Source organism: Prionailurus bengalensis, chromosome C1 (assembly GCF_016509475.1).
Source record: "Prionailurus bengalensis isolate Pbe53 chromosome C1, Fcat_Pben_1.1_paternal_pri, whole genome shotgun sequence".
NCBI classification, from domain to species: domain Eukaryota; kingdom Metazoa; phylum Chordata; class Mammalia; order Carnivora; family Felidae; genus Prionailurus; species Prionailurus bengalensis.
Window position 1 is genome coordinate 192,659,975 of NC_057345.1, and position 117,380 is coordinate 192,777,354.

Below are 117,380 nucleotides of genomic sequence, written 5' to 3' on the forward strand. Positions count from 1 at the left end.
CCTCAGAGAAGTCTGACAGGAAAGTTGTTTTACTTGTTTAACTCAGACTCACTTAAATTTCTTGGACCTCTAAATATGTTTTATTTGTTGTTCTTTGGGGTTTTCTTTTCATGTTTTTTATTTTCGAGAGAGAGACAGAGTGTGAGCAGGGGAGGGGCAGAGAGGGAGACACAGAACTCGAAGCAGGCTCCAGGATCTGTGCTGTTAGCACAGAGCCTGACGTGGGGCTGGAACCCACAAACCACGAGATCGTGACCTGAGCTGAGGTCAGATGCTTAACCGACTGAGCCACCCAGGTGCCCCTACTTGGGTTTTTTTAAAAGCAATTTTATCCATGAGGGTTTTTTGTGTTTATTTATTTTGAAAGAGAGAAAAAGAAAGAGTGTGGGGGAGGGGCAGAGAGAGAGAGAGAGGGAGAGAGAGGGAGAGAGAGGGAGAGAGAGAATCCCAAGCAGGCTCTACACTGTCAGCACAGAGCCTGATGTGGGGCTTGATCCTATGAACTGCCAGATCATGACCTGAGCCAAAATCAAGAGTCTGACACTCAATCAACTGAGCCACGCAAGGTGCCCCTGTTATTTGTTTTTTTAGTTAGATCTTTGTTTTCGGATCCTTTTTAAAAATTGTTGTTGTTTTTAATATGAGCCAGAGAATTTGAGAAACTCAGATCTAAATGTAATCTCAGCTCTGCCGTTAGCTGAGCAACATTTTGGAAAGTCCCCTAACCTCCATGTGCCTTATTTTCTTCAGATGGAAACCAAGAGCAGAGAAGGAAAAGAAAACCTTTTACGTCAGCCATCTCTAAGTTCTACCATTGTTTCCCCATCTGCAATCAACTCTCAACAATCCACACTGTGGATTATCTGAAGCCTTTCGTCTGTGAAATAGCCAACTGACAACACACACTTGCTCCCTTCCTCTCCCCATATCCAACTAGGCTGTGAAGGAATAATAAAGAAGAAATTATAAGGGGAAAAGAACAGGAGAGGGAAGAACCAAAGGTACACGATTTCAAAAAACGCTGGGTGAAAAATAGTAACTAGCTCAAGTCGTAACACGTAGCAGATTGTGTTTCTAAAGATGGCCACAACACTTCCTATCTCATGTGCTCTCCGGTGTGACCTTGCCACTTACCCATCAAGAGGGATAGTCTAATTTCCCTCACTCTTGAATCTGGGCTTGCCTTAATGATTTTCTTGTAACCAACAGAAGTCTTGCCTCTCTGCCTTGTCTCCGGGAAAGCTTTCTCTCAAAACATTCCCTCTTGGGCCCCAGTAGCCATGCTGTAAGGAAGCCCAAGCCACGTTAAGTAACACCGAGTAGGCACCCTGGTCCACAAGCCCAGCTGAGCCGAGGTTTTGAGACATCCCAACCCAAGTGGCAGACAGGAGAGGAAAGAAGCCCCAGACAGAAAAGCTTTCCCGGGCTACTCTATCTGCTTTATTTTTATTCACAGCCTTAATGTAATTCATTTGTTTATTATTCTCCCTTGCTAGAATATAATCTCCATAAGGTCAGGGGACTTTATCCTATTAACCACTATATCCCCAACACGGAGTACATAAAAGGCACTCAATAAATATTTGATGAGTAAGTAAATGAATAAAACAATCAGAAAAAAAAAACACAGGAAAATGCAATCCATGCAAAGAATAGAATGAAACTTCAACAGGTATTAATTAATATCCTCGGAGAGATGTATAGCATCCACATAACAAGAATTGGAAGCTGTCAGGGTAGCAGGGCAAAGAAGAATAAACAGAATAAGGAAGAGCTTATACAAAGTAAAAATGGAGTCGCTGAAATAAAAAATTCAATAGAAGGCTTATTAGATAAAGCTGACTAAATCTTGCAGAAAGCTGAATCAAAAGAAAATGAGGGGGAGGGAGAGAAAATTAGGGGATCAATCGAGGAGGGCTCACATCTAATATAAAATCCAGAAAATAGGAGCAGAGAAAATGGAACATAGCTGAGTAGTACAGGGAACTCACAGGAAGCCGTGCGTGCACCAAGCCAGAGAATACGCCACCAAGCGGAGCAGACCACAGAGGGCGGGGGAAGCCCAAGGGAAACACAGGACTGATGGATTGTGTGATTTGTCTGAGCATTTGGAGAAGCCATTATAAAGTATTTTGTTGGAAAGTTCTGTTAAGTATTGAGAAAAAAAAAAAACCAAACTGTGGGAGTGCGTGGTGACAGAGCCATAGCAAACTCCAAAACTAAAAACTTAAGGTGACTATTAACTCCAGGAAAAGCAAAACATTATACAATTTAACCTAGCACTAAAAAGACAAGATTATTACTCTAACCCTCAATTGGAGGTCAGCATGTTGGGGGGATGGGGGGAGGGAAAGGCACTGAAGGAGGGGAAGTGTAAGTGAGCTAAGTCCTCCACCACCAGAAGCCAGGAGATCATGTCCAAAATGCATAACTAATATATCTTAAGATAAGCATAGTATTTAGGTGTATGCAGTAAATACAGGAGAAGAACCATAGAGTCCTAAGTGGGGACCTATGGCGAATAGAGACAGATGAGCAGGAAATTAGTATTTTTCTTTATAAGCTCTTTGATACTCACTGGTTTTTCAGCTATGTGCCTGTGTGTCTTTGATATATGTACACACACACACACACACACACACACACACACACACATAAATATAAAAGACAAGGAAATCGACTTGAATATAGAAAAGGCCTGAGGAGGGTTTGTGGCAGTCCTGGATGGCAAGCTCCTGGGCATTGTTTCATCTTCCTTCTTCTTGTTCGCATTTTCCAGATTTTCAATAATGAGAGTGTAATATGTTTGCAATGGAAACATTCCAATGAACATTGTAAAGAACATACTGCAAATATTTATGCCAAAGTGATACTCCCCAAATCTTGATACACGCAGAAATTCCTTAAAATGTAGAAGCCCAGGCCTCACCCCCTGCAAGTCTGGACTTTCACAGATACCCTAAATATGCCAGAAGTGCCACAGTGCTCCAAACCAGAAAATTTTGCTTTAATGTCCTAAATTACGCAATATGTGAGGCACCTACAATGGACAGGAAGCTTAGTGTCTTTCCAGGTTGAACCATTCTCTCACGTGCCCACGTGTGTTTCCGCACACGCCTCTGAGTTGCTAGCGCCCCCAGCAGGTGCAGGCTGGGAGCAGAGATGGGCATTTGCGGCGCACTCCCCAGGAGATGTGCCCAGGAGATGCAGGAACCACCGGTTCGGGACCCCACTCCGCAAAGGGTGCTCCCCCACCCAGTCCCTGTAGCTCTCAGTTTCAGTGCCAGTTGCTCACTCCACAACATCTGGGGCCACTGTGTGACCACAGCCACAACACAGACACTTGGAATTTTCCTGGAAAGTATGATTTGGTTGAGAGCAGTAACGGCTAGTAAATTCAACTGAAGAAGGGTTAACACAGGGAAGCAACTCCCCTCAGACGGTGGGAGTCCCAGCTCTACTGGAAGAGGTCAAGCATCGGTCGCCCCCCACCCCCAGGGGATGACACCACAGGCTTCCCACGGCCAGGAGGCTGATTTCAAAGCCCCTCAGAACCCTAGCGCGGGGGGGGGGGGGGGGGGGGGGGGGGGGGGGGGGGGGGGGGGGGGGGGGGGGGGGGGTTGCCTAAAGCAATTTTGCCCACCCACCTCCCCTCATGAGACATTTAACAACATTTAGAGACATTTTTCTTTGCTACAGCTGGGCACTGGCAGTGGGATGCCCCTGGCATCTAGTAGCTAGAAGCCAGGAACGTGGCTAAACAGCCTACGACACACAGGACAGCTCCGCCCACCAGCTCCTGTAAAGCATCATCCGACCCAAAACGTTAATAGTGCCCAGACTGACGAGCCATGTGCTAGAAACTGTGACAGAATTATTCAAATGAACTAAAAAGATTAGCTGTTTTCTTCTTTTGCCTCTATTATCTATAAATACTCCGCTTGATAGAATGTGTTCCAGGCCATGTGCAGAAGTTGGGACCATTTATCGACAGGTGCAAGCCCACCGGTCGATCCTTCCCAAATAAGATCAAGACACACGCTGTTACCGCCTCTCCTTAGCAGGCACAGACATAATCTCATAAAAGATAACTTTCCATGGTATGCTGGTTTTTTTTTTTTAAGTCTTACTTCCCAGTGGAAGCTGGAGATGGTAAAAAATAAAATCTGTGTACAAAACTAGTGAGAAAAACAATTTGACAAGCGATGTCCAATGCTAAAAATAAAGTAAGAGGTGTTAGTTTCCTAGTGTTGAGGAGAATAGCAGATGCCGTGAGGCAAGTTCAAGACACCAGCATGACGTATGTTGGAATGGACGGATGTTAGATATAATCGTGACATCACCCCAGAAATAAAAGATCGGTCAATACGCTAGAGTAAGGTGTTTCGTTAGATACAGATATAATAAGGCCAACAGATCAGAAGATGACTATCGTTAAAAAGATGGTTTGTTGAGGCACCTGGGTGGTGTCCAACGTCGACTCAGGTTATGATCCCGCGGTCTGTGAGTTCGAACCCGGCATCAGGCTCTGTGCTGACAGCTCAGAGCCTGGAGCCTACTTTGGATTCCGGGTCTCCCTCTCTGCCTCTCCCCCACTCACACTCTGTCTCTCTCTCTCTCTCTCTCAAAAATAAACATTAAAAAAAATGTTTTAAGGTTGTCTATGACTCACAGTTCTCCAGAGGAGGTACATGCCATGCCACGCACGGCCATATGGGGAATCACTAGAAGCAGGTAGAGGGCAGAAGGGGAAGTATGAGCAAGAGTCTTTATTGTGGCTTCCATGGGGAAGACTGGGTGAAACAGAGTGCGCAGGCTCATCTAAACAGGTTTAGGATTGGCTAGTTTGGGTCATTTCAGCAGGCTCTGGGCACAGGGTCTGTCCCTGGTTGTCTGGTCCCCAGCCCCAGAGTGATTACAGTAGGTGGATAAGGGCCCAGAGCCTGAGAACCCGATAAAGGAGGTGATTGTGGTCATGGGCTCTAGAGTGATAAGGGTGTGTTTGCAAAGCACCCTAGAGGCCAAACTCTTTATTATTTCTAGAAATTGGCTAACCCTGGAAGGGGCAGTCCCTCCAGGGTCTCCAAAGCTCCAAATAACAAAGCATCAGAATACAGAAAATAAAATACACGATTAATACACGAAAGGAACGCCTGAATGAAAAACTACGCAACATAGTAAACTTATTCTTGCTGAGTGTGCATGGGTCCACGAAAAGGAGATATACACCCAAGAAACGTGAATGGTGCCTGACAGAGTGGGGTTTTTCCCCTCCACAGATTGGGCTTCACTCAAATGGCTGAGTCATCTAATGAGTGAACAAAACCAAACATACACACAAATACGCATCAACTGATGACTGAATAAATAAAATGTGGTTCATCCATACAATGGAATATTATTTTTCAATAAAAAGGAATGGAGTACCGGTACATGTTACACCATGGATGAACCCTGAAACCATCATACTACACGGAAGAAGCCAGATAAAAAAGGTCACATACTGGGAGCACCTGGGCGGCTCAGTCAGTTGAGCGTCCGACTTCGGGTCTGGTCCTGATCTCATGGTTCGTGTGTTCGAGCCCCATGTCAGGCTCTGCGCTGACAGCTCGGAGCCTGGAGCCTACTTCAGATTCTGCGTCTCCCTCTCTCTCTCCGCCCCTCCTCCACTCGCACTCTGTCCCTCAAAAATAAATAAACCTTGAAAAAAAATTAAAAAAAAAAAAAAGGTCACATACCATATGAGGCCATTTCTATGAAATGTCCTGAGTAGACAAATGTGTAGAGACAGAAAGTAGATTGGTGTTGCCAGGAGCCCAGGGGAAGGGGGAACGGGGAGCGATTGCTAATGGGCGTAAAGTTTTTGGGGGCGGTGATGAAAATGTTCTAAAATCAGAAAGTAGTAGTAATGGTCGTATCACTCTATGAACATACCAAAAAAAAAAAAAAAAAAGCTACATTGAACTGTACATTGTAAAACAGTAAACTTTGGGCTGACCTGGCTGCCTCAGCTGGAAAAGCGTGCGATTCTTAATCTACGGGTGGTGCACTCAAGCCCCACATTGGCTGCAGAGATTTGCTAAAACAAAACACATAACCTTAAAAAAAAAAAAAAAAAGAGTAAATTTTGTGGTTTACGAATTATGTCTCAATAAAGCTGATTGCAAAAAAAAAATTTATTTTATTTTATATATTTTTTTTTTTCACAAGAAAACAAATCTACACTTTTATTTACTTAATTTGCAGTTCGCTTAAATCCTTAAAGGGTACAGCATCAAACGGATTCTGTGGCCAATGGCTTTAGCAGGAAAGTTGCTTCGGAATTTGGCACGAACCATGCCACTGTTTCCATGAGCACGAGTTACTTTTCCCCAGATCTCCCCAATTGTATTCGGTTTGCCACCAGGAGTCACTGTGTTACTCTTTGCTTTGTACACATAAGCGCATCTCTTGCCTGGATAGAATTCAGTTTCATCTCAAGCATAAACACCTTCAATTTAAGAAGAGCTGTGTGCTCCCTCTGGTTCCAGAGACCCCGCTTATAGCCAGCAAAAATGGCTTCGGACCACAGCCTTCTAGACATATTTGTCGTTTCAGGAGTCCTGTTCGCAGCAGGTCTCCACAGGTTCCAAGATGGCGGAAGGGCTGTTACCAAAAAATGTTGAAAAATCAACAGGCTGTGCTAGGCTCCTCCTGAGACACAGAGTGATGAATTGGGAGTGAGCAGGCAGGAAGGCAGGGCTCAGGGCTGGCGGTCCTCCCAGAGGAGGGGCCTCGGGTAGGCAGGTAGCTTTGGTAGGCCTGCCCCCAAACTACCGTGCCCACTGGCTGGCCTAGTGAATTGTATTCTCCCCTAAACTATTCATTACTTTGACATGTGACGGCTTTTGGTAATTGAGAGCCTCCTATTAACATGCAAATCCTCCCAGGAGAGTCAGAGCGGCGGTGTCTCTGGAGGAGGGAGGCCACCTGCATGCAAATGCATCAGTGCGGGTATTGCCAACGTGGTGAGACTCAGCGGAGCCCTCAGTCGTGGGGGCAAGGGGAGGGGTTGTGACAGGGGCGTGAGTCTGACTCCCGGAGAGATTGAAGGGAGAGGGGAGCAGGTGAGGGATGGATATGGGACAGAGGAAGGAGGACATGGAGTATGGGAATGGCTCGCTTTTCGGGGAACCATAGGAGGTGAAGGCAGACCACGGCAGAGACGAGCCTACACACCCCACACTGTGGTCCCAAGCCTCCCTCCACCACACAGCACTCCCTGAGGTGACAGTGTGGCCATCCACGTCAGGACGGAACTAGGGTACAGACAGGGGAAAAGACCTCGAGTAGGTTAACAACAGACCAGGGAAGGACGTGACAGAAATCAGGAGGCACAGTGTCACAAGCCAAGGTGGCATGGCAAAGCCCAGGTGGCCTCACACCAGGACGGGGAGGTCGCTGAGGACCAGGGACAGTCCATGAGCCACAGTGGCAGGGCCAGCCCAGTAAGCCCGAGTCTCCTCCTGCCTCAGGCTGCCCAGTGTGGTTTGGTTCCACATGAACTGGACACAGATGATGTGTCACGCCAGCCCTCACTCCCCTCGATAGAAGGAGCTGCACTAAGAAATCTGTCAGTAACCCGTGCATTTTGCCACTCCCTCCTCCTATGGTAAACATTACTGAAGGTCCGCCTGGCACAGGACCTATAGCAGACAGTGAGCACATGGACAGAGATGTGGCCCCTGAATGCAGTGGGGACAGAGTCACATCCAGAGTCGAAAAGAAAGCTCCTCCCACGGTCCTTGCCAGAGAAAGCCATTCTCCTTTTAGACTCAGGGGGAGAGCATTCACTCAGAGAACGAGGTCAAGGCTAGGGGCATAGTGTCACCACTTCCTATTTTATGAGCAGGTGTTACCATGGCCTGGGGAAAGGGCATGCATGAGGGGGAGAAGGAAGACACATCTCGAGGGGCTTCTGTGGGGACAACAGGAAAGTCATCCAACATCAGGGGCTCTGAAGCTCAAACGTATCAGAATCACCTAGAACAGATTCCTGGGTCCCGCCCCTAATGTTTCCCCTTTGGTAAGTCTGGGGTGGAGCCTAAGCATCTGCATTTCTAATCAGTCCTCAGCCATACTGATGCAGGTACTGCCTAGATAAACTGTCTCACCCGTTTTCCCAGGTCACCCGCTCAGGGGGGTCATGTGAAGATACACAAACAGGGCTAAAAGGAAGGGCCCAGCATCAAACAGTCTGGCTGGAGAGAAACACGAGGAGAGATTCCATTGAAAAGACACAAGTAGGGGCGCCTGGCGGGCTCAGTCGGTTAAGCGTCTGGCTTTTGAGTTCAGCTCAGGTCATGAAATCACGGTTCATGAGGTTGAGCCTCGCGTCAGGCTCTGCTCAGACAGCACGGAGCCTGCTTGGAATTCTCTCTCTCCCTCTCTCTGTGCCCCTCCCCCATTCGCGGGCTCTCCCAAAATGAACATTAAAGAGTACACCCTATAAGATTTGTAACTGATCTCATTTAAACCACACAACACCCCCACAGAGGTGGTGTATTCCTGTCGTCTATTTCTCCATATCAGGAAATCAAAGCACAAGGAAGGTTAAGTATTAGAGTCAAGTCCCAGAATCAAGTCCAGCTCAAGTGCCCTCACCCTTAACCACTGTGCCCTGCTGCTGGGAAAGGAGGTAGAACCGACACCAGAAACAGAGAAGCTAGAACTTTCTTTCCCTCAGAATCCTCCCACCAGAACTTCAGGTAAGCACCTCAACTTTGCAAGCCGCTCTTTTTGCAAGCGAAGTGAAAAGGGAAGGGTGAGTTTGCCCGGGCTGCCAAAGCAAAGTACTACGCACCGCGTGGTTTAGATAACAGAAACATATCGTCTCACAGCCCTGGAGGCTGGAGGTCCAAGGTCAAGGTGTCAGCAGGGTTCATTCCTTCTGTTGCTCTGAGGGAGAATCTGTCCCACGTCTCTGGCCTAGCTTCGGGAGGTTTGCCTGCCATATTCGGTGTTCTTTGTGTTTACATGGTGTTCTCGCTGTGTGCGTGTGTCTCTCCAAACTTCCCCTTTTTTATAAGGACACGATCGGATCCTACTGGATTGGAGGCCTAGCTTGCTCCAACATGACCTCCTCTTAAGTAATTACATCTGCAACGACCCTAATTCCAAATACGGTCATGTTCTGAGGTAAAGGGGACCAGGACATCGCTATATGAATTGCAGGCGTAGGAGTGGGCGGTATAATTCAACTCATAACAGGAAGCAAACACCTTCGTGGAACTAACTCCAAATACCTACATCCTAACGATATCAAAAATTCTTCCCCGGACGGGGCCACCTTGCCATACTGTACACACTAAATAAAAAGTCCCACGTTCTTCCAGGACTTGAGAAGCCATCACCTATGATGTAGAATCAACTAGGAAAAAGGAGGAGTATGTTGAGGGAATTTTCACAATGAAAATTCTCTTTTTTCCCTAACACTTGACTTCAACTTTAATGTTACTCTTTCAGATGTATGTGCCATCCAATTATAAGGTAGAAATGCAGCGAGTCAGGGCAAGATGGTCTTCTGGTACCTGCCACTAACCAGTATGTGAACCTCTCCTCTTTGAATAGCATTTGAATAAAAGCTGTGCTCATTTTTGGAGAGCAAGGTTGAATTAGAGAAGATGGATGTGAAGATTTCTCTGAACACAGGTCTAAGAAGCAAAGCAAGGAGAGCTGGTGTTATGTATCAAACTACCTGGGAAAGACATAATTATCTCTCTCTTTCATTCTTAGAGATTTCCCACATGCTTACCCCACTCAGCGTGGGATGGGCCAAATGTAGAAACCCACAGTATCCGAATCCTACAAGAAGTTCCTATGGTGAGGGATGAGAACAACCTTTTTCTGGGTATTTCTTCTTTTTCTTAGGCAGCGCCCTAATTAAGTGGAGGGAGAACAACACGGACCTCCTTGAGAATGCCAACTGACGTCCAATGCAGAATTCAATTTGGTTTAATGTATATTACACTGGGAAGATAAAGAGACTTGGGTTCCAGTCTTTGCTACAAAGACCTCTCATTCTTTCCTTTAGTTGCTGTTTATTGGACTCCTGTGATGTGTCAGGCATTGTGAAAGCAATGAGCGAGAAAGATTTAACCAGAAACTTCTTTCATAGAGCTCTGCAGCCTTGAACAAACACTTGTCTTCGTGCGTAAGTTTCAAGTAATATAAAAATAGAAAATTGAATTTGCCTGAGGACTTCAGTTCAACAAACATCCACTGGCCCTTAGCTTGGGTCTAGACAGTGCATTCAGAGCTAGAAGGCTAGAGAGCAAGGCAGGGGGATGGGATCGACAGTGAGTTGCATGGGGCCCCTGCCTTGGAGACGCAGAAGCAGGGTGGGGAAGGCAGACATGTCAATAACCAAGATCGGTGCTCAACAGAGGCATGAGCACAAGCAAAGAAGGGGCTTAGTCCGAGTGCTGAGAGCAGGAAAACGCTTAAGGGTGCGAGGTGCACCCTATACGCTGGGCCCTGAAGAAAGAAATGCTTTCTTTGGTTAAGACAGATGAAGGACAGTCCAGGTTCAATGTAGAGTGCGAGCAAAGGTCCTGGGCAGGAAAATACCACACTGACAATAAAGGCATGTAGCAAATGTAGTCCCCCTCAATAATGTGGCTCCTGTCTCCAGCCCTTTCATCCTGTACTAGGGACCCAAACATGCAGTGCAGAAGGGGGTCAGGAAACAGCTGGGCTCCAAGAGCCATCAGAGCAATTCAGGGGAGTCAATTATCGCAGATTACAAAATTGGCATGGGGCAGGGGTGGTGACAAAGCATGTCATCTAAAGGGGAGAGCCACTGCTCAGCTTGGCATGCTATATGATTAGAGCAGCCCAATTCAGGGATTCTTCAGAGAAGCTAGCAAAACATAGACAGAGTGTATGTATATATACCTTCACACGTAGGTACATGTATATATACACATATGCACATACATACATTTTATTTATTTCTATATTTTTAATTGTTTTAATGTTTATTTTTGAGAGAGACAGAGAGAGAGACAGAATGTGAGCTGGGGAGGGGCAGAGAGAGAGGTAAACACAGAATCCGAAGCAGGCTCCAGGCTCTGAGCTGTCAGCACAGAGCACGACGCGGGGCTCGAACCCACGAAACAGGAGATCATGATCTGAGCCGAAGTCAGACACCCAACCGACTGAGCCACCCAGGTGCCCTATATATCTCTATATTTTTAAAATATGTTTTTTAATTTGAAATATCCATAATAGGTTGTGCAGGACAAATAAAGGGCATCAGTAGCTGTGGGCCAAATTCAGACCCACAGGCCACATCGCTACAAGTGGAAAGGACACGGAAGTTCCAAGACAATGGCCCGCATGAGGCCACGTGGTAGATGCAGAGGCAGGGGTTCAAATCCCGGGCTATTGGAGCCCAACGCAGGGCTTGTGGAAGGGCAGGGCTGGCAAGGGGAAATCACCCAGTGATAGCGCTGGAAGTGGTGGACAGAGAGGATGGAAGCCATGAGGGCACAAAGGAGAAAAAGAGCTGGTAACCCGGGGACAAGGTGTTGTAGCAGTCAGAGAAAGACAAAAATCATATGACTTCACTCCTATGAGGACTTTAAGAGACAAAACAGATGAACATAAGGGAAGGGAAACAAAAATAATATAAAAACAGGGAGGGGGACAAAACAGAAGAGACTCAGAAATATGGAGAACAAACTGAGGGTTGCTGGAGGGGGTGTGGGAGGGGGGATGGGCTAAATGGGTAAGGGGCACTAAAATCATTGTTGCATTGTATGAAATCATTGTTGCGCTGTATACTAACTAATTTGGATGTAAACTTTAAAAAATAAAAAATAAAATAAAAGAGATAAATAAAAATTAAAATTAAAAAGAAGAGAAAAGAAAAGAAGGAAGGAAGGAAGGAAGGAGAAAGAAAGAGGGAGGGGAGGGAAGGGGAGGGGAGGGGAAGGGAGGGGAGGGGAGGGGAGGGGAGGGGAGGGAAGAGAAGGCCAAGACCAGACCAGCATTCTCCAGGGATATTAAAGAACCTAGCATTGAGCTCTACCCTGCCAGGCACCACAGGTGAACATTTGCATATGTCAGAGTAAAGCTCACTTCTAGCCATCCCTGCTCTCCTGGGAGAACCCCAGGGCCCTGCAAGTCTGGCAGAATTTCGGCAGAAGGGAAGACGGCAAACAAGTGCACATTTCCACCACGTACGTGCATGTTACATAGGTGCACACAGCTGTCTGGGATCTGCTGGGTTTGTGATGCCAGCAGCGAAGCCATGGTGGGGAAAGGGGAGGAGGAGAGAAACAAAAACGTTGAGAAAAAGGAAGATGGAGAGATATTTAGACCTAAATGCAATATTGCACTTCTTCTTGCTGAAGCCATTCCCATCCAGCCACAGAGTGTCGCAACTCTTCCTGGGTTACACCTTAAGAGAATTTTTTTGTTGGAAAACGCGTGTTCTTTTAAAAAATCAGGGAAAACCACCTACTTAGATGCATGGTAAAGCCATTGAGGCTGATGGCATAGCAGGACATACCTTATTGGGTATGAGCGTGCCAAGGAGAGCTTTGTTCCTGTCAAGCCTTTACTGTAACGACACACACCCTTAGTGACTTCAGTGGAAATGAAGCTTGGAGGGGTTCTTGGGGAAGACTGACAACAGCCACAAAGCAAATCTCTCAGACTCACACCGGTCAACATCGGGTAGCAAGGGGCTTGATGCATGGGAAATAAAAGGGCAAATAAATTCATCTTTGATATTTGTGAAAAAAATCTACAGTCTCCACGGGCAACAGTCAAATTTCCCTCTACAGGTTTCTTTCTCTTTTACAAGCGATCCTGCCCCAAAGGCTGAGCTGTATGAAGCAGGAAAGCAACCCTCCCTTCGGAGCAGCTCTGGAAGGAAGAGGTCAGACGGGTGGAAGGAACGAAGCCCCTGACCCAGATGACAAAAAGCAAGGACGGTGGCAGCTCAGTGTGCCTGAGCTTCCTCCCTGAGGCCGGGCACATGGTGTCAAGCTGTCCCCTGTGGTTTCAAGGGGGGCGGGGGTGCTCCTTCCTCCCATTTCCCTGAAGATTTTTTTTCTACTAGACACCTATTTTTAAAGCTTCTCTCTTTACCCGCTACACACTCCCTGCTCTGACCAAAAAGTTCATTCAGCCAACTTGGGGCGTCTGGGTGGCTCAGTCGTTTAAGCGACCAACTCTGGATTTTGGCTCAGGTCATGATGTCGTCGTTCGTGAGTTCAAGCCCCACGTCAGGCGGTGTGCTGGCAGCACGGAGCCTGCTTGGGATTCTCTCTCTCCTTCTCTCTCTCTCTCTTCCCCTCCCCCGCTTTCTCTCTCTCCCTCTCCCTCTCTCTCTCTCTCTCAACATAAATAAATAAACTTAAGAAAAACACTTCATTCAGGCAACTTGGAAAATACCTTCGTGGTGTATCTGTTTGAGCGGCTGCCACCGGCACTGGGTGCCAGCTGAGAACCTGCCCAAACTTTGCAACGCTAAGGAGTAAGAAAGGAGTGAGCATTGGATGGGGCAAAGGGGGGCAAAGAACAGACTCCCCAGCAGAGAGGGACGGGAACATCCACAGCCAGGGACCTGGTTCCTCCCAGCACTTCTGGAATCAACAGACTTGATCCACCTAGTGTCATAGGAGGCTCGATCTCACTAACCTTGTATTTTTCTTTCCTTTCTGCCTGATGGCTTGTGTGTGTGTGTGACAGAGAGAGAGACATCTCATGAAAAGCCCTGTTAAGAAACAATGGAGTCCCATACATTTTGTAACCGAGAAGCAATATAGCTCAGAGCTCAAGCCCCGGGCTCAAATTTGAGTTCTCGCCATAGTTACATCACTTCCTACCCACATGAACTTGGATGAGTTAATGAACCTCTCCAAGCCTGTTTTCTCACCTATACAATGGGACTACCTAATAAAGTTTGTGTCTAGAAAGAGAAAATAGGGAGGCAGTGAGTTCTGCTATTTTTCATAACAAGCCTTCTTGAAATACCTGAAATTTTTAAACCATGTCTATTTATAATTTTGTTTAAAAGGTAAAAATTATTCTAAAATATTAAAATACTTCAGGAGGGGCGCCTGGGTGGCGCAGTCGGTTAAGCGTCCGACTTCAGCCAGGTCACGATCTCGCGGTCCGTGAGTTCGAGCCCCGTGTCGGGCTCTGGGCTGATGGCTCAGAGCCTGGAGCCTTTTTCCGGCTCTGTGTCTCCCTCTCTCTCTGCCCCTCCCCCATTCATGCTCTGTCTCTCTCTGTCCCCCAAAAATAAATAAACGTTGAAAAAAAAATTTAAAATACTTCAGGAAATAGGAGCATCTGGGTGGCTTAGTCAACTAAGCATCTGAGTCAATTTCAGCTCAGGTCATGATCTCACAGTTGTGGGACTGAGCCCCACATCAGGCTCCACACAGGGCGCAGAGGGTGCTTGGGATTCTCTCTCTCCCCCCCGTCTCTCTGCCCCACCCCCTGCTCACTCACTCACTCTCTCTCAAAAAAAAAAAAAAAAACAAAAACAAAAACAAAAAACACCTAAATTAATAAATAAAAGTAGCTTTAAGAAATAAAAAGAGAAAAAAAACCAAACCCTGAAGGCTAGGATAAGGCTTTTTTTTTCTAACCAAGAAAAGAATATACACAGGTTTATATTAATGAAATGCGTATTTGTATCCCTCAAACATGTATTTCTCAATTATGTTATGAAGAAAGTGAGGATAGAAGATAAAATAGAGTGTTAATATTCACATTTCATTTTCAGCCTGAGGAGTTCATTGGGCGTAAGCCAGCCTGGGTCTGCTACTTCCTTTGTGCTGGTTAGTCATTTCTCCATTACGTCTCTTTTTATTGCATGTATATTTATTTTCTTTATGAAAATCATAATTTCTACATACAGCAAAATATCCATTTTAGTTCTCCCTCAGGTCTCTTAATTCTTTTTTCTGAATATTAAAAAAAAAAAGCTTTTATCAGAAAAAGTTGATTAGATCTGTTTATTGGACGAAAAAATCCATTTTCCAAGTGCAGAGTGAATTATAGTATGAAAAGAGTTATTTGTAAAAAAAAAAAAATAGAAATATCAAATCTAGATTTGCGTGAAATAGCTTCTACTGCAATTTACTGTAAAGAGAGATTTAAAATATGGCATAACATCACCCTAACTGAAAATTTCTCTGGCAAAATATTCTCTTATTCTGAAAGAATTTTGACAAACAGCATTTCAGAGGTAAGGCTGAATCACGTTGTAGGTCAAAAACAGTTAAACATCCACAATTTTGTGCGATCGAATCTAAAAAAGGAGGCCTCGGGAGAGGGTCATTACTTTTCTTCATAGTTACAATAAAAACTCTACTCGGATTGTGCACTTACAATGGGTGAATTTTACGGCATGTAAATTATGTCTCCGTGTTATGGACTGAAGGTTTGTGTTCACCCAAAATTCACACGTTGAAACCCTACCCCTCACTGTGGGCTTTGGGTGGTAATCGGGGTTAGATGAGGTCATGGGGGCAGCGTGCTCTCGAATGGGACGAGTGCCCTAAGGAGAGAACTTGCTCCCCTCTGCTCTTGGCCAGAGGAGGGTTCAAGAAGGTGGGCGTCCGCAAGAGAGCCTTCGCCAGGACTCTGACCAAGCTAGCACCCTGGTCTCAGGTTCCCAGTCCCCAATAAATTAATTCTGTTGTGTTATGAGCCACCCAATCTGTGGCACTTTGTGAGAGAAGCCCAAACCAACGGAGACATTCAATGAAGCTGTTTAAAAAAATCTACTGGAGTCATTCATTCGTTACTATTTTCAAAACCCCAATCTATAATTTATCGGTGGGAGAGCTCACTGAGGTTCTATGAAGCTAAACAGCTTGTCTGACTCATCCAGAGGCGGGGAGAAACCCAGGCCACGATGAAAAGCACAGACCTTGCTCTTCGTGGCTCCACCCCCTCATTCGTGAGACTTGGATATAAAAGGACCCAGCCTATTGCCAGTGTTTGCAGTACTCCAACATGGGAGGATAATTAAACCAAGGCCACGGAAGTTTGTAGAAAAAGAACCAGAAACTAAAGTCCACGGTCTCAATTGCTTCCTTCTCCCTGGGAAGTTAACCATTACCCTGAGGCCAAACAAGGCTCGCTGATGGCTCCCTCACTCTGACACACCTGCTTCTCCCCAGCCCACCTCTCAGCCGGCCCCTCGTGGTGTCAGCAGAGGACAGCGTCCCAGTCCACGCTGGGGGACTGAAAACAAAATAAAAGAAAGAAAAAGAAAAAAAGGTTTGGGTAGCAACATTCAGAAAGCCTCTTTACGTGTTGGTTAGCAGCCGCAGTGGCCTGCTCGAACGCGCTCCTGGGAGCAGAGAGATGCATTAAACTTCCAGGAGGCCCTGGCAGAGGACTGCCTCAAACTTGAATGCACACCTGAACCCCTCCTGGATCTGATGAAAAGGCAAAGTCTTCTGCTTTAGATCTGGAGTGAGCTCTGAGATTCTGCATTTAAAGAATCAGACGCTCAACCGCTCAACCCACTGAGGCAGCCAGACACCCCCGAGACTCTGCATCTGGGACAAACTCTTGGGATGTGCTGATGCTGCTATAGGGACTGCATTTCAAGCAGCAAAGTTCGAGAGCACCTCTGCTCCACAGAAACGCAGGCTGATGCAAAAAGACAGGAGAACCACATACATACATTTAAATTTTCTGGTACCCACATTAAAAAAGGAGAGAGAGGGGCGCCTGGGTGGCTCAGTGGGTTAAGTGACTGACTTCGGCTCAGGTCATGATCTCACGGGTTTGTGAGTTCAAGCCCCTCATCAGGATCTTTGCTGCTAACTCAGAGCCTAGAGCCTGCTTCAGATTCTGTCTCCTTCTCTCTCTGACCCTCCCCCACTCATACTCTCTCTCAAAAATAAACAAACATTAAAAAAATTTTTTAAAGGGAAAAAGAAATGGATATAATTAATCTTAATAATACATTTGTATATAACCCAGTAACTCAAAACATCATTTCAATATGGAACTAATACAAGAATTTCTTTTTTTTTTAATTTTTTTTAATGTTTATTTATTTTTGAGAGAGACAGAGACAGAGCATGAGCAGGGGAAGGGCAGAGAGAGAAGGAGACACAGAATCCAAAGCAGGCTCCAGACTCTGAGCTGTCAGCACAGAGCCTGACGCCGGGCTCAAACCCACGAGCCGAGATATCATGACCTGAGCTGAAGTCGGACGCTTAACCGACTGAGCCACCCAGTTGCCCCATACAAGAATTTCTTTATGAGGCACTCTACATTCTTTTGTTCATACTAAGCATTCGAAATCTGGGATGTATTTTATACGTACAACCCATCTCAATTCCCACTAGCCATGTTTCAAGGGCTGAGTAGCCCTGGGTGACCAGTGGCTGTTTTGCAGGTGACACAGCTCTGGGGCCCTCCTTAATCGGCAAGCAACCATCAGCCAACGCTAAGGGGAACTATTCTTAGTCTACTCTCTTCTTTGCTAGTGAGAGGTCTGCGAAGAAGTCTTGCGGACTCAGAAACGAAGACAAGGAATGTTGAGTCTTTTGAGGTCTACTTATCAAAAACAGGGAGAGGCATGATTGCAAGAGGGGAAGGAGGGCATTTGCAAAAGGGGAGCCTTCTAACAGGGAAAGTAGCAAGCACACAATGGGAAGTTGGGAATGGCCAGTTCGGGTGGGTGAGACACAGGGCAGGGGGGAGGCCCCAAGGTTCCTCAGCTGCTTGCTCAGCCCTGACCCCTCACCCTCCATCCCTGACCTCGAGCTGCTCGGGTCATGCCCCACACCCTTCGGCCACAGCCGAACTCACCAACCCTGGAGCTTCCATTTAGTATCAAAAATGAAGTCAAAGAGGGAAAGAAAAAAAAAAATGTTTAAAGGATAAAGTAAAGCTAAAAATGGAAGGTGAGGTAAGCGGGAGATAAAGGAATTTCCAGAAGAAGAAAAACTCTTCTAAACACTTAACCCCTATTTGCTTTCTCACTCTTAGTTCCCAGGCTACATAGAAGAAGATACATTTTGGAAACTTGGTTTTCCTGCCTTGACTAGAGGCAGGAGGAGGCCTGAAGCCACAGCGTTTTGGCCACATAACACCCACAGGAGAGGATCGCTCTCAAGTCTTCTACAGAATTTGCTTATGGAAGTCACAGAACTAACTGTAGGACCGTTGACTTCAAACCCCTTTTCAAGGCAGGAATTATTTCAGAAATAAGGACAGCCAGCCTTTCCTTGAAAACTTCCACAAAGGGTTTATGTCAAGAAGACATCCTTTTCCATATTTAAGGAGTATTACAAAGTCATTCCTATCAATTTATTTAACGTTCACCCACTAATCCAAGTCCTGTTTCCGGAACTACACAAGATACTTGCCATCCTTAGTCTTGAAATAATTGGAGACAGCTGTTCTGGGATGCTTGCCCTCGGCCTCTTGCTGTTCAAATCTGCCAACACCTTTATATCAATTTGAGACCAATATGTATAGTATAATTGTCCAGAAAGAGAATTAATTAAATAAATTGTGGTTCAGCCACACAGTGAATTATTATGCAGCCATTTAAAAATGACAATGGAGATGCAGATTTATTGATAGTGGAAGACCTTCACCATATGTTAAATAATTAAAAGGCGGGCTAGAAAACCACATGTATAGTAGAATCCTATTTCTTTTAATACACAAGTATATTGTTACGGAGAGAAAAGTCTAGAGGACACATTAATTTGTCACAAAGGTTATTTATGAATGAAGGCATTACAGATATTTTTGTCTTTCTGCTTAACCACATTTTCTAATTCTTCTGTAAGAACATGGGGTACTTGTATAATACTGTTAAAGAATGTTTTATATAAATAAATATAAATCATAACGATTCTTCATAGCAGATAAGGAACAATGATAAATCATCCATGCATTCATCCAATGAATGAATATTTACTACATGCCAACTGTTCGAGGTGCAGTTGTAGGTACAGTAGTGAACAATAGAGACAAAAATCCCTGCTCTCTGGAACTTATATTCCAACGAAGGAGACAGACATTAAAATATAAATTAGTAAAATACATAGTATATTAGTGACAAGTGGTAAGGAGAGAAAAAAATTAAGCAGGGAAAAAGTAGTCAGCGTTGGGGAGATTGAAATTTTAGATAAGATTGCCAGGGAAAGCCTCACAAAAATGTACTGTTTTGAGTAAACACCTGAAGTAGGTACACAGACAAGCTCTATCTGTGTGTCTGTGGAAAAAGCATTCCAAGTCCAGAGAAATTAATTACAAAGACCCTAAAGTAGAAGCATGCCCCACATTCAAGAAGGACCAAAGAACCCAGCAGAGCTGGGGTGGAGGGGGTTGTGGGGGACAAGATCAAGGTATTAGCCAGACCAGTAGGGCCTTGCATCAGCCTAAGACAGGCAGCCATGGAGGTTTCTGAGCAGAGGACTCAGTGATCCCATTATGTTTGAACAGAGTCATTCCGGCTTCCATGTTGAGACTAGACTGGAGTGGGACAAGGACAAAAGCAGGGTGACCAGGAGGTCACTGAAATAATCCAAGCAAGAGATGACAGCAGCTTGGACCAGTGTGGTAACCAGTGGAGGTGGCTAATCAGATGAACCGTTGTTAGTAGCCAGAGTATATTGTGAGAACAGAGCCCTCAGGATTTGCCGGTGAACTAGATGTAGGGTATCAGAGAGAGAGAGGAGTAAGGATGACACCAAGATTTTAGGAGGAAGCAATTGGACGATGAGGAAGAAGGTGAAAGGGTCCAATGGAGTAGACATGAGGAACTCAGTTTTGAACACTGAACTTGAAAACCTCTTGGACAATCAAACGGAGATGTCAAAAACACAGATACACATGTCTGGAGATAAGAAGAAAGATACTGAATTGAAATGTTAAAACACAAAATCCAACTGAGTAAATCTTAAAGATCATACTGGCTTTATTCAATGATTCATGAATTGGGCAGCATCCAATCAGGCAGGTAGAAAGGAGCTCTAAGGAGCTATACAAAATGAAAAACTTTTATAGGTAGAGGGAGGCAGGAACAAGGAAATTATACTAGGCAGAAGAGCGGATTGGTTATTGGAAGGTTACTTTCCTTATGAGAGATGGAAGGGACCTAGCAGGCAGATGATTTAACTAGTGCTGATCAGGCAACTCCTAACTGGCTTAAGATCCCATTTCTGGGAGAACCAAAACTGTAATTGAGTTAAATCTCACTGGCGATACAGCCTTAGCATAAGTGACTCCATTTAGGGCCTGTTGTTGTTGTGATGGTGGTTTTACCAGATATAAATCAGCAGCTACCAAATAGATGGAAATTAACGCCAAGAGATTGGAGGAGGTCGCCAGATTGTGAGTGTGGGGAGAAGAGTTGCAGGGTCCGAGCCTTGGGGCACCCAGAATTACAGGAGCAGCGAGAAGAAGACGATCCAGAGAGAGCCCGGGAAGCACCAAGTGAGAAGGAAAAACGGCCAAGAGAATCTACTGTCCGAAATGTAAATAAAGATAAATGTAAAAAGAGTTTTAAGACGGAGGGAGTGGTCAGCCATGTATAGTGCTATTGCTAGGCTAAGTGAATGAAGGAACAAGGGCTGAGTTAGCAACTCAGAGGTGCACATGACCTTGAAAGGGCAGTTCTGTGGACCACAGGGGCAGGAAGCAGTGGTGAAAGTCTCATCGAAGTAGGTTTGAGAGAGAATGGAAGGAGAGAAACTGGAGACTGCCAGTACACACGACTCTTTCAAGATTTGCTCTAAGGGATAGAAGAAAAATGGAATAATAACTAGAGATGAGGAAGCAAGAGAGTCTCTTTTGGTTTTTCCCTTTTAAGATGTGAAACATACAGCATGTCTGTATACAGGTGGAAAGGATCCAGAAGATAAGGAAACAGTAGGGAAGAGAAGGGAAAGTTACTGGAGTAGAGTCTTTGGGTAAATGAAAGGGAATAGGATCCAAGCCCAAGTGGAAGGGGAAGCCCTTGCTGGGGGCATGGATACTTCACCTATCGTACCAAGAAAGAAGGGGGCGGGAGGGGGGCGGCGGTAAATGGGAACAGATACATCTACCAGTGAGTACGAGTGTCATAGGAGCATGTAGGACTTGTCTTTAGTTGCCTCACTTTTCTTAGTGAAACAGGAAGCAAGGATATCTGCTCAAACTGAGGCTGAGGTATGAGGTGAGATTCAAGGAAAGAGGAGAAAGTATGAACTTGCCCTCTAGGAAAGAGAAGAGTAAAGGGACCACTTGTTCGCTAGGCAGCATTATGGGTACACTTGAATTTAGTGACCATAAATCATGTTTGAGACCTACTATTTGTAATTCCATTTTTAAAAATAACTAGGCATCAATAAATGGAAACACTGACTTCACTACTAAAATCACAGTACCCTAGACTTTCCGAATTGAAAGTTACTTTAAATACTCTCATTTGACTTCTTTCTTTCATAGAGAAGGAAATAGAAGACCAAGGAAGTTAGGACGTTGGCTAAACTAGGTCCCTAAACAAATTAGTGGCAGAACCCAGATCTTTACTGTGGGGGAGAGAATGAATACTTGATAGGCATGCGCCCCAAGAGCAGAATACGCACCAACGGCTGGAATGTATAGATTTCAGTAACGTATGGAATGGTCTCACTAGAGGCACACAATAATACGATGCCTTACCGGAGAGGGAGTGAAGGTAGGAGACATCTTGTAAGTGTAGTGAAGGATGGTTCTTACCTTACGGAGTGAGGCTAGATTAGCCTTCCACTTCTGATATTCTACACTTCAAATGGAATGTTCAAGAATATCATGCATGGGCCTTGAAAAAAAAGAATACCAGGAGCAGCGTTAGGCTTACCAGAAGAAGTAGGGCCCACTGCCCACTTAGAAAAGCCTCCTCCCCAAGGGGCACCTGGGTGGCTCAGTCGGTGAAGCAGCCAACTTTGGCCCAGCTCAGAATCGCACATTTCATGAGTTCAGGCCCCACACTGGGCTTTCTATTCTCAGCGCAGAGCCCGCTTCGGATCCTCTGCCCCCCTTTACCCCTCCCCTGCTTGAGTGCTCTCTCTCTCTCTCTCTCTCAAAAATAAATAAACATTAAAAAACAAACAAACCTCCTCCCCTAAATTCTGCAATTATAACTCCTGAAATATGAGAACTAACTGAAGCACCCAACTTCCCCTTCCCGCACTGTGGCCCATGTGCTTAGACAGCACAAAATGTCCATAAAACAAGTAGTCAGAGGAAGAGTAGGGAGACCTCAGGAGCTTGGATAATAAACAGAACAGATAATTAGTCCTTGAATAATGGATGAACTTAGGCTTTAAGGCTATTACTCCGACAAACATTCTTAATGGCACTAAAACTAATCCAAACATTTTCCCAGTGCCAACCAGCGAATGGATTACGAGTTTGCTCCAAAGGAAACGCTGTTTAGAAATGATGAATAAATTGCTCTTCCAACAAATAGCAATTGCTGCAGCAGAGAAGGTGCCTTTAAAATACAATCTGGAAGGGGCACCTGGGTGGCTCAGTCGGTTGAGGGTCCAACGTCAGCTCAGGTCATGATGTCACGGCAGGTGGGTTCGAGGCCCGGTTCGGGCTCTGTGCTGACAGCTTGGAGCCTGGATCCTGCTTGGGATTCTGTCTCCATCTCTCTCTGCCCCTCCCCCCCCCCGCTTGCGCGCGCGCTCTCTCTCTCTCTCTCTCTCTCAAAAATAAACATTTAAAAAATTTTTTAAAAATTCAATCTGGAAAAGCTTTCTCCAATCTAGTTGGTGCTGTAGCATGTTTGCACATTTAAAATTTTTCTACAGCATATTTGGGACAGAAGTGAGCGAATAAGCAAGGACGGGGATAACGTCCACAGATGGCTGCCATGTGTCAAGCAAGGCTGACGGATTCGGCCAGTAGGGAAACAAGCAGCCTTGTTAGATTCAGACAGTTTGCTACTTTAGGCGGACAGCAAAAGAAAAATGGGCAAAGGTGCCAGCACGTCATGTCCCGCGTCCCACAGGGCAATACTAAAACAAAAGGGGCCAGGTAACCTACAAGGTGGATGCAGGATGTTCTGTTGCTGAGGGGCCAGTGCCACAGCCTGTAGGTCAAAAGGTGGGGACAAGGTCTCACACTTCATCAGAAGCCAGGAAGCAACGAGAAGCTCACATGACGACTGCCTGGGGAGACAGGGAGGCAAGTGGAAATGACCCTAGAGCATCTCCGCACTCGGCTCTCGTGTTCTGGGACAATCGTGGGGCCTATGTGGAAGCATGCACAGATCACTGGGGTATCAGGTGGAGCCAATCCCCTGCACCTTGGTGGATTTAAAGAGTCTCTTGAGAAAGACTATGAATGAAAGGGATGCAAAAGTCAGTAAAAACAGCCAAAAGGTGGAACACCTGGGTGGCTCAGTCAGTTGAGTGTCCAACTTTTGATTTTGGCTCAGGTTATGATCCCACGGTCATGGGATCGAGCCCAGCATTACATTGGACTCTAAGCTGAGCGTGGGGCCTGCTTGGGATTCTCTCTCTCCCTCTGCCCCTCCTCTCTCATTGCACGTGTGCACGCACTCTCTCTCTGTCTCTCAAAAATCTCTAAATAAAATATTTTTAAAATAAATTTTAGGGGCGCCTGGGTGACTCAGTCGGTTAAGCGGCCGACTTCAGCTCAGGTCACGATCTCGCGGTCCGTGAGTTCCAGCCCCGCGTCAGGCTCTGGGCTGATGGCTCAGAGCCTGGAGCCTGCTTCCGATTCTGTGTCTCCCTCTCTTTCTGCCCCTCCCCCATTCATGCTCTGTCTCTCTCTGTCTCAAAAATAAATAAAACGTTAAAAAAAAATAAATTTTAATAAATAGCCCAAAGGGATCCGATGAGGAAGATGAGGCACTGATCACTCAGCAAGGGAAAGAGTTCACAAGAGCCATAATGGTTCACTGTGGTAGGATCTACCAGGGCCCAGGAACTAAGGAAAAGCCCATTGGACGCACCATAACAGGAGAGTTTGGAGCATCCCCAGCCCAGGGACCCGGAAACACTACGTTAGATCAACAAAACCAACAGCAGAAGGGTGTTGCTGGAATTTTTAAAGGCTAACAGACAAAATAACAAAATACCTTGAGAATACTAGTATGTTACATTACATGAATATCTGAAGAGTTTCTGTGATGGCATGATGTTCCCTAAATACTGTACTCAACAGACTTTGTTAGAGTTTGGATCCTCCCAGTCTTCGAGACCCTACAAAGCTAGAATCTCTGGTGGCATAAGGAGGGGAAAATATGACTTTAAAAAAAGAATCCAAAACAGCTTAGCATAGCTATACTTCATAGTGAAGACATTATTTTCAAAACAAAAAATAAAAGTTAGAATTTCGGATTTGGAAGGAATCTGGGAAATTGTATACTCCCAAGATTGTCAAACATTTAAAATTTCTAGTTCCAGAACTCACTGTTCAAAGAAAAGCCCATGAAAAAAGGAGGGGGGATCACAGAGCCTGACTGTTCACCCCACTCCATTTTCTAGTCCCACCCATCACTCTGAGGGACCTTGAGGCCTTCACAGAGCAAAGTTTAGAAATCACAAATCTAGCCTAATTCCCTGTTTATGGATGGGAAAACTAGCATCCTGGAGGGTGAGTTTAATTTCCTAAGGTTAACTGTCTAGTTTATTTTATTTCATTTCTGGAGAGGTGGGAGGAGGGGCAGAAGGAGAAAGAAAAATCTCAAGCAGGCTCCACCCCCAGCGCAGAGAGGATGTGAGGCTCAATCTCATGACCTCGAGATCATGACCTTGAGATCACGCCCTGTGCTGAAACCAAGAGTAGGATGCTTAACTGACTGAGCCACCCAGGTGCCCCTTAAACTTCTAGTTTAGAGAGGCAGCTTGGACTCCTGAGCACTTTCTCACAGTACAGTGCTGTTGTCTGATGAGCAACGAAAGTGGTTTCTTGAGACGGAATCTACTCCTGGTGAAGATGCTGTGAAGATTGTTGAAATGACAACAAAGGATTTAGAATATTTTTTTAAAAATGTTTATTCATTTTTGAGAGAGAGAGAGTGTGCAAGGAGGGGAGGGGCAGAGAGAGAGAGAGGGAGACCCAGAATCCGAAGCAGGCTCCAGGCTCTGAGCTGTCAGCACGGAGCGGGACTCAGGGCTCGAACCCACAAACTGTGAGACCATGACCTGAGCTGAAGTCGGACGCTTAACCGACTGAGCCACCCAGGCGCCCCAGGATTTAGAAAATTATAGAAACTTAGTTCATTAAGCAGCAGCAGGGTTTGAGAGGACTGACTTCAATTTTCCAGGAAGTTCTGCTGTGGGTAAAATGCTATCAAACAGCATCACAGGCTACAGAGAAATCGTTTGTGAAAGGAAGAGTCCATCCTGTGGCAAACTTCACTGTTGCCTTATTTGAAGAAATTGCCACAGCCATCCCAGCCTTCAGCAACCACCACCCTGAATAGTCAGCAGCCAGCAACATTGAGCAACACCCTCCACTAACAAAAAGATGAAGACTCACTGAAAGCTCAGAAGACAATTAGCATTTTTTAGCAATAAAGTATATTTTAATTAAGCTATGTACATTGTGTTTTTAGGCATAATGCTATCGTACACTTAATAGGTTACACTATAGGGGCGCCTGGGTGGCGCAGTCGGTTAAGCGTCTGACTTCAGCCAGGTCACGATCTCGCGGTCCGGGAGTTCGAGCCCCGCGTCGGGCTCTGGGCTGATGGCTCAGAGCCTGGAGCCTGTTTCTGATTCTGTGTCTCCCTCTCTCTCTGCCCCTCGCCTGTTCATGTTCTGTCTCTCTCTGTCCCAAAAATTAAAAAAAAAAAATTAAAAAAAAAATAGGTTACACTATAGTATAAACATAACTTTTATATTTAGTGGGAAACCAAAAAATACATTTGACTCATTTTACCGCAATGTTCACTTTATTGCAGTGGTCTGGAACCAAACCTGTAATGTCTCCAAGGTATGCCTGTATGTGATTTTAAGGTTTCACTGCATTTTCTAACAAGGTTTTTATTTAGTCTTAGACCTAAAACGCTTCCCAAAGGAGAGCATCTCCAATTTGGTAATTTATGTCAACAAGAAAATATGATTAATTAAAACAGATCAGATTTACTGCCAACTTTTTAGGAATAAATTTATTCTGTCAAGTAGCCTATTAATTAAACAGAAGTATGATAAGAGAAACAAATGGTAATAATAGAAATAAACTACAGCCCCAAGTTTCTTACTATTTTCAGAGAGAAATGTTGTAGGTAAGAGCCATGAACAGAAAAAAGATGTTATACTTTATTTATTTTTTCTAAGTAGGCTCCACACCCAACGTGGGGCTCAAACTCACAACCCCAAGATCAAGAGTTTCATGCTCCACTGACTGAGCCAGCCAGGGTCCCCAAAGATGTTATACTTTAAATATCAAAATCCAGATACAGTTTTGGCACTGCTAGTCCATCAGTATATAAAAACCAAACAAAAAGGACATGATATGCTTCTTTAATGATTAATATTCTGCACATATTTTGAGGGAGATAGGACATGGGTAAACGAAATGCTGATAATCTAGCATATGCTGTGACAAATGACGGTTACAGACAAGATCACCAATTTTATTTATTTTTTTTTAGGTTTATTTATTTATTTGGCGGGGGCACGGGGGTGCGGAGAGAGAGGGAAAGAGAAAATCTTAAGCAGAGCCCGACATGGGGCTCAGTCCCACAACTGTGAGATCATGACCTGAGCCAAGATCAAGAGTCGGAGGCTTAGCAGCCTGAGTCATCCAGGTACCCCAAGATCACCAATTTTTTTTTTAACATTTATTTATTTTTGAGGGGGGTGGGGAGGGGCAGAGGGAGAAGGAGACATGGAATCTGAAGCGAGCTCCAGGTTCTGAGCTGTCAGCACAGAGACCAATGCAGGGCTCAACCCCATGAACCGTGAGATCATGACCTGAGCCGAAGTCGGACGCTTAACCGACTGAGCCACCCAGGTGCCTGCCATGATCACCAATTTTAAATATGAAGATTTACTTAAATATCAAGATATACCCAAGAAGGTAGATGTATGATTTAGCTTCTCCTGGCCTCATCATGAGCAGCAATTTATTGAGGTTCTACTATGTATGCATTGGACCCCATCCGAAGCAATAAAGATTTTAAAAAGAGAAACTCTTATCTGAACGTGGTTTGGTCTGCTTAAGGAGGCACAGGACACAGAAAGATAAATGTAAGTCAGAGAAGCATGTTCTGCAGCAAATTAATGCTATAGGCGGTGAGTGCTACCAAGGAAAAGTGACTGAAGATTCCTCTGGAGAGGGAATCTTCTTGAGGGTGGAATGCCTTGCAAGTAGGCTCTAAAGTAGGTAGTTCTTAAAAAAGCAAAGGGAGGGTCTTAATAGAATGCATCATCGCAGGTCTACACTGGATGGTGGGTGTGCACAGACGTGTGTGCAGAGAAGTTTGGCCGGAAGAGGGGCTCGAAGGGAAGAACATTTGCTGTAGATGATCACACAATGAAATTTGGCTCAAACAGGTTATAAAGGAGCCTTGAAAAATCAATCTACGTTGGGACCCTCCGATGGGGGATGGAAGGAGATTGAATGAAGGACACTCAGATCTGAAATCATAAATTACTCTTGGTCAATTTTGGAGTGACGTGGGAAGATTAGTCGGGTAGGAGTGTATGTAAAGGCTGACCTGAGGGAGGAGAGTTTGGAAGCAAGGATACCAGTTAGGAAACTGCCGTGCTAGGTTAGTCACCAAGGGATGAAAAGCTGGGAGAAACTGGGAGAAATCAAGATGACTGGAGATTCTAGTGTGGGTGACCTGGAGTCTCTATGTTTGCTGAATGAATGAGTGGACAAATGAATAAGGGCAAAGACTCAGGTGAGAACTGGCTTAAAATGGGAAGATGAGCCACTCTGGAAAACAGTATGGAGGTTCCTCAAAAGGTTAAAAATAGAACTATCCTATGATCCAGCAATCTCACTACTAGGTATTTACTGAGAGAATACAAAAATACTAACTCAAAGGGTTACATGCACCCTGATATGTATAGCAGCATTATCTACAATAGCCAAATTATAGAAACAGCTCAATCTCCCTCAACTGATGAACAGATAAAGAAGATGTTGTATAGGGGCACCTGGGTGGCTCAGGCAGTTGAGTGTCTGACTTCAGCTCAGGTCATGATCTCATGGTTTGTGGGTTCAGGCCCCACATCAGGCTTTGCACTGACAGCATGGAACCTGCTTCAGATTCTCTATCTCCCTCTCTCTCTGCCCCTCCCCTGCTTGCGTTCATATTCTCTCTCTCTCAAAAAGTAAATAAACATTAAAAAAAAAAAGATGTGGTATATATATATATATATACAATGGAATATTACTCAGCCATAAAAGAGAATGAAATCTTGCTATTTGCAATGACACGGGCGGAGCTAGAATGTTATGCGAAGCAAAATAAGTCACTCAAAGACAAATACCATACGATTTCACGCATATGTGGAATTAAAGAAACAAAACAAATGAGCATCGGGGAAAAAGAGAGACAGACAAAACCAAGAAACAGACTCTTAATTATACAGAACTAATGGATGGTTACCAGAGGGAAGGTGGTGGGGGATGGGTGAAATAGGTGACCGAGATTAAAGAGTGCACTTGTGATGAGCACTAGGCATTGTATGGAAGTCCTGAATCGCTATATTGTACATCTGAAACAAATACTGTATGTTAACTAACTGGAATTTAAATTAAAACTTTTGTAAAAAAACAGAAAAAAAGGGAAAGATAAGTTGGGATTTAGATAAACCAAATTCGTAGCGGTGGCCCAATATAGAGGTGGAGGTCCTTAGGAAGCAGATGTGAGGCTGAAGTCTGAGAGCCGTCAGAGCTAAGACACACGTTTGACGTTAATCTCCAGGGAGGTCAACATTTAAGCCACGAGAGCAGAAGGATCCTGCAGTGGGATTTCGTGTGCAGAGGAAGAACAACAGAGAAGGCTGAAGAATGAGCCTGAGACGTGTTCACACTGAAGGAGAAGGGAGTTGGGACTAACAAAGAACCCAGAAAAGGCATGTGAGAATTGAATGGAGAAACAGGACAGTGGAATGTCATCAGTGCTGACTGGTTCAGAGAAGTTAAAGAGAGTGACAGCAAAGGTCGCTGGTGGCCTTGGAAAGAATGGCTCCAGGAAAATGACAAGGGGAGAGCTGAACTGCAGTGGGTCAAGGAGTCATCGTGGAAAGAGCAAGTATAATGTTTAGCAGTAAAAAGAAATGACAGCAGTTGAAGGGAAAAGAAAGTAGAGGGAAGATTTTAGTCTTAAGGAAATATCCATGGTTAAGAGGGTAACTACTGTGGGCACCCTATTTGGGCTCTAAGAATGTGAAGGTGATATCCGCTCTAGCTCTTAAAATTTGCTTTCGACTCTTTTCGTTTAGCAGGTAACATGCACAGTGTTTTTATAAAGGACCTTCTACTCTATTCTTTATACTTATATTTTATTTATTTTCTTAGACACTTTTAACCCAACACCTATTCTCTAAATCAGGATACAATGACACATTTCGTTCCATTAAATGCGTTACCATGCAAGATGAAACATCGAAGAATTTTCTAAAGTTTCAAAGCAAAAGGCAAAGTTATACTCAGTTAACTGGATTTCCGATTACATCCTAGAATATTTGGGAATGTGACTGGGTAAAAGTAACCCTACCTGTGGGTTATTTATGTCCTCTTGTATTATCAAAATCGGCACTCCCTTATCAGAAACTTCTTTCCTCAACTCCTGTCCATCCCCATCTTCCTTCTCCGCACCTAATCTTTGTTTATTTGTTCATTTTCCCCTAGACACTTATTTTAGGAATTAGTCTATGTTGTTTGTATCTTACACCGTTTCCTCTAGTTACGAAATGAGCGTAACTAAAATTTACGAAGCGCTTGAAAAGTGCCACAGGCTAATCCAAGTGCTTTCCATGGGTGGTGTCCTGCAATCTTTGCAATGCATTTTACGGACAAGGCAAGTGAAGCAGGGAGAGGTTAAGTGACTTACCTGAGATCACATAGTTCTTAAATAGTGGAGTCTATATTAGAACTAAGGAAGTCTTTTCCGGAGTCCACAGCCTTAACCAAGCACTGCGCTGCCTCTCACCAGATGCTCTAAGTTTCCTGAAATCTGCATTCCTTCTGTCCACAAACACGTTGAGGTTACTAACTTCATTCAGTAATACGTATTGGGAGATGGTAGGTAGGCATGCTGTGCTCAGGGCCAGAGTTTCAGGAGCTGACAATGCAGACGCTGGAGATTCCTGTCCGGAAGGGGAGGCAAACAAGAAGTCAGTCGTTCAGGTGGAGTGTGGGAGTGAGAAGGCTAGAGTTGGGGGGAGAGCTGACATTCCTCAATACCGTCACTCCAAGGGGCACCTGAGTGGCTAAGTGGGTTGATTTCAGCTCAGGGCATGACTTCATGGTTCATGCGTTTGAGCCCTGCATGGGGCTCTGTGTTGACAGCCAGAGCCTGCTTGGGGTTCTCTCCCTATCTCTCTGCCCCTCCCCCCTGTTCTGTCTCAAAAATAAATAAATAAACATTTCAAAAAATTACCATCACTCCTAGTGGAATGTGAAGGAGGCAAGTCAGCCCCCTAGCCTTTGAATACCAGCTCCGGGTTCCCTAGCTGGGAGACTCTTGGGAAAGTGAGCTCTTCCTGGGCCCGTAAATAAACTATAGTAGTAGATTGCATACAGCTGCTCTCCAGAATCTGTCCTGGGCTTTCTTCCTTGATCATTTACAGCTGGCTTCAACAATGAACTCCATGCCCAAGACTTGTGTATCTCTATCTCCAGCTTGAGCCTCCCTTCGGAGCCCTAACTACACTCCTGGTGGGCCATGCCCACCAGATGTCCCTGCTTCCAACTCTAACTTCATAAATCTAAAACTCGTTGGCTCTCTCCAAACCCTTGGTCCTGAGTAGTGCCATCTACTTCTGCCACTGGCACCGGCACTCTTCCAGAAGCCCGGGTGGAGCCTCTTTTGATTCCACCTCCTCCCTTGCCCCACCATCTAATCAGTCAGGTGTCAAGTCTTTGAACTCCTCCCTCCTTTACATTTTTACTGCCAAGACCGACCGGTTTCTACTTCATTAAGTAGCCTAACCATTGCAGAGCCTCTGCTTCACTCTCCTCTCTGCCAGGAGACTTCCCGAATCACATCTGACCGCCCCTCCTGTGCCCCTGCCTGTTCCACCTTCCATGCTCACGATGCAATCACCGTTGGCTTCTCCACTCTATTCCTCACCCCTCTCCTTTCTGCCTTCCACACCTGTCAAGTTCAACTGCTTATGCTGCTCCCTCCATCTGGGACACTTTCTCTATTTCTCAATGTCCAAATACTGCCCACCGCCAGTTCACACGCACGGTCCTCTACCAACTTTTCTCTCCTTTGGTTGGAAACCATCTCTTTCTGACATGAACTTACAAAGCACTTTACTGCTCTTCTCAGCACTTGGCAATCTCTACCTTGCTTGTGTAGTTCTTACGCATCTTCTCTCTTCCACTACGTGGCAAAGTCTTTGGGTGTAGAATCCAGGCGCGGTTCATTTTGTAGGTGTCGCAACTGTCTCTAACACAAAGTGCTCAAAAATATAAATCGGTGACGAAGAAAATGAGTGGAAGGCCTGAAAGATTGGAAAGATGAGGGAAAAGAAACAGCAATAACATACCACCACGGGCTTGACTGAAAGCTGAACACTAAGCAGCAGACATCCCTCCACCACAGGGACTTCAAGTAGGAAAAATAATGCACTATAGTCACATGTCACTTAAACATTTTTCCAGAAAGCCAGTTATGTGAAAGGAACAAAATAATACCACCTTAACGGTCAGATCCACACACTGCAGAAAGGTACAAACAAATGCAAGTAAGCAGGCTTTTAAATAATACAGGCTTTTTTTTTCTCCAAGAATTATTGGTGGGGCACCTGGGTGGCTCAATGAGCTAAGCGTCCGACTCTCAATGTCCATTCAGGTCAGGATCTCATGGTCCCTGAGTTGGAGCTCCCCATCCCCCTCCCCTCCCGGTCAGGCCCTGAGCTGACAGCGTGGAGCCTGCTTGGGATTCACTGTCTCCATCTCTCTGCCCCTCCCCTGCTTGCACTCTCCCTCCCCCTCTCTCTCTCAAAAATAAATAAACATTTAAAAAAGTGGGGAGGGGTGCTTGGATGGCTCACATGGTTAAGCCTCTGACTCTTGATTTAGGCTCAGGTCATGATCTCATAGTTCATGAGATTGAGCCCCACATCGAGCCCCGAGCTGGCAGCGTGGGGCCTGCTTGAGATTCTCTCTCTCCCCCTCTGTTTACCCTCCCCCCGTGCTCTCTCTCCTTCCCTCTCTCTCAAAATAAATAAATAAATAAACATTAAAAAAAATTATTGCTAATGAGGCACCTGGTTGGCTCAGTCAGTAGAGCATGCAACTCTTGATCTCGGGGTCATAAGTTCAACTCCCACGTTGGGTGTGGTGCTTACTTAAAAAAAATATTAATAGAACAGAGGAAAGAGCAAGGAAATGAAGATACGTCAATGAAGAGTTAAAAAAATAGATTCTCTTCTAAACTTTAATTTTTGCTTTTACTTGGCGATCCACAGGCTCCTAGCATCACGCTTTTAAAGATGTGGCCTCGTCTGAAAACATTTCACTAGTAATCTTGTCTCCTTAAGGCAGCTAGTTTTGAAAAATCAAATCAAGAACTGAGCCAGGACAATCTCAAAAGCTTGTGATTTGTGCAGATATTCAGAAAAGGAGCATCTTTAATAGAAATAAACAAAAGAATTTAATAATCGCTTTACACATTTATTTTGAGAGAGAGAGAGAGTAAGCATAAGCGGGAGAGGGGCAGAGAGAGAGAGGGAGAGAGAATCCCGAGCAGGCTCCGCTCTGTCAGTGCAGAGCTGATGAAGGGGGTCAAACCACAAACCAGGAGATCATGACCTGGGCCGAAATCAAGAGTCGGACGCTTAACTGACTGAACCACCCAGGCGCCCCATGAACAAGAGTTTAAAATCAACTATCATGTAACGGAAGAAATGGACAGATCAATTTCAAGCATTATTCTTCATACCTTGTCAATTTCAAAAGTGGAGCCCGGGATGGATGACGTTGTTACCGCGGGCCAATTTACTCGTGCTGTGGGCATCTGCACTTCTGGTCTCAAAATGTCACCTTCTTTAGGAGAAGCAAAGTACAATTTTAGATGTATCTTAAGCACGCCTGGGTTAAGGAAGAAGGAAAACCAGTCTAAATGTCCCACAGAAGTGAAAAATAGTAAATCTCTAAGAAAAGGGATATGTGATCAGTTCACTAATTTCTCTTTTTGATTTTTATCCTAGCCTCTATGGGTACCACAAAATCCTTTGGCAACAAGACAGCACAGGAAATGAAAAGTTCCAATCTGCCTAATAAAAAAAATAAAAGGATGTTTCTTCAAGTTTTTTCTTTTTTTAAACTTTTGGTTATACAGCATGAAGTTCTTCTTATACTTGTGAAGCTATGAAAATGAAGAGAAAAGGGGCTTCTGACTAAATCAAATAGAAATGCAACTTCTGGTTGCATTTCAAGGTTAGATACCACGTTAAACTCACTTAGGCTTTAACTGATCTATAGCTACTACAAATATTAATCGTTGTTGGTCTAACCATAAAGAACCATGAATACATCTCCCTGGAGTTCTTGATAAAATACATTAAAATAATTACTCTACTTAAATAACAAAGGGGGGGAATATGTGTGCCCTGGATTTGCAGCTTCTATGTATACCCAGGCAAAGGAAATTATACCCAAAACAAGGCTACTTCACAGCAAGATTTATTAATACATCCAAAAGAAAGAAAGAAAAATCATTTTGTCACACTATATACAGATAATACATACAGTGTTTTATACACATATTACATCAGTTTTTACACAAGAAAAATATACATAAAAATGTAAACTTTTGTATACAAAAACCCTTAAACAAATTAAACAAGGACCAGATAACAAAAGGAGACCAATCCATTATTATTTCATCAAATTTTTAAAACAGTAATACAGTACATTCATTGAGATATATATGGAAAATGTGAGCCATCTCTTCATGTTTAAAGGGAAATTACAAACCAAAAGCCCATCGCCTCCCAAAATGTGGTTCCCACCCCCACCCCCCCCAGCAATACCATACGCAATGCCATAGATACGCTTTTCCGTTAGAACTGGGCAGCAGGGGGATGGGGGTGGGGGGGTGGGGCTCTTACCCAAACCTGCCAACCTCCTCATCTTGCTCCTATAGTCTGTGCAGAAACGAGTGGCCCCTTAGCTTTTGTGCATATAACTAAGCTTCTAGCCACTATTCATGCAAATAGAGAGAAGATTCTCAGTTTGTAAGTTCCCTTTAAGCAGGTTTTTTTTTTTTTTTTTTTTTGTAAATAGTTTTAATGTATGGCCTGTTAAACATACTTGTGTGCCAAGGTGAATGAGAACACTGAAAAAGAAGGGCTTTGAGAACCGCTAGTCCTTGCTACCGTGCAGTTACTTGGTAAGAAGAGATTTTACAACTGTGCAACCTGTCACTTACTGGATTCAAAGATGTTACCACCTCACCTCTGATTTCCCACTGCAACTTGGTTTCAATTCACACCTCAGGACTCCAGTTAGTACCATTCAATTGCCAAGAGGCTTTCTGTTAAAGGCTGCTTCTGATATCAAGTTCCAGCTAAACTATTCCATGAAATCCCTCAAACCCCAACCTCTCTGTTTTAGTGTTCAGGGGAACTCTCAATCCACTGTTTTTTGTTTTTGCGTTTTTTGTTAACGTCTTACAATGGAGGATTGTCCATCTATGTTTATGTTCCTCTCTCTGTGAGGTCTTGAAATGCAATCTGCTGCCAACTCATCACAAAATAAAATATTCCACGTTTTTTTTCCTTAATAGTCTGTCATTCGGCGTGTCAAATTGATATACTAATGAAAACACCTGAAGTTGTGGGGAATAAGAAATCTATGGCAAGTGCATGCAGACTTGGAGCTCTTTTAAAAAGAAAAAAAAAATGTCTGGGAAGACCTTTTAAGTAAATAGATGCAAAACATGCTCAAGACAGCTTCAGGAGCGCTGCCTTCCCTCAAAGTTGAATTTTGAACAAGGCAGAATAACAATTAGGTGATATAATTCCCTGCAGCTAGAGAGTAGTTAACTTCCCCCCCAGGCAAAATGATCTCAGTGATCATTACTTATTAATGAAAGGAAGAGGCAGACTGGCGAATTAAGTTGGTCCAGAAGATGGTGGATGACATACACTAATGGAAATGTTAGGATTGCTTTATAACTGAAATAAACAGGCTGGTTTGTGGTACATCTCCATTTGAGAGAGAGGAAAAATGCACAAGGTTCCTCAAGTGAATCTCCAGCGCTCTCTCTCTTTCTCCTATGGGACAGATGGCATTTTAAAAAATGACAGTCTCCCTTTCAGTTAAAAAAAAAAAAAAAGTAACAATAAAAAGGAAAAGGAAGATAAATAAATAATGTGTGGATGTCTTTAGATGAGACTTTTAAATGCTCTTTTAAATAATTTTCGATAATGTATTTTAAATCATTACATACAACTGCCACTGCAGTGACAATATTCCAGTAGGGGCAGCATTTTGCTAAATGTAAAAGATTGCCATTTAAAACTCATACATATACATGTGTATATACAGTATATCAACACTATTTATATACATATATATCTGGAAAGCAACATTTCATTGCCTTTGAATATCTATATATCCACTCCCACAATATATGAGACATACTGTGTGAGTATATACGAAAGTATATGTACACATGCTCCAACATGTATATATACACTTTTGTCTGTGTGTGCATAAGAGCTTTAAAGGCACAATATATAGGGATGCAAGTGTTGTAGAGAGCTGCAGCAAAGTTAAAACAGAATGTCAGCAACGTGAAAAAAAGTCAAGAGGAAATACAGCAAAACTCATTATGTAAGAATTCATTAAAGCAGTTTCATCATGAGCAAAAGGAGTTAGAGAATTCAAGAGGCATATGCGTGACTTTGTACGCTTTCCATGAAAAATGAAAATGGCAAATTTGTGGCTAAAACACAAAGTAAACCAAATTTTTAAGTGACAAATTGATGACGGTAAATGAGAAAATAAACCTAACACTGTTATCAATTAATAAAATCGTAATTATGTTCTTTGCCAATGTGAGTAAAATGTCCCAAAATTATCTAGGTAAAACTTTCAAATGCGTTTTGTTTGACTGTTGGTTTGCTCGTTTTTGAGACGAAGACGAATGCCCAATCCTCAAAACTACTCTAGAAACTATTACCAAAACGTACATCTTCTGGAAAATTTAAGAGCGTAAGATCTTTAAAAGAAACTGAGGAGTTAATGAAATATGCTTAAGCCAAATGCTTCTGGCTAGAAAGGCCATAATAAAGGGGCGGGGGGGGGAGTACCAAATGAAGTGTGATGAGAGACTGATTTAGAAGGCAGTGAAACTCTACGGCCATACCACCCTGAATGCGCCCGATCTCGTCTGATCTCAGAAGCTAAGCAGGGTCGGGCCTGGTTAGTACTTGGATAGGAGAAGGCATGAAGGTGAAGAATAGTGGAACTGGAAAGTAAGAATAGTTCTAGCAGGAATTCACTTATAATAACCATGAACAAGACTATCATCCAAAGGACTTCCGTCTTAGGATGGACTGATAATGTACTCTAGACTGTCACCTCCTCTTGCTTACAGAATAACCCAGAGTTTTCCAGGGACGGATAATCTTGCTTCACAAAGGCTGTTTATCTATTACACACACACATTTAGGGAAATATATGTATATAGCTTTATCTATACACACACATATACATACGTGTATATATAGATTTATACAAATGTATAAATAAACATAATACTTTTCAATCTTTCCATTAACAAGGCAAGTTCACATTCAGCAAAGTGCCACCACATCCCATATACACATCTCTGTACAGATATACACAAAAGGGTCTATTTTCACCCTTCAATCAGGGGGAATTTATTCTAGCAAATCCCATTAACCAGTAACTGAAGGGAGGAGTGGCACCGAAACCAACCCCCTTCTTTCATTTGCATGCATATGTACAAGAAATATGCAGATTTTTTTTTTTTAAATCCATAAAGCAAGAGTGAATGAAACTGGGAGATGCAGAAATACAACTATAAAAGGAACGACATGTAAAGCTCTCCTAGGTCTTGACTATACCTAAGATGAATGAGGCTTCAAAGAGAACTACAAATTCAGGTGTAGTATCAGGAGTTGTTTTGACATATTTCAAAGTACATGATTTTTTTTTAAATATTAAATATAAATGTGATTGGAGCACTTAATAACAACTCTAGTTTGGGCTATCTGAGACCATCAGATACTCCAGTAATTAATGTATGGCAAAATGACAAAACTCAAACTATAGGAATGTATCTTTTTTAAATTCCCTATGAATCAGGTAAAAGTCAAGGGTAGCATAATTTTTCCTGTAACCAAAATACGGGGGCCGGGGGCACACTCACTTCATAAGTAAGAGCACAAATGAGTAAAAAAAAAATTTTTTTTTGATTTTTGGAGATAACTAAAATCATCCCAGCTTTGAAATATGCATGGTGAAATGATCCCACCAACTCTTTCAACAAAGCAGTCCCTTCAAAAAATGGCATTCTTTAAAAAGAGCCTATACTTTCCTTAACTTTACCAAGAAAAGATGTTCAAGATTTTCTAACTCAGAATATGAAGAGATCTATTATTAACATAAAGAAAGGTTCAACGGATCTGGTCCCATCACCCCAGTAGATAAACACAGCTCACGTCTGGGTTTGCATCTCTCTCTCTCTCTCTCTCTCTTTCTCTCTCTAATTTTTATGCTCAAAGGTGAGAGGCTGGTCTTAGAACCTGCTGTTTCTCACGTCGTTTTAAAAACATAGCGTAATATATAAGTTAATCAAAAGTTAAAAGAAAATGCACATGATATCAGAGATAGCCTTTTAACATAAGATAGCATAATGAAGAATTTGGTGTATTTATACTACGGAGACAAAGAGAAAATAACTCTGATAGCCCCCTCTAAATAGTCATATTTCTACAATACATTCTGTTACCTTCCTCTATTTTCACCTAAGCACACATTCACCTCTCCCACACACGTGCCCCCCCCATGTATATTTTTGCATGTGTGTAAAAACACAGACAGAGACATGCACACGAGTAATTTAATTCTATTTTTAAGTCACAGTGGGAATTCCTTAGTGAGGAGGGATAAAAAGTTCCTGAATAAGACACTGAGAACATCTAGACTTATTATTTTCTCTATTTTACTTCCCAACTTACAGAATAAACTGTAAATTAAAGAATAAATCCATAGGAAATAAAGGAGGTCTTAAAAACTTAAGTTTACAAATTCCAGCTACAGTAGTTGGGAGCTTTGCTTGATCTATGTATTTCTATTTACCCTGTAACTAAGCTTCTAGCCATCTGAAGTGTAAACCACAGATCAGTTACTAAAGAAACACGACGCCCAACAGTTCTATGAGCAGTAATAAATGGTCTAAAGGTGTTCTACGTTTTGAGGCCCCAGGATATCCTTTTATTTTATATATCTGCAAGGTAGCAAAGGATAGCTATACACCTTGACACGGCAGAGATCCAGTGTAAAAAGGTGCTTCACTAGTTTGTTTTGTCAAAAAAAAAAAAAAAAAAAAAAAAAAAAAAAAAAAAAAGCTCATATATAATTTTTTAAGCTATTAAAACACATAGGCAACATAATTCATTACACTCAATACAGCTTTAGTATAAAACTTATAATTTATGAGGTGATGTTAATAGTATAAATTAATATACCTTTTCTCTTAAAATCTACAATAAGTATTCTGAAAGCTCATCGGGGAAGGAAATTTTTAAATAAAACTTTTAAAGCTGTGCGTGGTGGGAAAGGACTGTTTGCTGAAGCGGAGGAGAGCCTGAAGGAGAAAAGGAAGAGTCCTACGCAAGACACGGCGGGCTATGAAACCAAATGTTTTCTCTTTCTTGCGCTCTCTTCAATGGTGAGTCACCTTTAGTTTCTTTTAAAACTATTTTCTTATTTTAAAAACTGCCCTAATTTCCACAAGGAATCCCTGAGACATACTCAACACTGTACAGCGAAAAGAACGATCACTGTGCCGAGGAACTGATTCCAACCCTTCTGAGCAGATGAAGACAATGTTCCAAGCACCAGATTTCCTGTCACTTCCACGCTAATCTGCTGGAGCCCACTGGGCCCGAACCAGGCAGGGTGGAGTCCTTTCAGGGCAAATCAGTCTAGTCCCCGAGCCAAAGCAATGGTGTGGCGTCTAGCTGCACTGGAACCTTCCGCACTGCATACTGACATTTTTTCCAAGGGGAACTTTGGGTGCATCTAGAGCTTACTTCGGTGGTCCCCAGCTTAAACACACAAGTAAGAACAAACGAACAAGTGCAAGAGGCAGCTTCTAGTACTCTCAGGCCACGATCAGGACAGATCAGGCTGTACGTGTGCATACTTGAGAACTGGGGGCAGGCGGAGGCAGGCAGGCAGGAGGGAAGAGGGGAGGAAAGCTGGGCTGCCCTACAGAGCTTACCAAGAGTTAGAAAGCTTTTCTCTTGCAACATTCTTTTTCAGACTCAACTTTAGATCACCAAAAAACTCCGCCACTCAAAGTAGTCAGACATTCCCAAGACTTGGGAACCTAGTTTATGGTCAAGAAAGTCACACCAAATTTGCTCTCTCTCCGAAATGCCACGTGTCCTTTATTGGCTCTGTTGATCACAGTGCAGAGAGGGGAAAGCTGACAGAAATCAGAGGTGAAGGGAACGAGAATTTTTGCTATTGAGAAATGAGGCTAAGTCGGCCCCGCAATTTTTGCATTAATGACACTGGCTACTAGGAGACAGAATTATTCACTTGTGTTTTAGGTTTTCTTTCCTAACTCACTAGTCAGGGGGAAATGCTTAACAGATACCCAAATATGTTCTTCACTGGTATTTTATGTCAAATTTTTTGAAAGATAGCATTTAAAATGTTACTTTAATCTACTAAACATGGGTTCTTGTTCCCTCCAGGGTATGATATTGGAACGCTTATAAGGCTCAAGATATTAAGAAGTCATTAAACTGTTTTACCTTTCTATAGAATGCCAGTGAAGATTCCGTATTTTCAATGTATTGCGAGAGGGGGGAAAAAAAAAATCGATGTTCTATCACATGTATACTTCTACCTCCCACCTCACCAAGAAATGTATTTCTCATCAGGAAAAAAAATCCTTGGAGTGATGTAGGTGTTAGTGATGGTTTAAAAGCTACAGATGAAGACTGTTCAGTATGACTACATTTTCTTTTAAGGAATCCTTTAAACTGCCTCATTCAACTGCAGAGTTCTGCTGACCATTTAGAAGACCACTGGATCAGATTATTCCACATAAAACAGATTAAAAACACAACTTAGTAGAATGTTAAAAGGCTAAAAAGAAAGAGGTTGAAGAACCTGAAAACTAGCTACCTAAAAAAAAATTTTCCAAATGCAGTCGAAACTGATTAAATAATTAGTTTAGTGTTATCAATATCTTCATCTTTTTGCAATACCAGTCCACAACAACCTACTGAACTAACTCGGAGAAAGGGCGACCGCCTCAAACACTGCTGATGCAGCCCCAGAACCCCTCGCAAGGGGGCAGGAAGGACGACAAACGTAAGGGCGCAAGTTACAACGAACTGAATGGAAGGGGGTGTGCTTGGTTGGCTCAGTCGGTAGAATATGCGACTTGTGTTCTCAGGGTTGTGAGTTCGAGCCCCATGTTGGGTGTGGAGCCTACTTAAAACACAAAAAACTGAATGGTATATTGGTCAACAGAAACAGAAATTCTTTCACCTAAGAAGAAAGCTTACAGATCGGGCACGTATCACAGACACCGTTTCCTTCCAAATCAAAGCACTGTCTTTGCCTCTGGGTTGCGATGGTGGCCTGAGAACGAGCTCTGATAAGGAATAGCTTTTAGTGTTAGTCACAGAAAGTGAGGAGGCTTAGCTCGCAGTTGAGACATAGGGCTTATCGAAGAAACAAATGGGCTTATTGAAGAAATAAATCTTATAAATAATTATTTGGCAAAGATAAAGTATTAGCTTTCTTTAGCCTGACACCACTCAAGACAGTAACTACAATCTTAAGGAAAAGAAAACAAAGAAACACATCTTCCAACTTTATCTCCATACCTACTATTTGCTTCTTATGAAATTAGAATCTTTTCCTGGAGGGACACTAGACACACCGCACTGCCTGCCAGCATGAAATTGCTCAGGAAGTCACTTATAAAGCAGTTCTATCTCACGTGGTAGGTTACTAGAGGGAAAAAAAAAAAAAATCCTTCACCATATAAGCTTTGTGACGATAATTACAAAATTTTTCCATTGCATAGTCTGTCATTTGGTGGGTTAAGTGTAATTGCTATTTACTATTGTGAATTGTTACTAGCTACATAACCTACGCAGATGTGCAAATTACTAAGCCATTTTTACAGAGAAAAAAACAATGTCTTAAGTACTTTAATTAAAATAATATTAACAATTATGTAGAGAGAGTAAAGGAGAGAAAACACATCTTTTCTTCGGATGCTATAGATCACAGCCAGTGAGTATCATTCGTTAGAATGGACTTCAGATTCTCAGAGCACAGAATGTATCCATTAACTGCAGCAACTCTGTAAATTAAATCACATTAACACAATCTAACTGGCCTTTATAAATGGTCCCAAAGAACTGCAGAAATAGAGTGACCCTTCTCTGCCACTATTTCTGATGAGTTTCACCCTAGAATAAAAAGCTAGCTTCCACCTAATTAGGACCTTACATACAATCTGTTTTTGATTCCAGTATTGCCTTATTATAGTATAGTGTAAGTGCTATTTAAAAGACACTAATTTTCCTGTTTCTGGAGGAAAAGACAATTCATTCCTTCCTCTACACATTAACAGCAAACCTACTACTGATAGACGAGAATTGCTCTGTATCAGCTAAAAGAAAAACGTAACAGGTGTCTCTGGGTTCACAGATGTTCTTCTGTCTTCCAAAAAGGGACTCGCAAGAAACCGCAAGGGCAAAGCAAATTGCAAGCTTGGATATTTGTTTTGCAGTAGATGAAATGAGAGGAAAAATTTGTTTTTTGCTAATTCCTCAAACCTACACTGGTACTTTCTACGGGTGCCCTTTCTTCAGCTATCACTGTGGGCGTCTAAACAAAAATGAATTTACTCAAAAGTTTTTGGTGTGAAGCTGTAACTGGCAACATTCCTGATCATTTCGTGCCTCCTTATTAGAAAGCAGGAAAGGGCTTTTAAATGCACACAAAACAGAAAATTGCGAACAATAAAATGTGCAACTTACTGCAAACTCAGTTTTGATAACTGAAGAATTTTAAGCAGCTACCACGAGGGACAAATAGCCAGAAAAGTTCAAACCGACTCCCCATGACTTTCCCTTTGCTGTCAAAGAAGGGGGCCGATAAGATAGTGTCCTGCTCTGGTACAACCTTGGATTAGTACACGATGGAGACTAGACCAAATTGCTGGGAATGGACAGTTATCCGGCGAGGGTTAGAATGGGAGGCGAAACGACTGGAGCAAACTAAATGACACTTCTGAGCAGAGGTAACTACTCATCATCATTTCATTACAGTACATTAAAATAAAAAAGCTTACTAACATAGGTTCACAGGTGAGAAATATTCAAATTATCTGCTCTCACCGTTCGGAATAGAAATTTATGGTGATACCAAATATAATTTTGCTTTGTGACATAATTTATAATTTAGAAATTTCTCAATCTGCAAAAAAGGCAAAGCTATTAAAAAATAAATCTTCCAATCAATTATCATGATTAAAAAAAAACGAAATATATTACAAACATATTTTTGGCCCACAAAAAGAAACTTCAATAAATACAAAATAGGGCATATAATGATTTCATACAGTCATGGGACATTTCCCCTCCATAACCTCAGGCGCATGGCATCTGCATAATGCCTTCTGATCACCATCATTCCTTTAAAAAGCAGAGAAAGAAAAGCTTTCAAAAGAAGGGAACTGGTTAGAATTAGCATGGCATAAAGAGAATACATATAGGAAGTAGGAAAATACATCCAAATCTTTACCTATTGAAAAGGAATTCAGATCAAATATTCCCTGACCAATGAATTATTATATCACATCATTAATAGATATGTTCTCTCTACTCATCTTTTAAAATATATATATGTAAATTAGACTAGACTCAGGTATAAATAGCCAATGGTATCTCAGGGGATGGTGAAACTTCTCAGCAAAAGCAGAAGAGTACAGATGACTTTAAAATCTAGTTCCACCCTTGGGAAGGGGGCAGGGGAGAAGGCAGGTAAAAAGAAACCTCACATATTCATTTCCATAGTCACCAACTTACTAAACTACCCAATATAATTTCCAACCCTAAAATCTCGGTACTTTAAAAAAATTTCTGCAGCTTACATCTAAGTACTTAAATTGTTTTAAAAGTACCAACAGGGTAGGTAAAATTTAGGTCTAATTTCCATACTCTGCTTTGAAAGAAACTTTAAAATGTGTATCCTTCAGATATTACACGTCACTTCACAACTGGCACATTGATTCTACAAGTGTCTTCAACATTTTACAACTCTTACCAAAGAATCACTACTGTAAACATGAAAAATTCAAAAGTAAAAGATGGACCAAGGAGTTCGGAGACTCCATCTTTCCAAACGTATCTGACCTAGCCTGCTTTTCACATCAAAAATATGGTCTTTAATTACATCTCGTGAATGTATTCCATGAGAGAGGATGGAGAAACAAACACCTGTCTGAAAAGGCAAACTAACCACCAGACCTCAGAATCTCAGCAACCCTGCAGTCACTCCATGCTTTTTGTGACATCCCCACGGCCCTGACATGAATTCAGCTTCTCGTGTTCTCGGATAACTTAGCGGAAGAGGGTTGTACAATTCACGTCACCAGACCACCACCCTCTCTATTTGGGAAACTTCGTTAATTCGGTGGGAAAGGATGACCAACCTTATTAGGGTTGTGAGACGTGGGAAAGGAGAAGTAAGGGCCTTATTATAGTCGTTAGGAAAGAAAAAAAAAAAAAACAGAAAGAAAGAAAGAAAGAAAGAAAGAAAAAGAACAACCATGGGACAGCTGCTTCCTGCCCTGCACAAAAACACACACATGGGTGCACACATACACACAGGCGGTCAAAAGACTGATAATGTTTTTCTTTTTAACTGAACATGATCACAATTAGGAATGGAATCCTGGCCTCGTGCGGTGTTTAGCAGTTGGTGCTAAGTCAGAGCCTTGATCTGTCCCTACACACCATTTGCTGTCTCTTACACAGGAACTCGATGAACAGGACCATTCTATCTAGAACCACCTCTGTAAAGACCTGGTAATAGAATGGAAAGCATTGATCTGAATACTAGGAAATAGTAAAGGGCACTGGTAATCTGAGGTATCTTCCACTTCTAGGACTTGCTGCTAAAAATCAATTCTATCCAGTCACTGTGCTGAGCCACTAAGGAGACCACTGGGGTAAGAGTGAACCCGCCGGGAGGGAATGAGCACCAGTGCAAAGGAGCACATGTGAACACTGAAGCGAGGTCCACTGCAGGGTTACTTGTTTAACTGGAAAAAGGAGTTCCCCTCTAGTCCCCATCTGTTATTTTTAAAATCTTCTTTAGGAAAAGGGCAAAGGGATGATCAACAGGAAACAAAGATAGAAAACACCAGGTTCCCCACCTGCCTGCAAACACACAGACACGCTCAGTTAGGGGAGGTAAAGGGAGAAGATGCATTATTGGTACTTGTAGCTGTGGCACCTGTTACCGTGAAGCCTGTAGGAGGGGCTATAGAGCTGTGGCTGGGCTGCAGGTCCTTAGGAATGCCACTGTGAGAACTCAGCTGGTGGCCGAAGGCTGCGCTGAACTGAGGGAGTTGCTGCTTGGGAGAGGTGGAGGCCATGAGTTCAGCAGAAGGCCCCATGCCACTGAAGCTGGTCTGCGGTAACCCCGGAAGCACGCTGGAGCTGCTGGGGGTCACGGTGGCGAAGGCAGGCTGTGTGGTCTCTGAGTTCGAAGTGGTGGGTGGCGTGGATAGGGAAGTGGAAAGAAGATGTCCATCTGCGCCAAGAAGGTTGCTAAATGGAGAGGGATCTCCAAGGTTGACAGGGAGATTGCCCCAGTGAGTTCTGGGGTTCACGACTCCTCCAAGTGGCACCTCGAGTTGGGTTGGGAGCAAGTGCTGCGCCATGATGGGCATCTCTGCTGAAAAGGTAGCTGCCATATTATCACCAGAGTAAGATGTTGTGTGGGGAGAGGTGATATGGTCACTGTAGGGAGACGGCACGTGCTCACTATCATAATGGCTTCCATGGGGCGAGGAGTGTGAATGATCACTGCTGTATTGCTGTCGTGAGGTGATTAGGTCATCTGCCTTGCTCAGCAGCTGGGCAGGATGTGGCCTCTGGGAGGCATGGCTGCCATCATGTAGTCCATGAAACTGTCCTGGGAAGGCTCTCTCCCCAAGTGCACTCTGGCTGATCAGAGTGGCAGAAGTAAGGCCGACGTTGGCTGGGGCAGAGAACTGCCCTTGGATCTGCCCTGCCAGGGGTGTAGGTGGGTTAGACAAGGTAGCAGAACGGAGCAGGTTCTCATCCAGCTCTAGACTAGAAAAATTATCATGTACTATGCGCCCATTCAGTAGCTCCCCTAGGTCTGTGTTTACTTCTCGGCTCAAGGACTGAATTCCTGAAGCTCCAGTACCTGTGGAGAACACCCCTATTCCTCTCTCTGACAGCTCCTGGACTGGCACACCATCTGACTGGGTAAGTACCCCAATGGTACTCAGGCACTCAAGAGAAGTGACAGCCTGCAAGGCCCGCTCAAGTTCCTCGGCCTCTTCGGTAGTTGGAAGAAGGTCTCCGTTCTTTCCTGAGCAAAACAAAAGCCGTCAAGAGAATCAGCAGAGTCGTTACGTATGCCATACCACAAACATCCTCCATTGGAATTATCTGTAACAGTATCCTATTAAAGAGAGGCCCCACGGAAAAGGGAAGCTTCCAGGGACTAGACTGGAAAGAAAGAGTGAAAGAGTAGTCTGCAGGACAGGCCTGAGAGGTCAAGCTGTCCTGCAGCCTGTATCTTCCGTTTACTTACAGCAGTGTCTAAACCCAGCTGGCCAAAGCGTTAAATTCGTAAGGATTCTTCTAAGCATTACCGACTTAAAATGCATGGGGGCCGTCTGATTACACGTGTTTTTACCTGAAGTTATGTCAAAATCATTACAATAGAAAATATATCATATTGGTTCGGACTGGAGACAAAAGGCCATGCAAGAGTCCCCTCGGTGCTTCTGCTCTTGAACTCTCCGCTCCAGCAGGAGGGCGGCCGTAGAAGACGGGAAAAGAGACAGGCGGCGCACCCGGGAGCCGAGCACTCACTCGCACTCAGTCCTCTCCAAAACGCTTCTGTGTGTGTCCCGCTAGTCCTGCTCCCCTCATGCCAGTTTTCATGAGAGGAAAGCCTGGGGGCTGCCACTGACTTCGTCTCCAACATTAAACATCTCTAGAGTTAGGAACTTGGCTAGTCACCAGAAAAATATCCAGTTTTTAATGGTGAAAGAAACTTTCTAAGGGCATAAAAGGTTTTCCCTGAAAGCACCACAGAACTGGTGGGATTAAAGCAAACTTCGTTTTAGAAAAGTGCACTTCAACTCAAGTACAGGGTGGGGTATTGGAACAGGACGAGTTCTCAAAGGCTTCAGTAAACTCAAGTTTAAGATGTTTTTGTTGAAAAATAGAGTAAAATGACTCATTTTAAAGGGACAAAGTTAACAACCTAACAGTTGAATGATCAACCTACTAAGCCTATTAATTTGGCTAGTTGGACAAACCGCACTCCTTACCTTCTGAAAGCAGGGTAAAATCGATTTAGCAGGGTTGCATTTTCTAATTACGGTGGAAGACACTGCGTGTGAGGAGGAATACTTCACAAACGCTATTTCCCTTTTTAAAAACTCATTCAGCCTTCTTGAATCAAAAAATTGAGCCATACCTTCAAAAAAATCAAAATCTTGTAAGTCATCAGGCAGCCGTGGCAGGACGTCTGAAAAGTCCTCCTGGTTCAATTCCAAGTCATGTGGAATGTCAGTGATCTCATTGGCAATGTCGTCCGGCAACTCATCAGCACTCAGCTCCGGCGTGGATGGGCTCCTGGGGAAGAGGACACAGTTGGCCCCATCACGCCCCTTATCCCTTCACACCAGTGTCCCCAAGACACGTTTGTCAAATGTGAAAATGGGAAATCCTAGCTTAAAATGTCTCCTTTTCCTACTCCCAGAAAAGGAAATTTACAAGCAAAAGGAAGACCTGACCATACTCAGTCACATAGCCCCCAAATCTTCACCCATGTAGGAAGAGAAGGCAACCGTTTCGAGATAGCTTTACCTCACATTAGTAGAACAAATCACAATTTTGTGCATTGAGTGTGTCTTAATACTTTTTGGAATTTCAAGTCTAGTCAAATAGTAATTTTTAAAAAGTGAAATGGACAGATAAAACTGAAATGTCTAGCTGAAACAGAAGCCTCATTCGACGGGTCAAAATGCTTAACTCCTGCCAAAATCAGTAAGGTATCAGATTTCTGACGGAACATTTCTGTCGAAACATATATGGAATTTCTGCTAAAGCAGAAAAATCTGAGGGCAGACAATTAAATTCTCAATTTCAGCATCTGCTTTCTGTGTTACAGTCAAAAACTTTATTTCAGATCTCACCCAGTCAGATATTTGGTAAACATTACACTGAAGACTACAAGGTCTAGGCTCGTCTATCGAATGGCTTCGGTGGCCGAGCTGCAACGCTACAGAGATGATGCTAGGTGTTGTGAGAAGCATCACTGACCGGATCTGAGCGGTCTCCACTGGCAGTGAGACGCTGGTGGGCATGCTGAGGTTCCCTTGGGGGACTGCAGGGGGAATGGGTTTTTGGGGTCGACGAGGTCCACGTCGTCTCTTCTTCTTGTGTTTTTTGGTAAGTGCAGGAGGCTTGGTTTTTTTCCTGGGTTTCCTCTGCTGCTGGTGCTGAACTTTACGGGAGCTATCTCCTCTCAAGAAATTATCCTTTGAAATGAACAAATGGGTATTTTTGAACTGAGAATGTTTGGGAAAAGCCTAAGAGCTATCTGAAAAAATTACTCCCATCTCTTAACATTCTATAGAATGCCTAAAACATACTGTATACCTACAGCAAATATAACCATAAGTAAATGAGTAAAGAATTCATTTTTTTAACTTAATTCAAATTAATCCAAATCAATACATACAGTTCACCCCACATTTAAGGACACTGTGAGATTTTGGCAGGCCGAGAGGGAGGTGTGGGTGGGTAGAAGGGATAGGGGAAAAAAAAAAAAAAAAAAGACACTGTGATAGGTGCTGTAGTGTTTAAAAAAAAACAAAAACAGAATGAATGAAATGTAATTGCATTCTCAAAAGAACTTACTCTTTCGTGGAAAGAACAACAATATAAGTATACATAAATACAGAGAAAATAGGGCAATAATGGCATAAATACCTTCCATGCATGTACAAAAGGAAAATCAATTACTTTCAGTTTTGTGGGATTAAAAGATAAGTAGGATTTTAAGTCACTGGGGTAAGGGGAAGATCATTCTATAGCAATGACACTCACAAGACAAAACAGCAAATAATTGGGTATGACTGGTGCTTGGGGTATGGTGTAATGGAGGACGGAATATAAAAAGTAAGCTGTAAAGAAGTTGAGGACCAGATCACGTACGACTTTGATTACCATGTTCAGGATTTTCAGCTTCATTTTATAGGCAATGGGAAATGATTTTTGATGAAAGGAGTAACACAACTTGACAAATGCTTTAAAGGGATTCAGAACACTGGCAGCAATGAAACAGACAAGGCAAGAGAATGGAGGTATTATTTCCAATCAGAGGGCCATTTCAACAGTCAATACAAGATAAATGGCTACGGGCAATGCGAGTGGGAATGGAAAAGCAAGGCTCTGTAGGGACAGAATTCTCAAGATGTGACAGCTCCTTGGATGAAGGGAAGAACACTCTAACACGTCTCTCTAGGGTTTCTAGGTTGGGAGACTGTTAGATGATACCATTAGTTGGAACAGAGCACACAGCAGAATATGGACTCAGAAGAGAAGTTAAGGAATTCAGCTTGGCTCCCATATAATTTGAGGTACGAAGATGTCCCCGGAGATAGAGGAGGAAATGGTATGAGGGATAAAGAAAGGGATGGAGATGTAGCCTCAGAAATCATGACACCGTAAAAGCCCTTCAAGTAATTTACATGGACCAGGGAGACAAGGTAAATAAAGAGAGAAGACAAAGGGACCGCAGCTTTATATAACTGCTGCTACTCACTTGAGTGAACAAGGTAAGAACCAGCAAGGAGGAACAAGAGATTAACAATATAACCAGCTTTCTTCATCGGCCACCCTTCAATCTGAATACTGCATTTCATCAGTTCCAAGGTACATTTTAGTATCTCTGCAACTGGGCTGCAACTGCTGTTGGCCCGGTGATGGTCATTACAGTTGGCATGGTCTACGTATGTGCGAGGGTGACAACAGTTCTTTGTACCGTCGCTGTTTGACTCAAGGCATGTGCATTGTTGGTTTCACGTGAAGAGGGAAAACTGTTGTGTGTACAAAAGCACGAAGAGTAGCTGAGGGCATAAAACTCATTAGTGAAGCAGATGCTCATTGAAGAGGTGACCGCAATTCCTTTTTTTTTTTTTTTTTTTTTTGGCAAAGCAACAACCAAACGAGAAAGGAAAATAACCACAAAGTAGACAAGGCTGTATCAAAGATGATGATGTAGAAACTACCTCCTTTTCTATCTCAAGTAATTCAGTTGAAACCAGGAGTATTAGAGAAGATAAAAATCTATTGTCTAAGTCTAAAGAAGCTATTTTGATACATACAAAACAAAAACTGTAAAAGGGGCGCCTGTGGCTCAGTCAGTTAAGCACCCAACTCTTGACTTCCGCTCAGGTCACAATCTCAGTCACGAGACCAAGCCCCACATCGGACTCTGTGCTGAGCACGAAGCCTGCTTGGAATTCTCCCTCCGTCCCTCCTCTGCTCACTACTCTCTCACTCTCTCTCTCTCTCTCTCTCTCTCAAATAAATAAATCAACTTAAAAACAAAAACAAAAACAAAAATTTTAAGTGGTAAGAAGTGTACTGTGCAGCATTTTAAAATTTCTTGGTGGTATACAAAATAGTGATTTTTACAACTGAAAGTATAAATCCAGGAAATCTAAAAGAAGTTTAACACTAGCCACATACTTGAATCTAAACACAATTACAGGGGCTCCTGGGTGGCTCAGCCGGTTAAGCATCCAACTTCAGCTCAGGTCATGATCTCATGGTTCATGAGTTTAAGCCCCGTGTCGGGTTCTGTGCCGACAGCTCAGAGCCTAGAGCCTGCTTCAGATTCTGTGTCTCCCTCTTTTCTCTGCCTCTCTCTCTCTCAAAAATAAACATTAAAAAAAAAAATCTTTAAAAACAATTACAGACTAAAGTCACAAATGTACAAATTTATAAAACAAACAAACAAAAAAACAAAGAAAGGCTGTTTCCTAGCCTCTAATAGTCCTTTTTAGCTCAATACTTGAGGTCTACTTTTATCGTATCCATCATTTAATTCAACAAAGAGTAACTAAGCAGCCACCAGTACCCACCAGGATGCTAGGCATCCATCCAGGCTTTCCCTCTAGGACCAGCAGAGACGTTAAGCAGGAGAGTCTGTCCAGCTCGAGATACACCAGTCCTACTCATAAGACACTCCAGTACCACCTGGTTCTAGTTCTAGGTGTGTGTCTTATTCTCCCAAGCTTGTGCAGCCCGGCAATATTCTTGGTAATGTGCCAGGCAGTCCCCACAGAACTGCTCCAGAATGAGGCCCTGCCATGCTCTTGGTAGTCCCCCACGAAGCTCCCCCACAGAGGTGGCACCCCTATGCCTTAGCGGCTTTCCTAATGCCAACTGTTCACTGCCTCCACTATTTGCAAACACTCTTCACTCTCAACTTTCTCACTGCCTCATTCTACTTCCGTGCCAGGATGCTGCATTTACTAACTTACCATCTGCTGTCTGGTCTCATAGCCATTGAATAACATGTTCTGTGTCACAGCCTGGATGTCCTGTAGCTTCAGCTTCTACCAATGACTGTCCTGTCCAGCGCTTGAGTCTAATTCTGAATCTCAACCTCTCCCGGCCATGCGTCTAACTATCCAACAATCACTTATTGAGCATCTTTGTTCTAAGCACTGGGGATACAGCAATGGACAAAAAATGTTCCTGCCTTTGTAAAGGTTATGTTCTAGTAAAAGGATACTGACAATAAATAAAATAGTAAGTAATACAATGAGACAGACATAAATGTTAGGAAGAAAAATAAGGTACAGTCTGGGGATAAAAAGTGACTGGGCAGAGAGGAAGTGGAAGGCTTCTTTGATGACGTGACATTTGATCAGAAACCCGAATGAAATGAAGGAGAGAGGCATGCAGAAACCAAGGAAAAGAACATCCTAGGAAAAGAGAAAAAAAAACAAGTGCAAGGCCCACGAGGTGAGAGCATACTTCAAGGGTTGAAGAAACAGCAAGAAGGCCAATGTTGCTGAAACTCTGGAAGTAAGGAGAGGGTACAAGATGAAGCTGGAAAAATTACAAGGGCCAGATCAGGAAGTCTCATAGGCCGTGATAAGAATGTTAGATTTGAAAAAAAAAAAAAAAATGTTAGATTTGATTGTAGATGTGCTGGAAAGCCATTGGAAGGTTTTGACCAGGGAACTCAGGTGACCACAAGTGCATTCTCTAAAAGGCCTCTAGGGGCGTCTGGGTGGCTCAATGGGTCACTTAAGTGACTGGCTCAGGTCATGATCTCACGGCTCCTGAGTTCGAGCCCCGTGTCGGGCTCTGCGCTGGCAGCTCGGAGCCTTGAGCCTGCTTCGGATTCTATGTCTCATTCTCTCTCTGCCCTTCCCCTGCTTGTGCTCTGTCTCTCAAAAATAAATAAATGCAAAAAATAAAAAAAAAATGTTTTTAAATAATAAAAGGCTTTTATAAGACATTCTGGAAAATGTGAAATTACAGGGACAGGAAAACATCAGTGGAGATACTTAGGGGTAGACTACAGAGGGGTAGCACAAGAGAATTTGGGGGGATTGACAGCAGATCTTGATTATGGTGGCGGTTATAGGGACGTATACACTGTCAATCTCACAGCATTGTGCACCCAAGAGTGGATTTTACTGCACATAAACTCAAAGGAAGTGGGACACACACAGCCTACTCGGACTGCTGTGTGAACAGGACAGCTGGGTGCAGATAAGAAGGGGGCAATAAGAAGGAGACCAATTAGGAGACTATTACAATAATCCAGACCAATTCGAGAGCAGACTGGTAGCAGTGGAGTTGGCAAAACGTGTCCGGATTCAAGACAGTTTGAAAGCAGAGCCAAGAGATCTGCGTACGTTTTATCACCCGGTATTAAGTCTCTCACTGGGGGACTGATGGGGTACAAACGTTGCTATACTCAGACGTAATCTTTAACTTACAACAGTCCTTGTGACACATTTAGCTGGTGGCAACACCAGGATCATAGCCTTAGACTATGAGGTCCTGGTCCAATGGCCATTCAGTTACCCTGCTGTTCCCCTGAAACTGTAAAATGCTTGCAGAGGGAAAGAATTGTCTTACTTAGCTTTTTCACACATATACCTTGCATACTACCTTGCAAATAGCAGAACTCAGCAAGTATCTAGGTAAAGGTAATAAAAATGCACTTTTTAAAAATAATGATGTAATTCAGATAGCCCACTAATTCAGACTTACCTCTCCTTCCAAATTACTCTGAATTAATTAGGGCTTATGATACTAGCATTAACAGAAGCAATAGTTAAGTTCAATAGAATTATAGAAAGGGTTGGCTTTTGGCCGAAATCTTATCAAATATCCAAGACGTTCACAGAATTGAATATAAAAAAGCAAAAATCTAAACAAATGGGGCGAGGAAAGCTTGAAAAATCTGTTAAGTGTCAGAAAATGTACCTTAAGGCAAAGAGAGGTATAGAATGAGGATAGATAATAAACAAAATAACTATATGTTAGTAACTACTAAATACCTTCTAGTTTTTTTTTTCAACTTAGTTTTAATTTATTTTTTGAGAGAGAGACTGGGTGCAGGTGACTGGCCCACCCAGGCACCCCTAGGACAGGTTTTTTTTAATTTTTTTTTTAATGAGGCTATGAAGGGACACCTGGGTGGCTCTGTCAGTTAAGGATCCGACTTTTGATTTTGGCTCAGGTCATGATCTCACAGTTCATGAGATTAAGTCCCACAGTGGACTCTGTGCTGACAACAGGGAGCCTGCTTCAGACTGTCTTTCTGCCCGTCCCCTGCTGAAGCTCATTTTCTCTCTCTCTCAAAATAAATAAATAAGCATTATTAAAAAACAAACAAACAAACACCCACTCTTTAAAAACAATAATAAAAATTTAAAAATGAAGCTATGAAATATGGGTCATGACAAGTATGTTTACATATTATATATTACATTATATTACATTACATTACATGATATGATATGATATATGATATTTTACATATTTACATACAGTTTGTACCAAGTCACAAAATATTTTCTACTGTGGACTGCTATCCAAAGTTTGAAAGTCTCTGCTGCCGAAAATAAAATCTGAACTCACCATTTTTTTGGCATGTTCTTCACACAGAGGGGTCTGGTGTGTAATGTCAAACACGGGCACAGAGCACTGCTGTCCGTCTGCAAACTTGGCCGTGCAACTTGAGAAAAGCTGCTGAGAGCGGTTCAAGAGGATATCTGTGTTTTTCAAAGTTAAGAATGTAATACACTGAAACTCAAATTACTTTTTAAAACTTGTATATAAAACCTGCTTCTGGGGGCGCCTGGGTGGCGCAGTCGGTTGAGCGTCCGACTTCAGCCAGGTCACGATCTCGCGGTCCGTGAGTTCGAGCCCCGCGTCAGGCTCTGGGCGGATGGCTCGGAGCCTGGAGCCTATTTCCGATTCTGTGTCTCCCTCTCTCTCTGCCCCTCCCCTGTTCATGCTCTGTCTCTCTCTGTCCCAAAAATAAATAAACGAAAAAAAAAAAAAAAAAAAAAAACCTGCTTCTTCCCTTATGTTTAGCAAGTAATACATTTTCTTATCTATAAAAAGCTAAAGAATGAACCCAACTACTGATGCGGGAAAATGGTAATTGTCGAATTTATCGGAAGATAGAAGAGTCTGTTTTGCTAAAGGGCTCCTAATAGGTGTCTCTTTAATAGCCTTTCTGATTTTTGTTATTTGGAAAAAGGAGGGTCGTTTAAGTCTTCACACACTATTAAAAGTTGCACTATAATGGTAAAAAAAACAAAAACAAAAAAAAAACTTTAAGGAAAACTTTTTGCATACAATCCTCAGTAAGAATGGGGCACCTGGGTAACTCAGTCGGTTAAGTGTCCCAACTTCAGCTCAGGTCATGATTTCCTGGTTCAAGAGTTCCAGCCCTGCGGCCGGCTCTGTGTTGACAGCTCAGAGTGTTGACAGCTCAGAGTGTGGAACGTGCTTCAGATTCTGTCTCAGTCTACCACTGTCCCTCCCCCGCTCACCCTCTGTCTCTCTCTCTCTCTCTCAAATACAAATATCCTTTAAAAAGAATAAAAATTTTAATTATATTTTAATTCTAAAAAACTCATCGATCCAAATTTGGATTTTTCATTTAGCATTTCCAACACAAAACTCAAACTTACAACTTATGAAAACTTACTTTTAGATCAAAACCATACCATTAAAATTGGAACATCAGTTTTGTGGTTTTTTTTTTAATAATGCTTTTACTTTTATTCTTGAGAGAGACAGAGCGTGAATTGGGGAGAGGCAGAGAGAAAGGGAGACACAGAATCCAAAACAGGCTCCAGGCTCTGAGCTGTCAGCAGAGCCCTACGTGGGGCTTGAATTCGGGAATGGTGGGATCATGACATGAGCCGAAGTTGGATGCTTAACTGACTGAGCCACCCAGGCGCCCCAGAACATCAGTTTTATATCATAAACATTTTTAAGCATCCAAACTTTGAGCCCCTGGCTACATATTCTAAGACTTATTTTATACCTATCAAGAAAGTACCCTTCTGTTTTTCCTTTTTGCTTTTATAGTTAAGGCGATTTATAAAACTACATAGAAAGTGATGCTGAAAAAGTGAAAATTTAATCCTAAGAACAGAAAAGAAGGCAAAAAGTCAAAGACAATAAAGAACAAGTAACTGCTACTGTATAATTTTTTTAAATGCTACTCAATTTTAGATGTTTAATAAAACTGAAAATAGTAAGACTTTATAACCAGCCTGAATGAAACCCTTTTACCACAGGTTTCCTTCTAGTATATTCTGTCTTAATGTATCTTTTTTCCCAGTCAGTGAAGTTCATCCTTCCTTCATTTCAAATCAGCACTGTACCCAACACAAATAGCAAACTATTCCCAGAGCAAAAGGCACACTGTAAAATTGTATAACTTTCTTGGAAGATTAAAAACAGTTTTTGAATAATATGATTTGATTTTTCCATCAATTGAGTGTTATCTATAGTTGCTTCTTACAAGCTACTTAAGAGGCACCACAAGAACCAGAATTCTGTTAACAAAATTTAATCAAGTGCCAGCCACTGGAAGAATCTGCTACTTGCCATCAATTTTGCCAATTTTGATGTAATTCTTGAAAAAGAATCACAATGATGTAAGCAGAGAAAAAGTATCCAGAAGACATCATGAAAATTAGAAGTTATATAAAAATTATTTTGAACATCAAATAGTTATGATTTCAAAAGTCATTCACGTGGCTTAAGAATGAAATATGAACCCGAATGAGTTCATACTTTTATGCCCACTCAATTAAGAGGATACGTTGGAAACAATGTCTGGTGAATGGAAGGGCTTTGTTAGGGCACTGTTCACCCTTCACGGTTCCACTGCATGCTGCTGGTTCCACCTCCCTCAACTTGGTCCGGCTTATGCTAAGGAAGGAAAAACACATTAATTTTTTAACAATGCGTTAGGAATCCAGGGCAACTTTTCAACACTATGTTAGCAGAGTGCAACACCAACATTTTACTTTTCCACATTCATTAAATGAAAGGTAAATATGAGTTACGATGACCAGTTCCAATATTTCCCTAATTTACCAACAAAAGAAATAATTATAAATGATTTCCACTATGTCTGGGTTTTTTTCTTTCTTAAGTGACATTTTGGTTCCTTTTACTTCACAAAGAGGCAACAAGTAGACAAAAGTGATCAAGAACATGAGACTAGATTAATCGGGTCTAATTCTGAATCTCAGCCCTAACTCTTACTAGCTGTGTGACCTTGGGCAAGTTACTTAGCCTCGCTTGAGTCTCAACTTCTTCACCTATAAAGTGGAGACAGAGTACCTTTAGTGGACAGGTAAGCACCAAGATACAACACATCCAAAATACTTATCATAAGTAGCAGATGGTAGGATACCTAGTAAACAGTCCATGGCTGTTAGTTGCTGGTATTATTATCATCATCAGATTTGGGCCATGTCAAGCTGCTGAACAGTAAATGTGCAAAAAACTTAATCTATGATGTGAGGAAAGGGATGATGATATGCAGAAATGATTGATTTGCTCTCACCTTCCAAAATGAACTCACTTTAGATACATTCTTTTAACTTTTTATAGTATGTGCAACTCCTTCTTTCATTAAATGTTATCTCCACTTGGCACATTCAATGTTTCAATGTTTCAATCTTGTTTTTAAATTTACGAATAGGCGATGTGTTCACATGGTTCCAGAAAAACCAAAGAATAAAAACCAAGCAGTGGAGAGTCTCCTTTCTCCCCTTGTCCCAATTTGCAAGTTCCTACTCCCTCTATAGTTAGTATTCATTATATTAGTTTCTGGATCTTTCCATAGTTTTACACAAACATAAAAAAAATAAAAATATCCAAATTCTCAGAAGTACAAAACGACCCTGTTTGATTCTATAAAGCATCACAAACTAGTAGGCTTTTATGCACGTCTGAGCGTAGAAAGAGAGTCTACGTAATACACTGAATCACAAATCAGGCGTCAAAAACAAAATATCTTTTGAATTGTTTGTTTCTATATCTAAGGATTTTGATGGAATGGCTTACGCTAATTAGAAGGTCATGCAGAACCAAAATTACATATGAATTTATAGCAAATCTAAACAACATTTCTATTATAACTTTCATATAAATAGTAACTGCAAACAGGTGACCGTGGGCTGCCAGAGAAGTTGCTTTAATTGAGAGTTCTGTAAGATTTGTCAGAATCACAAGAGTGGGGAAGTGGGCCATTAACTCCAGCTCTGTAAAAAGGATACACAATTTCAAATAAAGGAAGCTTTACTATTTTGGCAGCTTAGCCCAAATTCTCTTGGTCTAGATTTAAATAGCAGGTAGTTCTCTATGCTGAATGGATAATTTTTGTAGAACACTTTTTAATAATTCGCTCAGCCATCTACAAAACCTAGGGTAGAGCACATTCCCTCGTTTTCTTTATCCTACACTTCAAAAGGAACCACCGGCTTCATTTTTTAAAATTGCTGATCTGGGGCGCCTGGGTGGCGCAGTCGGTTAAGCGTCCGACTTCAGCCAGGTCACAATCTCGCGGTCCGTGAGTTCGAGCCCCGCGTCAGGCTCTGGGCTGATGGCTCGGAGCCCGGAGCCTGTTTCCGATTCTGTGTCTCCCTCTCTCTCTGCCCCTCCCCCATTCATGCTCTGTCTCTCTGTGTCCCAAAAATAAATAAAAACGTTGAAAAAAAAAAATTAAAAAAAAAAATTGCTGATCTATGTCTTAAAACAAACAGCAAAATAAGGTCAGTATAAATAAACTCAAAGTCAGAATTTCAATATGCCCCTGGATAATTAAGGTAAAAATGCCTGACATTAGATCTATTTTATTATCCAGATAATCCCAACAAAACAAAGGGAGAATTACCAAAACATTTTGATGTTTTTATGTTTTATTTTACTTTTTATTTTTTAAAATTTATATCCACGTTAGTTAGCATACAGTGCAACAATGATTTCAGGATTAGTGCCCCTTACCCATTTAGCCCATCCCCCCCCCAACAACCCCTCCAGTAACCCTCAGTTTGTTCTCCATATTTATGAGTCTCTTCTGTTGTGTCCCCCTCCCTGTTTTTTTTTTAATCTTTTTAAATGTTTTTATTTATTTTTGAGACAGAGAGAGAGAGCATGAGCAAGGGAGGAGCACAGAGAGAGGAAGACACAGAATCCAAAGCAGGCTCCAGGCTCTGAGCTGTCAGCGCAGAGCCCGACGTGGGGCTCAAACTCACAGACTGTGAGATCATGACCTGAGCTGAAGTTGGATGCCCAACTGACTGAGCCACCCAGGCGCCCCTACTGCCTGTTTTTATATTATTTTTGTGTCCCTTCCCTTATGTTCATCTGTTTTGTCTGTTAAAGTGCTCATATGAGTGAAGTCATATGATTTTTGCCTTTCTCTGACTAATTTCACTTAGCATAATGCCCTCCAGTTCCATCCACGTAGCTGCAAATGGCAAGATTTCATTCTTTTTGATTGCCGAGTAATACTCCATTGTATATATATCCCACATCTTCTTTATCCATTCATCCATCGATGGACATTTGGGCTCTTTCCATACTGTGGCTATTGTTGATAATGCTGCTATAAACATGGAGGTGCATGTGTCCCTTCGAAACAGCACATCTGTATCCGTGAATAAATGCCTAGTAGTGCAACTGCTGGGTCATAGGGGAGTTCCATTTTTAGTTTTTTGAGGAACCCCCATACTGTTTTCCAGAGTGGTCGCACCAGCTTGCATTCCCATTGATGTTTTTAATATGAAAACACTCACTACAAGCTTCTCTTTTGTGTGATTAGATGCCCCTTTAACAATAGTTTCTACACAAATAGCACTAGTCTCTCTATTGTGGCTACAGTGTAGTTCAATTAGAGTTTACATACTTTAAAAGCTATTTCAGTGGCTTATTCCACATATTCACCAACATATATGACAAAGTTATTAGATGAGAAAGAATAATGTTATTCAGGGGCACCTGGGTGGCTTAGTTGGTTGGGCGGCTGACTTCAGCTCAGGTCATGATCTCACGGTTGATGAGTTCAAGCCCCGCGTCGGGCTCTGTGCTGACAGCTCAGAGCCGGAAGCCTGCTTCAGTTTCTATGTCTCCCACTTTCTGCCCTCACCCTCACTCATGTTCCCTCCCTCCCTCTCTCTCTCTCAAAAATAAACATTAAAAAAAAAAATTTTTTTTTAAAGAATAATGTTATTCAGCTTATATCCAAGCTATATTTTAAAAGGCTACCTAATAAAAGGCAGCCACTAAAGTTTTAATTTCTAAAATATTTTAAAAGCAACTTTTTAAATCTCTTTTTGTGGAACTGGTCTTTGAAAGCAAAAATATCAAATAGAGGGCATTATCCAACTGACACTGATTTTTGTGAACCTAAAATATAATGTAAACTAGCAAGTTACCAGTCACCAACAAATGATTATGGCTCATTGCTAAATGAGTACCAGTGATGCACTGGGCAACAGACTTTTTACTAATCTTTAGTGACATAACCAAAAGGCGTCTTGGTATTTGTTTAGTAATATTTAGTTATCATGACGTTTTTAAAACACCACTAACAGTGGTTTGGGAACTTTTCTGAAAAAAAGCGGTCGGGGGGACCTTGATTCTACCAGCTAAAAATCATAGATAAATAGTTTTCTACACAAATACTAAATTGTCCCAAACTCCGAGTACAGTCCCTTACATCTTTGACAAGGTCATAATAACATAGTAGATTCGAAGTATACAGTGCTCTACATACAAACTGCTTCATGCTGGACGAAACTAAAGTTTCTACTGAAATGATACGCTTGCCAAGCATTATGTAAATGTTAGATAGCGTTATTTTAAACCTATGTCAAACTAAGTGAATTCTTTCAACAAATAGAGAACAGGCATGTTTAATTCTATTCATCTGTTCAACACTAGAGATTTAAGAACAAAACGTACATTGTTCCTGCCCTCACAAAAATTACTGTCTGACAGAAATATTAGTATACGATTCTACAATGAAGCAGAGCTCAATAAGCACATGTAACAGGGGGACCAAACACAGTCAGTGGAACATGGGAATTTCTCTCCGAGAAGGCTAAGTCAGTAAGCGAGGACCTGACGAATGTTACAGAACGGACACTACCTACCCCCGCCCCTACAGAGGAGCAGGAACAGTGAGTGAGGGAGAATACTGGAGGCAGCAATCATTACGTAGGTTTATTAACTAGACATACAAGCTTTCAAACAACTCTAAATATGTCAAGAAGCAGAAGACTCTGAAGGGTATAGTTATCTTTTGGATAGATGCCATTAAAAAGTAGTTTTTTTTTTTTAAATAGCAAATATAATGAAAACCAAAATACACAAAACTAAAAAATATATAGATATGTAAGAAATATGATCAGTAGCTGAAAATCAAAGGTTATTTTTCTTAGTTTTGTCTGTTTTAAACCCCTATTTCCTCACCTCAGTGACTTATGAGCACTAGAGAAAAACTGGAATATATAGACTATACATTTTTTCAAACTTTATCAATAATCCTACCCTCTGAGATAGCCACTGCTAATATTTTGGCATAAAACTCCTAAAAGTGTGTGTGTGTGTGTGTGTGTGTGTGTGTGTGTGTGTGCGTGTGTGTCTCAAGGTAGTTATCTGAAAAAAATAAGTAAAAAGTGTGAAATAATAAACTCAATCTAGAACTGTGCCTTCTAAATTTGAAAATTATTTCCTTAATTAAATATGAAGATATTTTGGAAACTTTTAATTCAATTAAGCTAGTAGTTTCAAAAGGTACATAACCTAAATAAGTAATTACAATTAAGTTTTCACCACCTAAACTAATTTCCAAAATGGTAATAATACTACAATTTCTTCACTGAAATATCAGATAGCTCTACATTTCCAATATATGGATTTTCATTTAAAAATAGTATCACACGTTATAAATCATGTTTTCAAAATAATTTTTAAGAACCCAAGGGAATGGCTAGGATATATTCTTAAGGGAAAAAACTGGACACATAACTCTTAAACAGTATGGATCCAATTTTGCTTAAATACATACTTAAAATTTAAGGAGTCCAAAGACTAATTATGAAGTCATTAAAAATCGTGTTTTAAAGAACATCAGGAGAAAATGGCAATAATTCAATGTTAAGTGGGGAAAAAAGCAGGAAATAAAATATACATATAGCATGATCTCATTTTTCCTTTTTAATACAAATGCATGGCTCCCTGGAGACTTCATACACACGCAAACACACACGTGTGTACACACAAGCAGAAGAAAAGACTAGAAGGAAACAACCAAAATATTTACAGTGCTCATTCTTTGTTTTCTGCATGGTGATATTATGGAAAATTTCCCCTTCTTTTTTTCTACATTTTCCAATTTACAAAGCAATTACCTGGACTAGAAACAGAAAAGAGATTTTCCCTAAAAGAAATGCAATGGAATAAAGTATTTTGAAGACATAGTATGTGAGAAAGAAAAATTTTAAATAAGAAGTAAAATATGTAAAATGCTACTTTCGTGGTTAAAAAAAAAACCCATAAACCCTACTTCTAAATAATACATGAAATTTGAAAGCATCGTTATTTTTGTAAAGACAGGTGGCACTCTCCAATACTTCACTAAATAAATTCATCTGGCGGAGCCACAGCAATGCTTCTACTGTCAGCTCGTGGTGCTGTTATTTTGCCACCTGTACAACTCTCTGAGCAACAAAACCAAGGTGCAATGCTTCGACATTTCAGGTTTAAATGCCCACTGCCCACTGTGTCTCCGCTATCCACTCAACAAAATACAGACGCCAGACAGAGACGAGCTCCTTACAAACAGGTGGCTGCCTAGGGCTCTAACCTGGTTCGGCTGCACGCAGCTCTCTGCAGTTCCTGGATTAACTGACCGGTACACTCGGGTTCTCTGCTGGCCGCCTGCAGCAAGGCTTTCCTAAACGTGTGCCGGCATTTCTTTTGACGAGATTCTGCCCGCTCCAGGCGGCAGAGGTGCTTATATTTCTGCTGAAAGTAAGTGCAAAGTTGGGTCACCCTGGAGCTCCTACTCTCCGTATCATCGTCATCTGACCTGGAAAGCGCAGGGAGAGAAGTGAAAACCTGATTAAGTGTGAGGCTCATTGGAGAGGGGAAAAGCAGGTCAAGAAGCTGGCCGACATGGGGTAAAATCCGTGGCAGGTGAGCATATGCTTAACAAAATTAGAGGATGAGAATTCCAGGAGAGCTGGAAAGTACCGTATTTCGACAACAAGTAAGGCAGCAGAGACAACCCAACGTTTTCAGGACCTTCTTAGCATCTCCTCGTTAGACACTTCATGCATCATTGTCTTCTAAATTTCAGGTGACTTGGGGTTCTTGGGATTCTTGGGAAGAAAATCATGTTACCTTTGCTTACTAAAAGTCTGAGTAAATGACACGGCAGTTATGAGGAAACACTCAGCAAATTTCATAAAAGATAGGTCATACCAGAAATAGAGCAGTGAATTCCTGCAGCACCGTCTCGAAGAGCTGCCCTTTTATGTGTGCTGGTTTTAACTACTCTTTTCTTGCTAAGCACTTAAAGAATTTTGATTGCAGGGATCACAACCATTCCACAGTTATTTTTCGTTTTACCTTTTTAACCACAGAAGATATCCTAAACAACATTTCACGTATCATGGATTACACAGAGGTTTTTCTGTCATGATGGTAATTTCGAGCGGCCAGTGGACCCCCACTAGCCTGCAACCTTGAAAAGGATGCTGAGGCCACATCGAGACTCAACAAGAGTGCTGCGGTAGGCGGGCAGTGTCTACCCTGGTGAGGTTTAAAAGGTCACTTTTCTATGAAACAAATGTAATCTCACCTTTTACTCTTGGGAATAATGCACACCAGACTCGAAAACTGACCCAGGTTACTTTACCTTCTTCAAACAGCACGTATGTGATACTACAGACTATTTATTATTTTACTGATCTTCTGTAAATCATTGCTTGGCTTCTCTTAACTTCCTAAGTGATATCATTCCCTTTCGTTTCAAAATAGTCCGTAGGTGGCTACTTTGCAAATTTCCAGTCTAAGAAGTAAGTCCTAAGAAACAAGTTCTCTTCGGTATAGTCTCTACTACAAATATACCAATTGAAGGATCTTATTCAATCTTTTCATTTACTCAACACTCAACTTTGCTGTGTGTCTATTATGTTGAGTACCATAGAGGAGAAAAAAATGTAAGCAATTCTCAATGCGGTTTAGATAGGATGAGCACATACCCAAAGTTAAACAATTCAAAAGACGATCGAATCAGTAACTAGAACAGTGGGGCAGGCTGACCAATGATTCAAATACCCGACCTTAAGTTAGAAAAATCTAGGAGCTTCTCACAATTTGAGATCCCAAGACCTCCACTAGATCTACTGAACCAGAATTTCTATGGAATGGGGCCTAGGAATCTTTATTCTGAATTGTTTCCCAAAGTCCCACAGCAGGATTTCATGCAGGAGCTGTAGCTGAGCCAGTAGGTGCTATTAATATCCTTAACATGAGGCAGAGAACAATAAGTGACAGAGTTACAGATATGGCTCAAGTGCCACTGAAGTTCACTAGCAAGTATGCTGGATGAGAGGCTCCGTTTTTTTGTTTATAAATGTTTATTTATTTATTTTGAGAGAGGTGGGGAGACAGCGAGAATCCCAAGCAGGCTCTGTACTGTCAGCAAGGAGCCCAATGTGGGGGCTCGATCTCATGAACCCTGAGATCATGACCTGAGCCAAAATCAAGAGTCGGACGCTTAACTAACGGAGCCACCCAAGCACCCCTGGATAAGAGGCTTCGTAGAGGAGATGACAACAGAGCTGAACCATAAAGAAAGGGCAGAATTTAAAGAGAAGAAAAAGGGCACCTCACAAAGATAAAGGAATACAGGCCAGGCTTTGAAGATGGACAGGATGGGGAACAGTAAGTACTAACTAGCTAGCTTTTGCTAAGGTGTGGGGTACATAGGGGAGTGATGGCGGGAACGGTAAACTTTCTGAACCTAAACTAAACACCAGATGAAAGGCTTTCACTTTTATTCTACAGGCAGTGAAGAGCCTCATAGAGTTTGAAGAAAATCGGTACCAGTAACAGCTGGGTGCGAGAAAGATGACACCATCAGCAGACGGAAATGAGGAAGAGACTGGGGAAAAGGACAGGGAGCAAATGATTCTGAAACTCCAGGTAACAGGTAACAAGAACCCACGCTGGGGTGACACAGCAGGAATGCAGAAGAGGAGAGGTAACCCGCATATATAAAAGGCAGACCTTGTCAACCGGGACAGGTAGATGGAAGGGACGAGAATCCCACGGCAGTTTCCATCACCGAAGACCAGGGCACAGGAACAAGAGCAGATCCAGGGCAGGACATAAATTCCATTTCAGACGTAAAGAATTTAAAGTACAGATGAGGTATCAAAGGCAGCAGTGGGAAAACCGTTGGACATGATAAACAGGAACACAGTTAGGGAAGGAGTACAGACTTCATAGCCCAAAACCAGCAACTGAAGGACAAGGGAGTGACTGTACGTAAAAGGGCACAGAGATAATAGAAAGAACAAGGCATATAAGCGCCATTATCATAAAAGAATTAACTCAATTTGGTGACTGGATATAAAGGATAAGAAAACCAATAATGACTTTGAACTTGCATAACTAGGAGAATGGAAGGGCTATTAATAGAAAAAAGAGAGGAGAAACAACAAGTCTTAAAGGGAAAGTAAAGCTCAGGTAGATAATCATTTGCCAAAGCTGTTATTTGAAAAGACTCCATTATATTATAGCAGGGAGGAGAGACTAGCCCAGCAGTTCTCAAGTGTACAGTGAATGGAGAGAAGCACCTGGATGTTGAGGCGGGTTCCAGCATTACAAAAGTATTCAAAGCTTATAAGGAATTTCCAGGCTTATCTTGTTGCGGACCAGGAAGCAGCAGTTTGCAGACCTGCACAGTCCACAGACCACCCCTGGCATGGTCCTTAACCAGAAAATCTCCCAACATGCCTCCCACTTCTAAGATGTTGTGACATTAGTATTTCACACCTGGTTGCGGAGAAAGAGTAGCAAACTGGGCAGAGAAAGGCCAGTGTCCGTCATTGACCAGCAGTGACAAGGCCTGGCACCTACTGCATTCTTGGTATGTTACCTTCCTTCCTTATCTGTGAAATAAAAGAGACCTGGGGCTTGCGGGCGCCTGGGTGGCTCACTCGGTTAAGCGTCCGACTTGGGCTCAGGTCACAATCTCACGGTTCAGGAGTTCGAGCCCTGCGTCAGGCTCTGGAGCTTGCTTTGGATTCTGTCTCCCCCTCTCTCTCTGCCCCATCCCTGCTTGTGTTGTCTCAAAAATAAATAAATAAACATTTAAAAAAGAGAGAGAGCTGGGTTGTCTAGCTCCCAAGGTTGTTAGGAGAATGAAAAGAAAAGACTTATCTGAAATTAGAATACAAGTATAGCTACTATTATTAAATAGAGAAACCTAGGAATACTGGGTGGCTCAGTCAGTTAAGCATCTGACTCTTGATTTCGGCTCAGGTCATGAACTCGTGGTTTATAAACTCAAGACCTATGTCCGGCTCTGCTGACACCGTGGAGCCTCCTTGAGATTCTCTGTTTCCCTCTCTCTCTGCCCCTCCCCTGCACACATGCGCTCTCTTTTACTAAAAATAAGTAGTAAACATACACACATACACACACACACACACACACACACACACACGAGATACACCTATATCCATTAACTAGCCTAAACAGTTTTACCATGAGTTCTATCAATATCCAAAGAAAAACTAATTCTAATTACACACAAAATACTCCAGATGTCAGAAAAGAGGGGAATATTCTCCTTTAATACAAGTACCCTAAGCTTGATACCAAAAATAAGGGGAAATATGACAAAAGGAAAATTATAGGAAAAGCTTATTAATGATCCCAGAGGCAAAAAATATTAGCAAATTGAATCTAGCAGTATATAATAAAGGACATATCCAATCTGGGTTAATTATTTAATTATTTCTCAATCCTACCTTACTATATATGCATCTCTTCTGCAAAACAACACAATTTATTCCTCTTTTCCTTTCATGTTAAAAGTTCCTACTTCCTTGCTTCCTCCTGTTATTTTCCCCATTTCCTTCTATTCTCTTTCCAGTCATCACTCCATTTTTAGAAATTCTCATTTCTTTTTATAACTTCAACATCAACTTATATACTGAGGACATGAATTTGTTCTCTGGCCCATACCTCACAATGATATTTCAGACACAGGATACTCGGTGTGCTCACCCACATCTAACTACCCGAGAAATGCTAGAATTAGCAGGACAGAGTACTGGGAGGAGACAGGTGCACAGAGAGAAGCACTCTGCAGATCTACAGAGGGTTCCCCTCAGTTCCTCACTTGAGTCCTGCGATCAGTACAGGAGTGTGGGAAATACTGGAGGCCAGGAAAGAACCACCTGAAAAGAGGAGGCCCAACTAATCCCAGCAGCACACGCAGGGCCAGGGTTAGTTTGTGTTCCCACTATCCCAAGCGGAAAAACCTGCAATATGCAGGGCACGGGGTAGACTACTCAGGAGCATATGCCTCAGTAGTGGGGTGAAGTCAGCCCTAAACTAAAGGCTGTTGTGGTCCCATTTCACAAAGTTTAAAAAGCAAGCCTCAAAAGCTGCTTCTAAGAAACAACCATCTCCCAAAACAAAGCTCTTTAAAGATGACAAAATACCAGAATCAAATAAGTAAAATTAACAATGTCTGACATCTAATTAAAAATTACCAGGGGGCGCCTAAATGGCTCAGTCGATTGGGCATTGGACTCTTGGTTTTGGCTCAGGTCATGGTATCACAGTTTGTGAGTTCAAGCTTCGCATGGGGCTCTGTACTGACAGTGCGGAGCCTGCTTGAGATTCTCTCTCCCTCCGTCCCTCCCACTCTCTCTCTCTCTCTCAAAATAAATAAATAAAACTTGTAGTAAATCAGGAACCAACGGACAATTATAACTATATTTCACATGTTTGAGAAGGTAGAGTCATCATGACCGTGTCAAGGAGAGACATGGACAATATTAAGAAGACCCAAAACAAACTTCTAGAGATGGAAAATACAGTATCTAATATGAAAACTATGCTGAATGGGATTGATGGTTGATTAGGTGCCACAGAGAAAAGATTAACAAACTTGAAGATTGCAATGGAAACTTTCCAAAATGGAACAGAGAGAGGAAAAAAAAAAGTGAACAGAACGTCAATAAGCTGTGGGATAATTTCAAGCAGTCTAAAATATGTGTATCAAGTCTCTTACACAGAAGGGGGAAGAAAAATAGTTGAAGAAATCTTGGCCAAAATTTTTCTAAATTTCATGATAATTATAAACCTACAGATCCAAAAGGTCAATGAACCCCAAACACTAGAAACATAAAAAAAATTAACTACACAAATGGTTTAAAACTACTGATAAAGAGGGGGGCCTGGGTGGCTCAGTCAGTTAAGTGTCCAATGTTGGCTCAGGTCATGATCTTGCTGTCAGTGAGTTCGAGCCCCGCGTTGGGCTCTGTGCTGACAATGCAGAGCCTAGCGCCTGCTTCAGATTGTGTCTCCCTTTCTCTCTGCCTCTCTCTCTCTCTCTCAAAAATAAACATTAAAAAATTTTTTTAAAAAACTACTGATAAAGAAAAAAACGTCAAAACTCAGAGAAAAAAAGATACATAATGCTCCTTGGACCAAAGATGTGAATGACAGCTGACTTCTTAGTCAGAAATAATGCAATCCATGTGAGCAACACCCTTAAGTACTGAAAGAAAAATGGTTAACTTAGGATTAATATCTTTCAAAAATGAAGGCACACATTTGCAAAACCATGGATGGACCTACAGGGTATTATGCTAAGTGAAGTAAGTCAGAGAAAAACAAATACCGAATCATTTCACTTATATGTGGAATCTAAAAAACAAAACAAAGCAGAAATGAACCCTTAAATACGACCAACTAGTGGTTGCCAGAGGGGAAGTAAACCATTCATACAGAAAGAAAATGACATCAGATGGAAATATAGAACTATTCAAAAAATAGAGAACCCTAGAAATTATAAATATGTGGATAAACACAAAAGAGTTATTTTTCTTTGAAATCTCCTTAAAAGAGAACTAACTGCTTAATACAACAGCAATGTATTACGGGGGTTATAACATATGTAGAGGGAAACATATAGCAACAAGCGTCTATGTTAGATGCAAGAAAGATTGGGGTGCCTGGGTGACTCAGTCAGTTAAGTGGCAGACTCTCGATTTCGGCTCAGGTCATGATCTCACGTTTCGTGAGTTCAAGCCCCACATCGGGCTCTTCACAGAAGACTCCAGAGCCTACTTGGGATTCCTTCTCTCTCCCTCTTTCTCTGTTCCTCCCCTACTTGTGTGCACGCGCCCTCTCCGCTCTCCCTCTCTCTCTCTCAAAATAAATAAATAAACTTAAAAAAAAAAAAAAAAGGAAAAGAAAACAAGGAAGATCACAGATTTAACTAATTTATCAAGATCTGCCCCTCCTTCACTTGTGCACGCACACGCATGCTCTCTCTCTCTCAAAATAGATAAGCATTAAAAAACTTGAAAAAGACAAATTAAACTAAAACAAAGAAGGAAGGAATAAAAGAATAGAAGAGAAGGAAAAAGTAAAGAACAGAAAGCAATGACATAAAGCTAACAGAGAATCAATGAAACCCAAAACTGGTTCTTTAAGCAGATAAATGAAAAAGAATAGAAAATGCACACATAGGGGTGCCAGGGTGGCACAGTCAGTTAAGTGTCCAACTCTTGATTCCGGCTCAGGTCACGATCTCATGGTTCATGAGTTTGAGCCTCGCGTCAGGCTCTGCGGTGACAGGGTGGAGACTACTTGGGGTTCTGTCTCTCCCTCTCCCTCTCCCTCTCTGCCTCTCTCTCTCAAAATAAACATTACAAATAAAAGAAAATGCAGGGGCGCCTGGGTGGCTCAGTCGTCGGGTAAAGTGTCTGACTTCGGCTCAGGTCATGATCTCGTGGTCTGTGGGTTCAAGCCCCACATCAGGCACTGTGCTGAATGCTCAGAGCCTGGAGCCTGCTTCGGATTCTGTGTCTCCCTCTCTCTCTGCCCCTCCCCCATTCATGCTCTGTCTCTCTCTCTCAATCTCTCAAAAATAAACATCAAAAAAAAATTTTTTTAATAAAGTGAAATAAAATTAAATAAATAAAAAAATAAAATAAAATGCACAAATAGACATACATATACATGTCAAGGGCTCCAACCCAATTACAGTGTTTTCAATATAGTGTTGATTAAATAGAAAATCCACATGGAAAAAAAAATGGTCCTTATTACTACCTCACATCATGCACAAAACATACAAAAAAAAATTTCACAAAGATTGATTGCCAGTAAAATAATAAAGCTTCCAGAAGATATGTAGCTTTATGACAGGGGGGTAAGCAATGATTGTTTAAAAGAGTCACAAATACACTAACCATAAAGAAAAGACTAATAACTTGCCCTCATTAAAATTAAGAACGGTTTTCTATCAAACATACCATTAGAAATATGAAAAGGTAAGCAGTTACTAGGTAATTACTGTTCCTTAAAAATATATTTAACATACCGACTTATTTCTGCTACTGAGACCTCAAGAAGAGCCTGAGAGAACTCTTTTAGCACATGCATCTACAGTCAGACTAAGTAACCAAGAAATCTTTTACAAAACAAAACCAGGGCACCTTGACCAACACAGCGGGTGCAGCATGTGACTCTTGATCTCCGGTTGTGAATTCAAGGCCCACATTGGGCGTAGAGCTTACTTAAGAAAATGAAACAGGGGCGCCTGGGTGGCTCAGTCAGTTAAGTGTCCAACTCTTGATTTCCACTCAGGTCATGATCTCATGGTTCGTGGGGTCAAACTTCACATCAGGCTCTGCACTGAACAGTGTGGAGCCTGTGTAAGATTCTCTCCTTCTCCCTCTGTCTCTGTTCCTCCCTGATTCTTTCTCTCTCTCTCTCTCAAAATAAATAAAACTTCAAAAATAAAGTCTTTAAAAAGAACAAAACAAAACAAGGCCAAACTTTTCCCTAAAATTTCTTCAAGTATAATCCTAGTTTAGCAAGAAAACTCATGAAAAGGTTCTGGGGAGGGGAGGGGTTTGTGGAGAATGGTTATCAGAACACTATCGGTTTTTCTTCCAAAATTCCAAAAACTCAATGAACTCACTGAACAATCTTAAATGATAAAACCTTTTGAGTAATTTTAAATGGCAAAACTTCTTAAAGATACAATGGACAGGCTAGGTAGGGTAGGGCCAATTTTCTACAGCTGTCCATTTTCTACTAGACTTAACCACAAGCTACAATAAATGACAAGTAGCTGCAAGATGAAACTGAAATAAAGTTGTTACCTGGGTAGTTTAAATACAGGACAAAGGTCCCCACGAGAGGGCACAGTGGCAGATACAGACGTTGGAGATGCAGACAACGAAAGCATGGCAAACCAGGCCAATCCAAGTTTCACCCAAGGGAGACCATATGGTGTGCCCATTCCCAGATCACAAGACTTTGACGAGAATATGCTGAGTGAGTGAGTGAATGAATGAATGGATGGATGGATGAAGGGAAAAGATTAAAGTGCCTGCTGGACAAGAAGTGAGGATGGCTACTTATAAAAAGAAGGCAAATATCCTGAAGGAAAAGGAGAACCAGGAAAAGAGTATTGTGGTAAGTCAGAGAGCAAGCCAGCTAGCAAAAGTGACCAAGAAAGTAAAATGCTACAGAGATGAAGAAAAACTCGATGGTCTCAAGTCTAAAACAACAGAAATATTCCAAAAACTCTGTTAAGAACTGAGGGCAGAAACAGGGGCACCTGGGTGCTTCAGCTGGTTAAGCGACTGACTCTTGGTTTCAGTTCAGGTTACGATCTCACGGTTTGAGTTCCAGCCCTGCGTCAGGCTCCACACTGACAGTGAGAGCCTGCTTGGGATTCTCTCTCTCCCTCTCTCTTTGCCCCTGCCCTGTTCGCACATGCTCTCAGTCTCTCAAAAAAAAAAAAAAAGAAAGAAAGAAAAGAAAGAAAGAAAGAAAGAAAGAAAGAAAGAAAGAAAGAAAGAATAGAAGGCAGCAACAATATACATTGCTCCTAATCAAGAGCAAATATGCCTAATATTGATGTTCAGGTCATCCTGAGAATTCCAACAGGAATCTTAACTACCATTAATCAATCATTGCCCATGTATAGGGCATTGTGCTAAGCATTGACTTATGTTCCCTCATTTATAGCAATTTGGAAAATTAATTCAAAATATCCCAAATCAAGTTAAGCTCATGGGAACATCAACCTTAGGAAGCATGACGGATCGGAGCTGTAATTACAAAGGTGTGAGTTCAACTGTACTCTCTCTGAAAAAAAAAAAGAATTCACTAATGGTAAGCAAGCAGTCTTGAATGACACATAAAATGGAACCTTTGAGCCAGAAAAAAAAGTACAGCATTCTCTGTTACTGTCTGGGAGTTGTGGAGGCGAGGACGACTGGCCATCAAGAAATCCAACTAGTTCTCCTTGCTCTAGTTAGTTCCAGGCCCAAATAAGCTCCTCATGTAGGCTGGCTTCGTCAACATTTGTACTACTTAATGATTATTTCCCAATTTGAACTGGCATTTTGGTTTGTACATTAGTCTCTAACGAATCAGTTCCCTAAGCCTAATTATTTCTGGCTGTACTAACAGATCACATATTAAGCCTATAAACTAAAAAATACCAGACCCTAGAGAATATATGTCCGTACAACAACACTGTGAAATTCTAGGAGTCAGCCGCAGGCAGATAGCTGGCCTCCCCTCTATCTTGCCAAACATCTATTCAAACCACAATACTTAAAAAAATAATAACAATTAGCTGAGTCTGAGAGTCATCTTTGGCTCCACAGACAGGGATCTATTTCAGTATGGTTAACTGTACCAAGTGAATCCCTAAGGCAGTCCCCTGAAACAGAACGAGCTTTCTCACTATCAAGGAAGGGGCTGTGTGTTAATCAACCTACAGCTTTCTCATAAGGCAGATACCAAGAACCTCTAAAGAGATTATCTTGAAAAACATTTTAGCACATTAGAAATACTCAGCGATTGGGGTGCCTGGGTGACTCAGTCGGTTAAGTGTCTGACTTCGGCTCAGGTCATGATCTCATGGTTCATGGGTTCGAGCCCCACATCAGCTCTAAGCAGACAGCTTGGAGCCTAGAGCCTGCTTTGGATTCTCTGTCTCCCTCTCTCTCTGCCCCTCCCCCCCACTTGCGTGCTCACGCTCTCTCTCTCTCTCTCTCTCTCAAAAATAAAACAAAAAGTTTTAAAAATATTCAGCACTTAAGAAATATCAAAGAATGGATCAATCTTGTGGAAGACAGATGAAGTAAAAGCCACTGATTTTTCAGCTAACTATCAGAGCAGAGCCAAAGAAGATCCAGATACATCAGACAGTGGGACTCCAAGTAGCCCTGGGACCACAGCCAAGTTCCTCAACCTGTCTGGGCCTTGGTTTCCTCTTCTGTAAAATGAGGAAATGAGACTAGGTAATCTCTAAAGTCCCTTTTCCACTCTAAATTCTATTATAATTGGTTCCTTCAGTGATAAATGGGAAAGGTACAGAAACGAATTTCCCAATTCAACTGGAGCGAAGCTCTCCTGAAACAATATAGTACATTTCTTCCCAAGTAGAATCTATTTCACCTCCATTACAACAAAACTAGATCCAACGAAATAAACAAACATTAGCATATAGAACGAAAAATCGGGCCACAGCAGGGGTAATTAAAGAATGAAAACAAAAGGAAGACTTACGTGTGTCTTTCATATCTGAGGGTTTCTCGGATGGACCATGCCACCTGGTATGGCGAGGCCTGCTCGGAGTCCTCCGGTTCCTCTCCGCTCTCTTCCGACCAGTCCAACCCTGGGACAGAGGAGAGGATATGGCAGGTGAGAATAAATGTATTCTTACTTAAAGTTTAGGGGGGGAAAAAAAAGCTACCCAAAATGCGTAATACAAAAACCTACAGCACCTGCTATCACAGTGTACATAAAATGCCTCCTGATGAGTTTCATCCCTGTTCTGGCAAAAATATTAATAATGAATACATGACATACACTCAGGTTAAAATAATGACGTTATAACAAAAAGCTCTATTCCGAAGATGAAATTCTTCTGTCAGACATTTTACAGACTAGACACAACGTAAGCAGGGAGTCAAGTACCCCCCTGCCAAAAAGGTAGAATTTCTGAAGTATCAAAACATTATACGTTAAACATCATACATTCTGACATACGTAATGTCAGGGAAACCCAAAACATCTTCACAAGGGTAGGTAAGGAAGGCTAATGTGTGTTCAGGTAAGAAAGAAATCAAAAGGTACTGGTGAAAGCACTCTATACTTCAACAAAGAAGGGCCTTAGAATAAACTGTCAAAGGCAGACACTTCATCCCCTTTCCCAACACCTCCAAAAAAAGGACTCCACTCCCCCCAGGCAGGGCCATTGACTGGCTCGTGCCCTCTGCAGCAAGAGGGAAGGGTAAGATGGCAATAACCTGATGTGGCTTGGAGTTCCTTTTAGTTCTTTTACACAAGAGCTGGCACATTTTGTGACATTTTGAAAAACAAGTTTAAAGGGGGAAAAATAGAGAAATACAGTATGAACAATTACTTATTTTATTAAATGCTACTGTTTTTAATGATTGGATAATTACTAGCCTCCAACATAGATGTTTTACCTTTATAGAAGTTTTGTATCTTGAAAAGGTCTTAACACTGATGTTACATCCATAACTTCCATCCATAACTTCAATATACTCATAACGCAATGAGACTTTAATTAGATACCTTGATAAATACTGATGTTGTACAGCGTAATACACATAACTTTAATATACTCATACTGCTATGAGACTTTAGATACCTTCATAACTAGTATGGTCTTCCCTCTTAAACCTCCTAAAATCAAAAGACCATCTTCGTTAAACACTTATGTTAAAAAGGACCTCACACGTTGCTTCTATAATTTAAATGAGTTTATATGTGCTAAATAGGGAAATTAAGAAAAGGCTAATCAAAATGCAAATTGTAAATGGTTAAAATTAAATAACACACTGCCACTGGCATAAAGAAACCTCAAATCTAGTTCCAAGATGACCATCCAAACTGTCAAGTCACCTTAAAAAGTAAATTACTTTCTCTCTACTAAAATAGTAATTACAAAAAACAAAGTCAGAAACAAGTAATCACAATAGAATTAGCTTCAGGACAGAATATTAAAAGGCAAGGCCTTTCAAACACAAAGTTACATTTAAGCACTTTCAAAAATTAGGACATGAATTATCTTTTATTGTTTTTATATAATTAACAGCAATTTCTACCAAGTCACCTGTACCTTCTCTGAAAAAGTCAAGATCTCAGTCATAAGTACTAAGATGGAAGTGTTTCTCTTGTGAAATTAACTGTCCAATAAAGCAAACCTTTGATCTTGGCTTCATTATCACTAGTTTTAATGTAACTAACTGAGATAACCAGCCCAGGCAAAACTGTAAAAGCTGATTACAAAACTGTATTTTTCTTTAAGTATTCTTTGCTGACATGAATGCAGACTGTACTTGGTCACAACAGTGCATTACAATTTCTCTTCTCCAAAGTAACCTTTGTTTTGAAAACCTAGGCCCGTAATATGCTTGAATAAAAAAGACAATACATTTTCTGTAAGTTTTCATTCTGTTCAAAATGATAGAGCCTGGGTGGCTCAGTCAGTTAAGCTTAAGCGTCCGACTTTGGTTCAGGTCATGATCTCAGGGTTCGTGGGTTCGACCCCCACGTGGGGCTCTGTGCTGACAGCTTAGAGCTGGGAGCCTGCTTCACATTCTGTGTCTTCCCCTCCCTCTCTGCCCCTCCCCTGCTCACACCCTGTCTCTCTCTCAAAAATAAATAAACCTTAAAAAAAATTTTTAATTCAAAATGATAGAACACCTGCCCTCAACACAACATAGTTTGTTTCAAAAGCTAAAAGAAAAAAATCAGCATCCACAGATAATCCAAAGTATAAATATTTAGAAGAGGACGTAGGTAAATTGTGGACTAAGAGGCAAACATCTGGGAAAAAATAAAGTTAGATCTTTGCCTCAAAACTCATACCTAATGAATTCCAAATAGAGGACTGCAATGTAAATAATAAGAAAAGGACTAAAAGAAAATATAGGTGAACATATTACACAGTCTTGGAATGAAGAGAGCCCAAGCAAGTAAAAAACAAAATAAAGCAAAACAAAACAATAAACCTGATTCAAAAGGAAGACATTCTAAAAAAATAGAACATTCAAACGATTTCAACTCCTAAATTCCAAAATCATTATCATAGATATTTAAAAGCAAATAACAAATGGGCAGGAAGAGAGGTTTTTGCAACAAATATGATGTATAAAAAGCTGTTACCTAATCAATAAAAAAAGAGAAACACTTCCATAAAAATGAGTGAAAAAAACCTGAAAAGGTGAATAAAAGAACAAGACATATCAATGTTCAAAAAGCATATGAACAAATACTCAAAGCTACATTATTAATTCAAAATAGCAGTTCTCACTCCAACTATGGTCCATAGATCCCCAGGGGTCCCTGAGACCCTCATAGAGAGTTCCTTAGGTCAACACGACCTTCAAAATAATACTAAGACATTATTTGCTCATTTCACCATGTTGACATTTGCACTGATTGGGGCGGGGGGAGGAGGGAACCATGGTGAACAAACCTGCTGGCACCTCAGCAGGAATCAGAACAATGGCACCAAACTGTACTAGCAGTCATTATAGGTTTCACACCATGAATTGCAGTGAAATAAAAGCCAAAAACAAGTTTTAAGAGTATCTTTGACAAAGCAATTGTATATTAAAGATTATTGATTTTATTAAATCTCAATTCTTTTTTTTTTAATGTTTATTTATTTTTGAGAGAGACAGAGAGAGAGTGTGAGCGGGGGAGGGACAGAGAGAAAGGGAGACAATCTGGAACAGGCTCCAGGCTCTGAGCAAGCTGTCGGCACACAACCCAACTCAGGGCTTGAACTCACAAACCTCGAGATCATGACCTGAGCCAAAGTCGGATGCTTAACCAACTGAGCCACTTAGGCGCCCCTAAATCTCAATTCTTGACCACACGTCTTTCCAACATCTTTGTGACTCAATGGAAAGTCATAAAGCGCCTCTGCATACCTCCCAAGAAAGTATGGTGGTTGCCTTGAGGAAAACACTTGCTCCACTGTTTTAAGCTGTGACCTCAACTAGCTGCTTTTTTGTCATCCAACACCATTTTTATTCAAAAGAGTGACTGACAAACTACAGTTATTAAGACTTGGGTATCTGGCAGTCATTTTTTTCTAAAATGAATGCAGTGAAACTGTCATTTCAAAGAAAGCAATGAACAGTATTTGCTCCCAACTATGAAATTCACATTTTCACTTGAAAGCTTGTTGTTTTTGTTGTTGTTGTTGTTTTTGGGTTTTTTTTTTTTTGGTTTTTTTTTTTTTTGGTTTTTTTTTTTTTTGGAAAACCTGAAGTCTTCACTAAGTCTATGACAACTTTCTAAAAGATTTTTCTGATGAGGTTGGGTGAGAGTATCAATGAATGTGATTTTTAAATTTTGTATAACGAAATATATCAACATTTGGAACATGTGTTTAACTTGGTAAACCGCTATTTTCCAAATGACCAACACATGATGTTACAAAATCATGCATGAGTAAAAAGATCCATGCAAAGTACAAAGTAGATCAATGGATTTTAATGTAACAGTTTGCAAAAATTCCTTGATAATGGCCTCAGATTCCACATTGCAACTAATCTTTAAAAACCCACCACTTGTTGGGGGCTCCTGGGTGACTCAGTCAGTTAAGCATCTAACCCTTGACTTTGACTCAGGTCATGAGAGCCCTGAGTCGGGCTCTGAGTTGATAGCATGGAGCCTGCTTGGGATTCCCTCTCCCTCTCTGCCCCTCCCCTCCACTTGCTCTCTCTCACTCAAAATAAATAGACATAAAAAAAAAAAAAAAAAAAAAAAAAAGAAAGGAGGACGCCTCTTCTCAGTGGCTCAGTTGGTTGAGCATCCAACTTCAGCTAAGGTCAAGATCTCACAGACTGTGAGTTTGAGCCCCACATTAGGTTCACTGTTGTCAGTGCAAAGCCCACTTCAGATCCACCATCCCCCTCTTCTCATGCTCTCTCTCAAAAATAAACATTAAAAGAAAAAAAGCTGCAAAACTTAAAAAACAACAGAAAAAAGAAAAAGAAGAAGAAAAGAAACTACCACTTGTGAAATTTTGGTGTAGAATCAAGAATATGCATAATTATTTTTTAAAAACCAGTAAAATATTCCTCCCTTTTCCAGCTACGAATGTGTAAGGCCATATTTTTATCTACTAATCAAAACCACGTATTACGACAGATTGAACGCAGAAGTGGACAGGAGAATCTAGCTGTCTCCCAGCAAACCACACATTAATATTTGCCCAACAATGTAAAATAATGCTGCTCTTATTATATTTCTGTTCTTGGGAAAACATATAGCTATTTTTCACAAAAAGAACATGTTAACATGTAGTGACTTTGTTGTCACCTTTAAATGCATTAGGATTTTTTAAATTTCTGAGTTTTAATTTCTAATTCAGTAAATATCAATAAATTTAACTCATATACACAAAGGCTTTGGAGTGTCCTCAATAATTTTTAAGAGTGAAAAGGGATTGATTCTAAAGCCAAAAAGCTTGAGAAACACTGATCTAAAGTACACAAATTAAAGCAAATTTTGGGGGCGCCTGGGTGGCTCGGTCGGTTAAGTGTCCAACTTCGGCTCAGGCCTTGATCTCGCTGTTCCTGAGTTTGAGCCCCGCATTGGGCTCTGAATTGAGAGCTCAGAGCCTGAAGCCTGCTTCGGATTCTGTGTCTCTCACTCTCTGCCCCTCCCCTGCTTGTGCTCTGTCTCTCAAAAATAAATATTAAAAAAAAATTAATAAAAAAATCAATTTTGTATCAAATTTGGAAAGGCAAAATAACAACTAATATCTCATACTATAAAGATGTAGAAAAACTATCATTGTCATATACTGCTGAAAGAGGTAATGTGACAAAATAATTCTGAAGAAAATATTTGACAACATGTATCAAAAAGCTTTCTATTTTAAGTTTTATTTATCTACTTGGAGAGAGAAAACAACATGAACAGGGGAGGGACAGAGACAGAAGGAGAGAAAGAATCCCAAGCAGGCTCTGTGGGGTCAGTGCAGAGGGTGATGCAGGGCTTGACCTCACGACCATGAGATCGTGACCTGAGCTGAAATCAAGAGTCAGACGCTTAACTGACTGAGCTACCCAGGTGCCCCTCACAAAACTTAAAAACCGCAAAAGCTTAGCATCACCAATTCTGCTTCTAGGAATCTATTTGAAGGAAAAATTAAAGATGTGATAGTAATAATTTTACTGTGAAACTATACAGCTACAACACTTTTTTTTTTCTCATTTTTTTTTTTAATTTTTTTTTTCAACGTTTATTTTTATTTTGGGGACAGAGAGAGACAGAGCATGAACGGGGGAGGGGCAGAGAGAGAGGGAGACACAGAATCAGAAACAGGCTCCAGGCTCTGAGCCATCAGCCCAGAGCCTGACGCGGGGCTCGAAGTCACGGACCGCAAGATCGTTACCTGGCTGAAGTCGGACGCTTAACCGACTGCGCCACCCAGGCACCCCTACAACACTTTATAATGATACAAACTGCAAACAACTTAAATTAGAAAAAGGATTCAGCTGTGACAAATGACGTTTTGTATGAAAAATTACTCCCTTGGTAGTCCAATATGAAAAAATTTTAAAACAGTTTACAAAACTGTATGTAGAGCAGGAACCCAATTTTATATAACTTAACTATACCAAGGCATTAACAAATCAGTATTAATAAGGTTTGGGTGTTTTAATTTATTATTTTTATCTACACCTTTTCTTTAAGTTTTATTAGTTGCTTTAATTACCAAAAGTCATACATGGTTTACTAACAGGTGAAACAATATAAAACTATACTGTAAGAAGAGTTACCTTTCCCGTCTCTGTAAAAACACATCCTGACCAGTTTTATCCCCCCTTGAGAGCCAATGTCAGCAGCCTGGTAGTGTATATTCAGTTACACTTTGCCTATAATCACACCTAAGAGGCAAACATCTATCTATACATATACTTGATCAATAGATGCACTGGTGCCCCCTGTTTATATTTTTTTTATGGGATAATACCCATACTTCTTGGTTCTTTTCTACTTAATATAACATAGGCACATCAAGTTAAAAGATACAGATTTCATTCTTTTCAATAGCTATATAATACTTCATAAAGCATATATATACCATAATTACTCAAGGCCTACTATTGGTTATAAAGGTTGTTTCTGGATTTTTAATACTGCAAGCAACGTTGCAATAAACATCCTTGAACACATATCCTTACATTTTGATATATGTATTTTTTAATCCAAAGATAGAGTCCCAAAAGTGAGTTTGCTGGCTATATATACACACTCTTAATTAGTAAATACTACCACATTACTTATCAGCAATGTATAAGCCTCATCAACAACACTGGATATAGTTTTTGCCAATCTGATAGTAACTACTGTTACTTTAATTTGCATTTCCTCACCTGCTATGGGGATTGGGGTTTTCACTGGTTTACTGACCATTTAATTTACCTTTCTTCTTCCTCTATTCCCATCCTTTTCCTATTTTTCTATTCTATTGCTATCATATGCCATGCAAATAATTTTTCCTAAAGTTAGGATCACAGCTAACACCATATTTAAGAATAAATTCCAAATGAATTAAAAGTTTAAATAATCAGGGGTGCCTGGGTGGCTCAGTTAAGCTTTGGACTCTTGATTTCGGCTCAGGTCATGATCGAGGTTCACCTGCTTAGGATTCTCTCTCTCCCTCTCTCTAACCCTCCCCTGCTCGTGCACATGGGCTTTCTCTCTCAAAAGTAAATAAACTTAAAAAAAAAGTTTAAATAATCAAAAACAAGCTATCAATAACAAAATATAAAGTATCTGTATGAACTTGGGATCAGAGAGATTTTCTTGAGCAAGAAAATTCAGAAGCAATAAAGGCAGACGTTTCACTACATTAAAGTTTTAGCTGTATTTTTTTTTTTCCACTTTTAAATTATCAACAGATATTGCTTTGGGAATTTTTTTTTAGCAAGTTTTTCTTTTTTTTAACTGTCGGCAGATATTAACAATGCTATCGTTATTCCAAAGTCCTATGATAAGACATGTCGAAAACCTCATCAGACACAGGTGCTGAGCTGGCAGAGGCACAGAGCTGCCAAACACAACCAACCGCCTTTTAACACCGCCGCTACGACCACTAACCAGAAGCTGTGATGGGATTCTACACTTTCCAACTGCGGCTTCCGCATCCCGTCCACCAGGGAGGTTTCCTTTACCAAGGCCTGCCTAAACACGGCGCCCAGCAGCGGACCCCCGCCCCGGTGCCCTCCACCCCCATCGCACGGGGGGCGGCCGTGGGCACGCGGCCTCGCGGCAAAGGGCACATTTTGTTCCCGTCACGCGGCCACGATCTGGCACAAGAGAGAACTCACCTAGATGGGGGAACAGATCAGTGTCCAGCTGATGTTTCTGGGTGCACAGTCTCACCAGTCTCTGCAGTCGGCTGATGCAGGAGAAGTGTGGAGAGAAGGCTGTGGCTTTCATAAGGACCCGATCAGTGCTGGGCGGGTCCGCGGCGGGCGCCCTGCCGGAGGGCAGGAGGGGCAGCGGCCTCTTGTGAGACGACTGCCTTGCTTGTGCTATAGTGTGTGTGGTGGGGGCCACTCCCTGCAGTGGTAGGCTGGTGTTCGGAGGTGGAGGGGACTTGCAGACGAAACCCTGCGGTGGCGGCGGCGCCGGAGGTTTTAAAGAAGTGGGGGAGGGTGACGGGTGGGGGTGCTGCTGCGGGGGCTGCTGCTGTGAAGGTGCAGGAGGGGGACTAAAGTGCTCTTGTCGAACTTTTAAAATCTCGGTCTCTCTCTGGCGCTGCCGATTCTGGGCCAACTTGCTCTGCAACTTCTTTCTCACAGTTGCCCCTTTCTTTAGGTCATCATCTTCCTCGTTGAAAGCAAACGGGTCTTCCAACTCGGTTTCCAGGTAGTGGAGAGGGACCCTAGCCCCGGGCGGAGAGAGGGACATTCCATCCAGTCCATTGGGCATCTTCAAGGCCAGCGTGGGCACCGTGAGGCTGAAAGCCATGGTATCCATCTGGTGCCTGACCTTTACCTCATCTATAGGATCATTCTTTTTCTTCCTCTCTTTTTTCGGGATAAAGCCAAGTACCTGCAAGTGGCTGTTGCAGTACCTTTAAAAACACACACACAGAAGGGGGGAAAGGTTTATGATATACAGAGTAAGAAAAGGAGAATATAGAACGACATGGTATAAATTGTGACTCCTGCCTAATATGTTATAAATTCATGACTATCTTAACTCTTGGCATTCGTGGATTTAATGTAAACAACTGCCGCTACTCTCAAGCAATCCTCCAAGTCTGCCATTTTCCTGAAGCAAATATGTGAACTGTGTATGTGCAGAGGCTACAGGACAGAAGCAAGTCATTCAAATAGTGAGTGGCCCTGGATAACCATCTGGCTATTGCTTCTCGCTCTGCTTTGTTATTTTATTTTGTATTCATAGCATACAAAGTAACGAGTCTAAAGGATCACTTAAAACTCTCCTGTGCAGAAATATGTATGTATGTATATTTTCAAATATTTGTAGTCACAAAGATCTTATGACATAGCCCCTAATAATGTAGTGTCTACAGTGTGTTCTACACACACACACACACACACACACACACACACAGTAAGAAAGAAAGAAGAGAATACAGAAGAGAAGGAAAAAGTAAATTAAAACTAATTACTGGGACTACAGATGAAAGGAGTTCCTCAACAGCAAGAGAGAGAAGTACATGTTTCTACCTGCAGTAAATACTAAAATAATGCCCTGTATACAGATGAGGAAGCTAAACCTGATAGAAATCAAATAACTTGCCCCAAACCCCACATCTGGAAAGTGTCAGAGTGGAGACCTGAACAGATTATCAAAGCTCAGAAAGACTCTTAGTAGGTCTTTAACACGAGGCTACTTTTGTAATGTAAATGGTATTTTTAAAATACTAAAAAAGGACAGAATCCTTCTACATAATAAGAAAGTAGAATGCATGTTGCTCCAGTAAACCACACTGAAAACCTATGGAGGCTTTTCGCCACTAGAAAAGCAGTGTTTTCCAAACTGGTATTCCTTAAGCAATTCAGAGTAGGTTAACAAGTATGCTTTAAAGAGTATTCCATGCTTAAATAAATTTGGAAAATACTGGCTTAAACAGAATTAGACAACGATTTTGTTGTTTGTTTCTGATGAACAACTTCTCACAGCATTTTGTATGATAATGTGCATTATGCTTCGAGGTGGAGATGTACCCATCTGACAGTGTTTCCCTAACTTATTCGAAAATGGCATCTATTTTGACTGTAGCCCACCTGTGTTATCTCCATCGGACACAGTTTTGGGGGAAATGGCACTAAAGTAAATAATTAACGTCAGTCCTCAAACTCATTGGGCTGCATCGAACAAATTTTAACTGTTTTTAACGTTTATTTATTTTTGAGAGAAAGAGTGCACGAGCGAAGGAGGGGCAGAGAGAGAGGCAGACAGGATCCGAAGCAGGCTACGCTATAGTGAAGGGTGTGATTTGGGGCTCGAACCCATGAACGGTGAGATCATGACCTGAGCCGAAGTCAGATGCTTAACTGACTGAGCCACCCAGGTGCCCCTGAAACAAATTTTTAAGTAGTTATTAAAAATACAGATTCACCAAATAATCAGGAGACATGGTTTCGTTGGCTTTATACATAAATCTATCAGAGGCACTTCTCAATTTTAATAGGACTATTAAGAAAGCTTTCTGGACAGTAAAGAGAATCTACACACCTAACAAGTTTGGGCTAGGTCTCACAGATACCTTAACCAGAATAGATTCATAAAGCTGTGGCCAACAAGGAAAAAAGCTTCAGGGATAACCGCATTAACCAAGCTTCCCAATAAAGAATAAATGATTTCTGTTGTCGTTGTCAAATCATTTTCAAATTAACAAAAGGGTTAGTGAGGAGAATAATATTTTTTTAATTTGGAAATCTAATTTTTCTGCTCATTACACACAGGCAGCCTGAACTGGTAACTGAGCCCGCTATGCGCCACCTCACGTAACATGGCAGAGGCTGATCTGCCTGTACAGTCCTTCCTCGACCTCACCCTCAACTCCTGCTCCAGCCACTCTGTCAGCATCACCACAACACAGAGTCTGAATTTGTAAAAATAGTTCCTCTTCTAAAAGGGAAAAGTTTTCATAGCTAGAATTACAACAGCTTCCTTAGTTATGATCGGTGCTTAAAAGTGTACAAATATGAACAGGGAAGACACTGCTAAGGGGTTCTTTTGAGGGGAGGAAAATGTAAAATTGGACTATGATGATAGTGGTACAACCCTGTAAATATCCTAAAAAATACTGAATTGAACACTTCAAGTGCATGAATTGTATGGGATGTGAATTATATCTTAACTAAGCTGTTTTAGAAAAGAGTAAACATCGGGGCGCCTGGGTGGCTCAGGTCATGATCTCGAGTTTCATGAGTTCAAGCCCCGCGTCGGGCTCTGTGCTGACAGCGCAGAGCCTGGAGCCTGCTTCGGATTCTGTCTCCCCCTCTCTCTGCCCCTCCCCTGCTTGTGCTGTCTCTCAAAAAATGAATAAACGTTAAAAAAAAATAAAAAAAATAAAAAAAGAAAGAAAAGAGTAAACATACAAGGAACAAAAAATTTCTTGGCAAATATATACTACTAAAATGTATAAAATTATAGCAAACAAATTTAAAATATTATATAAAATAACCAACTTAATATAACCACTTACCTCTGAGACACCAAGGTAACAGTGATAAGCTTTAGCTTCCCAACTTTAAGTATATTGGGAAATTAACTTTACTTTTTAATTATACCAGTACTTCTACTGAACATAACATTATTCTACTTCAAAAAGGTAGAATCCCATAAGTTAGCATTTATAATACATACCAGATAAGTTAGACACCAGATATTAAGAACCTTCCTTTAGCTGACTACCAGTCAGATCATTTTATCAACTAAGAGTCCTCAAGGGGGGGGGGGGGGGGGGGGGGAGGCCTCAGGAATTTGTTTTCTAAAATAATACATAAAACCACCTCAAATTCCTAAGTGTCCAAAGAAGAACTGCATTAACAATAATGAAAGCTTTGTTGGGATGAGCACTGGGTGTCCTATGGAAGTGATGAATCACTGGGTTCTACTCCTGAAACCAATACCACACTGTATGTTAACTAACTTGAATTTAAAAAAATAAAAAACTGGGGCGCCTGGGTGGCTGAGTCGGTTGAGCGGCCGACTTCGGCTCAGGTCATGATCTCGCGGTCCATGAGTTTGAGCCCCGAGTCGGGCTCTTTGCTGACAGCTCGGAGCCTGGGGCCTGTTTCGGATTCTGTGTCTCCCTCTCTCTGACCCTCCCCTGTTCATGCTCTGTCTCTCCCTGTCTCAAAAATAAATAAAACGTTAAAAAATAAATAAATAAAAATAAAAATAAAAAACTAATGAAAGCTTATTTTCAAAAGAATCTCAATCTTTTCTACACTATATCATATCATAGAGTGTAGTTGTAACTATCAATATTTATATACATGTTTAGACCTTATATGAATTCCACCTGGATTTTTTTTTTTTTTTTTAAGTTTATTTATTTATTTTGAAAGAGTGAGTGTGCATGAGCTGGAGAGAGGCAGAAAGGGAGACAGAGGATCAGAAGTGGGCTCTGGGCTGACAGGAGAGAGCCCAAGGCGGGGCTCAAACTCTAGAATGAGATCATGACCTCAGCCAAAGTCTGACACTTAACCGACTGAGCCACCCAGGCGCCCCTCAACCTGGATTTGACGTAATAAGAAAAACATTACCTCCTGCTAGCTAATGTCTACTTTAATCTATTCCAAATGCTACACATAATAAAAATATTGATCCCATTTGCATTGGTTTGAACCAATTTTGAAAAAATATATGCAATATAGTAAGTACTTAAGTATTGCTTCTTTTGACATAGCAAAATTCCTTCTTGTTCTAAAAAGAGGAAATTACTTCAAATATCAAGGTGAAGACCTAGGATTGAGAGAATTAATATCTTGGAGAAATTCAGAGCTACTCTTGCTTTACTTCTTACTGCTAGCTAGTAGAAATTTCTTTACCTACTTGCTTCTACTGAAATGAAGGGGAGGAAAAAAGCCACAGTGGACAACGGCAACTGTGATAAGCTGACCAAATTACAGACGTGCCTATCTGGCTCAGTCAGAAGAGCATGTGACTCTTGATCTCAGGGTTGTGAGTTCAAGCCCCACATTAGATATAGAGATTACTTAAATAAATAAACTAAAAAAAAAAAAAAAAAAAAAGACAAAAATTATAGACGTGTGTATAGTGGAGCTTGAAGTAAATTAATCCAAGTTCATCAATTCTTCAAGTTAAAAAAGGGCGGGTAAGAAGAAATGGGCATGTTAGGTCTGCTAAAACCAACTGGACCCATATGGTTAGCCAGGAACAGTGGTCCCTTTCTCATCTGAAATTAAAATTTTATTCCTTGTCTCCCTGAGCAGCTGCTTCAAATTTTCAGGTATTGTAATGTGAAGCTTTAAGTGCTCATTAGAAATTCTCAGAGAGTATTCCCAAATCACCACATGGTGCTATACTCATTTTGGTGAGAGGTCTATCAACACAAATTATCTATTTCATCCTGAAAGTGTAAAAATTGTTCACCATGACATATAAAATACATGGTTTCTTTTCAACCAACGTATGCAGGTGACAATTGCTTATGTATAGGAACAAGGATATATATATACATATATATATATATATGTATATATATATGTGTGTGTGTATATATATGTATATACATGTGTGTATATATATGTGTGTGTGTGTATATATACATGTGTGTATACACACACACACACACACACACATACATATTTTAAAGATAGAAGTAAAAAGTTCACATTTTCTACCTAAAGATAACAAGTATTTGAAACTTTTGGGAAAATAATCGTGTTATCTCCCTGTGACATCCTGCAATGATCCACATGGTTTCTGGAGAAGTGAAGAAAAAGAAACATGAAAAAGAGGCTATAAGAGGAAAAAAAAGAGATTATATGGGAAATAGTGTGAATTTTCCTAAGAATATGAATGATGAATAACCATCATAGGACTCCTTTAAAAACACCTCCATGTTTAATTCAGCCAAGTAAAAATTCACAATCCTAGTGATAAAGCCTACTCATACTAATGAAAATATCATTTCTCAATTATAGTAAACATACTTTATATGGAACTCTTTTAACCAAAAGAGGCAACATTATAAAACAATGCCACACACTGCTTAGAAGTCTGATAGAAAATAAATATAATTCAAGTAATCACTCTTTTGAATAATTTTCAAGAAGTACATACCCTTTGCTACCTTTCAAGCAGAGTTTAAAATTCCAAAATTATTATTGTTAATTACAACACCTAAGTAGTTCCTATAATTTCTGTTGTTTAAGCAGATTTCTATCAAAATCAGGACTTACTTTGTAGGACTGCAAACCAAACACAAGCAACAACTGAGGGAAAAATTCTTTTAAAGTCTATTGCATCAATAAAAACACTCAAACATACTTTTCAAATAATTCCCCAAGTTTACCACCCCGTTTTTTAAAAACTGCCATCTCTCATCTTTAGAAGCATTCCAAGGTTTACTTAGATTACCCCTGGAACTCAATGTTTAAATTCACCACATTAAGAAAAAAACATACAAGAAAACTTCCAAGCCTACAAATTAAATCAAAGATGGATTCCCACTATTAGCTCTTACCTACGATCCTCTGATTTGGGGATTGGGTTGGTGCAGCGTTGGCTGTTATATTTGGCCACATATTCACATTGCTTGAAGGGGGCAGTCTTGTCCTCCAGAACGTGTCTGATACAGAAAGCGTAGCCGTTGAGTCGCCGCTGCTTGCACAGTTTGGGGCTATATGAGCACAAGGGCTTATTGTCAACCTCAGAGAAGTGTATATGTTTCCCTTCATACATCACGTGACTCTATTCCTTGTGAACATCAGCTAAAAGACCACCACAAAAAAAGAAACCCAAATGATAAATCAGAGAGTATAAGGCAGATTTAAGTTGAGAATTTCACTGAGGGACTTCTGGCCCCACAGCCATACCTGATTTTAAATCTTCTGCACCATAGCAATGTTAAGAGAACCCCAAGGATACCACAGTTTGGAATGCTGCAGAATCAAGATGAAGCAGATTGTCTACAAAAATATCAAAAGGCCTAGTTAACAAATAGGAACATGAAAAGCTTGCTCACCTGGGAAGTGAAATTCTAGGATATCACCCTTCCTAATGGGATGGATTCTTCATTGTAATCCATCATCCCGACATTAAATTCAAATAATAAGAGACATGATAAAATATCAAGTTACCTTATCCCTCCAAATTGAACTAAATAACTTTTACTCTGGTTAAGTGTTGTAAGTACCTCAAAGTTACAAATGTCATAAACAGATGTCATAAGGTGGCAGGTCTTTTTTATTTCATTACTGGTGGCTGATTGCTGCATCTGTTTTCAGAGCCCAGATCTTTTCACAATACCAGTAGAATGAACCTACAGACCTAAAACTTCCCTCAGAAATTCAACATTTTTTGATACGTTGGCAAAATATTTGGCAATTTGCAACAAATGTTCCTATGAAATACAAAAAAAAAGGAGGCAATCCCTATTTTAAAAGTCATTTTGCCTGTAATATTTTCCACATTTATCCCATCCAAACTATCAACTTCTTGAGCCCAAAGGCTCTTCACCCAATACACTGCTACCATTCAGTGCACTGCTATCCATAAACGCTGCTCCCAACTACACTAAATAGTCTAAGAATCATGACTTCTAAGATTCTGGAGTTTTAGTTAACAAAATGCAAGTTAGAAATCACATAATGCCCACTACCTCTCTACACACAAAATGTCCAACAGGAACATTTACATATTGTAACTCCATATAGTCTACAATGAAACTGAATCAACTGATTTGTCAAGTCAGGACTGTATGTGGGCTGATGTGGTCTAACACTTTCTCCAGAATCCAAAAGTCACCCAGATGGCTGATGAAATAGCTTGGATCCTAGCTACAGAAAAACTCAAGAAATACTCTCTTCTTTACAAAACTGAATAGGAAATTCCTTACACCAATAAATGACAAGATACATAAATACTTAAAGGACTCAGAAGACAGGTTTGCCAAAATCTGCTACTTTCGGTGTTACCTTGAACAAATAATAAACGTTCAGTTTTCTCATATGCAAAATAGGGGTTAATAGTAGTAGCTATGTTACCATCACGTTGCTCTAAGGATCAAGTAGATAACAGAGCACACAACCCACCAAGTATCAAGCACTGAACAAATAGGAGTTACTAAAAAATGTCAATGCTGGGGCGCCTGTGTGGCTCAGTTGGTTAAGCTTCCAACTCCGGCTCAGGTCATGATCTCATAGGTTGTGAGTTCAAGCCTGCTTGGAATTCTCTCCCTCTCTCCCTGCCCCTCCCCCACTGGCTCTTTCTCTCAAAATAAACAAACTTAAAACAAAACAAAACAAAAAAATGTCAATGCTCTCCCAAGAAGACATCCAGATGGCCAACCGACACATGAAAAATGCTCAGCATCACTCATCATCAGGGAACTACAAATCAAAACCACAATGAGATACCACCTTACACCTGTCAAAATGGCAACAGTAACAACTCAGGCAAAGACAGACATTGGCACGGATGTGAGAAAGATCTCTTTTGCATTGTTGGTGGGAATGCCAGCTGGTGCAGCCACTCTGGAAAACATTATGGGGGTTCCTCAAAAAACTAAAAACAGAACTACCCTAGACCCAGCAGTTGCACTACTAGGCATTTATCCACAGGATACAGGTGTGCTGTTTCAAAGGGACATATGCACCCCCATGTTTATAGCAGCACTATCCACAATAGCCAAAGTATGGAAAGAGCCCAAATGGCCAACGATGGATGAATGAATAAAGAAGATGTGGTATATATATATATACAATGGAGTATTACTTGGCAATCAAAAAGAATGAAGTCTTGCCATTTGCAACTACGTGGATGGAACTGGAGGGTATTATGCTAAGTGAAATTAGTCAAAGACAAATATGACTTCACTCATATGAGGACTTTAAGAGACAAAACAGATGAACCTAAGGGAAGGGAAACAAAAATAAAAACAGGGAGGGGGACAAAACAGAAGAGATTCATAAATACGGAGAACAAACTGAGGGTTACTGGAGGGGTCATGGGAGGGGGATGGGCTAAATGGGGAAGGGGCACTAAGGAATCTACTCCTGAAATCATTGTTGCACTATACGCTAATCTGGATGTAAATTTTTTTTTTTAATTTTTTTTTCAACGTTTTTTTTTATTTATTTATTTTTGGGACAGAGAGAGACAGAGCATGAACAGGGGAGGGGCAGAGAGAGAGGGAGACACAGAATCGGAAACAGGCTCCAGGCTCCAAGCCATCAGCCCAGAGCCTGACGCGGGGCTCGAACTCACGGACCGCAAGATCGTGACCTGGCTGAAGTCGGACGCTTAACCGACTGTGCCACCCAGGCGCCCCTGGATGTAAATTTTAAAAAATAAAAAATAAAATAAAATTTTAAAATGCCAATGCTTTGGGGAGCCTGGGCGGCTCAGTCAGTTGAGGGACCAACCCTTGCTTTCAGCTCAGGTCATGTGTCTCCTGGATTGTGTGCTGGAGCCCCCACGTAGGCCTCTGTACCGACAGTGGGGAGCCTGCTTAGGATTCTCTCTCACCCCCTCTCTCTACCCCTCCCCCACTCATGCTGGCTCTCTCTCAAAATAAATAAATAAACCTTAAAAAAATGTCAAGAGGGGCGCCTGGGTGGCGCAGTCGGTTAAGCATCCGACTTCAGCCAGGTCACGATCTCGCAGCCCATGAGTTCGAGCCCCGCGTCAGGCTCTGGGCTGATGGCTCAGAGCCTGGAGCCTGTTTCCGATTCTGTGTCTCCCTCTCTCTCTGCCCCTCCCCCGCTCATGCTCTGTCTCTCTCTGTCCCAAAAATAAATAAACGTTGAAAAAAAAATTTAAAAAAAAAAAAATGTCAAGAGGTGCCTGGGTGGCTCAATCCGTTAAATGTCTGGCTCTTGGTTTCGGTTCAAGTCCTGATCTCACTCTTCGGGAGTTCGAGCCCCACGTGAAGCACTGCACTGACAGTGCAGAGCCTGCTTGAAATTCACTGTCCTTCCCCTGCTCTCTCTCAAAAATAAATAAAATAAAAACTTTAAAAAAAATTTTTTAAATAAGAACTTTCCCTTTTCACTTTATTAGGATACAAGGAAAAGTTGTATTAAAAATTTTAATTTAACTGTCCTAAAGGTCTAGATGTTCAGGACAGGAAATATTTCAAAGCAAACTCATGCTGTTTCATTTTTATACTCTCTCTTTGGCTTGCTCATCCACCTGGTCAACATAAATATTTCATAAATTAGTTCAAGTAAACCTCTGTGAACTTCAGGGGGAAAATACACTGGATATAAGTGAAACAAGTAATTTATAGAACTAATTTGATTGCCATTGTGAAAAAGCAGCAAATCTAGCTGCATGAGAATATTTTATAAATAATAGAAAGAAAGGACACCTGGGTGGCTCAGTCGGTTGAGCGTCCAACTTCAGCTCAGGTCATGATCTCACAGCTTCTGAGTTTGAGCCCCGTGTTGGGCTCTGTGCTGACAGCTCAGAGCCTGGAGCCTGCTTCAGATTCTGTGTCTCCCTCTCTCTCTGCCCCTAACCCACTCGCATTCTGTCTCTGTCTCTCTCAAAAATAAATAAACATTAAAAAAAAATTTTAATAAATAACAGAACAAGACTGAGGGCAGGGATGGAGGGATATGATGGACCACCTTCACTTTTAAGACATATTCTAGGTTAACAATCACATCTGTGTAGATTGATGATTTCCCCTTTCTTTCCAATTTTTATACATCTTTTTTTCTCTATTTGAATTGGCTAGAACTGCTGGAATGATGCTAATAATAATGGCAACAACTGTTAATCCTGTTAAATGAGAATTGCTTACCGTCAACAGTAGGAATAATGCAAACTTTTTATAAGACATATTTCCTATCATGTTAAGAAGTATCAAGTAATTCCTATTAAGAGTTGTTTAGGGGCACCTGGGTGGCTCAGTCGGTTGAGTGTCCGACTTGTGCTAAGGTCATGATGAGCCCTGCGTTGGGCTCTGTGCTGACAGCTCAGAGCCTGGAGCCTGCTTCGGATTCTGTGTCTCCTCCTTCCTCTGCCCCTCCCCTGCTCATGCTCTGTCTGTCTCTCAAAAACAAACATTAAAAAACAAATAAAGAGTTGTTTCTTTTTTAAAATAAACTCAGAACTGATAGTTAATTTTACCAAATTCTTTTTCAGCTTCTCAAGAGAAAATCATTTTTCTCTTTTATACTTTTAAAAACACGGCACTTAGTATTTCCCATTAGTGATGTATTTAGTATTTCCTGATTTCCTGATACTTCATCCTGGGATGAAGGCAACTTGGTCATCATGTATTATTCTTTTAATGCGTCACTAAATCACACTTGCTAATTTTTAGGATTTTTGTAATTTGAGACTGGTCTAGCGTTTAGTTTTTGTGTGCTTTTTCAGAATTTGGTATCAAAATAATATTTCAAAAAATAACTTAGCAAATCTCTTTTCCTATGTACTAGAACAAGTTAAAAAGCACTGCAGTTATGTTTCTTAGAAGGATGCCTGGGCCTCGTGCTTTTTTGTGTAGATCAGGTTTTCATACTTACCTGCACGCAATTTAGCAATAGGACCACTTACATTTAATTTCCTAAATATCCGTGATGCATTCTCTGACTCTGCGTCTGTTCATACACAGGTGACTCGTGCTTTCTCCCTTTGCTCATGATTAGGCTCAATGGGGGTTTATCTGTTTAAAACTGTTACCAACATCTTAAAAGAAAGGTTCAAATCTCTTAGATTTATTAATACCTCCAAGTATGTTTTCTAAATCCATCAATTTCTGCTTTTATATTTGCTAATACCTCCTTTCTGCTTTCTTTCCATTTTATTATTATTATTTTGTAACTTCTTGGGATGAATTCTTCTCCTCTATCATTCTTTTCTTTAGTAATTTACTTATATCTATGAATTTTCCGCTGAGTACGACTTTAGCCATATCCCGTAAGAACACACAGAATTCTGATGATTGGTATTACTCGTTGATTCGGATTTGATTTTTCAATTTTTCCTTTAGCCCGAGATTGTTTAATTGTCTCAGCTGGCAGAGTTTTATGCTTTCCTTTGCTTTAGTTCTATAAGAATAAGGAGAATATGGATATATCTCTGCTTTTTGGATTTGACTGATATTTTCTCTGGGATGTAATAGGTATGCTTGAAAAAGTATTCATTGTTTCCATGGTGTGCTGTTTGCTATTCCGTATATCATGCTATTACCTTTTACTTTGAAGTTTTCTAAAGCATAGTTTTAGATCATGGGTCAGCAAACTGGCTTAAAGGACAAATTTGGCCCACTACCTGTTTTTGTAAATAGTTTTACTGGAACACCGTCCTGTTCATTCATTTTACATGCTGTCTATGGCTGCCTTCACATCATAATAGAGCTGAGTAGTTACAAAAGAGATCATATGGTCATGACACTTAAAAAACTCACTAAATCAATCAATCTCTAAAATATTATTTGCTGGTCCCTTTTCAGATGCATCTCTTAATGGATATAACTTTTTTGTCCCAATCTGTCATTTTCTTCTAATAAATGAGTAGTATCTAATTTATAATTTTATATTTATTTACATGACAAATAGTTTGTCCTAATTTTATTTTTTTCGTATTGCTTTTAGCTTTTAATTTTTTATTAAAAATTTCGTTATATAGTCTGTTTTCCTGGAAGATTTATAGTCTATGCCCTTTAGATAACATCTCTTCACTCCACACTAAGAAAAGAAATTGGTATATGATTGACCCTCTGAATAATGTGAGGGTTAGGTGCACCAACACCCTACATAGTCAAAAACCTATATATAACTTTCGACTTCCCAAAAACTTACCTACTAATAGCCTACTGTTGACTGGAAGTCTTACTAATAACATTAAACAGCTGATTAACACATATTTTGCATGTTATATGTATTACATACCGTATTCTTCTCTATTTTCATTTTGTAACTACCCAATCTCAAATTTTTCCCTTATATTTCTGTACTGCCATAGTTTATAACATTATAATATTTACACTTACATTTATTTAATGCTAATCACTAATCCTTTTAACTTAGTGTTCAATTCATCTATTAATTCAGTAGTTTATAATACAGTCACCTCCCTTCTCCAGCCTTGCCCCGCACCCTGCAGGGCTGACTTAGGAGAACTACGCTGTGCTTTTTCTGTTCAGAAATATGTGTCAATTGATATTATACTTACACGATAGCTTACCTGGACATAAAATTCCTGGGTCATATTTTTTTTGTCTAGTGACCTTGTGTATTTTTTTTTTCCATTTTGACTTAATAATAAGTCTTTACATTTAAAGATTAGAAACCATTCTAGAATTTCAAGTCTTTTATTAGGGGAAACTCTTCCTTAATGTCTTGGTAAGTTCTTTCTGCTTCAATGATTCTATTCTTCAGGGGTTATCAATTATTGGTATGTTAGATTTACCATGCTCCGTATCTATCACTCCCTTTTACTTTTTCCATTTTGGATTGCTCAAATCTCTCAAGCTTACCTCCATTATTCCCAACAAGTGTGTATCTGATGCTTTGAAAGTGACCTTCACTTCTATAATAACTACGTATATATTTTTTCTTTTGTAACCTGTTCTATCAGCTCACTCTTACCTCTTCCCGTTGTCCTATCATTGATTTCTTGAGCTTTGTCTCCTCTTTAAACTCCTGCTTCAGAGAAGCCATCTCACCCCCAACTCACCCCCAACTCCACACACCACCTGTCACCATAGGGAACTATGTTCATAATTTTCACTTGCTGGGCTCTTTCTGGAAATGATTATCACCAACACTCTTCCCTTGAAGCTTGACTCAATGCTGAACTTGTCTCCCCAACTCACAGAGGCCCAAAGGCCATAGATTTTCAGGGGATGATAATGCAGGCTTCATTTCTCTTCAGTGGACCAAGATCAGCAGCTGTAAAGATACGTGCTTCGAGTTTCTCCTCTACTCTAAACTTCTCGCAAAAACAGTATCACTGCAGTCCGTAATTCAGCCCTCCCTCTGGCCATTCAGGGAGCCCAATGTACATACCAACTCTGCCATTCCACATATGCAGGTTATTGGTTTTGCTCCCAAGGTGTGTCAGCTATTTGGGAGAAAGCTGCATCCTCACTTTGCCTGAGATCACGCTCTCGCGGCATGCTCTTACCTTGACTCAATTTTCACTGCACTTACCAGCACTCATTCACTTATTCTGGTTATAAGGTTTTGTTAGTTACCAAAGAATGAGTTGCTTTTGTTTCTCACGCTCCTTGTTACTTCTAGTTGGTTTGAAGAGAACAAAGATGTCAGTACTCTTTATATGTTAAAATTCTGTATGGTAAAATATATCAAAATAAAACCAAAATCACAAAACAAATGTATTACCCAATTTTTCTGTAAGCAATCCATTGCTTCTGTAATCAATTATTTTTTATTTTAAAGAATCAATATGCTATTTAAAAAGTTAATAAACTTGGGGCGCCTGGGTGGCTCAGTCAGTTAAGTATCCAACCTTGGCTCAGGTCATGATCTCATGGTTCGGGAGTTCGAGCCCTGCATTGATTGGGTTCTGCACTCTCAGTGCAGAGCCTGCTTGGGATTTTCTCTCTTTCCCTCTCTCTCTCTCTGTGTGTGTCTCTCTCTCAAAATAAATAAACTGTATTTATTTAAAAATAAATAGTTAATAAAGTTGATTCAATTCATTTCACTATGTGAAATCCACATGACTCTAGCTTTAATGGCAAGTATTTACTAATCACTTGTGAAAAGTTCATCATTTTCTCAGAAGCTGTGGAAAATAGTAAAAGACACAATTTTTAACTAACATAACACTGTGTTAACTAAATGGAATTAAGATTAAAACCTAAATTTAGAAAAAAGACATAATTTTTGCCTTTAGATGATATCGCCTATGAGACAAGATGCATTCAAAAGGAAGTGTACGATTGGAGGCCCTCATGACAGTTGAGCGGCCCAGGCTCCTCTAGTCTCATCAAATCTAAGAAGCTGCTCCCTGTCTAGAGCAGTGGACATCTTCCCTGTTCGTGCTCCCACCTGGGGCCAGACCTAGTCCAATCCTTCAGAAGCCAGCTTAGTCATGGCCACCTACAGATTCCCAAAGGCTGGGTTAGGTACATGCTCCTCTGAGGTATTCCATGCATTTCCCTGTTTCAGTGATCATCACATTCCACTGTAACTGCCTATTCTGCTGTCTTCTCTCCTAAAAAATAAGTTCCCAGATGGACAAACCATTTTCTGTTCATCATTATATCCCAGGGCCTAGCACAGTGCCCAGAAGTTAACAGGTGCTCAATAAATAGGTGCCGCTTACATAAATAGCTTCTGTGACAGTAATTCTTAATTCCAGGTGGTCTACCTAAAACAGAGGTTACAATTCACCCAGGGATCATTAAATAATTTAAAATCACTAAACTGGCACTTCGGACAGTCTATACAGTAATTTCTAATAGCCACAGTCATATACCAAGAGAAAGTATAATTTAGAAACTTTAGGGGTGCCTGGGTGGCTCAGTTGGTTAAAAGTCCAACTTTTGCTCAAGTCATGATCTCACAGTCTATGAGTTCGAGCCCCACGTTGGGCTCTGTGCTGACAGCTTAGAGCCTGGAGCCTGCTTCAGATTCTGTCTCCCTCTCTCTCTGCCCCTCCCCCACTCGTTCTCTCTCTCTCTCTCTCTCAAAAATAAACCTTGGGGCGCCTGGGTGGCGCAGTCGGTTAAGCGTCCGACTTCAGCCAGGTCACGATCTCGCGGTCAGTGAGTTCGAGCCCCGCGTCAGGCTCTGGGCTGATGGCTCAGAGCCTGGAGCCTGTTTCTGATTCTGTGTCTCCCTCTCTCTCTGCCCCTCCCCCATTCATGCTCTGTCTCTCTCTGTCTCAAAATAAATAAACGTTAAAAAATAAATAAATAAATAAAATAAACCTTAAAAAAAATTCAGAAACTTTAAAGTTTTTATGAAGTAACATCAAATAGATATCATATAAAGTGGCACCCAATGTCTATTCAGCAAATAATGTTTAAAAAATAAGTAAGAAAGGGGGCGCCTGGGTGGCTCAGTCGGTTAAGTGTCCAACTTCAGCTCAGGTCACGATGTCACAGCTCGTGGGTTTGAGCCTCGCATCGGAGCTGTGCCTACAGCTCAGAGCCTGGAGCCTGCTTCCGATTCTGCGTCTCCCTCTTTCTCTGCCCTTCCCTTGCCTGCGCTCTCTCTCTCAAAAATAGATAAACATTTAAAAAATAATAATAATAAATAAAGTAAGAAAAAAGTGACCTTGTAATTTTTCTGTAAGTCTAACACTATTCTGGGATACCTGGGTGGCTCAGTTGGTTGAGGGTAAGACACTTGAGAGCGTCCAACACTAGATTTAGGCTCAGGTGGTGATACCAGGGTCATGGGATCCAGCCCCACTTCTGGCTCCCCTGCAAAGGGCTCTGTGCTGAGCATGAGGCCTGCTTGAGAATTCTCTCTCCTTCTGCCCCTCCCCCATGCACATGCATGCTCTGTCTCTAAAATAAAAAGAAACAAAAACCAAAAAAACCCAAAAAACATTTTAAAATAATAAAAGTGAGAATGCCTTCAATTCTGCCAATTCAACCTTTTTTTTTCTTTTCTTTTTTTTTTTTTTTTTTGAGAGAAAAAGAGCTTGCCCACGAGCAGGGGAGGGGCAGCGTGGTGGTGAGCACCCTAAGCAGGCTCCACACTAGGCCCAGAGCCCCACGAGGGCTCCATCTCACTACCAGGAGAGAACTCGAGGCAAAATCAAGAGGCCAACACTTAACCAACGGAGCCACCCATGCACCCCATATTCAGATTCTTTCTAACTCAAAGAATTCACTGTCTACCCACCTGCCCTCTTCAGTATTTGCCACAAGGTGCCAAAGCTCTTGCCAAGGACCTCTAAGACATTACAGAAAGATGTTTAATTTCAACATCTTAGAAACAACTTCTATTTAACCTTAATTTTTTTCTATCTACCTGTGATCAATTTTTCTTCCCATTTCTTTGATTTTTAATATTTTAAAGTTCCACTAAAAACCGACTCTATATCATTCTATGTTTTGAACAATCAACACTTCGCCATTTTCAAATCCCTCTTTTAAATGCTCAATTTAATCTTCATACTTAATATTTCCAATTCCCTAATGTATTCAGACTCACTTTATATACCATAAAAGGAAAGAATGTTGGAGAATGGCCCTGTGCTTTGAAATCTAGCTTCCTTCTAAATGAATTACTATTTAATATCAAAATCACTCTGTCTATAAACTGGGCACAACTCTTCATCTGGTCTTCTCTACATTAATGGGTTTTTAATTAAAGAAGAAATCATAACAAAAGCACTAAAGTAGATCTCAGAAAAAAAAGAAACCTATTTTTTTTTCATTTTTTACATGTAGCCTCCTACAATTGACGTTATTTACCCCTAACTCCAAAGGTGAAGTTCGACCTAAAGAGAGGAAACGTATAAAGTCCACATGGTCTTAACCAAATTATTACTGTCTAATCCATGAAGAAGAAAAACTATACCTAAACTCTATTTTTTAACACATGATCAGTATCACTTGAAAAAGATTAAAAAATCCCAACCACACTCAATTTATTGACAGCGATAGTAGATATTATCTTCTGCTGCGGAAATAACTTGTTGGGACTGTAAGTGGATCTGTGCTCCCTTAAAGAACACAATGCAAGTAACTGAACACTAGAGAGCAGAATATATGCCGTTATTTATTACTAAAAGGCAAATGTAATCACTACTGAGAATAGTCTCACAGAATTAGTATTTCCACAGCAAACAGCAAACATATCCACATACTGGAATTCAAGAGTGGGAAATAATGGTTAGGTATAAAATCTTAAAAAACAAACAAACAACCTTCCTGGGTATTATATTATAATGCTGAGTTTAACTGGAAAAGAAAACACTTCCTTCCCATAGTTTCTTCTTTCAAATACAGCGGAAGAAGATATTAAGCAGGGAGAAAAGACAAGCCTTTAACAAAGCAACCTATGGCCCTTTCAGTCTTCCCACAGCAACACATAAACCAATCTGACCAAAATATGAACATTATTCTCTTTGGGACTGCCACTGTACCACATCCATGCGGAAACTCTGCATGTCATTACTGTTCTTTTGAGTCTCATGTTTCAGAAGCATGTTCATTTCACTGCCACAGCAGATTCCCCTAATTGCTCTCTGTAATTGTATAGTTTAGCCCCTTTTAGGAGCCTAGACTTATGACATACCTTACAATTTTTTTAAATCGAGCACTTTAATTCCCAGAATGTTAGCTTTCTTAACATATTTAATACAATGAAAAAAAATTTTACTTATCCCTGAGTCCTATACTTTCAAGGCTCAAAAAACTTTTCTACCCATGCTATGCTTTTTAAAATTATTTTTGTTATGATGTGTGTGTTTTTGTTTTTTTTTTTTTTGAGAGAGAGAGAGAGCACGTGTGCATGAGTGGGTGAGAGGGGCAGAGGGAGAGAGAAAATCTTAAGCAGGCTCCACACCCAGCAAGGAGCCTGAGGAGGGACCTGAACTGATCCCATGACCCTGGGGTCAGGACCTGAGCCAAAATCAAGAGTCAGACACTCAACCAACCAAGTCACCTAAATGCCCCCTTAAGCTTTCTTTGAAGTTTGTTTTTTTTTAATTTCTTTTAATGTTTATTCACTTTTGAGAGAGAGAGTGAGTGGGGGAGGGGCAGAGAGAGAGGGAAACACAGGATCCGAAGCAGGCTCCAGGCTCTGAGCTGTCAGCACAGAGCCTGAAGTGGGGCTCGAACTCACAAGCTATGAGATCATGACTCACAAGCTATGAGAACTCACAAGCTATGAGATCGGACGCCCAACCGACTGAGCCACCCAGGCACCCCTGAAGTAAGTTTTCATTCAACTTCATGGAGCACCAAAAGGTAGTGAGATACTAAACAGATAAGTATACTGATTAAAAAAAAAAACAAACAAAAACAAAAAACTAACATCGCACATAGCAACGTGAAAAGCGGTAAAATTAAGACTCGGAAATGAAAATCTTCCCGCTGATGTGATCTGAAGAGAAAGATCAGTGAGAAAAATTGCCTATCACCCCAAAACATAAACGATATTCAGCATAAAGTTCAAACTAAAATACTTGAAAATAAACCAAATAAATGCTTATTGAACATCTATTATGTGCCAAATACTTTGCTGTACAAATGAGTCTGCATTATGAATTTAAATTAACATGGCCCTTAAGCTAGTTGAATTCCTTGGCTGATTAATATTAGAGAGGGAAGGACAGTTCTGTGGCAGGTGTCAGTACCCTCGGCTCTATCGCATGTCAGAGATGGTGCTCCAATCTGGTTCTGCTAAGTACTAGGTGTGTGACCTTGGGCAAGTTATTAGGTTCCAGTTTTCTCCTATGTAAAAGAGAGGACTATAATAGTATGCACCTCACTGAGTCCTTCAGGAGAATTAAATTAGGTATTTCATGAACCGTACTTAGCATGGTACCCAGCACATAGTAATCACTTAATCTTAACTACTATTAGAAGCAGTAAGAAGTAGTTTATTGGTATTATCATTTTAATCTAGAATCTGCAGGGCTAAAATGCACTCTCCAGCTGCTAGTGGTTTTCTGAATGGTACAGTGTAATTCTCCATTAAGTCAGGGCCTCCCACCTTCTTGGAGCTAGAGTAACAGAATCCACTAAGAATAAACCATATAATCTACATTAAAAATCCAGTGTTAAAAATATTTTCTATGTTCTATAGAGTCACTATATCCTGATATTCTCGTGATGCGAAACATCAACTCAATGAGCAGTGCTTGATTTGGCTGCAGCATTGATGAGGTCCACTTAATAAACCTTTACAACAAAGGCTTCTGAGTCCCTATGCAAGCCATGGTCACACTCCATTGTGACAGAAGCCCTATATTGCAAGACCAGAAGAAAAACTAAGATATAGCTGTAGTCCTCAAAGTTCTTTTGTTCTAAGAACCTGAAACTAATGGCCTCTTTGTTGCTAAATTCCACATACACTTTTCCATCCCTATCTTACTTAACCTCTGCAGTGTTTCACACTGTTGACCACTTTCTCTTTCTTGAAAAGCTCTCCTTTCTGGCAGCTCCGTGGATTCCTTTCTCTTGCTCCCGCACTTAAATGTCAATGTTCCCCAAGACTTTCTTATTCTTATTTTGTAGGGATGGATGCAAGGTAAAACACCTAAATGGGCCACAAGGGTGGGACAGGGACAGACTTTGCTCCTCTAAAGGTGGCTGACTCAAACCAGTTCTAGCAAGTTGTTGTGATATTTAAAAAAAGAAGAAAAGAGATAAATGCAGACCCAAGGTTTCTAAATTTTAGCATTTTCAAAAGGCAAGAAGCCAGATTTCCCATTAAATTGTTAAAATAGAGATGCGTGACCTCAAGCAAGTTACTTTATAAATCGGTTTCCTCATCTATGAAAGGGCAGTGATAAAGTCACAAATTTTACATAAAGTGAATAAAACAAAACATTTCTACAGCCCCTCGTTTTATCTTCCACTCTACATCTACCCCAAGACTACAGGTTATGATCCCAAGTTTAGTTTGAAAACACATGTACGAATCGTAAACACACCTAAATGCATTCTTCTGGAGAAGAATCCAGAGTCCATCAGATTCCCCCCAAAAGACTTCAGAACCAGACTAAGCCAAATGTTTCTGCTTCTACAGCTTTAGCTGTCATCTCCATGACACGATCCCCAAATCGACATCTGGCCAACCTATGCACACCACTTTACCTCTGTGACCAGCCTGTCCACTGACTTGTCTCCATCTCCACTGTCATTCCCAACGCCTCAGTTCAAACCTTCCATCTCTTCTTAGCAGCTTCCTCTCTGGTCTATTCCAGTCTTGCTCTCCTTCACTCCAATCTTTGTACAACTCAGATCCTCTGAAACGCAAATAATTTCTTTGGCCAAAGCCCTTCAGGGTCTGCTCACGAAGGTAAAAGGAATCCAAACTCTGGAGCCCATCACTTAAACTCCCAAGGACCTGACCAGGCTGACCTCTCCCCCTCCCACTATTTATTCCTATTCCTACAACTCCTACAATTTGCAACACAGAATACTCTTTTGTCCTCAGGCATTTATTCCTACTAGCAGGTCCCACCTCTCCGAATGCCTTTCTAACTCCTCCCATTCGCTTAGGGCAGAAACCCTAAAAGTCTAGAAACCCTGGAAAGTCCTTCTTTTCTTTGAGGCTTACCCCTAGGCCAGAATAAATAGGTTCTCTTCCTCCAGGCTAATCTATCCCTTATCATTTAATGTTGTAAATGTCAGTCTTCCCCCCCCCCCCCACCCCTAGACTAAAAACTCCTCAAGGGCAGAGAATGTGTCCCAGTATTACAAGGCCACAGTGACCAAGAGGAAACTAATCTGGTAAATGAATGAAACATCACTGGTTCTGGCAACTTCCACCATCACCCCAGGTAAACATCCCACCCTCCTAAGGTGAGCCCACCAAAGTCACAGACTTCCTCAGAGCTCTGCAGCCCAAACACACACACAAGCAGGCAGATAACTACAAGGCTTTCAAGGGAGCAGCAGGAAGTAAAGTAAACCCGCTTTCGATGCCCACTGGAGTACTTACCAGTCCTTTACATCTGCCAACTCACAGAATCCAACGGCTAGACCACCATCAAGCTGCTGAAACTTCTATGAAAAGCCTGCTAACTTTTCAGTGGCACAAAAAGGTATTTGCCCCATGAAGGCAATTATAATATTCTATCTGCACTCAAATACAGTATCAGTATTAAATTCTTAGTATTGGTAATACATAGGGAGCCAAGAGCTTCTTGACATTGAAAACACATCCATAATACGAAGAATCTTTAGAGGAAAACATTATATAAAAGTCACGCACCAGGCACCATTTTAAAAACTATGCGCAACTCCTTTTAACTGTCATGGCAACCCTATGATAAAGGTATTATTATCACCCCTTTTCACAGATGAAGAAACCGAGACTTAATGAAATTAAGTCAATTGGTCCAAGTCACGTGAGAGTCCAGGCCGGTCTGAGGTCAGAACCCAAACACTTAACCAACACGAAACTACACAACACTTAAATGCAAGATCCTAAGATTCAGCTGCGTGCACATCCAATCACACAAGGAGAGAAAACACAACCAAAAATGTTAACAGTGGTTATACCTCTGAGTGTGATAGACAGGGCCGAGTGGGGTGAATATGAGCTAGTATAACTTGTAGTCAGAAAAAAGCAAACAAATAGAAGAAATGGTATTTAGATGGTTTAAAAAAAAAAAAGGTTAAGGTGGGTTACGAGAATAGTTAATGAGCACCTACCAAGAGCCAAGCACATAGGCCATCTCATCTAATCCTTACGCCAAAAAATGTTCTATTTCCGTTTTACAGATAAAGAAACTAAACATTAAGTAACGCTCCCAGTGGAAGAGCTGGGATCAGAACCCAAAGCCCAGTCGAAATGTGCCTGACTGCAGGATACCACACAGCTAAAATCTAACCAAAAAGCTGTTCAAAAACAAATCACATTCTGGGAAAGAATCAGAACCAAGTAGCCTGGCATAATAAGTGCAAGGTGAAAAAGAACAGAGGCCTAAGGTTTTAACTTGAAGCTTTAGTCACTAGTTATCTCTGAAAGTGTCTCAAAGAGCCAGAAGCATTGTCTAAAACTAGCCATCACAGGGAGGACTCTGGGACAGACCTGTACCTGATGGAGTGGGAAGGAGATTCCATTGCTGTTTGTTTTGCAAAGCAGAGTCGTATTAGCATAAGTTAAATGGACTTAAATGTGACTCCACTGTCAAAGCGGCAGAGTATCTGCTTTGGGGACAATTTGCTGCTTCCAGCCCAGACTCACCCATTCATCTATTGTTTACAAGTTCCCAGGTGTGTGGGGGGAGAAATGAGGTGTTACAAGTCTGAGACTATTGCTAACTGTATTCAGATATAAATGACCTCTCATTACCCAGAACTACTGTTCCAAACCTGGACGGTGAGAGCGGCTAACCCTTAGGGAACATCTCTGGTAAGAATGAATGGATCAGCACTTTTTTTGACAGGACATGTTTGAATGCTCTGACTTTGAAATTTTAAAATCCATATAAACTACAATCTCATTTCTCTAAAATAGCAGTAATATGATTTACTGAGGAAAATAGCTGGGGTGGGGGCCTACACACATTTCCTTATACAATCTTCCAGAAGAAATAAGATGCAATTATTTCACTTACAAGTTACAATAAACATCTACTTTTGAAACTAAATACTTAACAGTGAAACATATATTAATTACCTTAGCAATCTAAAATTAACTCAATATTTGCCCTGAAACTCTTATTAGTTTCAAATAAAATACAACTTTTAAAAGTGTCAAATCTTCCATTCCTTCAAGAATAAAGTAGCCCATGACACAATTAGATTAGGAAATTTCTGTAGCTTTGGGACAGGGTGGGAAAAAGCAGAAAACTCTGGGATTTGTACATACAGTTTTTGAAAGCTTGGGAAAGTGAAGTCGATAATATACCTTAAAGCTAGCAAATTATGGGGCAAAGATTTTTTTTTTTTAATCCTAAAATGTTCTAGGAAAAGAGACTCACTGAACGATTTCTTCCATCCAACATGCTCTAAAAATAAGGGCAAGCTATAATAGAAGTAACAATTCTGAGTACACAAGTACATGAAAACGTCCAAGTCAATAAGCAATTTCAATTAATCGATAAAGTTGAACAACCATTAAGCGTAATTTGCATTTTTGTATGAAATCCATGCCTCAAATATCAAGCTTTCCTTAAGTAAAATGCTAAATGGCTGGATATCTGTCATTGTGGAGAAACAGGAGTTTTATTTTAGGCAGACAAAAGGAAAAGAAAGACAGAAGAATCATAGGAGGAGTCTCACTTCCACGCCCGACAGGAGTCAGACCAAGTCATGGGTGATCCATAGCTCTGCTCAAGTGCCAGCTTCTCACTAGGTAACAGTGCTGGGGGGAGGGGGGGGGAGGAGGGGGGGCTGTGTGGTCAGAATGTGGAACACCTCTGCCCATGAACGACAGCCTGATACCGGGCAGGACACACACACAGACACACAACATAATGGCCTGGGTCCGCTAAAAAAAGAAGGGGGGAAAAAAAAACCAAAAAACGAAAGAGGAAAAATAACTTGCAAACTTTTGCCCACACCAGGGGCTGGTAGTGGGGGCAGGGGACATTTAACGTTTCCACTTCCATACTAGACGACAACCAGAAGGTGGTTGGTTAAGTGTAGCCACAGGAAACATCCCATCCCTGAAAACCAGGAAATCGAGATCTGGAAATTTAAGTTTTTTACTTTTTGTTTGTTTGTTTGTTTGTTTTTGCAACTTGCAAAGCTCGTGGCACCAAAATAAAGCTAAAATTGAACCCGTTTAAACATAGGGGGGAAAAAATACCAAAACCACACTGTGTCAGCTACGTTCAGTTCCCTGAGGGCTCTTCCACAGACCCTTCTGAGTTGTGGCAATAACAAGTTTCCTTAAAAATCCCCATTTTTCGATGTCTAGGGTCGGACATAATATCACATCAATCCAAGTAGTTATTGTCACAATAAATAAGCCACTCATCCTTAAACTGTAGACCTGGTTTCAGAAGCTGCCCTGCCCACCTCCTCTCCCTCCTCCTAATTTTTAATGCTTCCAAGCGTTCTGACAACCAGGGTCTCCCCCCTCGGGTTCCGTTCGTGTGTCTGATATACCAGACGCTGACCAAATAGGACAGGAAACTCCCACGTCTGGGGGCTGCTCCAGAAATCCAACCCCCGCTAATGACAATCTCCTCACCGCTCCCTTCGTCTTTCCCTGTGCGGGGACCGTCCAGGAAAGGGGGGCTTGAGACCCGGAGGAGTCCGAGAGGAAAGGAGGGGGCGTGCTTAATCTGAAATGAACACCCCCGGTTTCTGGAGCAAAGGCTAAAAAGGCGATTAGGAGAGCCAGCCCAGGAGAAATACCACCTGAATTTACCTCCTCCTTTCCCACACCAAAAGCCCAGTCACTAACTAATAAGCTGAGAAAATTCCCTGGAAAACTTTTCCAAACGGGCAGAGAAGGCCCTCTCCCCAGCCTGGGGGCTCCTGGGGAACCGGCAGGAGTTTGCAGCCCGGGAAGGGCTCGCCGGGGAGTGGGGTGGGGCGGCGGGCGAGGGGTGCAGGGGCGGAGTACCTTCAATGGACAGGAACTGGCAAAGAGTTGCAAAATAGCCGAGTGCTCTCCTCCACGCCCTCGGGGGTCGCGGGCGCTAGGACCAGGGCTCCCCGAAAGGAGGGCAACCCCCAATTCGGGCCTAAAAGGAAACTTTCCGGGCCGCGGCTGCACCTGACTCCTCGCCGCCCCTCCACCCCACCCCACGCCCGCCAGGCCGCCCGCCCCGCCCCGGCCTGGCCGCCCAGAGCGCAGAGGGGAATAAATAAATTCAACTATTACCGGAATCGAGGGTGGGGGGGCGTCGGCGAGAGACCAGGGGGAAGGGCCGGGCGGGTGCCCATTCCCCACTCCTAGGCCCTGACGCCCCTGTCCCGGCAACCCGGGCCTGCCGCCCCGCGGGGGAGCCTCCCGGCCGGCGCACGATCGGGCCCCGCAGCGCCGCCGTCCCGCCCGGAGGCCCCGGGGGAGCCGGAGGGGCGCGCGGAGGCCCGGGGTGCCGGGGCAGGGCGCGGCCGCCGCGGGGCCCGCCGGCCCGAGGCCTAGCCGGCTCCCCCCCAACCCCCCGCCCCGGCCCACACCCCCACCCGGGCCCGCGCAGGCCGCGCCGCTCGGCCGGCTCGGGCCCCGGCTGGACCCCCCGCCCGCCTGCCGCCGCCGCCGCCGCCCGTGGGCGCCCCCAGGCCCTGCGGCCCCCAGCCCCCGCCACCCCGGCGCCGGCCCCTCTCACCCTTTCATTCTCTGCCCGGGGCCTGACGCGGGCCGGCGGATCCCCGGCCTCACGTAAGCGCGCTCGCCGCCCGCCCTGCCTGCGCGGCCCTGCCCGCCGCCCTACGGGAGCCCGGGGATGTGGGCCGGGCCTGGGGCCGCCTCTGCTTACCTTTCAGCTGCTTTTTTTTTTTCTCCTTCCCCCCTTTTCCCTCGGCCGGGCTGACAGATCAGAGTGAGAGGCGCTGGCAATGGACTAGGAAGCTCGGCTGCCGCTGCTACTGCTCCCCCCTGGGCTCCGGCGAGAGCCTTTCCCTGTCAAGCAAGAGGGGTGAGGATCATATTTTTATTTTGGAAACTAAAAAGTGCTCCCAGGGTCGGTGATTATTAAGGGGAAATCCCTGAATATACTCTCCAGCCAAGAAGGCAGGGCTGCCGGGGCTGCACAAGAAGAGGCAGCAGCCTCCTACAGCACCACTACAGGCACTGCGAGGACATAACACCAGAGAGCCGCTCCTCTGCCCTCCGAAACGACAACTTTCCTACCATCTTGGAGGCAGAGGAAAGGGGGGCCGGGGGGAAAAGTGCACCCGCTCCCGATAAAGTGCAAATTTCGACTTCTCATCTCTGGAAAAAAGTCCATACCGGCCGTCTACACTGGCGCCTGGGGGAGAAAGCAGGGAAGAAACTGGGGGTGCTTGAGAAACGTTTTCATTCGCACCTCGGGGGAAAATGTTTCTGCATCTTCTGATGGAAAGAAATCTTTACAAGACACAGGTTTTCCGGTGATTATTGTTTTCTGTTTCCTATGTGATTTTTTTCCAGGTTGGTGGCAGTGGCATTTTAATTTTTTTTTTCAGGCTAATAATGATTCTTCTCCGTTGCGGATCCAAGTTCTGTGTCTGGTGGTCAGTTTATAAATTTGTACTTCAAGAGACTTCATAGCCACTGTATCTTATATTGGTCTATGGATATGTTTTTACATGCATATTTGCAAGTCGCTTTCTATATAAAAATTTGTATTATATATTCCACTCAAAACTGAGATTGCCAAAAGACAATTGTTAAGGGATGTCTTTTGTCTCCTTGTCTCAAAGCTATGTAAATAAAACCTGACTGTCCAGAAAGGCATGATACAGCTGTTTATTTTTCACAGTGCCAATAAAGGCAGAGATCACTGAGAGGTTAAATACAATTTAAGTATAACTGAGCACATTTCTGAGAATAATCCTCATTCTGTTATGGTCTACCCATGAAGAAAGGTTACTGTAAAACTGGAAATAGACTTGAAAAGACAGCTTTAGATTTTCTTTAAAATTGCTTATTGAGGAAATGTGCTTATTCTACCCAGATATTTGATTTTCTAATTAGATTCTTTAGGGGTTAGACCTTTGGTGCATCGCACGTGTTGCTGTCCACTTTCTGTGTCACAGAGTGGAAAAATGTGTTTTTGTTAGAGTTGATATGGTGTTAGTTCTTAACTTCCACTGTGCTGCCAGCTGTATAAATCACTTTTAATATATTGCAGTGGTTGTCACAGATCTACTTTTTTTAAATGAGCACAGCTTAGTGGATAAATAGGATCAAAGTTACCCAAAGCTGAGGTAGCACCGAGATCAGAGAAGGGTACCGCCCACTTGCAACAATTCCCATGGACTCTTACTGGAGGAGAATAAGTTACAGAGATATTTTCCTATTTTTGCGAAGAAAGAGAATACCAGAAAAATTATCAGAGGAACTTCTTATATGTTCTACAGGGAATGATGAACTGAATCTTGTACTAAAAGTTATTTTTCTGACATACGTTGGCCAACCGAGTGGGAATGGATTTGTGATGTTAGTGCCTCGAATCAGCAGAATATTTAATTTCTCTCATTTAAAATGTATTGCAAAGCATTTAGAAATGACTGATGACTCCACTTAAAAATGTTTACTTTTTGGGGCGCCTGGGTGGCGCAGTCGGTTGAGCGTCCGACTTCAGCCAGGTCACGATCTCGCAGTCCGTGAGTTCGAGCCCCGCGTCCGGCTCTGGGCTGATGGCCCAGAGCCTGGAGCCTGTTTCCGATTTTGTGTCTCCCTCTCTCTCTGCCCCTCCCCCGTTCATGCTCTGTCTCTCTGTGTCCCAAAAATAAATAAACGTTGGGAAAAAAAAAAAATTAAAAAAATGTTTACTTTTTGAGATTCCAAATTTAGAAGAAATTCCCATAAGGTTAAAGTGAGTTCAGATAATGCACGTATCAGATAATTATTATTTTCATGTTGACCCCATCTTTGTCCTCTAAATTTGAATACAGTACCTGAATACTTTGGGTTTTCTTTTTGTGGCCTTTTATTTTTCTCTGTAGTAGAAAAATCTGAAATAATTAAGGTGTAAAGTTAACAGATTCTTATCATCTTGGAAACCTCAATTGTGAAGTTGTGTTCTATGTACAACTTTTTAAAAAACATTTGGAGAGCAAACACATTGGTCATAACAAGGAAATTACTTCTCTTAACGTGGAACTCTAGTGGACTCAAAAAGCGGGTTTTTGAACTTGTTCCTATATGTGATGTGACCTTATAGGTATGCTTTACATTTTCAAGAAATTAACATGTGTTCGCTTTAAGCTGACTGCACCCTTTTATGCAATCCCTCTTGTGACACCCAAACTTATTTGTGTGATAGGGATATGGGATATGGTGCATAATCTTAGCATCTCAGTGTCTTTCTCTTTATAAAGCCTGACTTGTACATGGCTATAATCCATGATGTTTATCCACCAGCTGAGCTAAATAACCCAGACCTGGGGAATTACAGCTTAACCAAGAAAGAAATCTCACTACATTTTGCAATATTGGTGAATTTAATTGGCCGGTATTTCAGGTGATAATTGAATTCCTTTTAGGTGCTATGTCTCCCCAGTTCCTAGATGCTAAAGGTGCTAACAAAACTACTGACATAATTAATCTTAAATAACCCTATTTTTGCTCAATAAAATTGCCAATATTCAAATTTGTCTAACATTATTGAGCACCTAGTGCATTTTGGTAACCTTGTTGGACACTTTATGTATGTGCTCTCATTTAATCCCCCCAAGAGCTCCAAACAGAGTTATTTTTCCTTCTTTTCTCTCCTCCTCCTCCTCCTCCTCCTCTTCTTTTTCCTTTCTTTACTTAAATACTGTTGGGATCACTTCTTGGCCCTAAAACTTAATAAAAAGATTTCAAATTCTCCTCTAGAATTTCCGAGGTGCCTGCCACAGCTCTATGTTCTGGATCTGGAAATGCTAAATTCCTGCCATGTGCTCTGTGCCAAAACCAAATGTTGAGTAGCCAGCAATTGGAGCCCTCTTCATCAGTGACAAGTGGCCTAGCTCACCTTTGTGAGCTGGTAACTAAGTCTCTCCATTATGTTAAAAAATGCAAAAAGATAAATATAGTTGCCACTTGAAATAGCACTGTGATTGAGAGACTTCCTCTTGATCCTGAAAACCAGCAGTACATGTTGTAAAGTACTAGCATAATTGGAAATGCCACCTGTGGTTGTAAAGTTATGCTATTTCATAAAGATCTAGTTAACGGATGACAGTGCATCCATGAATGCCAGGTTTACCTTATGTGATACGTGGATCAATAGTGTCTTTTATTTATTCTGTTAATTTCGGAAGCCTTAATTTCACAGTTTGGCCTGTAGGTGAAGTAGGAAATGTTTGCCTTAATATTTTTACTATTGGAATCTTTAGTTGATCTGTATTTTGGTATTAATGATTGTAATTTTGTAAAAATTAACCACCTTATTGTGAACATTATAGTGAAGTGAAGAAAATACCACCTGTATATCCTTTAAAGGTCTCATTCATAGATTGTGTGGATTTCAAGTGAAAGAGTTTTGCATACTTAATATATTAGACATCTTTAAGCAATAAAGCCATGACTTTATTGGCAAATGTTTGCTGACAGAATCATTAAGTGTTTAAAAAGACAGTGACAGGGCGCCTGGGTGGCTCAGTCGGTTAAGCGGCCGACTTCGGCTCAGGTCATGATCTCATGGTCTGTGAGTTCGAGCCCCACGTCCGGCTCTGTGCTGACAGCTCAGAGCCTGGAGCCTGTTTCAGGTTCTGTGTCTCCCGCTCTCTGACCCTCCCCCGTTCATGCTCTGCCTCTCTCTGTCTCAAAAATAAATAAACGTTAAAAAATAAATAAATAAATAAAAAATAAAAAGACAGTGAGTGACAGCAGACATGGTTATATAAATTACACATGGGATTTTTTTGGAGGGATAGGGCTATGGATATAAACCTTCCCTAATCATACAAATGTTTTTCCTAACATTTCTAAAAGCGGACTCTAAAGGGGCACATAGGTGGCTCAGTCGGATAAGCGTCCGACTTCAGCTCAGGTCACGATCTCGCGGTCCGTGAGTTCGAGCCCGTGAGTTCTGGTTCTGGGCTGATGGCTTGGAGCCTGGAGCCTGCTTCCGATTCTGTGTCTCCCTCTCTCTCTGCCCCTCCCCCGTTCGTGCTCTGTCTCTCCCTGTCTCAAAAATAAATAAACGTTAAAAAAAAAAATTTTAAAAAAGCAAACTCTAAATTCATATCAAGAGTCCATAGCCAGTGTAAAAACTCCCAAGGAGGTGAAAAGACAGGAGTGGGGTGTGTGGTGTGTGTACAGAGCCTGAGTTTTCAGAGCCACGCTATTAGGATGGCCATAAACACAGTTTTTTTTCACTTGAAGCATTGCTGTTTTGGAAACATTTGTTGCTAATGTTTCTATCTAAAACAAAGATTTGGTTTTATTGTGGTTACCGTGTCCTACAAGAAAATGTTTCTGAGACTGGCATATTTGGCAGACATCGACACCATAGTTGTAGATTATCTGAGTATGAAATTTCTGTAATACAGATTCACCTGTAGTCAAAACACACATGATCAGGTAATCTCCAAGTTCTAAACACCTAACCCAGGGGCACGGAGCCCTGGAAATTACGACCTGATGCCAAACCAGAAACCAAGAAAAGTTGTTTTATTTAATCCCCACAAGGGCCAAAAGATATCCTCCGGGAACCTGATGGTCACTGGCAGCAGCAGGGGCAAGACGTGTCCCTGGTGCCGTTTCACTGCCTTATCGTGCTGTAGGCAGAAGAATGTAACAGAGCCTAGGCTGTCTGCCTTCTAGGGCCATTCCATGGACTACTAACCTTACACTAAGGAAAACAACTCTCTAACTGAAGTTACAGTTTAGGTAATGATTAGTAAAAAGAAATACCCAAAAGCAGTATTAATGATTGGATTTAAGTAGAATTATAAGTGATGGTCAACCTCTGCTATAATTTCAAATGAAAAACTGTCCCTAAAGTGGTGGTAGCTAAAACATTGTAGTAAGAAGAGAAGTCCATAGAGCCCTCAGAATAACAAGCAAAGGTCAACACGAAGATTACAGTGTTCGTTTCTGCTACATTCCTGGGTAAGGGAACTTTTGTAGACCCAGTGGGAACTTAACCACTATTTCCATGGGAAAATAAATTCCGGGTTCCAAATAGCTCATCTACAATGATGTTCTGGAACATGTCCATTAATTAGTTTGGACCTGCTACACTGTGACATCTTTGTCATATATTTGTTATAGAATGCCAGAATTCAATAGTAAGGTTGGAGAAAGGGGGGAAATTCTCTCATTCAGTTAAAGTAAGGAAACTAGGGGCCCTTGGATGGCTCAGTTGGTTAAGCGACTGACTCTTGAGTTCGGCTCAGGTCACCATCTCATGGTTTGTGGGACTGAGCCCCGGGTCTGTGTTGGCGGTGCAGGGCCTGCTTGGGATTCTCTCTTTTTCTCTCTCTGCCCCTCTCCCGCTCACACGCCCGTGTGCTCTCTTTCTCTTTCTCTCTCAAAATAAATAAGCGTTACAAAACAAAAAACTTCCTATCTTCTCAGTTTGTTTAAAAATATAAATAAGGGGTAACTGTTAACACAATTCAAACAGCTGATTCAAATTCAGGTGAGGAGGATGATCAAATTATAAAACGGTAAGGCCAACTGTACACCAGGAGGTTACCTCAGTAACCAAAAGTTGTATTTTCACCTTAGCTGCATACATTGGTGTTTCTGTTTTACGCATATCTGGGTGCTATATGAGCTTACAAGTAGGTGTTTGCTTTTTTTTTTTTTTTTAAAGTTTATTTTGAGAGAGAGAGCGAGGATGAGCCGGGGAGGGGCAGAGAGAGAGAGAGGGAGAGAGAGAGAGAATCCCAAGCACGGTCTGTGCTGGCAGTGCAGAGCCCAACACAGGGCTAGATCACACAAACCCATGAGATCATGACCTGAGCCAAAATCAAGAGTGGGTCACTCAACCGACTGAGCCATCCAGGGGCCCTGCATTTTGTTTTATTAAGGAAAACCAGAAAGAGAAAGAAATGGACAGAAGTAGATATGATTCTACTAAAAATTATCCAACCTCATTCTTCTATTAGGTCGTTGATGTTTTTTTCCCCACGCCGCAAGCCACGGCCATTCTTGTCTTCACGCCTCTGTTCTGAGCTCTGCCAGTTAAATCCTTGAGTTTTCTAGGTTTTGTTTGTTTCGTTTGTTTGTTTGTTTCCACATGTGTTCCTCTTGTGCAAAAGGGCCTGATGTGGTTGGGAGTTCAGTCATCAATCAAGGCTATCTGGTTCAGGAACTTGGCTTTACCACTTTCCTTGGTAGTGTGATCCTGGGCAAGCTACTTAACCTCTCCGTGTCCTCCTTTGTCAAAATGAGGATTACAGAGTTGTGAGGATTCAGTGGCATAGTGCATGTAAGGCCCGAGGCAGGGTCTCCAGCACCTAGTAAGTGCTATGTAAAGGTCAGCTGCTCTTTTTGATTGCTTGCCAATAAACACTTTACAGGCAGTACGGCTCAAGGTCAGGGAGAACTGTTTTGTTTTTGTTTTGTTTTGAAACACTACCAAGACAGTGGGCTTAGCAGCACTAGACACAAGTTGACCTCAACACAGAAAAAGATCAAAGACTATGATTATGGTATACCAAATATCTGCATTAAAATATAAACAGTCCATTGACTTTTTTTTCCAGATAGTGTTGAATACCCAGGTAAGTGACAGTCTGCAATAAAGAATTTTAAGTTTAGCTGAGATTTTTGGTGTCCTTCAGACTCCATCAAAGTGTTAAGAAATATAAAATGGGGTACAGGAAGAGTACACACAGAATGCACAACAGGAGAATATGGTCACCATTATTATTAACCCCTCCGTTAGCCATCCTAAAGAATGAGAAATGCATTTCAGCTTCAATATGAGGTATTGAAGAAGACTTTGCTGACAATGAATCATAAAAAAGATGATGAAACATCTTCAAAAAGAGCCATCCCACAAAGGAACGAGTAGATGTTTGATGTGTAACATTTCCAACTAACTTGTTTTAGCGGGCAGGTATTCGTTTTAAAATGCAAATACATGGGGCGCCTGGGTGGCGCAGTCGGTTAAGCGTCCGACTTCAGCCAGGTCACGATCTCGCGGTTCGTGAGTTCGAGCCCCGCGTCGGGCTCTGGGCTGATGGCTCAGAGCCTGGAGCCTGTTTCCGATTCTGTGTCTCCCTCTCTCTCTGCCCCTCCCCCGTTCATGCTCTGTCTCTCTCTGTCCCAAAAATAAATAAACGTTGAAAAAAAAAAAAATTTAAAAAAAATAAATAAATAAAAATAAAATGCAAATACAGTTCAGGGTTACAGTGTGGGGTATAGATCAGAAAACCATGTGTGAATCCAATAGCTAATATTTATTTATTAGCTATGCAAACGGGCAAGTTCCCTAGTCTCTCAGACCTCAATGCTCTCATTCTTAACACCATTGCTTGAATAAGATGATTTATAGGACCATCTGTGGTATAATATCTGACACCTAACAGCCACTCCACAACTGTCCATTCCTATTTCTTTTCTCTGAATTCATAGAAAGCAACTGGAATCAAAGTAGGACTTTCATTAGAAAATGGAAAGGGGCCAGAGGGCGCCTGGGTGGCTCAGTTGGTTAAGTGGCTGACTTCGGCTCAGGACATGATCTCGTGGTTCATAACTTTCAGCCCTGCGTCTGGCTCTGTGCTGACAGTTCAGAGCCTGGAGCCTGCTTTGGATTCTGTGTCTCCCTCTCTCTCTCTGCCCCTCCCCTGTCTCTCTCTCTCTCTCTCAAACATAAAACATTAAAAAAAATTTTTTTGAAGTATTGAACAAATACCACATTAATTAGAACCCTATTTACATATTTATTATTTGCTTGGAAGATTTATGTGAGATTTCTCTTTGAAGTTATTAGTGGTCTTGATGAAATGAAAGTTTAATTTTAAAAACCATGATTGAACTATACATTTTCACAGCGAGAACAGATTCAGCCAACACAAAGCCACAAGTGTTTTATTCACGCGGCTATGTGCCAGACTGATAGGCCTTTCCCTAGAACTTGGCTCCAATGGAAAATGATCACAGGGGTCTTCCTTTATAGGGTACTAGGTGATACAATGCCAAGAGAACTCACCTCAACTCTGTGGCATATTGTGTTTGAAACAGGGAACTTAAGAAATCAACTTCGCAGCTAATGACCTACTAAAAACAATAGAATGATAGAACGGAAAATATCCAGAGTCATTGTGGTCAAAGTTTATTTCACGAAACCGTTCCCTTCAGTTACGTGCGCACGTATGTGTTTTTTGGTGAACTGGAACAAAAAGTTTTAGAGCTACTGCTGTGTATTCTGAGGCTGAAATTTGTAGCGTCCTGCAGGGGATAAGTAGTGAACCAGATAGGCCCTGTCCTCGTGGGCTTTACAGCTGAGGCGTAGGATAAAGGTCTGAACTGGCCTAGATTGAAGACTATAGGGAGAGGTGGAGCCGGAGAGGCGCTTGAGACCAGTGGGCTTAAAAATATTAAGTTTCTTTTTCTTTTTTCTCAACTGCTGGCCAAACATTCTGGGGGCAAATCTGCTGGCTGATGAGAGAACACGTGACCCTGGATAGGTTATCTCATGAAAATGCAGTTTGTCCACGCAGTTTAGCTTGCCGTATCTCAAAGACGTTGTGTGGTCAAGGATGAAAGAAAACCTGGAAACACTAGGACTTCTGTGCTTGGAAAATATGAACAGGGTTGTGATTAAAGTCACTGAAGGAAGTAGATCAGCTGAACATTAAATCGTTTAAATAAAGTCAAAGATAACTAAAATCTCAGGTGAAGTATTTAAGACTAAAAGGAAGTATTTTTTCACCCAGCAAGCTCTGACCATGTAAAACTTAATTGAAAAGGCGGAATTTGTGGGGCACCTGGCTGGCTCGGTTCAGAAGATTGTGTGACTCTTGATCTTGGGGTTGCAAGTTCGAGCCCTGCATTGGATGCACAGGTTACTTAAAAATAAGGTCTTAAAAAAAAAAAAAAGATGGAATTTATTGCAAAGGTTAACTTTGTGACAGTTGAAAATAGGAGACTCAGCCCAAATTGGTTAGCCTTCCTTCAATTAGGGAAATATTTATTGAGAGCTTGCTGGGCATGGCACTCAGACTCTGTGGGGAAGTAGAAGATAGTACATAGCTGGGCACAGGGAGCTTACAGTCTAGCTGCAAAGATAAATAACATCCTGGAAGCCCTGGAGACAAGCAAGGGCTCATAGTAGGGAACCAAAGGGGCAGAGTAAGGAGAGAAGGCCAGGTCCAGGCCCTACTGGGTAGCTCAGTGACCCTGGGCTGCTCTCAGAACTCTGAGCTTCTTTCGCTCCTTCTAAAAACCTGCGAGTGTGCTTGTGTACGTTCAAGAAAAGATGTGAAAATCTATAGCACAGTCCTGGCACATGGAAGATCCTAGATGAGTGTTTGTTGAACCTAAAGGGAGAGGGTTTTTATTTATCTGGGACAGAGGAAGTGGTATGAGGTAAAGCAAGAGTACTGTGTCTTATAGTATCACAAGAGTGTGCTGAAAAATAGAAATTAAAGACGAAGGGTAGGGCCCGAGTGAGAGAACTTCGAAAGCCAAGCTGAAAAATCTAAACAGATACAATAGGCAATAAAGAAGCATTATTTGTACTTAAGCAAAAAGGATCTTCTGCTATTTAATTATTCAAGGAATACCTATTAATCATTTATAGTGTGCCGGGCACTGCAGTTAGGATACTGGGGAAACAGTAGCCCCTGCCCTCAAGTGGCTTCACTCTGGCAAGAGAGAAGAGAATTATTGTTTTAGAGATGTTTTAGTTTATACAGATCCCACTTTAAAAAATGTAAGTACCATGAAGGCTAGGGTTTTTTCCTTTATTATTCTTATTTTTTTATTTTAAAAGTTTTTTTAATGTCTTATTTTTGAGAGAGAGCAAGAGTGGGGGAAGGGCAGAGAGAGAGGGAGAGGCAGACAGAGGATCTGAAGCTGGCAGCACAGAGCCCCACGCAGGACTCAAACCCATGAACTGTGAAATCATGACCTGAGCCAAAGTTGGACACTTAACCAACTAAGCCACCCAGGCACCCCTTAAATTTATTTTTCTTTATTCATTTTTAAAGTAGGCTTCATACCCAATGTAGGGCTTGAAGTCATGACCCTGAGATCTACTGACTGAGCCAACCAGGCACCCCTCCTTTTTTTTTTTTTTAACCTATTTTGTTCACTAAGCGTCTAGAAAAGTGCCTGGCACAAAATTTGCGCACCATAAATATTTATT

General features: G+C 41.6%; 1 protein-coding gene, 1 long non-coding RNA gene and 1 pseudogene across 2 annotated transcripts; 1 reads left to right on the forward strand and 2 right to left on the reverse strand.

Annotated features, from left to right (window-relative positions):
- Window positions 1–6,214: 6,214 nt before the first annotated feature.
- LOC122479716 lies at window positions 6,215–6,951 on the reverse strand (annotated as a pseudogene).
- A 26,909-nt stretch (window positions 6,952–33,860) lies between these two features.
- Window positions 33,861–89,046, reverse strand: INO80D (INO80 complex subunit D). The gene is made up of 10 exons (XM_043577608.1): window positions 87,710–89,046; window positions 87,358–87,604; window positions 80,984–81,735; window positions 73,158–73,266; window positions 62,164–62,388; window positions 56,101–56,210; window positions 53,892–54,025; window positions 48,033–48,250; window positions 47,185–47,342; window positions 33,861–46,062 (listed from the first exon to the last, which is right to left on the reverse strand). The coding sequence occupies exons 2-10, from the start codon at window positions 87,573–87,575 to the stop codon at window positions 44,897–44,899; spliced, it is 3,090 nt and encodes a 1,029-aa protein (XP_043433543.1). The 5' UTR covers window positions 87,576–87,604; window positions 87,710–89,046; the 3' UTR covers window positions 33,861–44,896.
- Window positions 89,047–106,633: 17,587 nt separating this feature from the next.
- LOC122481682 lies at window positions 106,634–107,854 on the forward strand. The gene is made up of 2 exons (XR_006296909.1): window positions 106,634–106,798; window positions 106,953–107,854. It is a non-coding gene; the product is annotated as an uncharacterized LOC122481682 (long non-coding RNA).
- Window positions 107,855–117,380: the final 9,526 nt, after the last annotated feature.

Excerpts from the sequence above, each read along its gene's own strand:
- INO80D (XM_043577608.1), bottom strand. The coding sequence starts at position 87,575 with ATGTATGAAGGGAAACATATACACTTCTCTGAGGTTGACAATAAGCCC. Across the intron at positions 62,389-73,157 it reads CTCAGATATGAAAGACACAC|GTCAGATGACGATGATACGG; the intron begins GTAAGTCTTCCT and ends TGCGCTTTCCAG. Across the intron at positions 47,343-48,032 it reads GTGGAGACCGCTCAGATCCG|GAGCCCATCCACGCCGGAGC; the intron begins GTCAGTGATGCT and ends CCTCTTCCCCAG.